Genomic DNA, 117,308 nt, shown 5'->3' with positions numbered 1-117,308 from the left:
TGATCTCAGGGAGGATGAGGAACTATAATATGTTCTTGACTTAAGTTCTAGGGCTTCAGAAACACTGAGTTGACCTTCGGCTAGTCGGTCTCTCGAGTTCAGACATTCCATCTGGTTTCACTCCCCTTCTGCTCTGAGTGAATGCCCCCGGCCTCCCTTCCTGGGCATACCACCTGGGACCAACTCTGGTCCCCCATAGTCCAGTCACGTGTCAAACCAGTAAAGAGGCTGGACGATAGCAGAATTTGTCACTTATGGACTGACCCTGGTGAAGGCACCCTGGACTGAACCCCATTCACTGGCTAAGACTTACCATTGGCAACTTCTTTGAAGCCTAAGAGAACAGTTTTCTTTAGAGAAGCTGGGCTTGGCCGCCTTCTGGCCCTTCAGTTGTCATCTGGAATTCCTTTTTCTAAGCCTGAGGATGGAGCTAAGGCCTAGTCAAGAATGTGGGGTTTGAGAGCAGCACCCCACTACCCCAAACCTACTTACTCAGGGCTCAGTCCCCTTGTATCCCCTCGCATCACACAGAGCGGATGGGAGAGGGGGGTTCACCACTGCTGAAGCTTTGTTCTAAAAAAAAATTCATGGTACGAGACTCCGCAACAGATGCTTAGTAAAAAGTCACAGTTTAGAACCCTTCCCCTCCCCCCGCCGAACTATACCTGAGGCCCTAAAGATTCTAGACCCTGGATGCCACCTCTGCTCAGGCTCCCTGTGACTCAGAATCCTCACCTGGCCTTTTCTGTGCCAGGAGTTCTCAAAGACAAACAGGACTTCTCTTGGAACCTTCCTTTCCAGTCTCTTCCCTCTAGTTCTCTAGCTTAGAGTGTGGACCTTCCAGACAGGACCCAACCTTACCTAAGGGCATCGGGCCAGTGCTTCCTTTCCTTCTCCTTGTCCCATGCCACAGCAAATCGGTGGTTGGGTTATGTTCCTGACCAGCTAGGTCTCGTGGATGTACTTGAGGATGGTGAAGTTGGTCACCAGATCCCTAAGGGGAAAGGTCAGAGCTGAGCGCAAGGGTCTCCTTTCACAAAACTTCTTCCTCCAACCTCCTCCTCATCTGTTTTGCTAGAGGCTGGTACAGGCCAGAAAGCCCTAAGAGTAGAAAGGGACAAGAGCTGAGCCAGAGCCTGGGCCACGTTCCTGTTCCAGGGAGTGCCTAGGTCTGGGGGGGTGCGGCATCCCACTCTCAACGAGTCTCCATACTGTGTATTAGAACAAGGATCACCAGAGCACAACCTAGTTACCTTGACTCATCCATCTGCTTCCCTACTTGGGACTAGCAGCAGCTTGAAGGCAAAAAAGCTGCCTGGCATGAGGTAGGGAAGGAAAAACTGTCTATATGTTAGCAAGGGGGTAGAGAATGTAGTCACAGGTGGCCGAGTGACAGCAAGATCGACATTTACACCAAAAAGCCAAGGGGTGGGGTGCCTGGGTGGCTCAGTGGGTTAAAGGCTCTGCCTTCGGCTCAGGTCATGATCCCAGAACCCTGCTTCGGGCTCTCTGCTCAGCGGGGAGCCTGCCTCCTCCTCTCTCTGCCTGCCTCTCTGCCTACTTGTGATCTCTGTCTGCCAAAAAATAAAGTCTTTAAAAAAAGAAAAAAGGCCAAGGGGTGTCCGCTCCAGGCCTGGGGCCTCCACCAGTCACACCACCTGGTAAGAGGTGCCCTTGTCCACCAAGGCTCAAGACCGTGCAGTCCACGCTACATCTGGAAGCTTCCACAGGGAGTGGGAATTCTTGCCAGCTCCCAGGCCCTCTCCAGTACTTTATGTGCAGGTAGGCTCTTTTGGTTACCCTTGTTCCCTGAACCTAAAAATGGGGCCTGGTTCATTCTGCAGAGACAGGAAGTCAGGAGGGCACTGGGGTTCACAGGCCAGCACTGCTCACCACCTTCACCCTCCCGCCCCCTCTGAGACCCAGTGTGCTGCTCAACGGTGGATGTCCCATGGCGCAAAGACTGCAGATCCCCTGAGTCCTGCACTGTTTAGCACGGGACAGGTGTGGGCAGGTCTCAGGGTTTTGCTGTGACCTGGGGACCGGGGATCAGCTGAAATAGTTCCTCCTTGACTTGCTGGACCCGAGTTGGGTCTCCCAGCATCAGTGCCTGTGGAGAAGAGCACAGACCACTTACCACTTGACGCCGTGTTCTCACACAGAGGAGGCTGGACCCCATTGGAGTGGAAAAGGAGTCAGGGAGGGGATACAGCCCAGAGCCCAGGAACTCTGGAGATGGAGGTCTCTAGCTCCATGAGGAGCTTTGGAGCCCATCTGGAAGTCAGACCAGGCAGACAGCCCGCCCGTGAAAACAGGCTATGCAGATGTGGCGCCGTGGTGAGCAACCTCAGAGCCTCTGCAGCTCTGGGGCCAGCAGGAGAACTTTCCAGAAGCACTGTGGAGGTGGGGATCCTTCACCCACAAAAGCATCAAGGCAACTCTGGAGACTTTGCATGCAGGCCTCCTCTCCGCCTGTGAGACAGGTCCCTTTCAGCCAACTGATTGTTTAATTAATTGGTCTTTGGACAGATGATACCTTCAAGTGCCGCGTCCTCCCCAGCCCCACCCCCTGATCCACTGACCACCTGTTCGCTCCCCAGGCCAGGGGAAGGGAACAGCTGAGCTCTGTGCAGACACTAGCCCTGAAGAGCTGGGCTGGTGGCAGGGGGGCAGGAGGGGCAGGGCACATCCCCTGTGTGACCCTCCAGCACAGTGGGAAGGCAGCACAGGCTGAGCTCCTCTCCCCACGCTTAGAAAGTAGGCAAGGGAGCATGAAGACCACAGAGTCTCACTTGGCGCCCTGGAATTTGCTCTGTCTACTCTGCTGGGACCCGGGTTTGCCTAGACTCCCATGGAGACAAGGCCGAGAACGGAGGCTCCTCTGGAGAAAGGAGGGCTGTGCTCATGGGGTGTCACCTAGTTCGTTTATATTGGTGGCCTGTCAGTGTGGACATCATGACCTTTCTTCTTAGTCCTTTGTTAACCAATGTTATCAGCTCTTTGTATGCCTTTGTGAGGCCCAAAGCCTCACACAAGTGGGAGAGCTTGGAGGTAAAAAGGTGAATGGGTCAGGGGTCCGAGGAGAGTGTATTTCTCTGCTAGTGCTGTGCCCCATGTCCCTCTGAGAGTGGCTACTCTCTGATCTCAGTACATGGCCCTATGTGTAGAGGTGGGCAGGGAGTGGAGAACTTGTTTTCAAATTTGGTTCTTCCTTAACTATTGCTTGTTGTCCAGGTGAGGGAATCAGGGAGGGCTTTATCCAGTGTCTGGTGATCCATATGTCACTCCTCTCTTGGTTTCCTGTCATAATCTCTCCTAGATTTGAGTATTCAGCCCTGCCAGGCAGCTCCAAGAATCTAAGGATTGCTCCTGGCCAAGAATAGCCTCACATTCTAGCAGGCTGCTTCCCTTGCCTTCTGCTAGTGCCTGGAGTAGACCCAACTCCCTTCTCTGTATAAGGGCCCACCTCTCGTCTGCCCAACTCCAGACATAGAAACCTTGTGGAGAAAATGGGCTGACTGCTGCCCCTGCCCCGGATCCAGCTCTTCATTCACTTGGCAAATACTCATCACACCTGTGTGTCATGAAGCTGCACAGTGAGCCCTGAAAAGAGGAGCTCTTCCCCAGGGAAGACGTGCCTGTGCGTAGACAGACACAGAATGACCCGGATGTCCAGAAGAGACTCACTGGCCACTCGATTAAAGCCAGACAAAGTGCCACAGAACATCATGGTGGAAGAAACCGCTGAAGAGCCCTTTCAGGGTGTTTCCAAGCTGACTGGATGGATACACTGGGACTATGGGGTCCAGAGGTGTGCCTGTTCGTCCCAAGAATGATGGCAGGCCCTTGGAGCTCTACCAGCCAGCCTGCTCAAGTCAGACCTTCCGGAGCAGAGCAGAAGCATCAGCCACAGGTGAACATCAAGGCAGCCCACAAGCCTAACATCCACCACGAAGGCTTCATTACAGTCCCATGCACTGGGCCAAGAGGCGGGCTGACTCAGACACCAGACGCTGGGAGAAGTAGGAAGCTGCGGTCAGGACCTCACCGGCGCCCCCCTGTGCCGGCGGCCTCCCTCACAGTCCCTTAAGCTCTACAGGGTGCACTGATGGAGGCTGAAAGGAGCGGGCAAGAGGCAACATTTGGTGTATCCTGTGCCCTTCCTAGAGGAGATGGGTTTGGTGCCCCATGGGGTTCTTCATGGCAGCCCAGTATCAGGGACCCCGCCACACAGGCCACATTGTGAGTTCCTGCCTGGAGGCCTGGGGGATGATCGCCTTCCTCTTGGCATTCAGCCCAGGGTCTGGCCGACAAGGGAGGGTTTGGAAATCAAGGATAATGAGGACAGGAATACAGCAGGCCAGACTGTGGTATCCCCTCTCTCTGAGACGGGGGCCTCTATTGCCAGTGCAGGGGTTCTGGGCTTAAGGCAGGGACGGGGAGAAGAAGAGCCTCCCGGCCCCTCTTAAGAAAAGAACCTACAGTGATCTAACCATGATGTGGTTCTAAGTACATTTCTCTCCACCCAAACTTCCCCCCACCGCAGATTTTTGTTTCATTTATTTAAAATGAAGCCAGTGCATCCCCTGGTTACAAAATTCAGTAGAAAAGAAGGTAGCCATTTCCCATCCAGTTCTTCTCCAACCTCTCTCCAGAAGCAGCTGATTCTTAAAGACTATTTCTGTCGTGGGTAACGTTATTCCTCCAAATAGGTTTATATGCGTCATGTTGGGTCCAGTACCCGGAAAAACAGACGATGGGCAGCTGTGCTGCTCACGCCTTTGGGGATTTTTGGACTCTGGCTCCAAGCAAAACAGCCAGTCACCGCAGAGCCCTTGGGGAGCGGGTACATGTGCACCTGGTCTCATGAGGGACATAGGCATTTTGTTAGTGCGTGTGCATGCATGCGTGTGTGTGTGTGTGTGTGTGTGTGTGCTTCTTGGGCAGACAGAGAGGTAGAATGTACTGGCTATTCATTTACAGACCCAGCAACTGCACACCCTTGTTGGCCAAGGCTGTCTGGTTACCTTGAACCACTGTTTCTACAAGGAAAGCAGGATAAATGCTTCCCCTTCCCAGTTGATGTAATAGTTCCTCCCAACGAACTGGTTTTATTTCTGAGTCTCTTTATGTATCTTTTTTATATTCCCTGTGATTCCACCATAAGTGCTACTTTTGATGTTCAAATCTTCCCAACGTTGAGGTCTGGGTTTTCCTTGTAACTTTTCTGTCCAGACTTGGAATCTTTGTGGGAAAGAAGTGTTTAGAAAACAAAATCTGGGTTCTGGGATTAATCCTTGCTACCGCTATGTTCAGGCTTTTAGACTGTTCAGATGGCAGAGCAGAAAATGTATTCGGAAAATTGTGAGTCAGGGTGCTTGGGTGGCTCAGTGGGTTAAAGCATCTGCCTTCAGCTCAGGTCGTGATCCCAGGGTGTTGGGATCAAGCCCTGAGTCGGGCTCTCTGCTTAGCAGGGAGTCTGCATCCTCCTCTTTCTCCCTCTCTGCTTGCCTCTCTGCCTACTTGTGATCTCTGTCAAATAAATAAATAAAATCTTAAAAAAAAAAAAAAGAAAATCTTGAGTTCACAGCGGGGTTGGCTGCACAACAGCATGTGCTTAATGGCCCTGCATTGCATGCTTTAAAATGGTCAAAATGGTAAATGTTGTGTATATTTTGCCACAATAAAAACTAACTTAAAAATTGAGTTTATAATGATATTTCCAATTTGAATGTAATGTCACGGGGTTTTTACTCTCTACCGGTCTGACTTTATACTTATTATTCCTAATAATATTGCTATAATTATTTATTTACCTTGTTCCATGATACTCATCGTATAGTTTCAAAAATAATACCAATATTATAAAAAATCTACTAAGTGATGTTTAAAATGTCTTTGTAGCTCTTTTTGTCCACAGAATATATCCTGCAAAGGATACACAGTGTACTGAGTTCCAAAAGAACTCAAAATAATTCTTTTCTCTGGTGCTTCTGTTATCAAGTTAAATATGGTTAGATCCATTTGATTTGTTCTCAACTTTAGGGCTCGCTTGTTTCCTCTTTTCATTTGATTAAATTTATTGGTGAGAGATTAGATAGATAGATAGATAGATATTCCTTGTGAGATATATACATACATATGGTTTGGTGATATGTGTGATATGTATGCTGTTAAGAATCTGAAAGAGGGGGCACCTGGGTGGCAGTGAGCCTCTGCCTTCCGCCCAGATCATGATCTCATGATCTCAGGATCTCAGGATCATGGGATGGAGCCCCGCATTGGGCTCTCAGCCTGGCGGCGAGCCTGCTTCCCCTTCTCTCTCTGCCTACTTGTGATCTCTCTGTCCAATAAATAAATAAAATCTTTAAAATTAAAAAAATAAAAAAGAATCTGAAATAGGATGTAGCCCTTTAATATCACCAGGACTCCAATGAGAGAAATAAGCTATAGTTTTATTTAGCAGCAGAGTGATCTATATATGGGGTCCTCTTTCTGACACTCCATGGTCCCCCCCTCCTAGGGCCTCCGGGGACTAAACAGGATGGAAAACATGTCAGCTGTAGATAGCAACCTTCCCCTCGCCCTGCAGCGTGAGGATGACCTTCTGCTCTTCTTTGAAACTGTGCATGTTACTCTCAAACCAATATTTATCATCCCAGTAATGGGACCACCTCATGAGCTGGTCTGTCCCAAAACCAAATAAGAACACCTGGGAAATAGGATAAGACAGAAGAGAGCCCCAGGGTCACAGGCTGGATCCTGTCCTGCCCCCATGTCTGCCAGTGATGCTTCAGCACTCATTGAACATCTAGTGTGATAGGCTTCCTCTTAGAGATGGGAGAGCAGAGCTCGCCTTCTGAACACACAGTGTGACCCCAGAGCCGAGCAAAGAGGGCATCAACCAGCGGGTCCTCCTCACATTGGAGGAAGAGAGAGGACTCCCCAGGGAGACACGAGAAGGACATTCCTGGCAGAGGCGGCAGTGTGTGAGAAGGCAGGACGCAGCTGGGGTTTGGGGAACACCAAGAATCCCCATGTGGGAACCTGGGAGAGAGGAAGGTGGGGGAGGGGGTCAGATGATGTAGGATCTTGAAAGAATTTTTAGACTCTCTGCTTGTGTGAGAAATAGACCAGAATCTTTCCTAACCTGGTTGCAGGTGTGCAAGGATAGAGCAGAGCCATGAGTACCAGGAATGCATACTGACCCCAATCACCCAGCCAGTTGCCCTGGTTATACCTGAGGAAGTGGGGCTGATCACCAGGGGGTGGGGAAGAAGAGAACTGGGCCCCTTGCCACAGCAGCCCACAGCCCGTCTTACTCCCTCCTGTCCCCTTACCTGGTCTTGGTTGCCTTCCATTCCACTAGGGAACTGGACCACCTTCCAGAATCTAAGAGAATTGGGTGATAGGGGAATTTCAGCAGTCTGAGACTTGGGAAGGTTCTGCAGGTGCCCTTAATAAGTCAGCAGAGGGTCAGGGCGCCTGGGTGGCTCAGTGGGTTAAAGCCTCTGCCTTTGGCTCAGATCATGATCCCAGGGTCCTGGGATCGAGCCCTGCATCGGGCTCTCTGCTTAGTGGGGAGCCTGCTTCCTCCTCTCTCTGCCTGCCTCTCTGCCTACTTGTGATCTCTCTCTCTCTGTCAAATAAATAAATAAAATCTTAAAAAAAAAAAAAAAAAGCCAGCAGAGGGTCTCCCTGGAACCCCTCTGTCCTCCACTGCAGTGACCTCCCCTGACCCCCGTACTAAGAACGTTTGAGTTCCCAGACTATCACCTCCTCACTCAGATCATCTGAAGTCCACACCAGACCAGAAAGCTTCAGCAGCAGCACCAGCTATCTCCAGGAGCCCTGGATGCTGGCATTCCCAGGGTAGACGAAGCATCCTGAGGTTTGGTTCCGCGCCATCTCGAAGCCCTGGGCATGACCCTGGTTCATCCTAGGGAGGAGAGCAGGAATTGCCAGCACTCTGAGGATACCCCTGAAAACTTCCCATGCCCTGCCCTCTCTCCAGCACCCACCCAAAGGCTGTGGGGTACCGGTTGATGTTGTGGCTGAGGCCAGAAGCCTGTAGGGTCTTGGGGTTCCCCACCAAAGCACAAGTCCCACAGTAGAGATGGAAATGGCTCACTGAGGGCCAATCACCTTGAACAGCTTCTCCCACCTTTTGCCAAGTCCATTTTCTGAGTTCATGCCCTGGGAACAGCAGAAGGGAGATTGGGGGCTGGGACCTGGGTATCACCTGGTAGTGGGTGAGGCCCCCACGCTGGGGTCAGGGGTCAAGGCCGTGAAGATGAGAGGTGCACTAAGCCAGGGCGAGGGCTTGGGTGGGAAAGTGGGACATGGGCTAGGCCTTGAAAGGACAAGGGGTGGGACTGGGCTCAAAGTTGCCCACTGACCAAATACCAGAGTACAGTGTTAGGGGTCAGAGACTCTGTCGTCCTCGTCAGGTACTCCACGGTCTTCTCATAGCAGGCAGCAAACCCTGTCCGTTCTCCAGCTCCGTGGTGCCAGAGGGAGGAGTTTAGCATCTCAGATTGGCAGCCACTTGTCCTGAGTTGGAGCCAGGGGTGGTTGCAATGCCGTGGTACCAAGACCATCAGTTTCTCCTGGGGGGGCTGATTCAGGTCTGAGATCCAGGCAGGGGGCCATCAGCCACAAAGGAACCACCCAGAAGACCCACAGGACAAAAATCTGCCATAAGTGCTTCATGTTCCGCCCAGAGGATGGGTCCTATGGCCAGTCGCGCACGGACTTCTCTGCCTGGGACAGGGAAGGAGGAGGAGGAACTGAGGCCCCAGCACTTCTCTATCCCCTCGGCCCCCAGGGTTCCCCAACCCTGCACACCTCACCTCCCAGCCCCTCATCTCCTCCCTCCCTAGGCATCGGTTCACCTACAGAGAGGACTACGACTGGCCCTGGGATGGAGGTCAGAGAAGGGCCTGTATCCTCCCCACAGGAGGAATCCCGAGCTCTCAGGGTGGTCCTACGTGCCACTACTTATACCAGAGCACTCATCACAAAACACACATTGTGACCTCCTTCCCCACCGAGCCAAGCAACCACCTTGTCCTGTCCGCCAAACACCTGTGGTCTACACTGAATGTAAGACCCACAAGGACAGGCACCGAACCTCTCTGTCTTTTTAAGCTCCACTTCCCTAAGACTTCGAATCACCTAATAAGTATTCATGGAACACACAAGCAGAGTTGAGAGGGAACTTAAAAACAAGGGGCGCCTGTGTGGCTCAATGGGTTAAAGCCTCTGCCTTTGGCTTGGGTCATGATCCGAGGGTCCTGGGATCGAGTCCCGCATCGGGCTCTCTGCTCAGCGGGGAGCCTGCTTCCCCCTCTCTCTCTCTGCCTGCCTCTCTGCCTACTTGTGATCTCTATCTGTCAAATGAATAAATTAAAAAAAAGTCTTAAAAAACTAGTTAGTGCCAGGGGCACCTGGGTGGCTCAGTTGATAAGCGTTTGCCTTGGGCTCAGGTCATGATCCCAGAGTCCTGGGTTCAAGCCCCTTAGTGGGGAGTCTGCTTCTCCCTCTCCCACTCCCCCTGTCTGTATTCCCTCTCTCACTGTCTCTGTCAAATAAGATCTTTAAAAAAAACAAAAACTAGTTAGTGTCAGGGTGATGGCCCCTCTCCAGTTGTGTAACTTTGGCTCAAACCTCTCTTCTATTCTCCAGACCTCATATTCAACAACCCAGTGGACTTTCCCTTAGATGTCTCAGAGATCTCTTCTGCTGAACAAGCCTGAGGCTGAACTCGTGATTTTCCCTTTAAACCAATCCCTGCCCAAGACTCCTCCATCTTGATAAACATCCCTCTGGTCACCGAATTGCTGAAGCCAGAAACCTCTGTTGTGCTCTCCTGGATTTTCAAAACCATTTTCCATTCATTTGTTTCTGTCTCCACCTTCCTTATCTTTTCTTTTTTAAGGATTTTTATTTATTTATTTGACGGACAAAGATGACAAGTAGGCAGAGAGGCAAGCAGAGAGGGGGAAGCAGGCTCCCCACCCAGCAGAGAGCCGGACTCAGGGCTCTATTCCAGGACCCTGGGATCATGACCTGAGCCGAAGGCAGAGGCCTTAACCCACTGAGCCACCCAGGCACCTCTGTCTCCGCCTTCTTCTTCTTCTTCTTTTTTTTTTTTTTAAGATTTTATTTATTTATTTGACAGACAGAAATCAGAAGTAGGCAGAGAGGCAGGCAGAGAGAGAGGAGTAAGCAGGCCCCCTGCTGAGCAGAGAGCCTGATGCAGGGCTTGATCCCAGGATGCTGGGATCATGACCTGAGCTGAAGGCAGAGGCTTTAACCCACTGAGCCACCCAGGCGCCCCTCCACCTTCTTCTTATCACCTTCTTCATCTCCACTGCCACCCCCTCAATTCAATCTTCACCAGCGGAAAATATTTTTAAACAAAATGACAGGGGCACCTGGATGGTTCATTCGGTTGACTCTTTTTTTTTTTCTAAGATTTTATTTATTTATTTGACACAGAGTGAGAGATAGAGAGCAGGGGAGACAGGAGAAGGAGAAGCAGGCTTCCCTCTGAGCAGAGAGCTAGATGCAGGGCTTGATCCAGGACCCTGAGATTATGACCTGAGCCCAAGGCAGATGCCCAGTGACTGAGCCACCCAGGCACCCCTAGGTAGGATGTCTTAAAAGTTAAAACATCTCAAACTATTAGCTTTGCTTCTCTTTTTAACACCTTTGTTGAGGCACAATTTACATGTCATAAAGTCCACACATTTTTAAGTTCAATGATTTTCTAGTAAAATTGTAGAATTGTGCAAAGATCACCACAGCCTGGTTTAGAACATTTCCGTCAGAAACCCCTCATTCACAGCTACTGTCATTCCTACTCCTCATTCCAAGCAACCTCTTACCCACTTCCTCTATAGATTTGATCTATATGATCTATATATAGATCTATATATATATGATCTATATATAGATCAAACAAGATGCCTTGTTTGATCCTCTCATGTAAATGGCATCATACAGTGTGTAGTTTCTTGTATCTGACTTCTTCTACCATAATGTCTAATTGGCTATTTAAAATCCCCCCCCTGATTTTTTAACTTAAATTACTATATTTTTCATTTCTAGAAATTCTTTTAAATTTTAATATCTTTTCTTTCTTTTTTTTTTCTTAAGGAAGTAGGAGAGGGGCAGAGGGAGAGAATCTGAAGGCACCATGCCCAGCATGGAGCCTGATGAGGGGCTCAATCTTCCAACCCTGACGCCTAACCAACTGAGCCACCCAGGTGCCTCAAATTTTAATTTACTTTCAAGTCTTCCTGATGTGATACTATTTTTACATCTTGTTTCTTAAATGTTGTTAGTCATTCTAAACAGAGTTTTTTTTTATCTAAAAGATCCATTATCTCAAGTTTGTGGAAATCTAATCATGCTGATGGTGTCTGTTGAGTCTTGCTCATAAGGGACTATGTCCTTAAGTATTTTGGAAGGTTTAGCAGGGTTTTATACTTGAGAATGCTGTGTGGGTTAGGCTGAGGTGTGTTCCCTGAGAACAGTTTCGTGCGTGCTCTGCCAGGCACTCTCAACTCTAAGTAAATTTCTCCACCTTGGAGCTTCCAGACTAAGCAGAGAATATAAGTCCAAACCCCAAACTTATATGAGGACAGGTCTGTGGTTACAGAGCCCAGCAGTGCTTTGTTTTTATATTTTTTTGTCTTCCTAGCAAGGACACAAGTAGAGACAATCTTGAGCATTCTCTTTTTCTTCCTGTACAAGTGGATGCTTTGTTTTGTTTTGTTTTGTTTTGTTCTGGCCTACATTTTTCCTATGGGTCTAGCTCTGTTAAGAAGCCATCTTTTTATTGAGGCCTGGAGGTATCATCTGCTTTCCCTATATAGGCATTAATAGCCAATACCCAAAAAAGACACTCCCTATCTATTTTTGACAATGATTATAAGGCAAGAACAGTATGGTCACGGGAAGTTCAGGCCACAGTAACTAAAAAATATTTTATGAAACCATTCTCTTCCCATCTATTTGATTATAATAAAAAAAATCAGTTCCTTCCAAAGCCTTCCTAAATTAATGGATTATCCTACCACATTATAGGTACCAACATGTTACTCTCCAATGTAGAAGATCTTTCATAGGAAAGTGCTTTGTGAGCTCCAAACGTCTATGTTACTATGAATTATTATATGCTAAAAAGGAAGAAAAGGAAAAAGAAAACCCAAGCTTGTAGATCACTGACACTCCAAGTCCCTTAGCCACCTCTCCCTGTCCCATCCCCAGAATTGCAAAGTCAGCTCACGAGTTTACTGCTTTTTTCAACTCTTTCACTTATAGCCCCTGGGAATTTCTCTTACTTTTTCATGAGTCAGATGTATGTTCCAAAGGATAATTTTTATTTAGCATTTCAAGATGTTTCTCAGCAAGAAGTTTTCCAGGATTAAATCTACATATTATTGGAACTAGAATCTTTATACTTAGCTTGCTCACTGGTCATTGTCTTATGATCTGTGTAAATTTTTAAAAAAGATTTTGTTTATTTATTTATTTATTTGAGAGAAAAAGCGTGAGTCGGGGTGGAGGGGCAGAGGGAGAGGGAGAAGCAGACTCCCCACTGAGAAGACAGCCTGACCCTGCTGGATCCCAGGACCTCCGGGATCATGACCAGAGCCAAAGGCAGACACTTAACCGACTTAGTGACCCAGGCACCCTTGATTTGTGTAATTATTTAAAGAATGTTTTACAAATATTGAAAGACGATCCTTCTTTATATGGGTTGAGCCATACTGCACATAGAAAGTATTTGCTTGAGAGTCCTTTCTGAGTCCAGTGCTTTTCAAACAAGGGTATGCCTCAGAATCACCAGGAAAGCTTAATAAAAACACAGAATGCTGAGCCTCGTCCCCAGAGCTTCTGATTTAATTTTTCCAGGGTGTGCCTGAGAATTTGCATTTCTAACAAATTCTCAGGTGAGGACAATGCAGTTGGCCCAGAGGACCCCACTTTCAGAACCACTGTCTTGGCTTAATAGATCTAGTCAGGAAGTATTTTACAGAAAAAAAAAAAATTTCTCTATTAAAATGGAAGCTTAGGGGCGCCTGGGTGGCTCAGTGGGTTAAAGCCTCTGCCTTCGGCTCAGGTCATGATCTCAGGGTCCGGGGATCGAGCCCCACATCCATCGGGCTCTCTGCTCAGCAGGGGGCCTGCTTCCCTTCCCCTCTCTCTGCCTGCCTCTCTGCCTACTTGTGATCTCTGTCAAATAAATAAAATATTTTTAAAAAATAAAATAAAATAAATAAATAAAATGGAAGCTTATATTCTAATTATATTTTTGTTTTCTAAAGAGAAGCTTATGTTTTCCCTGCAATCGCATCCTAACTGTTGTATCTACTTCTGTTCTATCCATCCCTTGTCCATTCTTCACCTAGCAACTGGCATGATCTTAAATTAATTTCTTGCTTAAATCCTTAAAATGGCATCCCATTACATGCAGAATAAAATCCAAAATCCTCATTCATCTCACATTTTCCAGACATCCTGGCTTTTCCTTCTTCCTAGAACTTTCCAAGTTCTGTCTTGTCCCAGGACCTTTGCACTTGTAATTCCTCTTCCTGGAACACATTACTCCCTCCCACTTAGTAGTTCACCTCTCTGGTTTCTTCCTTCTCTTCAAGTGTCATTTTATTTTTTTTTTCTCTCTTTTTTTTTTTTAAGATTTTATTTATTTATTTGACAGAGAGAAATCACAAGTAGGCAGAGAGGCAGGCAGAGAGAGAGGAGGAAGCAGGCTCCCTGCTGAGCAGTGAGCCCGATGCGGGACTCGATCCCAGGACCCTGAGATCATGACCTGAGCCGAAGGCAGCGGCTTAACCACTGAGCCACCCAGGCGCCCTTCAAGTGTCATTTTAAATGTCACTCATCTTTGGGTCCATTCCCTGACCCCAGTATTACTCAAGTCTGTAAGAAGCTCTTTTTTTTTTTTTAAGATTTTATTTATTTATTTGACACAGAGAGAGAGAGATCACAAACAGGCAGAGAGGCAGGTGGGGGGGGCAGGCTCCCCACTGAGCAAAGAGCCCGATGCGATGCTCAATCCCAGGACCCTGAGATCATGACCAGAGCTGAAGGCAGAGTATTAACCCACTGAGCACCACCCCCGCGCGCCCTTGTAAGAAGCTCTTCTAATTGGACTCTGAGACACACTGACACAGCTCCATTATGATTCTTTCTTTCTTTTTTTTTTTTAAATATTTTATTTATTTATTTGACAGAGAGAGAAAGAGTACAAGTAGGCAGAGAGGCAGGGAGAGGGGGAGGGGGAAGCAGGATCCCTGCAGAGTAGAGAGCCCAATGTGGAGCTGGATCCCAGGACCATGGGACCATGACCTGAGCCGAAGGCAGAGGCTTAACCCACTGAGCCACCCAGGTGCCCCAGCTCTGTTATGATTCTTCCTTCTCAGTGGAAGCAATGGGATTTCTACCCTGTGACTCTTGTTTTCAATCCAGACACACTGAGGTCTCCATATTTCTCCCAAGAGAAAAATGGTCCAACCACACTGGGGAAGGAGAACATGGAAGATCTGCAAATGTATTTATTTATTTAACAATTAGGAGAAGTTTATTTATCGGTGTGAAAATAAGGTGAAAGAAGACTGTGACATGGCAGAAGGAACCAATGAAAGGAACTGAAACCTTCCTCTTCTCTGGATGGGCTTGTAGGCAGCAGCTACAGGGGACCAGTGACCTGTTCTACAGGGGAACCAGTCCTGTGCAGTCCCTACCTGCTCCAAAGGTTGGAGGAGCCTGCCTTGATGGAGAAGTTTGAAGCATTAGTATAAAGCCTGATATTATGAAGAGTGAAGTCTCTAACGAGTCAGTGTTTTGGTCTCCTGTCATGGCGACCTAAAAGAATTCTGGAAAGAGAAGGACCATCTAATCCTGGAATTCCTAAAACAGAAAGTCCCTACCCCTGTTGTCACTGTTATAGTTTCCTTATTATCTGCTTCACAGTACAAGACACATTCCTCTTTTTAGTTTTCTTTCTTTCGTTCTTTCTTTTTTTAAAGTAAGCTCCATGCCCAGTGTGGAGCTCAGTGTAGAATTTGAACTCACTACCCTGAGATCAAGACCTGAGCTGAGATCAAGAGTCTGATGCTTAACTGACTGAGCCACCCAGGCGTCCCTGCTTTTTAATTATTATTTACTCTTTTCCCAATTGTGTATGTGGTAAAATACATACAACATAAAATTTACCATCTTAACCATTTTTTTAAAGATTTTATTTTATTTTTATTTATTTGACAGAGATCACAAGTAGGCAGAGAGGCAAGCAGAGAGAGAGAGAGAGAGAGAGAGTGAGAGGAGGAAGCAGGCTCCCTGCTGAGCAGACAGCCCTATGTGGGGCTCAATCCCAGGAATCATGACCTGAGCCGAAGGCAGAGGCTTTAAACTGCTGAGCCACCAGGCGCCCCACCATCTTAACCATTTTTAAGTGGAATGTATATACATTTCTTGTTTACCTACTTTGAGGTCCAGAAGAAATGGTCTGGAATCAACCCAGCCACGACCCAGGGTATAAGAGAGCAGAGTCAAGGTTGATTCCAAGGGTTTTTCTCTGAGCAAATGAATGGCTTGCAACAGGTATGACTAGAGAGGAGAAAGAGAATGTGTGTGTGTATGTGTGTGTGTCTGAGACAGGGGAATATTATATATCTGCTACTGTGTGAGGAATTATCCTCAAAATTAGTGGCTCAATAAAACAAACATTTGCTTTCTCAGTTTCTGTGGGTTAGGAATTCAAGACTGGTGTGGTTGAGTTGCCCCGCCATTAACTGGCTGTGATCCAGGGCAAGTTACTTAGCTTCTCCGGGCAGTTCCTCTTTCAGAAAATGAGAGTTGAAAGTCCCACCTACTTTCTACAGCAGTGATTCTCAAACTAACTGCAGGGATTCACCTGGGATCCACTCCTAGTTTCTGAGTCAGCAGGTCTGTGATAGGGCCAATACGCATTTTTAACCAGGTACCCAGGTGATGATGAGGTTGCTAGTTGGGGACACTTTGAAAGCCACTGTTCTAGGAGGTTCATGTTGTTCCAGGAGTCTCATGGGAAACTCTCGGCTCAGTTCCTAGGTCAAGGGAAGCGAATGCTGCTATTACTGTTTCTGCCCCCGCAGAGTCACCTCCGGGAGCCCTGTCCACAAGACACACTACCCAGTCCGCGGGAGCAGTCCCCACTACCCAGTTCAGACTGCAGCCCCCAGCACCGGTGGGCGGGGCGGCCAGAGCGAGAACTCGAGCGAGGGGTGGTGCCAAGCGTGCGCATTGGTGCGCCTGCGTGCGCAAGGAGAGGGGGCGTGGCTCAAACTCCTGGCCGGAAGCAGGAGGCCGCGGGGGCGGGCCGGCTGGCGTCCCCTTTCCGGCTGGTCCCCATGGAGGCGCTGGGGAAGCTCAAGCAGTTCGATGCCTACCCCAAGACTCTGGAGGACTTCCGGGTTAAGACCTGCGGGGGCGCCACGGGTAGGCCGCTACAGGGCCGGGGTCGCGGGGACATGGGGGTCCGAGAGCTTGGCCTGGGCGCCTGGACACGACTGGGCCTATGGTGGGCTTGAGAGAATGGAGCAGAGGCCCTTCTGACCCTCGCTCCCTTCCCCGCAGTGACCATTGTCAGTGGCCTCCTCATGCTGCTACTGTTTCTGTCCGAGCTGCAGTATTACCTCACCACTGAGGTAAGGGGCGGGCCTAGTACGTGGGCGGGGCTCGGCATTCTAGGGATGGGAGTGGGGAAGGAGAGGCGTAGGGTCAAGTCTTACTGAGGTAGTGCTGCTCCAGGTGCATCCTGAACTCTATGTGGACAAGTCACGGGGAGATAAACTGAAGATCAACATCGACGTGTTTTTTCCGCATATGCCTTGTGCCTGTGAGTACCCACCAGGGCTGGGAGTTGCAAGTTCTCAGGTGGGCTTCCAGATTCACACCTCCAGCCTTAGGTTCTGGGTGGGATTCCAGGACAGCCCCTTCCCCCTAATCCACTGCTGCCCCCAGACAGTCCCAGCATCCTCTTATCCTCCAAAACCCAGATTCTCCCCTTGCCCTAGGTTCCCAGTACCTTACCCTGACTTCCTGCTTCCAGATCTGAGCATCGATGCCATGGATGTGGCTGGGGAGCAGCAGCTGGATGTGGAGCACAACCTGTTTAAGCAACGGCTAGATAAGGATGGCATCCCCGTGAGCTCAGAGGCCGAGCGTCATGGTAACTGTGGGGAGGAGGCCAGATCTCAGATCCCAGAGCTGGACATGCCCAAGCCCTTCCTGCTGGCAAGTGGGATGTGGCTGGCCAAATGACAAATGAAGCAGCTAAGACCCAGAGAAGTCAAGTGGCTTGCTTAGGGTCCCCCTGTTATTAAGAATCAGAGTGGCCTGAAATCCAGGCTTAGTAGAGTACTCTAGTTGGCTATCATTCTCAGAGGTCTCCAATCCCTGCCTATCACAGGTGAGTAACAGAAGTTTCAGGATGGGTCTTATGTGCTGTTACCTTGGCAGAACTCCTCTAGGTGGACCCACATTTCTCTGGGCATTCGCTTCCCCATCCCGATAGCTGAATTCAGCCTTTAGTGTTCTTCCCCTCTGGAAGGCACTTCCAAGGATGGCTCAAGGTTAAGAGTTTACATTCTTGAGTTAGATTGCCTGAATGTAATTCAGACAAATGTATAATTTTGTCTCTTGCAGTCTATGATCTCACCTATAAAGCCATGATAAACACTAGTACCAACCACATGGAATTATACAATCAAATGAAGTCATATGTGTGTGATACCTGGTACAGTGTGGCTGCTCACCCTAACTTCTTTCCTGTCTAGCAGAGAGCAAGGAATTTGCTATAGCATTGTAAATAGGGTATAAGAAAGCAGAGTGGAGGTTGATTCCAAGGGTTTTGCCGTGAGCAAATGAATGACATGCAATAGGCATGACCAGAGAGGAGAAAGAGAATGTGTGTGTGTGTGTGTGTGTGAGTGTGTGCGTGTGAGAGAGAGAGAGAGAGGGAATATTATCTATCTCCTGCCGTGTAACAAATTATCCTCAAAATTAGTGGCTTAATAGGACAAACATTGTTTTATTTCAGTTTCTGTGGGGTGGGAATTCAAGACTGGTGTGGTTGGGTGGTTCTGGCTTAGGGTCTCTCATGAGATTGCAGTCTAGCTTTTGGCTGAGGCTCTAGTCATCTGAAGGCTTGACTGGGGCTGGAGGGTCTGCTCCTAAGAGCTCAGGTGTATGGCTGTTGGCAAGATGCCTCAGTGCCTTTAAGCACACGGGCCTCTCAATAGAGCTGCTTCAGTGTCCTCAAGGCATGGCATCTGGCTTCTCCCTGTGCATGTGATCTGGGAAACCACAAGGTAGAAACTGCAGCTTCTTTTATGACCTAGCCTCAGAAGTTGGACACCATCATTTCTGCAGTATATAAGTGGTCACACAGATCAGCCCTATTCATTACGGGAGGTGGAACTACATAAGGATGTGAATACCAGGAAGTGGTGATCACTGGGGACTTCTTGGGGATTGGTCTCACAAGGAAGGATGAGGATTGAGGGGTAGATTTCAGGTTTGAGGCATGTTAAACTTGGGGTGCCCATTTTATACCTTATAATGTTCAGGAGGCAGTTAGACTACCAGTCTAGACGTTAGAGAAGGGCTGGGGAATAAATGTAGGAGTTATCGGCATGCAGATGGCATTAAAGCCATTGGACTAAAGGAGAAGACCTAAGGAGTAAAAATGTTAGTAGAGTAGAGGTCTAGGGACTGTACCCTCAGCCCCTCCAATATTTAGAAGTCAGGAAAAGAGGATCCAGGAAGGAAGATTGAGAGCCATTAAGGTAGAAGAGAAACAAGAGATGTTGCAAAAGCCAAATGGAGGCAGAGACTTTCAAGAAGAGAGAGTGAGCATCTGTCAGAAGCTGTTGATAGTCCTGTAAAATCAGTAAGAATTGATCATTGCAATTGACAACATGGAGGCCCCTGGAGACTTTACAAAGAACAGTTTCAATACTGTTGAGGATGAAAATCTGATGAAAGAACAGAAAAGGAAAGAGAGGCATTGAGTAAAAATAACGCTTTCAGGGGCACCTGGGTGGCTCAGTGGGTTAAGCCTCTGCCTTCGGCTCAGGTCATGATCCCAGGGTCCTGGGATCCAGCCCCTCATCTGGTTCTCTGCTCAGCAGGGAGCCTGCTTCTCTCTCTCTCTGCCTGCTTGTGATCTCTCTCTCTCTCTCTTTCTGTCAAATAAATAAATAAGATCTTAAAAAAAAAAAAAAAAAAACCACTTTCAGGTATTTTGCCATGAGAGAGAGCAGTGAAGGTAGGGTAGGGGCTGACAGAGAATGCAGGTGGCCTGGTGGATTTGGTAGGGAGATCAAGTGGGCTCTGTTGCTTCTCTGTTCATCGTGGAAATTGAAAGTGACGTCATGGGGCGCCTGGGTGGCTCAGTCATTAGGCATCTGCCTTCAGCTCAGGTCATGATCCCGGGGTCCTGGGATCGAGCCCCACTCAGGCTCCCTGCTTGACGGGAAGCCTGCTTCTCCCTCTCCCACTCCCTCTGCTTGTGTTCCCTTTCTCTCTGTCAAATAAATAAAATCTTTTCATCATGGGGCCATCTGGGTGGCTCCATCGATTAAGTGTCCAACTCTTGATCCCAGCTCAGGCCTTTATCTCAGGGTCATGGGTTCAGGCTCCACTTAAAAAAAAAAAAAGAAAGAAAAAATAACATTTTGTAAACTTAAACATTTGTATTCCAGGTGTATCGTGTGATGATTGGGTTACACAGGTGTTATGAAATGATTACCACAGTATGGTTAGCTAGCATATCCATCACTTCACATGGTTACGTTTTATGTGTTTGGTAAGAACCAATATTGAAGATCTACTCTCTTAGCAACTTTCAAGTATACAGTACGGTGTTGTTAACTACAGTCTATCCTATACATTAGATCCCACAACTTACTCATCTTATAACTGGGAGTCTGTGCCCCCTGATCAACATCTCCCTGTTTCCCCCACCTCCCAACCCCTGGCAACCACCATTCTAGTGTCTGTTTTTATGAAACAGGCTTTTTTAGATTCTACATGTAAATGAGATCATGAAGTTGTCTTTCTCTGACTTATTTTACTTAGCATAATGTCCTCAACCGTTATCCATGCTGTTGCAGATAAAGGAGTTCCTTCTTTTTAGTGGCTGAATGATACTCCACTATGTATATATGCACCACATTTTCTTTATCCGTTCATCTGTTGACAAACACTTAGATTGTTTCCATGTCTTGGCTGTTGTAAATAATGCTGCAAAGAACATGGAACTGCAGATACTGATAAGAGATACGATTTTGGGTTTTTTTTTTTTTTTTTTTTTTTTTTTTTTTTTTTTTTAAAGATTTCATTTATTTATTTGACAGAGAGAAATCACAAGTAGTCGGAGAAGCAGGCAGAGAGAGAGAGAGGGAAGCAGGCTCTCTGCTGAGCAGAGAGCCCGATGCGGGACTCGATCCCAGGACCCTGAGATCATGACCTGAGCCGAAGGCAGCGGCCCAACCCACTGAGCCACCCAGGCGCCCCCGATTTTGGGGTTTTTTGGATATATACCCAGCCATGGAATTGCTAGAACATATGGTAGTTCTCTTTTTAATTTTTGAAGGAACTTCTGTACTGTTTGCCATAGAGGCTGCACCAATTTACATTCCCACCAACAGTGCATGAGCATTCCCTTTTTCCCACATCTTTGTCAATACTAGTTATTTCTTGTTTTTTGTTGTTGCTTTATTTTTAAAGAGGGTTTTTTTTTTAAGATTTTATTTATTTATTTGACAGAGAAAGAAAGAGCACAAGTAGGCAGAGAGAGGGGGGGAAGAAGGCTCCCTGCCGAGCAGAGAGCCCAATGTGGGGCTCAATCCCAGGACCCTGGGATCATGACCTGAGCCGAAGGCAGAGGCTTAACCCACTGAGCCACCCAAGCGCCCCGTTTTTTTTGTTTTTGTTTTTGTTTTTTTTAAGTAGGCTCCACTCCTAATGTGGAGATCAAATTCACAACCCCAGGACGAAGAGTTCCATTTATACTGAGTCAGCCAGGTGCCCCAATACTAGTTATTTCTTGTTTGTTTTTTAAAGATTTTATTTATTTGAGAGAGAATGAAAGAGAGCACAAGAGAGGGGAGGGTCAGAGGGAGAAGCAGACTCCTGCTGAGCAGGGAGCCCCGTGGTACTAGATCCCAGGACTCCAGGATCACAACCCCAAACCGAAGGCAGTCGCCCAACCAACTGAGCCACCCAGGTGTCATGTTTGTTTGTATTTATGAATGGTAACAGCCATTCTAGAAGGTGTGAGGTGATCTCTTAGGGTTTTGACTTGCATTTCCCTGATGATTAATGCTGTGGAGCTCTTTTCCATTTACCTGTTGGCCATTTGTATGTGTTCTTTTGAAAAATGTATGTTCAAGTCCTTTCCTTTGTCCATTTTTAATTAGATCCTTTGATGTTCATTTGTTTTGCTGTTGAGTTGTATGAGTTCCTTATGTATTTTGGATAGTAACCCCTTATCAGATATATCATTTGTGAGTGTTTTCTTGTATTCCATCGGTTGTCCTGTCATTTTGTTAATCGTTCCTTTTGCAATACAGAAGCTTTTTATTGTGGTGTTGTCCCACTTGTTTATTTTTGCTTTTGTTGCGTATACGTTTGGTGTCATAACCAAAAAATAATTACCAAGACCAATGTCAGGGAGCTCTTTCCTTATTTTCTTTCTGAAGTTTTACACTATCAGTCTTACATTTAAGTCTTTAATCATTTCGAGTTAATTTTTGTGAGTTGTGTAAGATAGGGGTCCAGTTTCGTTTTTTGCATATAAACATCCAGTTTTCCCGGCAGCATTTATTGAAGACAGTCCGTTCCCCATTTGGACCATGGAATTTAAATAAAGAGGGAAGCGAGGGCGTGAGGGGGTGATGGTGTCATTGTTGTCAAAGAATTGGTGGTTTCTGGGTACCGGAGGTAGTGAGCTGGGAACATAAGGATAAGGAGTCAGAGATTGGGATACTTGAAATTGAATTGTGGAAGGTTTGCGGTCATGGGAAATAACAGGGTCTAGGTGTGCGTGTGGGAATGAGGCTCAGATGGGAGGACAAAATACGACTTGGGAAGGCAGGAGGTTGCGTTACTGAATATTGGAGTCTGCGGTTAGGAGGAGGTAGTTAAGAGTCAGGGAGTTGAGCGCGGAGAGAAAGGTCTGAGGTGTAGCACCAAGGTGAGGTGGTTAAAGGCACACGCCTAGAAACTAGGGCTGAAATCTGCCACTTAACTGTGTCACCCTAGGCAGAGCCACTTCTCATCTCTGAGTTTCCCAATCTTTACAAGTACGATGTGGGTAATAATCATCCCAACCTTCCTCAGATCCGTGTGCGGTGAAAGACATTCTGTGCACAGTGACCTGTAGTCAGCTAACACTTAGTATTTGCTGTTACTGTTTCATTACTTGTACTTTTATTTCGAGAAATAATACATGTGCCAAAGTGCTTAGTGCTGGATACATGGTGTGCACCATATAAATATTGGCTTTTTTTTTTTTAAAGATTTTATTTGTTTATTTGACAGACAGAGATTACAAGTAGAGAGGCAGGCAGAGAGAGAGAGAGAGGGAAGCAGGCTTCCCTGCTGAGCAGAGAGCCCGACACGGGACTCGATCCCAGGACCCTGAGCCGAAGGCAGCGGCTTAACCCACTGAGCCACCCAGGCGCCCCAATATTGGCTTTTTTTTTTTTTTAAGATTTTATTTATTTATTTGAGAGACTGCAAGAGAGGGGGAGGGGCAGAGGGAAAGGGACAAGCAGACTCCCGGCCGAGCAGGGAGCCTGATGGGGATCACGACCTGAGCTAAAGGCAGGCGCTTAACCAAATGAGCCACCCAGGCGCCCCAGTATTAGCTATTATTGTAGCTTTTATTATGCCCAGGCCACAGACCAAAGGGCCTGTGCAGGGGTCAGGGGTGCCGTTTTCGCTCTGTCTGCTCCCAGCTGATGCCCCTGCCTCTGTCCTCCCCTTAGAGCTCGGGAAAGTCGAGGTAAAGGTGTTTGACCCTGACTCCCTGGACCCTGATCGCTGTGAGAGCTGCTATGGTGCCGAAACAGAAGACATCAAGTGAGCTGGACCCTGGGGGCCGGGGTGGGGGGCTCCCGCGAGGCACCGTGTGTCAGCCATCCTCCGTCTGTGGCGGGCTTCACGGCAAGTGGGGGAGTTTGGACCGGGAGTTGAGTGGGGATGTGTGCCTCAGTCACTGCTCCTGGTGCACGTGCCTGGGGCTCTATGGCCAGGCCCTGCGTGGGGCCAGAGACGGGTGGAGGCTGAAGTGGTCCCTGCTCCAGTTCAGAGTCCAGCCGCCTGGGTCCTTGGGTCCTTGGGCAGAGCCACATAACCTCTCTGGGGAAGGGGGCTGATGAGAACACGTCTCCCAGAACAGTCACATTGGGGTTAGGGTATACTGTATGTAAAGAGCTGGGATTGTGGGCCCAGTCCAGGTAATGAGACCTGTGATAGGTGGCCACTGCTTCTGTTCCTCGGGCCCTGGCCCCCAAGAAGCTGATTCAGCAGGTCTAGGGTAGGGCCTGGGAGTGTGTATTTAATATTTTTTTCCCATTGTGGTACAATATGTATGACTTTTAAAACTTAGCATTTTAACCATTTTCACGTGTTGGATTCAGTGGCATTAACTACATTCAAGTGTTGGGCAGCTGTCACTGCTCTCTGTCCTAAAACATTTCGGCATCCCCAACAGAATGGGAATATGCATTTTTAACAGTCCTGCTGCCTCTGAGCAAACGTGGTTTGAGAACATTTGGTGGCCGGGGGCGAGGCTGGCAGAGGCTTCGTTCGTGGACAGCACTGCTCTGTCTCCAGAGGTCCCGGCTCCCGGCCTGTGCCTCTGTGCGGCTCTCACCGCATGCCCCACCCCTCCCCCCTGCCCGCAGGTGCTGCAACACCTGTGAAGATGTGCGAGAGGCCTATCGGCGTCGGGGCTGGGCCTTCAAGAACCCAGACACGATCGAGCAGTGCCGGCGAGAGGGCTTCAGCCAGAAGATGCAGGAGCAGAAGAACGAAGGCTGCCAAGTGTATGGCTTCTTAGAAGTCAACAAGGTACAGGAGGGACTGAGGTGGGAAAGGGCCAGCTGAGCTGTGGGTTGGCCTCGCTCCTCGGTGAACCGAGGGCCCTCTCAGGCCCTCAGGAGACCAGAGGAAGGGAGGAGACGGCTGGAGAATGAGTGGGAATATCCCCTACAGGTAGCCGGAAACTTCCACTTTGCTCCCGGGAAGAGCTTCCAGCAGTCTCATGTGCATGGTGAGTGCACCTGCCTTCGCTGGGGGGTTTTAGACCCCGGATGCCCTGGTGGGTTTGAGTGCCCCTGCGCCTGCCCGATGCTGTGTGTCCTCGACCCGGGGGAGACCCTCATCACAGGGCAGCAGTTTGGTACACAGTTCAGAGCACAGTTCAGGCTGGGGACCCAGACTGCCTGGGTTCAGAGTTCAGTTTCAGACCTTACTGGCTGTGCGAAACTTGGAGGAAGTTCCTTCACCTTTTTGAGCTCGTTTCCTATTTTATAAAATGGAGAGGCTGGTCCTTCTCTCCTAGGGTGCTTGTGCGGGTGAAGGCTGCGGCCCAGAGCCCGGCTGTGGGGGGCACTTGTCTCAGAGTAGTTCTCAGGATCAGGTGTGCCGTGTGGGAGGCTTGGGGGTCAGCAGGGCAGGGCTCGAACACAGGGTCAGCCCCTCCCAAGTTAGGTCAGATTTGGGGACTATGGAGCCCCATTCAATTTCTTCTCTAAAATGGGGCTGCAGATACTAGTCCCCCCCCCACACAGACAGGTTGTTCACACGGATGAATAAGTGGGATTTCTGTTCCTTCCCGGGTTCCTTCGTGCACACACTGGGTATGCGGTAGTCACCGCGTGCCCCTTCTAGTCTGGGTGCTCACAGCGCAGCTCCAAACAGAACACAGTCCTTGTCCTCAGCGTGTAGTAAAGAAACACACCACAAACGTTACTGTTGAGTACTGTGAGCCCAAGAAAGGCAGGATCAAGATGACGGAGGCGAGGGGCTCTGGCGAGACGGTGCATATGTGCCATTGGTGTCGGGTGGGCGGGGAAGGACTGATGGGGAGGCATTTGAGTAAAGACCTGAAGAAGGTGAAGGAGCTAGCCCTGGGGTGTCCGGGCAGAGGTGTCTGAAGCAGAGAGAAGAGCAAATGCAAATCTCTGAGCTGAGAACGGGCTTGGTGAGTTGGAGACGCCGTAAAAAAGCGGGGGATTGGCACGCAGCGAGCAGGGCAGTGTGGCTAGGGGTAAGGTGAGCCTGGTAACGGGGCCACAGCCTGCAGGGTTTGGGAGGGCACCACAGGGACGAGGGCCCTTACTCTCCGTGAGACACACAGCCATCGTTGGGCTTTGAGAAGGTGCTACGTGCTGTGACTTGACTTGGCAGAAGTAGGCAGCACTCTGCTCCGTGGACGAGACTGGGGGCAGGACAGAACCAGAGAGGCCGGTAGGAGGCCATGGCTGTGATCCATCTGGGCACAGGATGATGGGGGCCGGGCCAGAGCCGGGGAGGGACAAGCAGGGCTGGCTGACGTTGGAGGGAGAGGCCGAGAGGCGTGGCTGATGGGTGGCGGTGGTGATGCGGGAAGGGATGGGGTCAAAGATGGCTCCGAAGTTTTGTGCCTGAGGAGTGAGAGGCATGAAGTTGTTTCGGGAGAGGGGAAGCTTCAGAAGAACGTGTTTAGATGGCTGGACAAATCAAGCAGGAATTCAGTGACTGATGTGTTCAGGCTGGTGGGCTCCGGGTGTCCTTTTAGACAGTCCGGATGCTGGTAAGCAGCTGGCTGGATCTGGAGGTCAGGGGAGAGGTCCGGCCCCGAGATACTTAGATGGCAGTCCTTGGGTATGTAAAACAGTGGAACAGGATGAGGTCGCGTGGAGGTGAGGGTAGGCAGTGAGGAGGAGAGCTCCAAAGACAGAGCGTGGCGCCTTCCCTGTCAGAGGACACGGGCATTGGGAGGAAGCAGCCGCTGGACCGGTATGGAGCGCTGGTCAGACGGGAAGGCCAGCGAAGAGGGGGTGTCCTGAAAGCCTGGAGAAGGAGGCATTTCCAAACCCAGACCCGATGTTTCTGCACGTTGACTGAGAGTCGCCCACTGGCTGGATGACCTGGCAGTGGTCACTGTGACGTTGGTAGCAGTTTTCGTGGAGTGATAGGGAGCACGCACTGTGTGGCTCAGGAAGGAAAGGGAGAGGGGTTGGAGCCTGTGAGAAAGCACCACTCTTCTGTGGAGTTTGCTTGAAAGGGAAGAGGTGGGCTGGACCTAGAGGGCAAGGGCCAGACTCGAGGGGGCTGGTGGACAAGCTGTGCGAGGCAGCAGTGGGTGATATGCAGTGGGAACAGTCCGCCGTGCCACAGAGCCAGCCAGTCCTGCTCCAGTTCTCGAGAGGGAAAAAGAAGACAGAACCGAGTGCCCTAGAAGTGTAGAAAGTCCAAACATGGCGACGGGAGGAAAGGCTGACCACTTCGGGACAGGTAGGATGACAGCTGGTGATCAGGAGATCATCGGGAAGGGTGACAGGGTTGTGGAGGAGAGAGTGGTGGCCAGACTCGAGAGCCGAGAGCTGTTGAGAGGCGCGAAGGGCCAGCCTGCGCTTCTGTGTGGATCTCGAAGGGACTAAGACGAGTAGGGAGAGTCAGTATACTTTGCCAGCTGCAAAGCTGGGGATTTTTAGGGCAGCTCGAGGGACCATGATCTGGAATGGCATTAAGAAGCAAGGCCTCACTTTGGGCTACGAAGGAGGCTAAGCGTGGGGAAGAAATCGTCACCCCTGAGGGGGCTGCAGGGAAAGGACTGTCAAGAGAGAGCCAGGCTGCGGTTGGAGCGCGACAATGAATTGAATGCATAGAGGCTGAAGAAGTAGGGGTTTCCCTGATGAGTAATGGGGCCCCCTGGGAGGGTTGGGAGTCGGGATTGTATTGGGGGATGTACAGAGCTACAGTGTGACGGGCGTCCGGGGGTGAGAGATGAGCTGGCGGTCCTGAGTGCCCAGGGACTGCGGTGAGCAGGAGGAACGGGCCTCCTGGGGGCAGCGCCGTGGCTGGTGTGGAAGGCGGTGTGCAGGGATGGGGCTGAATGCTGGGTAGGGGCGAGAGGTGGGTCCAGAGCCCCCTCTTCTGGAGGGGTCAGGGGAAGGGTAGTCTCACAGCAACGCTGGGAGACAGTCGGGGTCGCGCTGCTGGCCCGGGCTCTGGAGGCACGCAGTGAGAGGTCCGCTCTGCTGCTCCACGTGGGCTGCAGCCCGAGTCAGGGAGCCCAGAGCAGAGGTGCTCTGTCTCCCGGGAGGGTGTTCAGAACACTAGGCTACAGTTGCCTGAGGCCAAAGGTCTGGCTGAATGGAAGGTCTGGGAGCTAGTTTCTGACATCTTTGTTGCTTTATGGGGGGATGATTATGAAGTTTACCTTGTGCTTTTCCATCTTAGATCCTACCTGGTCCTCAGGACAGCCCTTTGTAGAGATCACTGAGCCCCAGAAAGGGCAAGTTGCTTGCCCAAGGTCATACAGCTAGGAAAGTGGCTTATTGGCCTCTAAATCTTTTATTCTTCCTAGGCCAGCGTACTTCTGCCCCCAAGAGCCCTTGCATTCCTCCCTGGCCAGGGAAGAGTTCCCCTGGGGATGAGACCAGGAGGAGCCTTGTTAGCAGGGCCCAGACCCTGCTGCTGAGCCAGAATATTCCAGCCTTCCTTTCTACCATGTGTCTTGCTCCGTAGTTCTCGTTGTGAAGCTCTCAATCTCTTTTCTCTTCCTCCCGTCTCTCTCCTGCCCTCCCCCGTGCTGCAGTCCATGCTGTGGAGAGTAAGTGGCCCTGCCCCTCAGGGAGGCCAAGCCCCCGCTTCTGGGGCAGCCTACCCTCTCAGGACGGGAGGAGGTTTGGAGGGGCCTGGGATGGGGGTCTTACTTTTCAGGTAGGGTTCCTTCAAATAGGAGAGATCAGGGCCAGAGGGCAGGAAGCACTGGTTCTGGAATAGACAGTACAGGGTACCCATAGTGTTTCCTTTGGGGGCTCTGAGGGTGAGGGTCCGGGGGTCGGGGAAAGTGCTTGGACAGCCTTCTCAGGGCCCACCTCACCTTGGGGCTCAGCAATTGGCCCTCAGCTGTACTTAGTGAGAGACCAGAGTCAGCGGGGCTTGTCTCCAGAGGTGCAAGCAGGGACTTGGTGGGAGTGGAAACCTGGGAGACGGCCATAGAGGGCTCCCTGTATGTGTCGGGGGGAAATGGGGTCTGTGTTCTTAAGGTCCGAGGAGGGTCTGGACTCGCACACAGGCCCAAGGGGGGCCTGACGGGCGGCCCTCCAGCAGGGCCGGGCTGGGGGGTGGAGGGTCAGAGGAGCTAGGCAGTCACACTCCAAGAGGGGTGTGGAGGCCTGAGCAAGGACGCTGAGGGAGCCAGGAGGCTGGTGCTACCCCATCTGGTGACCCCTTCTCCCTTCTCTCCTAGTCCATGACTTGCAGAGCTTCGGCCTCGACAATGTACGTACCACCAGAAGCCATGCGAGGTGGATGGGCATGGGGGATGGCTGCTGCCTTCTTGTCTCTGCAGGGATGTCCTGGGATGGGGGAATAGAGAAAAATACACCATATTCTGCCATGCCTGGCAGTCTGAGGGCAGAGAACTGAGGTCTGCACAGGCCAGAGATGGGCAGGGCTGGGCAAGAGCGTCCTGGGCAAAGGGATCCTCTGGCAAAGTCAGGAGGGAGTGGAGAACTTCTCAGAACCTGCAGAGGCGGGTGTGGAGGAGGAAGCTGGAGAGGTTGGCTCGGACCAGACTGCACAAGCCTCAGGCCAAGCAGCAGTCTGGTCTTCCTCCTGCAGGCAGTGGAGGTTATTGGTCCTTGAAGCGGGGTGATTATGTAATCAGATTTGCATGTTTTTAAAGACCTTCTGATGATTGAGGTTGATACAGACTAGAGCAGGACAGGTGTCGGAGCTGGGAAGTCTGGCCCCCTCAACCCCCAGGCTAGGCTCCCCTGGCTTGAGACTTCAGGCAGACCAGGCACCTGCCACACCTGTCCGTGCCCAGCCTTTACTGGCTTTGTGGTGGAATGCCACCAGAACCTCAGATTGGAGGCCCAGAGGCTGTGGACTCTGTGAGGAAGGAGTTCCCCAGTGGGGTGTAGGGGTGCCTGTGTTGGTCACGTTCTCCCAGGCAGGACATCTCCCTCCCTCCACCGTCTGCACACGTCCCCGCCCCAGACCCAGCATCCCTGTCTGCTGCTGTCCTGCGGAACCGTTGATGGGGTGAGGCCTGGTGGGGTCTTGAGTGCCAAGGCTCACGTGCTGCTGTTGCTTTCAGATCAACATGACCCACTACATCCGGCATCTGTCATTCGGGGAGGACTACCCGGGCATTGTGAACCCCCTGGACCGCACCAATGTCACCGCACCCCAAGGTACCAGCCTGGGAGGTAGCCCTTGGCTGCCAGAGCCCTGCCCAGCACCCATGCCCAGTGCTCTGTTCCCCCTGCAGCCTCCATGATGTTCCAGTACTTCGTGAAGGTGGTACCCACAGTGTACATGAAGGTGGACGGGGAGGTGAGTCTGCAGGAGCTCAGCTGTCAGAGTCCCTCATGGTGCCAAGCACTTGAGTCCTGTTGACCTGGGAAGTGGGGTGCTGCTCTTATCCCCAGATGATGGATGGCAGGCTGGGGTCGGGGGAGTAATACACCCTCACAGCCAGAGTGCAGGGCCCAGGCTGTCAGACTTGAAAGCACTTTAACTTTCTACTTGCCCTCACTGCCTCCATCCATTCCTCTGGTGCTCACCGATCCTGTGGTCTGCCCTGGGCTGGGGGCTAACCCTTCCTGGGGGCCCTCCTCCCCTTTCTGCTGTGGCCTATGGGGCAGCATCTCGGCAGACAGGAAGTCAGGCCTGGCCTTGCCAGGAACTCATGGTACGGCCTTGGCAAGTTGTTTCCCATCCCGTGAACCCCCACTGAGAGAATCCACCCCATGTAGCTGGGATCGGTCAACTGTAGAGAGCTGGTGACCCAGGGAAAGGCGGGGTGGTGAGGCTGAGAGTGTGTCTGGGTGGCCCCTGGGTCTTGGGTGGTCATTAGCAACGTAGGGCCTTGTTTTCTCTCCCACACAGTCCAGGTGCCACGGACAAGGGCAGGAGCAGGTGTAGGGCTGAGAGGGTTTGAGAGCCAGGTCACAGACTTGGCCCCGGCCCAGACTCTCTTCCTGTCCCAGGTGCTGAGGACAAATCAGTTTTCTGTGACCAGGCACGAGAAGGTCGCCAACGGGCTGATGGGTGACCAGGGGCTTCCCGGAGTCTTTGTGCTGTATGAGCTGTCACCCATGATGGTAAAGCTGACAGAGAAGCACAGGTGAGTGTGGCAGGAGGGAGGGGCCTGGGACTGCGGGGTGGAGGGGTACCTGCTGACCCCCTGCCTGTCCCTCCATCAGGTCCTTCACGCACTTCCTGACAGGCGTGTGTGCCATCATCGGGGGCATGTTCACAGGTTCGAAGCTCAAGGGCGTCTGTGTGGGGCTGGGGCGTGGGGGGGGATGTGAAGCTTGGGTTCCCTGCTGGAGTTTTACTTGGGGAAGGAAGACTACCTCAACAACCAAGGGGAGATGCTGGCCTAGCTGGTCAGGTGACAAGGCTCTGGGATCCAGTCAAGGGCCCAGCGGGGCCAGCACCAGCCCTTGTGTCTCTCCCCAGTGGCTGGACTCATCGATTCGCTCATCTACCATTCGGCTCGAGCCATCCAGAAGAAAATTGACCTCGGGAAGACAACATAGTTGTCTCCTTCCCCCTCTGTTGTTCTGTTCTCCTGTTTCCCTTTGGCCCTGTGGTCATTCGCAGCCTCTTGCCCACCCCACCCCCACTCGGCGTCGGTCTCAGTGCAGGTTCATAAATCTGTTGGTTGTGATAGTACTGGCTGGTCTCCGTGTGGTTCTTGTCTGGTTGGAGCCTAGAAACAACCCCTCATCACAGCCACTTCCCAAAGGCAGTCAGGACTGACAGATCAGGCCAGGTGCCCTCTGGGAGCCCCACGTGGACATCCCCTGGCTCATGGGGCTTTAGTCACACCAGATGAATGTCTGTCCCACAGCCCTGTCCTCCGTCCCTCCTGTGCGGTTGTCTTTGGCCTTTGGGGCTCAGCTCCAGGGTGAAGATGGACCTTTCCAGTAGGAGCTTCCCGGAGCCACCACGGCCCGCAGGCTTATGACAGGCTGACCCAGTGGTACTAGGGCCTTGGGTGCAGGCTGGGGCTTGCCACCTCTTCCGTGATAGCTGAAGCCAGGGCCTCTCCCTGCCTCCCTTGGCTCATTCTCCTGAGCGGGATCCAGGCAGGTCGTGCGCAGTCTCCAAGGTGGAGGCAGCACTGGAAAACGGAGGCGTGTTAGCAGTGGCCGTTCTGGAGGCAGGCTGGCGTCAGATCCCCAGCTCTGGAGCTGGCCAGGGCTTCCCATCACAGCCCACAGTACGTGTGCAGAGCCAGGGCCGGGAGCCCACTGCACGGCAGCCCCAGGAAGCAGGGACATTAGCACTGGGCAATTCACCTGATCGTTTCTCGGGAGGGTCTGGGTAAGACATTCGTAGGGAGGGAAGTAGAGAGGACAGGAAGCAGGGTAGGACGATGAGAGCAAAACGTCTAGAGGCAGAAAGACCTGAGATCTAGCTCTGATGGGATCCCTCACGAGCTATGTGACCTTGGCCAGGTCTTCTTTGCAAGTTACAGATCAGATTGCGCGCTGTAGCGAGCCTTGTATTTTCCGTCAGCTGGAAACCATTTCTACTTCTTAATAATACCCCAGTTTCCTCTAGAAACTTCCCTGTCTACCTTCTCAACTTCTGTGTTGGGAGGAGGTTTGATCTCCCACCCTAAGCTCCAAGAAGGTCTCAATCCACATGTCCCCCACCCCCAGTGGGACATTGCCAGCTCTGGGCTCCGTCGGTACTGGGAAAACTAGGATGTGAATGTGGGGAGACCTGAGGTTGGTGCTGCCATCCTGCAGTTCTGGTGGGGGGGGGGGGCTCTCTACAAATGACCTAGCCCCCAGAGGACAACTGAGCCCACAGGCAGAGAACCGGTCCTAGTGACATCTTCTGACCCCTGGGACAGGCTGCCGGCTAAGCCCTGGGAATCACAACCGTGCCAGTTCCCCAAAATGCCTTTTTGCTTCAGCCAGTTTGGGTTGCGATTTCTATTATTTGCAACCAGAAGTGTGCTGATATGCTTACTCTCAGCATATCAGAAGTAGGTAAGTGCTTAGCTGTCACAGAATGGTAGAAGCCATAAGCAGGTTAAGTGAAAGGGATGTCATTGTCGGAGCAAGAGCAACAGGTGGGCCGCTCAGAAGGCATGATAGCTCGGTGGCCAGGGCTCTTGGCCTTGAACTTCCTGCCAGGTCCCATTCTTCCTCTGAGCAGCCTCACACCCCTGGGTGACTCCCCAGCACCTGTCACCCGGGGACAGTTTGTTTTCTGCCCTTGTATTATGTACACCCTAAGTTCAGGCATCAGAGGGGAGGCACAGCCAAGTTTATTCAAGGAAAGCAGTGGACTCCCAACAGCTCCTGTCGGTGAGAACTCCCCAGGAGGATTTGAGGGGCTGGAGATTCAGGAAGAGTATGCAGGGTCAGTGGGGGTCAGGGCTGGTGGAGGGGCCGGAAGATGACCTGGCTGATCTGGCCGGGCATGGTGTAGAAGACCAGGAGGAGGAAGACGGTGACCAGGGCCAGCAGCAGCAGCAGCACCAGGATGCGCCAGTACCGGCGCCAGATGAAGAAGACGAAAGTCTTAAGTGGGTTCACAAACCAGTTGAAGGAAGTTTTCGGGCGGCTGTGGGGGCGGGGGAAAAGGGGATGTCAGAATGCCCAGAAAGCCCCTGCCCCCCTCCCGCCCCTCCTGCCCCGCTTGAGCTCCGCCTCCCCCTCACTTGGGCTTGTCCAAGGGCTCAGGCTCCTTCCGCCCCTTCCCCACCGGCCGCTTCTCCGCCTCCTCCACGGTCAGCAGCTCAAACTCTGCCTCCACCTTCCCCTAAAGAAAGGGGAAACAGAGGCCAGGCTCGGAGGTGGGCTTAGGCCCGCCCCTCCTGCCCCGCCCCCGCCCCCCCACAGTCAGCAGTCTGCCGCCGCAGCCCGCAGTCAGGAGTCTGCCTCACCCACCGTGAGCACGTGGACGTGGCCTCCGGGGTCCGTGAAAGCTAAATCCTCCGGCCGGCCCTTCCTCTTCTTCCTCTGCCTCTTCTTGCCGCCTGGAGCCTCCCGCTGCTCCCGTTCCTCATCCTCCGGCTCCCGCAGCTTCACCACAGGCCACCAGCCCCGCAGGCGGCGGCAGCGGAAGAGGTTGCACCTCGGCCCGGCCCCGTCGCGGGCCAGCCTCACGGAGCAGAGCTCGGGGCCCCGGGCCCCCCGCACCATGTCTGGCAGCTGCAGCTCCAGGGATCCTGTAAGTCCGGAGCTCTGGGGTTAGGCCAGAGATCAAGGTCTGTCTAGCAACCCCCACACACAGCAGGACTGTGCCTTGGGGCTCAGAAGCTCCTGGGTGATGCTCAGGCCACAGCAGCGGGCCACACAGCACGGCTTTCGTGGCAGCAGCTTGTCAGAGCCCGGCCAAACAGAGCCAAGGATGGAACCGGACTGCCAAAGCAGGGACCATGGCGTCCGAGTTCAAAGTGACCTTGGATTGGGGACATTATAGGGTGGGAATAGAGGTCTGTGCTCTGGGCTAAGTTCAGTAAGGAGGCCAGAAAGCCAAGAATAGTGACCTAGGGTCTGAAACCCAGCATCCAGGGCTAGGTTAGAGTAGGGAACCGAGAGACGGGGAGCAGAGGCAACAAGCGCAGAAATGGGGGCCTTGGGGTGAGGCAGGAGGAAGGCGAAGCCGTACCAAGGAAGTCATTGGCGGAGATGCGGTCATAGTCCCAGACTTGCAGGACCAGCACCGCCGGCTGCCGGAACTCGGCTTCTTCCAGGGCGAAGGGTCCAGGCCGGCGCCGAACGCTCACCTCCCGCTCCGTGGGCAGGTAGTCGAAGCGGAATACAAAGCGCCAGTTGAAATTCCCCTCCCCAGTCAGGGAGTTGAAGTGAACGTCTGTCTCCTGCTTATCGTGCTCCAGCCCCTTCACCCAGCTACACGCAGGGGAGAGGGGCAGGCGGAGGGCTGGACCCCAGCGCAGAGACCCAACCCAGAGACCCGCTCTCCCCCAGCTGGCCTCCCCACCCCACACCAGGCCAGCCGCTTCCCCAGCTCCCCACACCCCTCATGGGCCTAGGGGACAGGGCTCTGGGTGAGCCCAAGGCCCAAGCCCCCAGCCCCTGACTGCAATCTCCGCTTAGTCCGCAGCCATGGGCCTGGGTGCCCGCAGACTCACCTTTTCACATAGATGTCACTGGACAACTCTCCAGTGAGCGGGTTCACATCATCCAAAACCACATCTTCCGTGTTCCAGATGATGACTCTGAGCTCATAGCTGGGAAATGTATTGGAAGAGAGTTTTAAGACTCTTGAGGGGTTCCTGAGAGGGGCTGCAGGAAGCAGGAAGGACCTCGGCCATGGCCATGACAAGGTTGACTATAACCTCAGATACAGAGCTGGAGGCAGCAGCAGCAGGCTGACATGCAAGCTGCAGTTCTAGGGTGCAGAGGAGAGAGAGCCAGTCTGCAGACACAAGTGGGAGGGGGAGAGAGACAGCGGGGATGAGGGCTTGCGACCCCTGAGAGGCAGAAGGAGGGGCTCCAGCTTTCCTGTACTACCCCAAATAGCCCTGTCCTTGGCTGCCAGGGTTTTTCCTGGATATCCCCACACTGTCAGTCTGTGTGATTCTAGTGGGGAAGACCCACCTCTCCCAGGCTCCAGAGGTGGCGGAGGCCAGCCCCCCAACCACGCGGGTGGGTTAAGGGGTTGGTTAAGGGACCAGCATTTGAAGCAAGCTGATAGAGGAGAGTCAGCCCTGAGACTTTTGCTTGGCCTGGTAAAGACAACGTTTATTTTTCTGCTCAAGGAGTTGAGTTGGCAAGATGTAAGCCTGGCACTGTTAGCAGCCACCTCGCCCCCAGACTGCAGAAGCCTCCTCGAGAGTGACAGCAACGAAAGCAGAGCCCAGAGGTAGAAAGTGACAGATTGTGGACAACATCTGAAGCACATCCCCCTACACCAAATTCCACTCTGATGAGCTCAACTCGGAAAAGGGTTTATTGGCATTTAAACTCTTTTGGTTTCAAGTGACAGCTCCCTACTCACAATGGCTTATGAGAAGGAAGGGTATTTAATGACTCGCCCAACAGAAAAGCGTGGGTCAGCAGCCTCTGCCTGTTTCACTGGCAGTCTGCGGCAGCGGGCAGTCCCCGTGCGCCTGCCCAGGGGAGGAGGGGTCGGGGCGCTCACCTGATTGGCTGTCGAGGCTTGATGTCAACTGGGGGTGGGGCAGGCACATCCCGCGGAAAGATATCAATCCACATGTGAAGGGATCCCTGGGAACACAGGACCAGGCTGAGGGGTTCCACTGAAGACCCCTCCTCCAGCAACAGCCAAAGGAGAGAAGAGCTGGGGTCAAGAGGGCCAGTCCTGTAGATCCCTGGCTGCGGTGGGGTGGGGGTGGAGGTAAGGATGAAGGTAGAGTCCGAAAGAGGGGCTTCCAGTGCAGAGGTTGGGTTAAGGATCAGGCCTTGGAGTGGAAGGTTGAGATCAAAAGTAAGATCTGGTGTTCCCAAGGTCCAGATCCCAGGGACCTGTGGTTGAGGTCAGATTGGGAGTGCCAGCTCTTAGCCTTGGTGGCCCGGGGTGGGGCGGGGGGGGATCCTGAAGGAACAAAGTCGGGGGTGGAGGTATGGAGTCCCGGATGGGGGTCTAAGACTGGAGTGGGAATGCTGGGGACAAGGATCAGGAGCCAAATCAGAAGTGGCTGGGTCGTGCCCAGGTAAAGGTCTTGGGGAAGGCCCAAGGTCCAGGTGCAGGTGGGAGTTCTGGGGTTCTGAACCCTCCCTCACCTGCAGCAGCCCTGGGCTGCGGGGATGGTAGAGGGGCCGAGTTTCCACGTGCTCAGGCACCAGCTGGATCCCAAGCTCCGGCATCTCTTGCCAGCGCCGCAGCACCAGCAATGCCTGTGCCTCCTCGGGGACCTCACTTGCCACCTTGGGGCCCCCTCTACCTGCAACAACAGGTGCGCAAGCTTGGGAGCTGCAGGTGCGCAAGCTTGGGTTCTGCGCAGCTCCCAACGTTGCTGCCTTCCTCCCCCAGTCCTCAGCAGAGGTGCAAAGCTGAGGCAGCTGCTATTTGGGACAAAGCCCATGGGCTGGGAGGGCAAGTCCACGAGGCTCAGAAAGTGGGAAGATGCTTCTCCAACCACTTCCGCCAGTGAAACACCAGCAGTGGAGGGCCAGTGGGATGGGATGGGCCATGGCTTTGAGAAGACTCTCGTTTAGGGACAGACCACCAGCCAGTTATGAGGCATGAGCTCAATTCTGCAGCCATGTTTTGTCATATGGGATCCTCTATGGGCCACCCAATGTTCTGGAAGCTTGATTAGCTGTGGTCGTGCCCAGATAAAGGTCGTGCCCAGGTAAAGGTCATGGGGAAAGGGCTTCCTGAGGGCTCTTTGAAGATCATGCTCACCCACAAAGACCATTTGCTCCCTGCCATCCAAGAACCTCATCCTGACTCAGCCAAACTCACTTCCTCTGCTTGCAGAAGGAGGCAGGCTCTTTTGGGCACACATTAGAGTGGCCCCAGGGGTGCCCTGTACCTTGTTAACAATCTTGTTTCCTTGGGTTGTCCATCAGAGAGGGGCTGGTACCTGGAGGCAGGGTCTCAGGCGGTGTCAGAAAGACTTTGCTGCCCACCTTGACAGCCCCGGCTCGGTATTCAGGGCCCGGAAGGCCACAGCGTTGGCAGAGCCCCGCCAGGATCTGCGAAGGCCGGAATGCATCACGCCAGGCATTGTACCCGTCCCTGTGGGCAGAGAGGGAAAAATGCCTCCGTTGGGGTCAGCATATGGACACAGTTGGGCACAGGAGCAGGGATGGGGACCCCTGAAGACACGGGATCCAGATTTATAACTCTAATGCAAGACAGATTAGTCCTCACTAATGGTAGCCATGAAAATCAAAGATGTATGCCACATGCTTCAATGGAGGGGATACTGATATTACCTCCATTTTGCAGCTGAGGAAGCAGAGACTCAGAGAGATCAAGTGACTTAATAGTTATAAGATCCCAAATCCTAACCCCAGGCCTTGACCCACTACACTATAAGGTCTTGGTCATGGGGCGGTCCCCTTCAATGAAATCAAAGGATCTGGACACCAATGGGAATGTAAATTTGAATGTCTTTGGTCAGACTCAGAAAGGCTCCTGAGGGTCTATAGGACTCACACGTCATACTGGGAGGCCAGACCACAGTTGGCCCTGTGGTGGCTATAGAATCGGTTTTCCAGGTCAATGTGGGTCTCCCCGATGAGGTCGTCAGAACCCACGAGGTCATGATCAAACACAGCCACAGTCAGCTCTGGCTCAGCAGGGAGAGAAACGCTGAGCTCCAGGACCCTGGCCAGGAGGGAGAACAGCTGAAGACACCTCCATGCCCTAGGAGGTGGTCTTGTGGGGGCAGGGGCTCCGGGGGTCTCATCAGCCTCTATCCATTCCCTCACCATCACCACGGCAGCTGCCTGAGTGGGAGCCCTGGGGCCACGCGGTCAGATGGTAAAGGTGCTCCCATTCCCACACCCAGGGCCCAGCCTCACTCTCCAAAGATGGGATTCAGCTGCTTGGGGATGTAGCGTTCCTTGGTGTCCTGCCGCTCCCGTCCAGCACTCACCACCACGTAAGGGTCTGCCTTGCCATTGGGGTCTGCAGGAGCCAGGTTGGTAGCCTAGGGGGACAGAATAGAGTGGGGCTGAGAAAAGTGTCACTGTCATAACCCAGCGTTACCCTTGCTGAATGAAATCTCAGATTAAGTGTAAGCAGCGGGTTACCGAGGAGACATCTCCCACCATGAAGAATTAACAGAGAGGCTGGACAAGGTGACTTTTAAGTTCATTATGAAATGTTAAGACATACAAATAGATACAATAAAAAATATAATGAAACAGAAGATATGTGGAAAGATGTATAGGGCTTTACTATTCAAATCATAACTTCCTATATTATTCACTTTTATCTTTTATAATGATAAAGATATTTTATAAAAGAATAAATCAATGAGCACATGAGTACCCAGCTTAATAAAGAAAATGCTACCAACAAATGGAATCTCCTTATCTGATTTAATTCTCTTTTCATCCCTGAAGTAGCCAGGACACTTTGGGGTTTAGGACTCACACACACACACAAAAGTGAAAATACTTCTACCGCATGTGCACATATCCCTAAGCAATATATGGCACCATTTTGCATGTTTTTTTAACTTCACGTATTAAACTTACTTTTCTGTCTTGATAACTACATAATTTAATAAATACAAAACATAAATTACTGAAGTATAATTATATACGCAATATATTTTTAGTGGGTTTTTTTAAAAGGTTTTATTTATTCATTTGACAGAGAGAGCAAGCATAAGCAGGGGAGCAACAGGCAGAGGGAGAGGGAGAAGCAGGCTCCCCACCAAGCAAGGACGTTGCGGGACTCTATCCCAAGACCCCAAGATCATGACCCAGGCTGTCGGCAGATGACCAACTGACTGAGCTACCCAGGCGCCCATTTTTAGTATTTTTTACACTGCTGTCTGCTGTGTATGAGCATTCCAATTGCTCCACATCCTTAGCAATACTTGGTATTGTCAGTCTTTTTAATTTTAACCATTCTACTGTATGCAAAGTGGCCACTCACTGTGGTTTTAATGTGCATTTCTCTGATGACGAGCCATGTTGAGCACCTTTGCCTGTGCTAGTTCACCTTGTGTATGACAGCTCACTGCCCAAGGCACCTTTCATATGGAAACCAACCAGTCCAGAGCCCATGCTCTGAACTGTCTCCCCCATCGGGCTCTCCTACTCCAGGAAGTAAGTTCCTCTGCCCTAATCACCCAGAGCCAGGCACCAGACCATTAGAGACCGTGAGACAGCCCCTGTACCCAAGAACCTGCTGGAATTATTCACACTAACCAATCCTAAGCCTGCTCACTCTGCCTTGCCTTGCTTTTCCTGCAGAAACCACAACAGAGGCTCTGGCCCTTGCGTTTTCTTCTTCCTTTTTTTTTTTTTTTTTTTTTAAAGATTTTATTTATTTATTTGACAGAGATCACAAGTAGGCAGAGAGGCAGGCAGAGAGAAAGAGGAGGAAGCAGGCACCCTGCTGAGCAGCGAGCCCTATGTGGGTGGGGCTCAATCCCAGGACCCTGAGATCATGACCTGAGCCGAAGGCAGAGGCTTAACCCACTGAGCCTCGCAGGCGCCCAGCCCTTGCTTTTTCCTTTGGACTTCCCTGAGTGGCCCTGCACAGCCCAGCCTGCCCCCTCTTGAGAAGAAAAACAACAAACTATCTTTCAAAGGCAATCACCTCCTGATCTGTTGACCTCCCCATCCATGGATAAGAACAAAATCCTGGCTACATGATTTTAAAACAGTTCCTCCTTTTTTTTTCCCTCTAAAACCACATATTTTCTTGGGAGGTTCAGCACTGCATTTAAAGAGGTTTTTTTAGATTTATTCAGTATTAGCTTTCAGCTTTAACCCTTCAGGTGTGCCCTTCCCCCCCTCTGAGACACAGACACTGCTGACCCCAAGCTCCATGGAGTGACGTCCTCACCCCCTTCCTCAAACATACAACTTCAACCACGAGGCTCTGGAGAGCTCCTCCAGGCTTCCTGTTCGTTTGCAGTCAGAGTGTTCTCCTGATTTCACCAAAATCAGAAGCTGGGGTTTTGGTGTGCCCTTTGGTTTTGGACGATTTTTAGGAAAAGAAAGGGAAAGGCTCTGTTGGTGTCAACTTCCACAAACTGGGAGTCATCCCAGTTTGGTTACTTCTCCCAAACTTAATCTTTATAAGTTTTTATTTTAATTTTATTTATTTGACAGAGAGAGAGAGAGATCACAAGTAGGCAGAGAGAGAGAGGGGGAAGCAGGCCCTCTGCTGAGCAGACATGGGGCTCGATCCCAGGACCCTGGGATCATGACCTGAGCCAAAGGCAGAGGCTTAACCCACTAAGCCACCCAGGCACCCCTGTAAGTTTTTAATTCCAGCTAGTTAACATACAACATTCTATTAGTTTCAGGTATATAATATAGTGATTCAACAATCCCCTACATTACCTGGTGCTCATCACGATAAGTGCACTCCTTAATCACCTTCACCTGTTTCACCCTCCCCCACCCCTATACTTAAGAGTTCATTTACCTTTGCTCCTTTGTTTTGTTCCTTAAATTCCACATATGAGTGAAATTACATAGCATTTGTCCTTCTCTTACTGGTTTCACTTAGCATTATACTCTCTAGCTCCATGCATGACTTCATCCAAATTTATGTTGGGAGGGACGCATGGGTTGCTTCTACCAAGCATCTATCTTTAGGTCAGGTCATGATCCCAGGGTGCTGGGATCGAGCCCTGCATCAGGCTCCTTGCTCAGTGGGGAGCCTGCTTCTCCCTTGGCTCGCAGCTCTCCCTCCTTGTGCTGTCTCTCTCTGACAAATAAAGTCTTAAACACACACACACACACACACACACACACACAAATTGGGGACGCCTGGGTGGCTCAGATGGTTAAGCACCTGCCTTCAGCTCAGGTCATGACCCCTCCTGGAATTCAGCCCCATGTCAGGCTCCCTGCTGAACAGGGAGCCTGCTTCTCACCCTCCCTCTTCCCTCTGCCTGCCACTCCCCCTGCTTGTACTCTCCTCTCTCTGTGTCAAATAAAAAAAAAAAAAAAAAAAAAAAAAAAAAAAAAACGGGCACCTGTGGGGCTCAGTCATTGTCTACCTTTGGCTTGGGTTATGACCCCGGGATCCTGGGATGGAGCCCCATGTCGGGCTCCTTGTTCAGCGGGGAGTTTGCTTCGCCCTCTCCCACTCCCCCTGCTTATGTTCCCTCTCTCGTTGTATCTCTGTCAAATAAATAAATAAAATCTTTAAAAACAAACAAAAAAAACCATAAAAACAAACAAACAAAAGAACCCACAGATTTATGTTGGGAGATTTGTTCTTTTTGCGGGGGGTAGATTTATTCTTGTTGATACATGTTGCTATACTTTGTTCAACTGAACTGTAGTATCTGTTGTATGCCTCATTCTCTCTCCTATTTAGGAACATTAACACTTGAAGTCATTTCCTTTTTTTTTTTTTTTAAGATTTTATTTGTTTATTTGACAGACAGAGATTACAAGTAGACAGAGAGGCAGACAGAGAGAGAGGAGGAAGCAGGCTCCCTGCTGAGCAGAGAGCCCGATTCGGGACTCGATCCTAGGACCCTGGGATCATGACCTGAGCCGAAGGCAGCGGCTCAACCCACTGAGCCACCCAGGCGCCCTCCTTTTTTTTTTTTTTTAAGATTTTATTTATTTATTTGACAGAGACAGATCACAAGTAGGCAGAGAGGCAGGCAGAGAGAGAAGAGGAAGCAGGTTCCCTGCTGAGCAGAGAGCCCAAAGTGGGGCTCGATCCCAGGACCCTGGGATCATGACCTGAGCCGAAGGCAGAGGCTTTAACCCACTGAGTCACCCAGGTGCCCCACTTGAGGCAATTTCTAAAAAAAATTTTTGTTATGGGGTGCCTGGGTGGCTCAGTCGGTTAAGCACCTGCCTTTGGCTAGGGTCATGACCCCAGAATCCTGGGATCGAGTCCCATATCTGGCTCCCTGCTCAGGGGAGAATCTGCTTCTCCCTCTGCCCCTCCCACTTCCCGTGCTCTCTCTCTGTGTATCTCTCTCTCTCTCAAATAAATAAATAAATAAATAAATAAAATCGTTTATTTTTCAAAGATTTATTTATTTGACACAGAGAGAGAGAGAGAGAGAGAGCGACCACAAGTAGGCAGAGAGGCACACAGAGAGTGGGGGGAAGCAGGCTCACTGCCAAGCAGAGAGCCCAATGCAGGGCTCAATCCCAGGACCCTGAGACCACGACCCCAGCCGAAGATAGAGGCTTAACCCACTAAGCCACCCAGGTGCCTCAAATAAAATCTTTAAAAACATTTTTTTGTTACAAATAATTCTAGAATGAGCAATTCTTTTTTTGTTTGTTTGTTTTTTAATTTGAGAGAGAGAAAAAGAGAGAGCATGAGAAGGGGAAGGGTCAGAGGGAGAAGCGGACTCTCTGCCGAGCAAGGAGCCCAATGTAGGACTCAATCCCGGGACTCCAGGATCATGACCTGAGCCAAAGGTAGTCGGTTAATCAACTGAACCACCCAGGTGCCCTAGAATGAGCAATTCTTCTTTTTCCTTGTACATGTATGTAATAATTTGCCTGGGATCATATCTAGAAGTATAATGAAATGAAAATCTTCCCTTCTCCTAAATATTGCCAAGTTGTTCTCCAAAGCCATTATAGCAATTTACATTCTGTGGCAGGTAGAACAGAGTGCCCCTGCCACCAAAGATGTCCACCTTTGAATCCCCTGACCCACTGTGGATATGCTACTGACAGGGCAATGGGGACTTCGCAGTTGTGGTTAAGAATCATGAGATTTGGGACGCCCGGGTGGCTCGGCTGGACGACTGCCTTCCACTCAGGTCATGATCCTGGAGTCCCAGGATCGAGTCCTGCATCGGGCTCCCAGCTCCACGAGGAGTCTGCTTCTCTTTCTGACTTCTCCTCGCTCATGCTCTCTTTCACTGTCTCTCTCTCAAATAAATAAATAAAATCTTTAAAAAAAAAAAAAAAAAGAATCATGAGATTAACATTCCATTCTCCACCAAAGCTTCTCTTTAAGTTGTTCATTGTGGAAAACTGTCACACTAACTTAAAGGAAAGGGTGGGGAGATATGTAAATTATCTGCTAAACAGTTAAATAAAAATACAAAAAAAATTTTTTTTAAATCATGATATTATTCTAGTTTATCCAGGTAACCCAATGTAACCACATATGTCCTTCCTTATGAGTGGAAGGGGAAGATGGACCAGTGGGAGAAAGATTTGAAATTGCTATGCTGCTGGCTCTGAAGATGGAGGAGGAAGCCATGAGCCAAGATACACAGGCAGCCCCCAGGAACTTGAAAAGGCAAAGGAACGATTCTCCCAAGAGTATCTAGAAGGAATGCACCCCTGCAAACACCTTGATATAGTCCAGTAGAACCTATTTAGGATTTCTGCCCTTTAGAACTGTGTAAGATCATACATTTCTTGGGGAAGACATTGTTTTCTATTTCTCCCAGTTGGAGCAGAAACTGAAACAGACCACTTCCCTAACAGGCTCCTTTCCTAGCAGGTAGATTTCCTCTGGCCCACCTTTCACTAAGAGCAGAGCCCTTCCTGGGGAGGGTCATGCTTCACGCAAGGGTCTTGGTTGTGGCTCCCATCTTTGATAGGCTGTTAGAACCCAAGGCTCAGGGTCCAGACATGGATAAACCTCTCAAGACAACTTGCACTTCAGGAATTAGGATTACTACTACCTCTTCCTCCTACGCCCATTGGGAATTCTTATTTTTCCGTTCAATTGCCCATTCTTATGAGATTAGCATTCATTTAAGATTGTCTATCCAGCGGTTCTAGATGTATTACATCGGAAAGCTATTTCAGACCATCTAGTCTGTGCTACTGCTAGAAGCAGATTAAAACAACTCCTCCTATCGAATTATGCACTAGGATATACCACAGAACATTAATTTCCATCTTCCTCAGAATCCTTATATTTAAAGCAGATAAAAGCACAGAATCTCTTCTGGGGTTGGGATCGAAGGGGGCAAAGCAACCCACTCATTCCTCTCATCCCCTGAGATGCCTTCCAGGAAACTTCAGGGCCCCACTGAATGCTGTATGAAAACCACAGCCAGGCAAGGACCTGTACAAAGGAACTGGATGACAAGCCACTGTGAAACCTGAGATTCAGAGCTGCATTCTTCTTGGAGTTATACTCGCCGTGCTATGAACTAAGGTTCTAGAACTACGAAAAAGGAGTTAGAAGACCTAAGTTCTAAATCTGGGTTGTGCCAAAAGCAAGCTCTTTAACACTGGGGAGTCTCTTCACGTGTGCCTAAGATTCCCCCAAAACTGAAAGAGGTGGACTCTGACCCTTGAGTTTCCCTCCAACTCCTGCAGTCTGGAGCTTTCCCACACATTACCCTTGCTGGAGTCGGAGGCATGCTGGGTGAAGGATGCTCACCTTTACCACGTACACTCGGACCAGGAGCTTGATGGGCCGGTTCTGTGGGACTCCTCGGGAGATCTGGGGCTCGGAGAATGACACTGCGTCTGATTCAGGGTAAATAAGGAAGGAGCCCTGGATTGAGGGGAGACAGAAGAGTCCCTGGGAAAAGAGTCTTTCCTCCGCATCCCATCTGTACTCCTTGGCCGCTGCTTTCCCCAAACATACCTTGAACTTGCCCACAGGATGTCCGGACCCTTCCTGCTCTCCATCTCCATCCTGGCCCCCTTGTCCTCGGTACAGGGGAAACACATTCAGCCAGTCTTCAAAGTGGTTAAACTCTTCCTCCAGGGTGCCACTGTAGATCTGAAGGGCAAGGGCCTCGGTGTCAGGTCAATGGCCCGAATCCCAGCACAATTTTCTCTCCCGGACACCCACTCACCTTCAGGGTGGGGACTGCTTTCTTCTGGGATACGGCGGAGCCTTGGACTTCAGCCTCACCCTGACCCTGGTCTCGGGCCTCCCCAGCCACAGATATGAGGTGGACCCCATCTGGGAATAGCACGAATGCCGCAGTTTAAAATGCTGGTGTCAGAGGAGGGAGGGAGACAGACAGAGCAGGAGCAAGAAAGTCAAATCTCCTACCTGACTCCCCAGGATCATCCAGCTCATCCTCCTCGAAGTTGGTCTGAAATCAAAGGGCAAGTCGGAGATTCTTCCCTTCCCTTTACCTCCTTAATCCACCCCTTTTCCAGGACACAGAATTGGGAAATCTCAGTTCAAGATCTATCTGTGTGAACCACTTGCATTTTCAAATCGGTTTGCCTCGTCCTGCGCTGCCCAGACAGTAACCTCCAGCCGCGTGCGCCTGGAGAGCACCTGAACTGAGATGTGCCGTATGTGTAACACACACACCAGATTTTAAAACTTTTTAGTATAAAATAAGAATGTCAAATATCCCCTTAGTAATTTTGTATAACAGTTCCTTGTTGAAATGATATTTTAGACATATTAAACAAAATCTATTATTAAGATCAATTTCGGGGCACCTGGGCGGCTCAGTGGATTAAGCCACTGCCTTCGGCTCAGGTCATGAATGAACTCAGTGTCCTGGGATCGAGCCCCGTATCTGGCTGTCTGCTCAGCAGGGAGCCTGCTTCCCTCTCTCTCTCTGCCTGCCTCTCTGCCTACTTGTGATCTCTCTCTCTCTGTCAAATAAAATAAATAAAATCTTTAAAAAAAAAAAAAAAAAAGATCAATTTCACCTCTTTTTTTTTTTTTTTTTAATTTGGCTACCTCAAAAGTTCCAGTGACATATGTGGCTCACATATTTCTGACAGCGCCACTATAGATAATAGAATTAGTAATTGTCAGCCTCCAGAACTGTTACAAAGATGAGAAGATTTGTCTAATGAAGAGCTCTGAAAACTGTGGAGCCCCACAGTTCCTGAGCTCCTTCTTGGCCTTGACCAGCCTCAGCCTCCAGCTGCGGCCTGGGCCCCGCCCCCGCCCCCACCTGGCCCTGGAGCTCCTGCAGCGATGCGTAGTACTTGGACCACCAGTCGAGCTCCTCAGGATCTGGGACTTCCTCCTCCAGCTCAGGGCCTTGGTTCAGGAGGCTCCCCAGGGGGAACTTCTTCAGAGGAGCCTGAGGGAGAGAGAACTCATTGCCCCTAACCCAACACCACCCTAAGCCCCGCCAGCCCCTTCTCCACCCATCTCGCATACCCCATCACCTTCAGTTGCCGTCTGGGCATCCCCACTTCTGTCAAGAAGGGACCCAGGGACTTCTGTCCTGGGAGAGGGGAAATGACACCAGGAGGAGGTCAGACGAGTAAAAGTGAGACTCCATGCCCTACAGGAGGATCCCCTGGAATAATTCTCAACCAGGAACCAGAGGGGCTTCTGTGTGGTGGCCCCTTACCTTGGGGTCCCTTGAGCATTAGGTCCCCTGCCTCTTCCTCTTGTCCTTCCTCCTCGGGGAGGTCCTCATGACCTCGGAGTATGAATCGCAGCATGTGGGAGACGACATGCGAACCCACAAGCACAGTGCGGCCGAAGGCCCGGCGCTCGATCACCAGGATGCTGAGTGGGGGCTGCAGGTAGGGCTGCTCAGGCAGGTCCTGGGGTGGGGAGAGGGGAACTGGGTCTCTGAAGGCCTGCGCGCGAGGGAGAGGTATCAGCAGAGATGGACAAACAACGCAGCCAAATCTGCCTTCTCAGCTCAGCTCCATCACAGCCTCACTGTGTCCTGTCTGGTAAGCGACTGAGCCTGCTTTCCCGGCAAAAAAGGGACACAGTCCTGGACTCAAAAGACTGTTGTAAATATCAAATCACATAAGAGATATAAGAGTACTTTGGAGCCTACAAATCGCTATCAGAAACATGGTGGTGGTTGTTATGATACAATGGCCCAATGTTCAGTTTGCCAACACAGATCTAGAACCATAAAAATGAGTATGTCCTTTAATACAGGAATTCTGTATCTATCAGTGGATCCTGAGGGGGAGGGACAATACTTAAAGTACTGTATTGTTGGGTTATTTTATATATATATGACAATTATCGCACAAAGGAGGAAGGAAAGAATGGTGCTATAATGGAGAAGTTTTACTGGAACAAAATCAGTATTAATCTGAAGTAGATTGTGAAAAAATCAGTCTGAAAATTGCAATCCCTAGAGCAACTACGAAGTGAAAATCAACCAATGAACTAAAGCAGTACGCTAATACATATATATTTAATACAAAAGAAAGTGGTAAAGGAGGGACATGAAATAAATGAGACACATAGAAAACAAACAGAAGACGGCAGATATAAATCCAACCATGGCAATAGTAACATCAGATGTTGCTTTGATGTGAAAACAAAGGCTAAAGAAAAAAATGAAATTTCCCTTGCATCCCATCAACAAGTACTGAAGACAGGCAGAGTAACCTTCCTCTGGGAACTCTGTGAGAGGCATAAAGAACATTAGCCCGACCTCCAGGATCCTATAAATCTTCTTTAACAAATAAAAATTCCTGGGTGGCTCAGTCAGTTAAGTGTCTGCTTTTGGCTCAGGTCATGATCCCAGAGTCCTGGGATGGAGCCCTGCATCAGGCTCTCTGCTCAGTGGGGAGCCTGCTTCCCCCTCTCTCTCTGCCTGCCTCTCTGCCTATTTGTGATCTGCCTCTGTCAAATACATAAATAAAATCTTAAAAAAAAAAAAATCCTCTGCCTTCAACTCAGGTCATGATCCCAGAGTCCTGGGATCCAGCCCCACATTGGGCTCCCTGCTTAGTGGGAGCTTCTCCCTCTCCCCCTCCTTTGTTCCCTCTCTCACTGTGTCTCTCTCTGTCAAATTAAGTAAGTAAGTAAGTAAATAAATAAGTAAAATAAATTTTTTAAAAGATTTTATTTATTTATTTGACAGAGATCACAAATAGGCAGAGAGGCAGGCAGAGAGAGAGAGGAAGAAGCAGGCTCCCTGCTGAGCAGACAGCTCAATGTGGGGCTCGATCCCAGGACTCTGGGATCATGACCTGAGCTGAAGGCAGAGGCTTAACCCACTGAGCCACCCAGGCGCCCCTAAAATAAATTTTTAAAAAGTGTCTGACCCTTGATTTCAGCTCAGGTCATGATCTCAGGGTTATGGGATCGAGTCCCACATAGGGAATCTGTGCTCAATGCTGAGTCTGCTTGAGATTCTCTCTCACCCCCTCTGCCTCTTCCCACCACACTTTCTCTCTCTCTCAACTAAATAAACCTTAAAAAAAAAAAAAAAAGATGTAACTTTCTGATGTCTAAGAGACACCCTTTAGAAAGATACAAAAATAGGTTGAAAGAAAAAGGATGGGGAAAGATATATGAGGCAAACAGTAGCCATAGAGAGCTGGAGTGGTTATACTATCAAGCAAAATAGACTTTAAGACACAAAGTTTTACGGGCGCTTGGATAGCTCAGTTGGTTGGGCAACTGCCTTCGGCTCAGGTCATGATCCCGGACTTCCAGGATGGAGTCCCGCATCGGGCTCCCAGCTCCCTGGGGAGTCTGCTTCTCCCTCTGACCTTCTCCTCGCTCATCTCTCTCTCACTCATTCTCCCTCAAGTAAATTAATAAAATATATAAAAAAAAAAGATAAAATTTTACTAGAGGCAAAGAATGACATTTTATAATGATAAACATCAATTCACAGGATGCTATAACAATTGTAAACATACATGCACCTACTTCTCAAAGCAGAAGTAAACTGTGACTAAATTAAAGGTAAGAAAAACAACTGAACAATAATAGTTGGAGATTTCGGGGCGCCTGGGTGGCTCAGTGGTTTAAGCCTCTGCCTTCGGCTCAGGTCATGGTCTCAGGGTCCTGGGATCGAGCCCCACATCGGGCTCTCTGCTCAGCGGGGAGCCTGCTTCCCCCTCTCTCTCTGCCTGCCTCTCTGTCTACTTGTGATCTTTGTCTATCAAATAAATAAATAAAAATCTTAAAAAAAAATAAGAAAATAAAAAAATAAAAAAAAAGTTGGAGATTTCAATAGCATATTCTTTTTTTTTTTTTTTTAAGATTTTATTTATTTATTTGACAGAGAGAGAGAGGTCACAAGCAGGCGGAGAGGCAGGCAGAGAGAGAGGGGGAAGCAGGCTCCCTGCTGAGCAGAAAGCTCGATGCAGGGCTCGATCCCAGGACCCTGAGATCATGACCTGAGCCGAAGGCAGAGGCTTAACCCACTGAACCACTCAGGCGCCCTCAATAGCATATTCTTAACAATGGATGGAACTACTGGGTCAGAAAATCACCAGGAAGGCTTTCCTTAAGAAGGCCTGCAGAACTTTATCAACCCAGCTAGACCTACCTGACACCCACGGAGCACTCAACCCAACAGCGGAAGAAAGCTCATTCTTTTCAAGGGCACAATGGAAAAGAGGGATAGAAAAATGGGAAATGAAAGGAAACACTTGCTAGAAGTTCGGTGAGCAAACTGCTTTCAGCTTCACCAAATTACAGCACAATCAAGTTTTCAAACTGAAAACTCCTGCATATGAAATAAAGTCAAGAAAATGCTTAAGTTTTCTGTTACTTTTGTTGTTTGTTTGTTTGTTCTTGTGGGGTTTTACCCCCTTGCAGTCTGAAACCACTACACTTTGTCCCAGCACCCCCTCGCAGGGACAGAGCACTGTTCAGTGCTCTGAACTTTCACCCAGATCCTTTCGCTCATGGGCTCCTCAGAGTACTCCTGCCTTCAATCTTTCTTTCTTTTGTACCTGTTGCTCCTTTAAACAAACAAACAAAAAACCCTAAAGCTCAACTAAGACAAGCCATCTGACAAGCTGCTAAGCAGCATTGCCAGAACTTGAGTCCAAAGTCCATACTACAGGAATTAGAAAATACACGAAGAATGCATGGTGTCTCAGGGACTAGACCAACTCCTTTTGACCCATACTTCATGACACTTACCTAACCCATCGCCTCAACAGAACCAAGAGAGCACCACCAGTTCATGGATTAATCCAGAGATTAGCAAACTACAACCTGCAAACCAAATCTGGCCCACTGCCTGTTTTTGTAAATAAAGTTGTATTGAAACACCGTCATGTTTATTCATTTACTTATTGTCTAAGTCTGTTTTCACGCTATTAAGTCAGAAGTGAGTAATTGCAGCTGAGACTGTATGGCCGAAAATATTTACTATCTGGTTTTTTATAGAAAGTTTGTTGATCCCTTGATTAATCTAACATAACTGGCTGGGAATTCATCATCCCTCTACCCTTTCGCTTCTTAGTCCAGCATTTCCTGCTCCATGCCCACGTCCTCACCACTGTCAGATGCCTGACGAGCTCAGTGAAATTGGGGTTCTCACGGTAACTGGCCAGGACCTCTGACTCCACGCGTCGCCCAGCCACCTCCAGCACCACCTGGGGCTGCTCCACTTCGAACAGATGCACACGGCCAAGGCCCCTCAGACCCCAGAACAGCACCTGGGGTCAGGAAGTGAGAAATTCAGGGGCCTGCACCAGACTGAGGGCACCCAGATGCATGTGTGGTGGGGGTAGGGGAGATATAAGTGTGCCCGGCAATACCTCAACACGGAACTCCCTGAGCACTGGACGCACGTCAGGTGGCAGGGACAGGCGTCCAGAGAGGTGCTCGACCAGGGGTGTCAGGTCCTGGGGCTCTACGTCACTGGGCACTGAAGGCTGCAGGGGGCAAGAGGTCAGAGGTCAAGGAGGAATCAGGCCAAAGGAGGGAAATCTGGGCTCAGGGAGGGGACACTGAGAGCTCCCAGGGATATATCAATCCAGAGGAACTGGGCAAGGCTGGATGGGCAGGAAGGGAACAGCCCAGGAAATATCCCGTCTAGGCGGGAGGGTAGGCATCTGAGGCGTGAGGATCCACTTGCAGCCTTGGGTATCCAGAGTTGGAAGCCTGGCAAGGTGAACCTACAGAGTGTCTACTTCTAATGTTCCCTGAATTCAGGAGGTCCAATGAGGTGACCTCAGGACAGATCTGCAGCCTGCATTCTCTGGGGGCCAAGTACTTGGAGAAGTAATCCCAGGACATGTCCATGTTCCGTATTCTCTGGAGCTGGACCACCTGATAGACTAACAAGAGGAAGGGCGCCTGGGTGGCTCAGTGGGTTAAAGCCTCTGCTTTCTGCTCAGGTTGTGATCTCAGGGTCCTGGGATCGAGCCTGAGTCGGGCTCTCTGCTCAGCGGGGAGACTGATTCCCTGCTCTCTCTGCCTGCCTCTCTGCCAACTTGTGATCTCTCTCTCTGTCAAATAAATAAATAAAAATAATTTTTAAAAAATAGCAAGAGGGGTCCACAGCCTGTGCTGGCTAACCCAGGGTGTTCTGACCTCAAGGCGGCCACTGTAGTACAGCTCAATGAGTTCAAAGGTGGCGATGAGTTCCCCAGCTGTCCGGGGCCCCTTCCTTAGGGGAAAGAACTGTAGCTCAGGGCGTTGGTAAGGGTCCTCCATCAGCTTTACCCTTGGGGAAGCCAGTGCTCTGCCCAGGAACACAGGGGGGCCCTGTGGAGAGCAAGTCAAGGAAGATAAAAGTAGAAGATGCTCAGGAGCCAGGGGAAGGGGGCATCAAGATGAGGAGTGGGCGTGCTCAGGGGTGGAAACCCAGGTGGGGCCCAGGCCACACTCACAAACTTATTGTGGTCGAAGACATTGATGAGCACTAATGGTGGCTCCTCCTGCAGATGCTCCCTCCTCCCATCTATGATCAGCTGATCAAACACCAAGAGCTCATCCCACAGGGGGCTTAGCGTCTGCTCCAGGACCTTGGGGGCCATGCAGAGAGGGACTCAAAAACAGGCATCCAAAGGATCTCCCAAAACACATCCCAGGTGAGCATTCTTGCCCTAAAGTAATCCTTTAAGCAGTTGTCTATCCCAAAAGGAGGGAGTGTGATAAAGATGAGCATGCCCTTCACACTGGGGTTGAAGCCTGCCCTCCCAGCCAGGGACCCCTAACTAATCTGCCACCCTTGGGGCTAGTCCTACAGTCAACCCCAGAAAACCATTCCTCACCTTGAAGGCCCTCCAGTTTTATACCACCCTCTAAAATCAGGGCAGTCCAAACCAGTAACCTGTCCTGAAAACCCAGGGCAGGAAGAGGCTTAGGGTCAGAGGAAAAGCTCAGCCTTCACCCCACTTTGTCTCCCGGAGTCCCCCCACAACCCACATCCCAGTTCAGCCCTCACTCTTGTGGTCTGGCACTGGGTAGAAATGAGGACTCGAGCAAAGGGATCCGAAAGCCCACTGTCATCAGCTGCCAACACCCCTCGGGCCTGGTACAAGTGAGCTCGGAGCTGGAAGTAGCTAAAGTCTGGGTTGGGGAGAACACAAAGATTTTTGCTCAGCGGACCACTGGAGTCCTTGACCCCAGACCCCTCCCGCCCAAACCCCAGCTGAGCATCTAGCCCCATACCTTGGGCAAATATCCAGCTGGGCCCTATACTCACCATCCCGGTACAGGTGGTGGGGCAGTCCCTCGGAGGGCTCAGGCAGCAGGTCCCGGGGGAGCTCTGAGGTGCAGGCCTTGGCTTGCTTACCGAGCCCCAGCCACAGAAAGAGCTCCAGCTTGGCACAGACCTCACCAGGAGCTGCCCCGGGTGCCTATTGTAGGGAGGTGGCATGTTAGGATCTGCCTCTTATTACCCCAGCTAGACCAGCCCCTGTTCTACCAAGGCATGCCCATTCTCTCTGTGTCGCTAGATCATTCCCTGATGCCAAACCCAAGGAGAGCTCTCTGTACCTTACCCTTAAATCCCACTTCCTGTCCTCCATCCAGGACCCCCACACCCCACACTTACCTTCTCGGTCCCCTCCGCCCCAATGCATTTAGATTCCCTGTCCCTTACCCCAGGGGCCACAGCTTCTCAGCACTAGGGACCCTGTGGGTGTCTGTTCCAGGGACTCCTCAGTTAGAAGCATTTTGCCCCCAAACCAGCTGTACTTATAAGAAACTGACTAGTCACTCTCCCATCTTCACCACCTGCTGGTCTGCCAGAGCCCAGTCAGCAAAAAGGCCAATGCAGGCCCAGAGCTCTGAAAACCCGGTGTTTATCTCACATCAAAGTGGACCTAGGTAAAGGCATAACCTCTTTCGGTTTTGGGGATAACTGAAAAGAGCTCAGGTATTCTTTTAAAAACAATCATTCTTAAAATAATTTAGATTTAAAAACTAAAACATTTTTAACTTAAAACATTTTTTTTTTTTTAAAGATTTTATTTATTTACTTGACAGAAATCACAAGTAGATGGAGAGGCAGGCAGAGAGAGAGAGAGAGAGAGAGAGGGAAGCAGGCTCCCTGCTGAGCAGAGAGCCCGATGTGGGACTCGATCCCAGGACCCTGAGATCATGACCTGAGCCGAAGGCAGCAGCTTAACCCACTGAGCCACCCAGGCGCCCAACTTAAAACATTTTTAATCGAAAAATATTTTAAATAAAGTTTTTTCATTTAAAAAGACTTTGGGGAACCCCTTGTTGGGAACCATAGGCCTCCACCCTCTTGTGCCCCTCACTCCCGCCCCTGGAGCTTCAAGCCCACTCCAGTCTCCAGCGACCCACTCCCCCTCACTGTGAGCAGCAGACTCTGGATCTTCCCACAGTCCTGGCCCCGTTCCTCCTCGACCACGGAGAACAGCACATCCTGGGCAGGGATCCGGGCCCAGGCCACACGGCGCTGCCCACTGAACATCCAGACTAGCACATCTGGGAGGGGTGGCTGGGGCTGCGGACAGAGAACTGAGTCACGGATAGAGGTGGGACCACCTGTTCCCACAGCTTCCACTGGACAGATGGACAAAATACCCATCTTAGCCCTGACACAGATCTGTAAATCCCAGATCCATGTGCCCACCTGCTTCCTAGCCGTCTCTCCCCTAGATGCTCCACAGGCAACCTCCCATCCAACCTCTTTTTTTTGGGGGGGGGGGGTTGATAAAATATGGGTAGCATAAAATTTACCACTGCAACCATTTTTAAGTGTACAGTTCAATAATACATTGTTGTGCAGCAATCACTGTTGGGCAACCATCATTCATAGTAGGGAAATGGTGGCCTGGGGTTACCTCCTGGGCCAGGAAGTGGAGTTTCGCCAAGAGCTTCTTGGTCAGTGCCACCCTCTCTTGCACATTGCCCTGTCTCAGACCCTGTAGAAGCCGCAGTCCTTGCTTTGCCAACAGGTTCTGGAAGGGCAGGAGGAAAACATGAATGGAAGGCCCCAGCTAGATGGCCCGGGTTCCCCTTCCCTGGACCATACCAGGCTATACACCAGCAGTTTCCCTCGGCAGCGATCCAGGGTGTTGGGCCGGGTCATTGTCCTGCGCTCAGCACTGTGGCAGAACTGTCTGCAGCGAGCAGGGGCGGGCATGGCAGGTGGGAGTCAAAGGAGGGAATGCTGACCCTTAGGAGCCACCTCGCTCCGAGCAGACCTCCCACCCCCAGATTTGCTTGCAGCCCTTCTCTCTCATGTTCCTAAGCCAACCATGGCTTCTGTATGTGGACCACTCCCAAATGGAGTGGAGCCCCAGAATGCACTGGTATGCAACCACCTACTGCCTGAATTCTCAAAGCTGGCCCAGGACCAACAGCATGAGTATCACCGAGTCAGAAACACAGCATCAGCCCCAGAGCTGCTGCTAGAACCCACGAGCTTATATCCTGGCAGATTCCAACGCACACTAAAGGCTCAGATGCGCTGTGCCTGACAGTTCCTAAACTGACCAGAGGTAGCTCAAACCAAGTGCACAATATCCAGTTACCCCTCCCCCCCCATAACCGTGCTTTACTTCAAAACTTCAGAGAAGCCCTTCACTGCTCTTTCTTTCACTCGCATTCCACATCAGTCCGTCGGCAAGTTATTTAGGCCCTACCTTCAAGATTCGTTCCACATCTGACCACTTTTCTCCTTTCCCAGCACTGCCCGAGTCCAAGCCCCCATCATTTCCCACCTAGGACTACTGCAACAGCCTCCTAGCTGCTCCCACTACATCTATACTTTCCCTCCCTCCGCCCCGAATAGTCTCAATACAGCATCCAGAGGGATCTTGTCAACACTTTTCCGGACTATTTCACTCCTCTCCAGGGGTTTCTCAGCTCAGAGTCAACAACGGAATTCTTTTTTTTTTTTTTTAAGATTTTTATTTTATATTTTATATTTGACAGAGAGAGACACAGCAAGAGAGTGAACACAAGCAGTGGGAGTGGGAGAGGGACTCGATCCCAGGACCCTGGGATTAGGACCTGAGCCGAACGCAGATGATTAACGACTGAGCCATGCAGGCACCCCAACAACAGAATTATTTAAAATGCCCTATGTAGGGGTGCCTGGGTGGTTCAGTAGTTAAGCGTCTGCCTTTGGCTCAGGTCCTGATCTCAGAGTGGGATCAAGCCCCACATAGGGCTCCTTGCTCAGCAGGAAGCCTGCTTCTCCCTCTCCCACTCCCCCTGCTTGTGTTCCCTCTCTCGCTATGTCTCTCTAATAAATAAATAAAATCTTTTAAAAAAAATGTCCTACACAATCAGGCTCCCTTGATCTCCCTGTCCTTATTAACTATTACTGTCCCTTCATGCCCAAACCACTGTCGCACTTGCTGTTCTGCTCCTCCAGAAACACACCCAGCCACCAGGCCTTTGTATCAGCTGCTCCCTCTGCTAGAATGTTTGGCCCCTGATCTCTGCATGGCTCATGTCCCTTCTCCATTCAGGCCTCTCCTCAAATGTTACCTCCTCTCAAGCCTTCCTTGATCCTCCCTTCTAAACAGCCCCTGCCACTTTCTCTATCCTCATATTGTGCTTTTTCTGTCTCTCCAAATAAAAAGTAATAGAAACTCTCTAGGACGGGGACCTCATTCTGATTACCACTGTACCCTCAGGCCCTGGAACCTAATCAATGCTGAAAAAGTATTTGCTGGGAAAAGTAAAATGATTTTTTTTTAAGATTTTATTTATTTGAGAGGAAGTGAGCATGCCAGAGAAAGCACAAATGGAGGGGAAGGACAGAGGGAGAGAAAGAAGCAGACCCCCAGTGGAGGATGAAGTCCAACATGGGACTGGAACCCAGGACCCCGGGATCATGACCTGAGCCGAAGACAGACACTTAACGGACTGAGCCACCAGGTACCCCAGATTATTTTTTTTATTTTTTTTAAAGATTTTATTTATTTATTTGACAGGCAGAGATTACAAGTAGGCTGAGAGGCAGGCAGAGAGAGAGAAGGAGGAAGCAGGCTCCCTGCTGAGCAGAAAGCCCGATGCTGAAGGCAGAGGCTTTAACCCACTGAGCCACCCAGGCGCCCCCCCCAGATTATTTTTGAGACATGTTTGGGGTCCTTTACAACACACGATGATTTCTTAAGTTTTTATTATGGAAATTTTCAAAAATATATAAAATAAATAACTCCAAGAATTTTTCACCTAATATTGCTCCCAGAGTTTACACTTTTAGCTTAACAATGTTCCTTGCTAAAAAAAAAAAAAAATACTAATGTTCCTTGCTCCCAAGACTTCTATTGGTAGAAATAATCAATAAAATAAAACTGAGTCAAATCTTCTTGATAAGATTTAGATCCACAGGGGCACCTGGGTGGCTCAGTGAGTTAGGCCTCTGCCTTCAGCTCGGGTCATGATCTCAGGGTTCTGGGAGATCAGAGCCCTCCAGGGCTCTCTGCTCAACAGGGAGCCTGCTTCCCCCTCTCTCTCTGCCTGCCTCTCTGCCTACTTGTGATCTCTCTCTGTGTCAAATAAATAAATAAAATATTAAAAAAAAAAAAAAAGATTTAGATCCACAGGGGCACCTGGGTGGCTCAGTGGGTTAAAGCCTCTGCCTTTGGGTTCTGGGATCCAGCCTCACATCAGGCTCTCTGCTCTGCAGGGAGCCTGCTTCCTCCTCTCTCTCTGCCTGCCTCTCTGCCTACTTGTGATCTCTGTCTGTCCAATAAATAGATAAAGTCTTTAAAAAAAAAAAGATTAAGATCCACAAGATTGGATTCAGGGATATTGGATCTGATAGAAATAATAACCACAAAAAGAAAACCACACTGGCCACCACTATAAATAGTGAAATATTATATGGAAAAATCTTTCATTGAAATTTCCCTGCCAAAGAATAATTTCAGTAATAAAATAATTTTGGGGGTGCCTGGGTGGCTCAGTCGTTAAGCATCTGCCTTCAGCTCAGGTCATGATCCCAGGGTTCTGGGATCAAGCCCGGCCTTGGGCTTCCTGCTCTATGGGAAGCCTGCTTCTCCCTCTCCCACTCCCACTGCCTGTGCTCCTTCTCTTGCTGTGTCTCTCTCTGTCGAATAAGTAAATAAAATCTTTTTTAAAAAAAGAAAGATAAAATAATTTTAGTAAAGTGAAAATAGAAGCAGTTTAATTGCCCTGTATGGAAAATCAAGCAAGGAATTAAATTGGATTAGGGGAGGTTACTCTTTTGGAGATATAGACAATGTAGGTAGAGAAAAGATACATTGAAGCCCTGGGACATAATCACACAAACATCTGCAGTGAGTAGAGGTCAAGAAGAGAGAGGGAGCCAGCAAAAGAGAAGGAATGGCAAGGGTAGCAGAAGGAAAATGAAGGGCATGGAAGCCAACAGCAGACTCTTTCAAGAGGAGGGTGCGTCAACTGTATCCACTGACACTAAGAGGTTGAAAAATGAGGAAAAGTGACCGCTGACAACCAGGCCCTTGACTGAGTCCTCCTCTCACCTTACCTCTGCTTGCTGGAGCCCTCCAGGACCTCGGATTTCTTTTTTCTCCCCTTCCTAGACAATCTTAGTCAGTTCCATCTACGTGTTGACAGCTCACTATTTCTCATTTCTAGTCTAGAAGTCTCCCCAGAACTCAATTCAGAGAGCTAACTGCCCAGCAGACATGTCTGCTTATAAGTCTAATAGACATCTCAAAGTTAACATACTCCAAAATGAGCTTCTGATACGCCTTTGCTCCCATCAGACCTTCTCCCTCTTGTCTTCCATCACTCAGTAAATAGCACCATCTATGTAGTTGTGCAAGCCAAGATCTTGAGAGTCATTCATGACTCTCTGCACATCTTCCTCATCCTCTATACTTTCCATTCTCAAGCCCTGCATCACCTCCAAAGTACCTCCAAAGTCCCTCCAAATTCCAAATTGCTCTTGAATCCATTCATGTCACTCTGTGTCCACTGCAACCACCCTCGGTTGAATTCATCATTATTGGTCACCTGGATTATTATTACAATGCCCTCTTAGTAATCTCTTTGCTTCTTCTCTTATATCATTCCTCCACCACCAAACCTTTTTAAGGATAAGTTAGAGCATATCCCTTCTTTTTTCAAAATCTTCAGTGGCTCTTGATCTAAATCACAGAAGAAGCCAAGGTCATTAAAATGGCCAATGAGGCTTCTACATGCCTCTCTTCACCATTATTTTCCTTCCCCCCCCCACACACCCTGCAGCCTCATCTACTCTGCTCACTCTGCTGCCATCGCACTGGTTCCCTTCCTCCTCCTCAAACACACCAGGCATGTTTCACCACAGTGCCTTTGCACATGCTATGCCTCTGCTTGGAACACCTTTACAGATACAGCTTGCTCCTTCAGCTTCTTCATGTCACCTCCACAATGGCCTCTCCTCACCACCCTTTCTAAAATGGCTACATCTCTCTCTAATATTTCTTAGCTTTGCTTTCTCCCTAACACTATCCTTATCATAAGTTTTATGTTTCTTCCTTGCACTTTATGTGTTTCTTATCTGTTTCCATCCAACTCCTGCCCTATCCCCCACCAGAATATAAATCTCGGGATTTTTTCATGGGCAAGAATGCCTTTTCATTGTTATTCTTGCACCTAAAACAGTGTCTGGCACGGTAAAGTGCCATAGATATTTATTGAATAAAGGGATTGATAAATCTTTTGAGAAGAGGATCAGAAAAACACTGAAGTACCTGGAGCAGGTTATAGAATTCAAGGCAGTGAAGGTCAAACATGGAAGTCACTAGAACAAGTATATGTGGTTACAATAATGACCTGGCAAACCAGGGACCAGCTGACGCTGCAGGAGAGAAAAGGGACAGTTGTAGAGCTAATTCTCCAGTGAGAGATGAAATCAAGATTACAGCCACGGCTATGGGAGCAGGGACCCTTCCTCTGCTGTAGCAGGAGCGAAGGTGAGCAGATGGATTACAGAGCTGGCAAGGTGGTAGATTGGACAGAGGACGGCGAGGCTCCTATTTTCTCCATTAGTAGGAGGGGAGGTCGGTAGCTTTAACAAGAGTGGAGGAAAGGAGCAAAGGAGATTTGAGGGGAGGGTGAGTAAGGGAGCTTAAGTCTTTAGGAGACGGAGAATGGCAGCCTTCTGGAGGGGAGGGGCCTAAACCCCGGTGATTTCCATCAAGTTCCCGTGATAGACATAATCATCAACCTTCTCATTCATCTGTAAAAGGGCTGACCTAACGCAGCTTCCAGCCGCCCTCGGCTCCAAACACCGCCTCGAGCCTCCCTCCCCCTGGAATTTGGGGCGGGGACCCCTGGCAGCGACGCGGAGGCGCCGAGCTCACCTGCTCCCCGCCACCAGCTCTTCCAGCGCCTGCTTCAGCCGCGTGCAGGCGCCAGCTCCCGGCCTCCGCTGCAGAGTCTCAACCTCTTGCAGCCCCTGGTCCTGCGCGACAGAGTCCCGAGTGTCCCAGACTCCGACCTCTTTTAGACGACCCCCCGCCCAGAGCCCCGTCCACCCTCGGCCGCACCTCTGGGCGCAGCGCTTCTTTAGCTCCACCCAGCTCGTGGTTCCTTCTCTCTCCTGGCTCTACACCTGTGGGGCTGCACCCCCCATTGTTCTACTCACGACCGGCTCCTTTCCTGGGTGTAGCAATTCTGAAGCCCTGTCTTCCCACAATTTCTGGTCTTCTCAGTTCGCCCGGAGCTGTGCTCTTTGGCTCTCCAGCCTTGCGGCTTCAAGGTGCTGGCTCCCCCGTGCTCTACCTATTAGCCTCGCCCCAGAGCCCCCTTCAAAGACCGCAGTCTTCCCGACGCCGCTGCGTGCGGCCTCTCCCTGCGGGCGCCCCCCTCGCCCTCACCAGCCTCTCGGCCACTTTCCGCACGCAGTTAGTGCTCTGCAGGCGCCACGTGTGATCCTCCCAGCGACTCCACACGCGGACGCACGGCTTGCGGTGACGCAGGGGCAAGCAGAAATAGGGCCTGTGCGGGCCAGGGAAGAACGGAAGCTGCGAGGGGCAGTCCTGGGCCGCTGGAGACCCCACCGCCCTCCTTCCAGCCATCAGGTACACTCACCCGTTGCCATCCATGGGCTCAGGTCGCTGGGCAGGGGTCCCTAGCTCCTCCCCCTCCTCCACTGGCCGGACTCCCACTTCGGACTCCAGCAGAGGCTCTGCTTCCCCTGCCACGCCCTCCGCTCCCTCCCCGGCCCTGGCACCTCGGCCCGGTTGCTCCTCCCTGCGGCCTGCGCCACCTGCCAGAGCAGCAAGGGTCAGGAGGCACCAGGCTGAGGGGCTGACCCCTCCTTCAGACCTCCTCTGCCTCAATAATATTCAAAGCCCATCCCTTACTGAGACTCAACTGTCCCTTCCAGGGGCCCAAGTCTGGAACAAGAGTCACCACCCTCCAAACCATGACCCTCAGGGGTCCAGCTAGGCTACACACCAATGGAGATCTCAAAGCTGATGGGCTGGGAGGCCAAGGCAGGGTCAATCATGGTGGCCTCGAAAAGCACACCAAAGAGCAGGAAATCTTGCAAGGGCGCCAGGGCATTCTGAGGAAGGAGGGTCAGGCTGCAGTCAGTCCCCACCTACCCAGGCTGCAACAGGGACTGCTTGGCCACAATGCCTACCGAAAAATATTGCAACCGAGGCCTATATAGGTCACTACAAGCATCCTAACTCTGGTCACCCCCTGCCCTATATTCTTAAGAGCAAGCACGTGTATACACACACTGCATTCTTTATCCAGACCCCAACATTCAGACTCCACCCCCTGTGTTAAATGCCTGGGAGCCAGTTACACACCCCCTAGCTGAGAGTGACCCTGTCACTTTGCTAAACCCCAGGCCCCACCTCTGGCAGAGGCAGCAACTCCTCCACCTCCACCTCCATGGCACTGGGAATCTCAGGACCATCACCACTGGAGCTGGCATCCAGAGGCTGTGGGATCCCTGTTGGGGTCTGACCCCGCCTGGCTTTCTTCTTCTTTCTCATGAGCCGGGACAATCTGGGTCGCTGTGGGGCCTGGGGAGGCTCAGGTTCAGCTCTTCCTTCGGACACTTCCATGGACACAGCCAACAGCAGGCGGCCACGGAACCAAATGCCTTGGCCAAGGCCTTCATTGAGACTTTGAAGACCATCCCGGAGCCCCGCGCTGGGGGGAGATCCATAGAGAGGAACCCATGCCGGGCCGAAGGTGGGGTTAAACCCCGCTGTGGGGGACAAAAACAGCGTTTTGGAGGGGAGCATGGGTCCATGGGTACCAGGTCAGTCTATGCAGCACACCCTTCTCTCCTGGGGCGGGGAGTCAGATTGGGCATTGGCAGCTCGCAGAGGGAAGTCTGAGAACAGCTGCGGACCGACAGCCACGGATCAAGACCCGAGAGCCACTTCTAAACCAGTGCAGCTCCCAAAGGCGCTAGGGAAAATGGAGCTGTGGCGCCGGGGCCGGAGCCAAAGCCGTGGGGCTGGAGTCACGGCTGGGTAAGAGCCACGGGTGATCCGGTGAGGGTCGGGGTAAATCGACAATGTACGTTGCTGGGCTTATTTCTGTACGTGTGTTGCTGTAGGGAGAGCACAGTTGGCGGGTTTACCGGGCAAAAGCAGCTGTACTTAGGATTTCGTCACCAGAGGCAACCCGAGAGCGACAGCGGAGTTTGTAGTCTGGGGGCAACAGGTGAGGCTCCGAAGGGAGGGGCCGGCTTGGAGCGCGGGTTACCCAGTGGCCAAACTCTAAGCGGAGCGGGGTCTCGGAGATGCCGTTTGGCGTCGGGGCGAGACCCAGAGCCGGTCGGGCGCAGGCAGCAGGCGCTGGCCCAATGCGCTCACCCGCGCGGCCGGGGTGTGAGATCTGCCTCAGGTCCAGCACGTGCGTGGCAACAGCCACATCGACCAGGGGTGCGTCGTCCCTCAGCTGCAGACGGAGGCCGCGCGTCAGCGGCGGGAAGAGCTCCACGAAGCTCAGCTGCTCGTTCCACTCGGGCGCCGCCGTCTCGCCGCGCACGGACGTCTCGCCCTAAGGGCCCCGGCGAAGGCCGGCGGACAGGGGTCAGCGCGGGACCGGGACCTGAGCCTCGGCCGGGTGGGGACGGGAGGGACTAACCTGCTGCCCCAGGAAAGACACGCGCACGTAGGGGTCCATGAAGACGCGCTGCTCCTGCAGGGCGCGAGCCAGACTCCCCAGCAGCCCCGGGCGCAGCGCCGGCAGCCCCTCCGCGCGGTACACGCGCACGCGCAGCCGTGCCCACGGCCTCTGGGCCGGCACCCGGCGCGGTAGGAGCAGGTTCCTAAGGTAGGCACGCGCTGAGGCCGGAGGATGCCTCCGTCTCGGCCCCTCCCCTTCTCGGCCTCCTGGAAGCCACGCCCGGTCCTACTCTCCACCTCGCCACCCCACCCGCCCTTACCCCGGCTTACTTCTCGATGTCCGAACTGTGCCCTGGGCCCGGGGCAGGCAGCGGAGGGGGCAGGTCCCCGCGCGCCCGCACGGACAAAGTGACCTTGACGAAGCCTTTGGTCCCGGCGCGGGTGTCGCGGGGATCGTGCAGCGGAGCCCATTTCTGGTAAAAGTGGGCATCTGGGGGCAGAGGGGAGAGCCACGGTTCAGGGGCCACTCGCAGGCTGCACCGGTCGTGGGGCTGCGCTGATCCGGGTTCGTGTCCGACTCGGTAGGGAGGAGGAGCGGGAGTGCCTGGAGGTCAGCCTTCTGAAAAGGCTTCTGTCTCCGAAGTTAGTACCTAGGGATCAGTGCCCAAAGGGTCAATTTCCCCTGTCGGTGCAGATGAGTCTAAAGGAGAGGAGAGTTCAGTACCTGGCTGGTCGAAGATAATGCCCAAATCCATCCTGAAGGTGCCTATCCGGGAGGCCATAAAGGGGAGGGTCTGCGAATGGAAAGCCTGGGGGAAGTTGGGGTTAGTTCTGGAACTTCAGCATCCCCCTTTCTCTGGAGGATACCTCTTATCCCTAGCCGCCTCACCGTGATCTCCAGCAGCAAGTCTTGGAGGTGAAGCCGGGTCTCATGAAATTCGAACAAGAAGTACTAGGTTGAAGTGGGGTAACAAGAGAGGTGAGAGAAAGTATATGTGAAGGGCTCATGCCCCCTGGCCCCTGCCTCTTGCAAAGAGAACGCCCTACCCCCTGTCCTGGCGCCTCTTGGCACCCCCTCCCTCACGAAGCCCCTCTTCACCAAAGGCACTGGTTGGATTCCACCTAGCCCACACCCCCTCCGGTGACCGGGTAAATCCTGGGTCCCTCTCAGGCCCCACTCTTCCTTCGTTGCACGCACCTCGTTATAGAAGGGGCAATTAGTCCCGCGTTGGGTGGCGGTCACTCGGCGCTGCTCCCCAACACGCACGGCCACATAGGGATTAATGTTGACTCCTACCAGCTTCTGGGCCTCGAGCACTGTGACCCCCACCTGAAGGGGGCAGAAGCAAGAGAAAAGGAAGCCATCCCTGCCAAAGGAGGGGGAAAACCTCCAGTGTGCAGAGTGGGTGATATTCACCAAGGGTTGGGGCCTAGAGGGAGAGCGGTACCTGGAAGTCCCGAGCTTCACACGCCTGGAAGGGATCCCCTCGAGCCAGGCCCCGAGTGCGGCTGCGGGAAAGACAGGGTCAGCTCTCACTGCACTTCCTCTCCTGGACCACCTACACTTTTGCTCAGTGCTAGGGGTAAGACCTCCTCTCTCCTCTCCCTCTGAACTTCTGGATTCTGAGCGCTTCCAGTCTGTCTGGCATCCATCTCAACCATATACCCTGAATTTGACTCATTCCTGGAGCCCTGAAACCATTCATTCATTCATTCAACAGAGATTTGTTCAATACCCACTATGTGTCAGCCCTATTCTAGGCCCTGGGACCCTGCAGTGAACAAAAGAGACAAAACTCCTTACCCTCATCAAGTTTCATCCCCTAAGTGGGCTCCACGTGTGCCAATGTAACCGTGTGCGTGAGTGGGGCAGGGTGTATGTTTAGGAGCAGGCGACGCTTGATCCCAGGATATCCACTCCTCACCCATACCTTGGGATTGTGTGATTGTGAGCATGGAGGAGCATGGGCCTACATGTGTAAGCATGTGAGGCTGATACGCTGGTAGGTATGGGAGCAGGTGTGCAGCGGGTACAAGTTACCTCTTGAGGTGGCTGAACACGACCCCTGAAAGCTCCACATCAGGGTCATCCTCCAGCTCCAGCTCCAGCTCGTCTTCATCATCCTGCTGACCTAGGCCTCGAGCTAGCCTGTGGCCCAATGCCACGGCCCGCCGCTCCAGCTGCGCCTCCCGGGGTCTGATAAGAAAGGCCTTCAAGGAATGTGTCTGGACCTGTCACCCATCTCTGAGCACCCCTTGACTTCCCTGACCCTAGGACTGACCTCTAACCATGACACTGACCCCACTATTTCCAGAACTGACCCCTAACCATGGACCCCTAATTCCAGAATTGACTCCTGATTTCAGGACTGACTTCTCACTCTAGAATTAATTAAATACTGACACCCACCCCGCCAAGACCCTGGGACTGACCCTGGGTCACTGACTCCTAGTCCCAAGACTGACGTGGTGATCCCAGATCAGCTCCATATACTTACTCCAGCTCCTGGAAGCCCACATTGGGGATGATCAGTTCTGAGCTGGAAGGAGGATAAGTGAGAGGAGTGAGGGACAGTGAGGGACTACAGAGCGACAGGCTGGGCAGCACGGGTCCAAGGGGCACCACGTCCAGCAGATCCAGAGAACAGTTAGGTCCCACTTCTCCCTTCCAAGACCTGGCTGGACTGGAACAATCTGGTCTTGCTTCGATGGCGGGAGATGAGGGGCAGGGGTACCTGTCCCGGATGGATGCCCCAAAATCTTCCTCTGCCCAGGCTCCAGTTGCCCCCTCTGGGGGCCGATATTTCAGGTCAAGCTCCACCTGGATCTGAAACCAGACACACAGTGTGTCCCAGTGCCCCTCAAACTGCCTGGGGCTAAGAGAAGTCCAAAGACAATGCCTTTTATTTTTTTTTCCACCTGTACCCAGAGACCCTCCTGGCCTGCTTCTGTGATGACTTTGTAGTTTCTCTCTGATCATCAATAATATTGACAACTTATTAAGAACTTAGCATGTGCAAGTTACCTCTTTCTTGAAGAGGCCAAATACGACTCCAGAATTCTCTCTTTGTTCTTGGAAATTCATGACTGTGGCCTTCCCAGCTCTGCACGGTCTGGCCCCTGACAGCCTTTCCAGCCCTGTTCCATAGGAGGTCTGCTCCTGCCCTGCACCCCCTCTTATGCTCTCTCAGAGCACTGGGATTTTGCATCTGCCCTTCTTCTGCCTGGAGCATTCTTCCTTCGCACTTAGTTAACTCCTATCATCCTTCCATTCCAAGTTCAAGCACTACTTCCTCGGGAACCTTAGCTGACCCCCAAATACACTATACCCCCAAATTACACACTATCCTAGCTCTTTTATAACAACCATCAGGGACAATTTTGCATTTATTTGTGTGAATATCTGTTTAATGTTTGCCTCTCTCTTTAGATATGGAACTCTAAGAGGGCAAATCCTTATCTGGCTGTGCTCACCACTCAATCCTCATTGCCTGGCACAGCTTATAATCAGAGCAACAAACAACAGACTGACTGAGAAGTTCAACATTTCCTATGACTCCACATAATGTAAATGAGGAAACAGCTTAGTAAAGCTAAATAACTTATCCAAGTTCTCAGCTGGGAAATGGTGGATCTGAGATTTGAACCCAGGTCCATGCCTCCCAGGTTATATGACCCTCCATGAAACACCAGGAAAACCCAGCCAGGTTCATCTTTGCCTCCCAGAAGAACTGATCTGGTCCTGGGTCAGGGAGCAGAACAGAGCCCCTTTTCTTCCCCCATTGCCACACCCCTGGTCCTCAGCGCTGAGCATGGCTCTTAGCCCATGTAGGGGCTAGCCCATTTAGGGGCCACAGTGAAAGGAGCAGTGGCTGGGGGGTCTGGATCTGGGTTTTCCCCTCTGAAAAATGGAACTTTCTGGGGTGCCTCGGTGCTCAGTGTAGGTAAGCCTCTGCCTTTGGCTCAGGTCATGATCTCAGGGACCTGGGATCAAGCCCCGCCTCAGGCTCTCTGCTCAGCAAGGAGCCTGCTTCCCCACTCCCTCTCTGCCTGCCTGCCTCTCTGCCTACTTGTGATCTCTGTCTGTCAAATAAATAAATAAGAAAAATGGAACTCAAAAAAATAAAAAATAAAAAATAAAAAATAAAAAAAAAAGAAAAGAAAAATGGAACTCTATCTAGAGGGACTGTCAGGTTTGGGGATAGCAGGCTGAGGACTGGTCAGACTCACGGGGGTCACTCGCAGATTCTCATCGACTAGAGCCTCCCGTAGCACCAAATGCCCAGTACTCTGTAGCTGCTGCAGGGAGATCACCAGGGTCCCTAGAGACCTGTGGGTAATGGCAGGGAGCAGAATAATGACCCACAGGGATAGCCCCACACCACGTCCAGCCCCACACCACATACAGCCCCACCTGCATCCTTGGCTCCCCCAGGCCTACTCACCTGGGGCTGAACACACGGCTGCAGTTAACCACCTGCACAGACAGGCACTCCTCAACCAGCGGAGCCCCATAGTGTGGCCAACGGAACAGCTGAGGATAGGAGGAATCTTGTGATACATGAGGCTGGGCTGACCTTGACCACCAGTCCAGAACCTATCCTAACCCTAAAACAGGATCCAAATCTCCAAACTTGGAGCTAGCTCTCTAATTTATCCTAAACCTGGAACCCAACCCTCCTCCCCCAACACAGGGTTGACTCTAAACTAGGGCTGATCGGAGGGTAACTAGCAGTCAAGAACTAATCGCCCCAATCTTGATTCTGACTGGGTGTGGCTTCTCAAGTCTGAGACTGATCGCACTTCCTGAGAATACAGCTCCCAAAACCCAGGAATGTGCTCCCCAGCTCATCTAAAGAGGGACTTAGATGGCACACAGATCAGCTTCTCCCCCTCCAGGACCCAACCCCACTCACCTCACTGATATCTGCTTCTTGACCACAGCGAATTCTCCTTGTTTTTTGGGTGAAGCCTGCTCAGAATTGAAATAGTCATTTATCAGCCCTTCCCCACAAAGAAATCACACACACACACACACACACACACACACACACACACGCCCAGACCAGGATCCAGTCCCCCTGGGTTCACCCTTAAAGAAAGGTAGAAGATGGACAGGGAAAGAGGCAGAGAACTGGGCTTGGGGAGGAAGGAGACAGCCTGGAGAGATGCCTAGGCACTGGATTGGGGGCCTAGGGAATGGAGAAATGGGAGCCCCCCAGTAACAAAATCCTTAGAACACCCCTACAAAAGCCTCACCCCGAAAGCTGAGCCTCACTTGTCGGTCATGGGTGCCCGGCAGCCCTGTCAGTCGCCGCACACACACGGTCAGAGCCATTGTCCTAAGGGCGACTGGCTCTCCCTCTGCCCGCCTGCCCTCCTGCCCGCTCACCCCATTTGCCTCTGACTCAACTGGACTCACCCAGCAGGTTCAGCAATCCCTACCCTTTAGTCAAACACACAGGCAGGCCTGGGGGTCATGGGTGGAGACGGAGCCAAAGGACTGAGAATAGGGGGTAAGGTCCCTGTGGTCAGCTCAGGCCTCCCTAACTGCACCAGCTTTACCTCCATCCTGCATGCATTCTTGGGAAGTGGGAGCTGGGATAAGGTGGAGATGGAGTCAACGGGAGAGACAGGACCCTACTCTGTCCCCACTAGCCAATGAGGCCTCAGGGCACAGGTCTCATGATGCTCCTTATTTATCTCTCTGTCTTCAGTGCCCCACTGAGGGTCTAATACATGGCAGACCCTCAAAAAACTGACTAAATAAATGGATGGATTAATAAATGAACCCCCTAGTCCCCACCATTAGTTCTGTGGCTGCTCAACACATTGGAATTAATGAGTGGTTGAACGTATGTCCCTAGCTTATGTGTAGCAAGTGTTCAGAACACTTCTTACCCAGGAGCCAGAGATCTTTAACTTGGGGACTTCGGGTCTTACTAATGGGACCATAGAGAAGTTCCAGGGGATCTGAAAGTTCTTGAAATTGTCTATAAAATATTGAACAATTGTGCATTTTCTGGACATAGAGCTCCTCACTTAGGTTAGTAACCGTTAAACAGATGTGCAGTACTTTTACTGAATGAAGGAATTAAAGTATGTGGTAGCCTGCACCCAGGTGTGAATGTACCTGGGTGTGGAGTGCCTATTCTGGCTATGCATTTCACCATTCTGTTTAAAGACACCTGCTATAGGCAAGACTTGTGCTATGCAGCCACGTTGGGGAAGGGTGTAGCCACAGAGGGGACCCAGACACATTCTCTGTCTTCTAGTAGCTTAGTAGCATCACAGATTCCAACACCAAACAAAGTAACTGCATTGCCCATCAGAGCAGGAAAGGGTCAGGACTGAGGAACTCAAGAGAAAGGTGGCCAGAGGCGCTCACCCTGAGAAGACAGTGTTTAAGATGGCCTTTAGAGGGGGCACCTGCCTGCCTCAGTCCGTAGAGCATGTGATTCTTGACCTCAAGGTCATGAGTTTAAGGCCCACATTGGGCATGGAGTCTACTTTAAAAAATAAATAAGTAAAATAAAATGGGCTTTCAGGACAGGGTTTGAGCGGAGAAAGACATCCAGGCAGTGGAAAGGAATGCTGGGTGGGTTCTGGAACTGGCGATTTGTCATTTTGGCTTCTGGCCAAGGAATGTATCAGGCAGCAGCAGAGATAAGATTAGACCTTCAGAGGAGCTGGGTCTTGCTGTGTGGCCTTGAGCTAGACATAGTCAGTCCCTCCTTGTGCTTCAGCTTCTCCAACTTAATAGAGGGGTTAGAAAGCCCTGATCTGTTTCCCAGGTGTTACCTGTCCAAACAAGCTTTGAGGTCTACAGAACACAAGACAATCAGGCATGGGTTGTCCCGTTTTCAAGTAAGGTCCAGGTTAGACCTTAAGGCCCCAGTTACTGGGGGAAGGCTTCACCTCCCCAGTTGACAGGGGCAGTGGGATCCAAAGGAAGTCAGAGAGGGGACCGGAATTCTTAGCTCGCAGTGCCTTGACCTTTCCTTCCCTTCACCCCTGATCTCTGTGGCATCTAATCAAACAGGGTATTCATGCCACCCTTCTGGAAACTAATGTGGGCATTTCCTTTCCTCCCCCTTCCCCCCTCCTCCTTGTCCCCCTCCTCTTTCCCTTCCCCTTCCTCCTCCTCTTCCCTCTCCTCCTCCTCCTTCTCCTCTTCCTTCTTCTTCTTTTTTTTTTTAATTTTTTTTATTTTTTTAAAGATTTTATTTATTTATTTGACAGACAGAGATCACAAGTAGACAGAGAGGCAGGCAGAGAGAGAGTGAGAGAGGGAAGCAGGCTCCCTGCTGAGCAGAGAGCCCGATGCGGGACTCGATCCCAGGACCCTGAGATCATGACCTGAGCTGAAGGCAGCGGCTTAACCCACTGAGCCACCCAGTTGCCCCATCCTTCTTCTTCTTTTAGTTTTATTTATTTGATAGGGGAAGAGAGAGAGAGAGAGCAAGCAAGACCACAAGAGCAGGGGGAGGAGGAAGGAGACTCTTGGCTGAGCAGGGAGCCCCATTCGGGGCTCAATTCCAGGACACTGGGATTGCCACCAGAGCCAAAGGTGGATGTGCTCAACGAAATGAGCCACCCAGGCATCCCAGGCACATCCCCTTCTGGGCAGGAACACAGCCTGGCAAGTTTTCACTCCCCCTCATCCCCTCTAAGAACTTTCTCTTCCTAACATTCCAAAGAAAATGGGATGTGGCAGAAAGTACTGGACTCCAGGGCAGGATTTTGGAAATCTAATCTCTATCATAAAATGTGTGGATTCTAGAAACTCCTTTCCCCTTTCTGGACCTATTTGCCTAGCTGTGTAATGTGCATAGAATGCGCTGCATTGCTTTTCAAAGTGTGGTACTTAATCAGGATCACACATATGGTTGTTAAAAATGCACATTCCTGCACCCACTCAAGAAATGCTCAAGTAGAATCTCACAATGTACCTGGGAACCTGAATTTCTATTCTAGTGCACAGCAGGAGTCTGGGAACCTCTGGTCTCTTGGCTGTGACCATCTGCGATTCTCATTCCATTTTTGGTATCGCAAGATGGTCGGAGTGTGGGTATGATGGTGCTGAATTCTCACCCCATGGACTCCTGGTGTACATGGGTCTGGGAGAGGGAAGCACAGATCCCAAGGTCAGAGGTCTCTGGCCTGAGGACTAGGAAGAGAGGAGGGGTCTGAAGGGTTTGCTGATCAAAAGAAACTAAGTGTTTATTTAGAACTGCTCTGGGTGACTCCTCCTCTCCTCCTCCTCCTCCTCCTCCTCCTCCTCCTCCTCCTCCTCCTCCTCCTCTTCTTCTTCTTCTTCTTCTTCTTCTTCTTCTTCTTCTTCTTCTTCTTCTTCTTCAAGATTTTATTTATTCATTTGACAGAGAGACAGAGAGAGAGAGAAGGAGGGCACAAGCAGGGGGAGCAGCAGAGGGAGGCAGAGAGAGAAGGATGCTCCCTGCTGAGCAAGAAGCCGGATGCTAGGCTCCATCCCAGAACCCCAGAATCATGACCTGTGGGGAAGGCAAAAGCCTAACCAACTGAGCCACCCAGGTGCCTCCCCACTCTACCCCTTCTTAATATTCATTCATTAGACCTATCTAGGTCTTGAAGGATACACTAGTGAACAGGACAAAAATCCCTGCCTTCATAAAGTTTACGTTCTAGTGGGTGTGACAGGCAATGAAGACATATGTAAGTAAAATATACAGCATATAGGTGATATGAGCTGAGGAGAAAAACTAAGCAGGAAGCGGGCTAGATAATCTTTTAAGACAAGTGCATAAGACAGGGCGTTCTGGGAAGTGATGTGATGTCATCGTTTGCTTTAACATGGGAAAGAATAAGAGACTGCTCTGTCTCCGGGCTGTCACGACTAGTTCTGTGACGCACCCTCAGGGAGTTCCGTAGAGACCATAGGCTCCTTTGTGACGTCAGCAGCCGGGCTCAGCTACGAGGGAGGGGTTGAATCTGGCTGGGGGGCCCGTCGGCCGCACACAGGGTCTGTGGGGTCCTGGCGGCGCACATCGGTTGAGGGAGAGCCGAGGGCCTTGGCGGCTGCGGCGGCGACTTTGGCGTCCGTGAGAGGGCGCCTCGGGGTCAGGATGCGGCGGAGCCCCCGCCCGGGCTCGGCCAAGTCCCCTCACAAGCACACGTCCAACTTCTACAGCGACAACAGCAACAGCTCAGTGAGCGTCACCTCGAGGGACAGCAGCGGGCAACGGTCAGCTGGGCCGGGCCCCGGGGAGCCTGAGGGCAGAAGAGCCCGGGGCTCGAGCTGCGGTGAGCCCGCCTTGAGCGCAGGAGTGCCCGGAGGAACCACATGGGCTGGAAGCTCTCGGCAGAAGCCTGCGCCTCGGAGCCACAACGGGCAGACCGCCTGTGGCGCGGCAACCGTGAGGGGCGGGGCCTCGGGTGCGGGCGGGGTCGAACCCGGGAGAGCTGAGGGAGGGGGCGGGGCCCAGGGGGCGGGGCTTGCACGGAATCGGGATAAAATCTAGGGGGCTACCTCCTAAGGGGCGGGGCCTGTAGGGCGAAGAGGGAGGTGTCAAATACGATACCCTAGGGGGCGGGACCTTGGTGTGATGGACGGTCCTGGGAAGGGGCGGGGATATCCCGTAATTTGACACCACTGAGGAGGCGCGGTCTCGGTGTTCGCATAAGTAGCTACCTATAAATAAGGCGGCACCAAGACTCTCCTGGGGGCGGGGCCTCCGTTCGACGCGGGTAGCAACGTTTTGACCTAGCATCCTTGAGGGGCGAGTGCAGAGAGACCTAGGGTGGGGATGCGGTGGAACCAGTGCCCGTGGAGGCTGCCCCGCTTCTGGGCTGGGAAATCTGCGGCCCGGTCCCGGGGAAAGAATGGACCTGCCTTGCGCAAGGCTTCAATGGCGCCCCTGGGCTCCCGCAGAACCGGCTGGATCTCCCGTAGCCTCTGAGGAGCAGCTCGACCTTCTCTCGACCCTGGATCTGAGACAGGAGATGCCTCCACCGCGCGTGTCCAAGAACTTCTTGAGTACGGGCCACGCCAGTCCGGAGCCCCTTTGACCCTCTGGCTCCCCTCTCCGAACTCCAGTTCTCATTTCTGAGAGACCTGCTCCTTGAGCCCCGCGCCCATGTCAGGCTCCAGCCCCTTCCCTGAGTCCGAGCCACCTTCTCTGAGCCTGAACTCATTCTCCTTGCCCCCATCTAATTCTCCTAGCCCACCCTTCTCTTCCCAAGACCCTCCTGAACCTGTCTGAGCCCTTCTTCATCTCTGCCCCAACTCTTCTTTCCAGGCCTGCTGTTGCAGGTGCTGAGCGTGTTGCTGTCCCTGGTAGGAGACGCGCTGGTCATTGTATACAGGTCAGAGGGAGGGAATGGGGCGGGGAGCAGGGCCGGACCCGCGGAGGCTTGAGCCTGTCTCAATCAGACCTGGTTGGGTCCTGTCAGCAGAAGCTGGGTTTAGGACCTGGCGTGGGGCTGCGGGCACATTAGGGTCTGGGCCTCAGTCTCCCTCCGGTTCTTCAGGGAGGTCTGTTCCATCCGGTTCCTGCTCACAGCTGTGTCACTGCTGAGCCTCTTTCTGGCAGGTAAGGGGATGGCGAATCCCCTGGGGCCCCAGCCCTGGATGCTTTGCAGCCAAAGCCGGCACATTTTCTCCTGTATCCCTCAGCCCACTCAAGGCCTTCAGCTGTTCACAGTCCCTTTCAGAGCCCACTAGCCCCCCTTGGATCCAGCAGCACCCCTCAAGCCTTTTCTCTCTTCACCACCCCTTTATGCCAAGGAAACCCTCTCCTTTGGCTTGCCCTGAGACCACCCTTCTTTCTCCAGCACTCTGGTGGGGGCTGCTGTACCTGGTTCCTCCTTTGGAGAATGTGAGTCAGGGCATCTGTATCCCAGGGTGGGTGGGTGGCAGGGTATGAACCTGGAAATTGTGGAGTCCCCTCAGCTGGTGGGAGGGGGCAGTGCTGGAGGCTCCAATCCTAACAAAGGGATATAAACAGATCTCTCTGAAGGATTGTGCCCAGAGGCCGTTGGGGGTCTCTGAGAGGTCCTGGCAGGTCAGGGAAGGGGAGGCAGTCCTCAAAAAGTAGGCCCTTTGAGTCAGGCTGCTCCCAGGCTGAAGTGGGAGAAGAGAGTGGGTGGGAACTGAGCAGCATTGTATTTTGTCCCTCCCTCCCTCCAATAGGAACCTAAGGAGATGCTGACTCTAAGGTGAAAGGGCACCTGGGGTGGGGAATCAGGGGGCTCAAAGGCACTTCTGTGCAGGACCTTAGGGGAAGTGCCCAGGACAGGGAGCCAACCTCGCTGTGCCAACCTCCCACCTACAGCGAGTACCATGAGCGTGTGCGCTCCCAGGGGCAGCAACTGCAGCAGCTTCAGGCCGAGCTGGATAAACTACACAAGGAGGTGTCCAGCGTTCGTGCAGCCAACAGCGAGGTGAGGCCTGCAGCCTCCTGTCTGCCCAAAGTGCTGCCCATGTCTCCACACACTGCTCAGTCCAAGGTCCACCTTGGAAGCCCCTTATGGACCCCGTTCCTTGAGTCTGGAGCAGTAAACCCCGCCCCAGAGCCCCAACTTGGGATTTCTCTCTCGGGGTCCATAAAATCCAATCCAGAGAACCTAGTCCCAGAACTCTACCTCCCTGTAAATCCACCTGCAAGCTCCATCCCTCCAGGACCTGCCCTCCCTCTTTTCAGAGAGTGGCCAAGATTGTATTCCAGAGGCTGAATGAAGACTTTGTGAGGAAACCTGACTATGCGCTCAGCTCTGTGGGTAAGGCCCAGAGACACTGCAAGACTGAGACTCGGAGACACAGGAAAAGAGGGAGACATTGACACAGATAGACCTACACATATGACCCGACCAAAAAGACGGACCTCAGAGACCCTGCCCCAGCTGTCAGTCAGGCCTGGGAGCCCGTATGAATGATTGCTTCTTCCTGCTCCAGGGGCCTCCATTGACCTAGAGAAGACGTCACAGGACTATGAAGACGCAAACACTGCCTACTTCTGGAATCGCTTCAGCTTCTGGAATTACGCGCGGCCGCCGACAGTTATCCTGGAGGTGGGCCTGGAACCTGGATCCCAGAACCAGACCATGGGAGGGATGCTGGGGAAAGGACCCAACAGCTCCCTATTGGTGGGATCCAGTGGAACTGAGGTCATGGTGCTAGGCAGAGGATTGCCTGGTTGGAGGCCAGGTCTAGTGGTCCTAGGGACTGTGGCACTGAACAGGATCTGGCAGCACAAACACCCAGGCTCCAGGTGGAGGGCTGGGTGGGGCCAATGAAGAGGTTGGGCTAAGGGTAGGCCCTACCTGAACCAATGCCCAGGCTGGGGAAGGGCCGTAGTTGCTGTTGGTGGGTTCTGAAGGTCTTCCTGCTCGCCTGCAGCCAGATGTGTTCCCTGGGAATTGCTGGGCTTTTGAGGGCGACCAGGGCCAGGTGGTGATCCGGCTACCGGGTCGTGTGCAACTGAGTGACGTCACCCTGCAGCATCCACCACCCAGTGTGGCACACACTGGGGGAGCCAACAGCGCCCCCCGAGACTTCGCAGTCTACGTGAGTGGGGCTAAGGCTAAGGAGGTGGGGGATTTTGCCTAGAAAGTACCAGTTATGAAAATTGATGTCACTGAGTCTTTGCCTGCTCATCTATAAAATGGAGATATTACCACTCATCTCTCAGGCCTACAGGTTATAATTACAACCATATCCAAACATTAGGTATGGCTAATGAGCTCTTATTCTGTGCTAAGCACTTTAAATGGATCATCTCCTTGCATCCAGTCAACCACCTAGGAAGTATTTTCATCTCCCCCCTCACTGATGAGGAAAGTAATGCTCAGAAAGAGGATGTTATTTGCCAAGGTCACACAGCTAACAATTGGCCAAACTAAATTGTGAACTTCTTAGAGTCCACGTCCCACACTATACTATCCTAACACCAAAAAATGAGAGCGTGCATACAACTATGCCATAGTAGGTCCTCAATAAAGTTACTTTCTCCCTCTTCCACCTGTGCTTCACTGTTCTTCTATTCACTCTTCACCCACCAGGGCCTTCAGGTTGATGATGAGACTGAAGTTTTCTTGGGGAAATTCACCTTCGATGTGGAGAAATCAGAGATTCAGACTTTCCACCTACAGGTGTGTGTCTCTGGGGGTGAGGGTGCTGAAGGACCGGGACAGCAAAGGAAGACTGGGGAGGAAGGCAGCCCTTGGGACAGTAGGCTTTGGCATGAACCATTTGTCTCCCCAGAATGACCCCCCAGCTGCCTTTCCCAAGGTGAAGATCCAGATTCTAAGCAACTGGGGCCATCCCCGTTTCACATGCTTGTATCGGGTCCGGGCCCATGGCATGCGAACTTCAGAGGGGGCAGGGGACAGTGCCACAGGGGAACCCCATTAAACATGCTGATTGTTGGAGTAGAGTGCAGGTCTGTGCTAAAAGCAGCTGGATCCATGCTGATGGGGGTAGGGAGGGTTCTGGTTGCCTTTGGCATATAAATATGGCGGGAGGGAGTCTACTTTTCAATCCACCTTCTTAATTTGGAGAAGTTCAGATCAGTAAGATAGCAGCTCATGTTTATGGAGTGCTTACCAGGCACAAGAGATGGTACTCTGGACATTCTACACATTAGCTAATCCTTGTAACTTCAGAGGGGGAACCGTTCAGGTCAGGAACTGCTCAAGATCACACAGCTAGTGAACAATGCCACAGTGGAACCCAAACCCACCTTCTTCCAGAGGCCACCCTCTTCAACTCAGAGCTGCCAGTCAGCCTTAAGCTGTATTTGTGCACCTCAGTTCCTACCTCTATACTCTGGGACAGTCTCCCCAACTCCTACAGGTACAGTTGGAGAAGTTAACTACCCCTTTTCTTGAACTAAACATTCAAAAACTAAGGAGACTTGAGAACCTCTAGGAAGCATCGGAGTCAAAACTGACACAGGCCTTGTAGTCCCATTTCAGGCTGTCTTTACTACAAGGCCCAGTACAAGTGGTCTAGTGTTCATCAGTCCCTGCCCTCAGGGAGCCTGACAGGGGAGGGAGGATGCTCCAGGAAACAATTCCTTTATTGATCCAAGAATTCTTTACTCTAAGGGTCAAAGTAGAATTGAAAGAATAAAAGATGGAAGAATCAGGCATCAAAGATTAAGGATTCTACCTAGGCAAAAAGAAAAGGGGGACCAGCCTGGGCAAAGGAACATGCACCATCTTGCCTGTTGAGATCCTCCCAGTATGTTCATGCACTGGAAGAATATATATACAGATTATAAACAGTGCTTAGATCTCTAGGAAGTGGAAATGCATACATATATGTGAGAGTGAAGCACATATCCATTTGTTTAAATTTTCAGGATATTACTTTCATAACTTAAATTACTCTACTGAGGGGCACCTGGGTGGTTCAGTTGGTTGAGCGGCTGCCTTCAGCTCAGGGTCCTGGGATCTCCCTCCTGCTTCTCCCTCTCCCTCTGCCTCTTGTTCCCCCTGCTTCTCTGTGAAATAAATTCTCTGTAAAATTCTCTGTGAAATAAATAAATAAAATCTTTTAAAAATAAGTAAAATAAATAAGTACCGAATGCTCTCAAAGCCTAAAGTTAGAAATACAAACTAATATAGGTTCTCTGGAGGGCAGTTTCACAATGGGAACCAAAAGCCTTAAAACTTTTTATTATTCTCTGGGGCGCCTGGGTGGCTCAGTGGGTTAAAGCCTCTGCCTTTGGCTCAGGTCCTGGGATTGAGCCCTGCATCTGCACTCTGCTCAGCAGGGAGCCTGCTTCTCTCCCTCTCTCTGCCTACTTGTGATCTCTGTCTGAAATAAATAAATAAAATCTTTAAAAAGAAAACAAACTTGGGGCGCCTGGGTGGCTCAGTGGGTTAAGGCTCTGCCTTCAGCCCAGGTCATGATCTCGGGGTTCTGGGATCAAGCCCTGCATCGGGCTCTCTGCTCAGCAGGGAGCCTGCTTCCCTCTGTCTCTCTCTCTCTCTGCCTGCCTCTCTGCCTACTTGTGATCTCTGTCTGTCAAATAAATAAATAAAATCTTAAAAAAAAAAAAAAAGAATAAAGGCTGAAACAACAAAAGAACCTATAAATAGACTATTCAGAAGAAATGTAACTCACAAATACATGAAATGGTACCACATCTTCAAAATTAAATTCAAGCTAAATATGAAAATATTTTCTGCTTGTCAGATTAACAGAAAAAAGGAATACAAAAAAATGTTGTTATAGAGGGCAATTTACAGTTATCTATTAAAATTTTAAATATTCACATCCTTTGATCTAGCATTCTACTTCTAGGAACTGCCTTCAGAAATATTGTGGCAAATGCACAGATAAATGTACAGAAATATTCATTACAACACTTTGTAATATTGTAAAATTGGAGGAGATCCAAATCTTAATAAGTGAAAGACTGGGGGCGCTTGGGTGGCTCAGTGGGTTAAAGCCTCTGCCTTCAGTTCTAGTCATGATCCTAGGGTCCTGGGATCGAGCCCCGCATCGGGTTCTCTACTCAGCAGGGAACCTGCTTTCCCCGCTCTCTCTGCCTGGCTGACTACTTGTGATCTCTGCCAAATAAATAAATAAAATCTTTAAAATAAATAAATAAATGACTGGCTAAATAAGCTGTAAGATACTCATACACAGAGTAATTTATGCATTAAAAAGAATAAGGTCACCAATAAGTTCTAATAGGTAAGGCACCCAAAATATAATAAAAACAAGGTACAAAGAGTATGAGTAATATAATATCCTAATTAAATTAATTAAATTAATAATCAAATTAAAATAATATAATATCCTAATTAAAAATTGTCAGACCTAGGAAAGATAGGAACCCTTACCTGCTCAATTATCTATTTTATAAAATATTTATATTTGAAATAATTTTGTACTAACATGCATTTTAAAGCACGTTAAAATAGTATGTATAATATGACCCCATTTTTGTAAAATAAAAAACATGTATAGATTAGAGTTTTGCAAGACAGATTAAAAAATATCCCCAAATATTTTTTTGGCATATGGGAGTCTGCATATTATTTTTTTCTGTATTCTTTCTTTTATAATAAAAATAAGTTATCAATTTTCTAGTAAAAAAATTAGCTGTTAAAAAGATTCAGGATTCGGGACGCCTGGGTGGCTCAGTTGGTTAAGCAGCTACCTTCGGCTCGGGTCATGATCCCAGTGTCCTGGGATCGAGTCCCGCATCGGGCTCCTTGTCGGTGGGGAGCCTGCTTCTCCCTCTGCCTCTGCCTATCATTCTGTCCGCCTGTGCTCGCTCTCTCCCTCTCTCTCTGTCAAATAAATAAATACAATCTTTAAAAAAAAAAAAAAATTTAGGATTCTAGGGGCGTTTGGATGGCTCAGTGGGTTAAGCCTCTGCCTTCAGCTCAGGTCATGGGCTCAGGGTCCTGGGATCGAGCCCCGCATCTGGCTCTCTGCTCAGCAGGGAGCCTGCTTCCCCCCTCTCTCTGCCTACTTGTGATCTCTCTCTGTCAAATAAATAATTAAAATCTTAAAAAAAAAAAACAAAAAACAAAAACCACCACTGCTCTCTCCTCCAGAAGACTAGCATAGTCCTTAAACTCATCCCTCGCCTAGCATGTTCCACCTTATCTGTGTTCCCTTAGGACAGGGCAGGCTGGCTGTTTCGCTCACATTTGATCCTTGTATTTTAAAAACAGAAGCATTTCTAGACTTTTGGCCTGGAATACCGAATTTCTTTGCCTAGGCCTATCAGAGGTATCCTTCACTCAACGACTCTAACGGGATAAACCAAAGCTCAGGAAAAATAAATATGGCTAAAAGTCAAAAGTGGGACTTTTTCAGTCCCACTCAAAAAGAGAGTGGTGGCAAATCAGTTGGTCTTCATTGATCTTTATTAAATGAAGGACTCCAGGTGCAAGCAGGAGGGATCAAGAGCAACAGCAGGAGCAAATATAAAAGTATAAAATGTAAAGTGCAGCACTGGGGAATGTGTGTAGGGCTGAACCATGCCCACAGAGACCTTGGGGACACAAGGCTGAGGACCAGCCATAGCCCACCCTCTGAGGGAATCTAAGCCTGAGGAGCATGTGCAGGGCTCTTGGCTGGGGGTGGAAGTGGCTTGAATGGGGCCCAACCTTGGGCCTTGAAGTAGGAGACGAGTTGCGTGGGTACTTCTGCAAGCACAGTCTGTGCCAGTGTCTCCCGAGGGGCCTGCCAGGAGAAAAAGGGCAAGGTCAGTGATGACCCCTGACAGCTTCCCGAAGTCTACATTTCATACCCCAAAAAAGGATACAAAGAATATAAACCCCAACACCCAACCCTGCCCCAATGGAAAGGTGAGAATCCCCACTCAGAGAGGTGGAAAGATAAACTCCCAGATCCGGTCTGCCTCCAGGCTTGCCCCACTTACATTCTGGAAGCGGCGGTAGGGCACAAACTGCACTATGTCACGGGCAGCTGCCTCCCCAGAGCGTGCACGCAGGGGTCCACCATCAGCATCCAGCTGCTCCATGGCATCGAAGTCAGCACCACCCACACCCACGATGATCACTGACATGGGCAGGTGGGAGGCATGCACCACAGCCTCACATGTAGCCTCTACATCTGTCACAGCACCGTCAGTCAGCAGCAACAGCACGAAGTATTGCTGGGGATAAGTCCATTCACAAACTGAGGCAGACCTTCTAAACACCCCAGCCACACATTCCCAGACTGGTAAGAAGACTATTGTTACATATCCCTGAAGGGAACCCTTGACCAAGACTGCCCACCACCACTACCTCCAATGATCCTCACCGAGGCAGTCCTTTGATGTGCAGCCTGGGTTGCCAATCTAGCCACATGGTTGATGATGGGTGCAAAGTTGGTGGGGCCATAGAGGCGAACTTGGGGCAGGGCTTGGCGGTAAGCATCCACAATGCCCTGGATGCCTAGAAAAGGAGGGCAAAAAACACTGTAAAATACCAATCCTGACATCACCATCCTGGCAAAGCAAATCTGGGAACTAGGGTGCATTTCATTCAATCACCACTATAAACCCAAGGTACTATACTTTATCCTAATGATAAAAGAATTAAGACCAAAGAGAAGGGTACTTCCCCTAAACCACAACTTGACTTAAATCTGATTGGGGGGGGTCCCCTGAAAAATCCAAGATGGTTAAGCATCAGATTATAACCTGCATAATAAAATTAATTATAATCCATTTAACAAGAACCCCTAGATAAGTAATTAATGGGAAAGAAGAGAAAACTTTTTTTTTTTAAGATATTTATTTCATGGGGTGCCTGGATGGCGCAGTGGGTTAAGCCACTGCCTTCGGCTCAGGTCATGATCTCAGAGTCCTGGGATCGAGTCCCGCATCGGGCTCTCTGCTCGGCAGAGAGCCTGCTTCCCTCTCTCTCTCTCTCTGGCTGCCTCTCCGTCTACTTGGGATTTCTCTCTGTCAAATTAATAAATAAAATCTTTAAAAAAAAAAAAAATTTAAAGATATTTATTTATTTCACAGACAGAGATCACAAGTAGGCAGAGAGGCAGGCGGGGGGGGGGGGGGCGGCAGGCTCCCTGCCGAGCAGAGAGCCAGATGGGGGCTCAATCCTAGGACCCTAGGATCATGACCTGAGTGGAAGGCAGAGGCTTTAACCCACTGAGCCACCCACGTGCCCCAAGAGGAAACTCTTAATAAATGCAAGAGGAGAAATTACAAAATCATCTGACAAACACTGCAAAGATCATCAATGGGTGCTAATACTATAAGATACTAAAACTACAGGGTACTAGTTAATGAGTAACTGGATATTGATATAGTCTCAAGGCATCTTCCCCAAAGACACTTATTAATTACAAACAGCGGACAAACCTGGCAGACTCTGCCTTAACCAAATGATCAAAGTTAACATGACTAGTAATAGGATAAATCAACATCAGGGCCTCCTGACATGGTATACTGAGAGAACACATAGCATCGCTTCTATAATATGCCCACCAGAAGTACATAATCTCAATCTAATCATAAATAAATATCAGATAAACCCAAACTGCAGGACATTCTACTTATCTAGGCTGTAATATTAAAATATGTCAGCATCATGAAAGATAAGAACTCTGGAAGACAGACAAATGGATTATGTAATCTGAGATTTTCTTTAACTGTAAAAGACAACTGGCAAAACTTGAATAAATTCTAGACTGGATAATGGTATTGATGTTAATCTCCTGATTTTGAGAATTGTACTGTAGTTACATAAGAGAATGTCTTTGATTTTAGGAACCATCCACTGATAAACAATGAAGGGTGCAAAGTTGGTACGGCCATAGAGGCACACTTTGCGGAGGGCTTATTCACTGTAACTCTCAAACATTTCAGGAAAAAAATGTGTACACACACACACACATATGTACATGCACCTAAAGATGTAAATATATAGCTATTTATATACATAGCACAGGGGATAGGGAGGGAGAGGAAGGGAGATAGAGAATCTGACACAGAGAATCATGAAGCAAATGTATTTATGGCTGGGGAATCTGTGACCTAGGGCCTGTGCTGAGCTCCAAAGACCTAAAGCCCCTATAACTACTCTCACAACTTTTATCTAAGTCTGAACTCATGTCAAAAACCCAGATCAGATCAGGTCAAATTTTCCCATTTAGTTTGTTGCCCACTTGGGGGTACTGGGGTGCTACAAGGTTTGGCCCTCTCTAGACAAGAGTGTGGGCAAAGGGCGCCCTGAACGCCGGACAGGTACCAGTGAGCTTCCAGGCAAAGGTAAAGTGGTAACAGCTACCACTGCTTAGAGAAAGCTTATACATATCCTCTCCTTAAATATTCAACATCCTTTAATATGTATCACTTTTATGAAGCCAAAGTAAATTGGCCCCAACTCACATGGTTTTATAAAGAGGCAAGATAAAAAACCTGAGACGTAGATTTGAGTCTAAAGACCTAGCTCCAAAATCCCCTCCTCTGGGGACGCCTGAGTGGCTCAGTAGGTTAAGTGGCTGCCTTCAGCTCAGGTCATGATCTTGGGGCCCCGTGATCAAGCCCTGCTGAGCAGGGAGCCTACTTCCTTCTACTGCGTCTGCCTGCCACTTTTGCCTACTTATGCTGTCGAATGAATGAATGAATGAATGAATGAATCTATCTTTGAAAAAATAAAATAAAATCTACTCTCTGGACAACAGAATCAGGTATCTACCCCATTACCCCCACAATCCCTTGTCTGCATGGGCTGGGCCTTCTTGGTGTAGACAGATCTGCCTCACAATGGAGTTTGAAGGAACTTACCTGTGCAGTAGGGGTTACTGGGGTTGAAGTTCAAGGCAAATTCATGGGAGACCTGAAGGCAAGAATCAAAAGGAGGTTCTTTTCCGATGACCATCAATGTGCAAAGAAAAATGACACTGTGGTATACAGCAAGCATTGTGGGGGAGCTATGTAGTCCTGAACATTCGTTGTACATGTGTCTGTAGGGATACATCCCTGCATCTCCACATAAAGCTGGGTGCCACACAGCAAGTCAACCACATCCCCCCAAATCAGGACCCTAACACTGAAAATAGGAGTTGGGGAAGGAAAGAGTACTCACCTGCCAATCAGGGGGTACCTGGGCCCCAAATCCAAACGCTGGGAATAGCTTGTCCCTGTGGGAAGACAGTGAGTTGAGAAGAGACAGAGAGGGGACTGTGAGTCCAGAGGCTGAGGGATGGGCAAAAGAAAGTTACTCACGAGTCATAGTCCTGAATCACGCTGCCCACACTCCACAGTGCTGTCAGGTACTCGTTGACCCCTGTTGGACTCAGGTAGTGCAGGGAGTCCGGGGAGGAAGGATCTCCATTGGAGCCCGTGAAATCAATACCCACCTAGGAGGAGGAGAGGAGGGGAGCTGAAGGCCACTCCGAGACCCAGATCTGTTCTCTTATTCCTGATAAAGCAACTTACAGTGAAGTTGATTTGACAGCCTCCCATCACATAATCCAGGAATGAATACTGTGTTTCTACCTGCAGATGAAACCAGGATCATGGCTGGGGTGAAGGGGTTGGGGCCATGGAGCACAGGGGTCAGAGCCTGGGTCCCATGGGCTATTGCCTCACCTGGCAAATCTTGACACAAACAGTCCCAGAGTTCTTGTAGCTTTTCTTTTTCTGCTGTTTCTCAGGGTGGATACATTCAAACTCAGCCTGGTGAGGAAAGAAAAAATTAGGGCAGGAAACTCCCAGAGCATCAGCTGGAACTGGTCTGCCCTCCCCCCCTCTCTCCCTCTCTCCCTGGGGCTGCAGTCCTTTAGAGCCCACCTCCGCACTCCTGAGCAGGGCTGGCACTCACCGGGACTGCTTGCAGCTGGGCCAAGCTGGTGTAGAAGGTACCAATAAGATCATGCGAACCATCACTGTCATAGTCTGAGCATCGCACCTGTGCGTGAGGAAGGTGTATGTGTATACAGAGACCAGGGATGGGGGCAGGTGAGAATAAATCCCTCCCCAGGTACATTCAGGAGGCAAACTCACCTGGATGGGTGTGTTGGGATCTCCCCCACAGAAATGCTGAAGGGGAACAGAAAAGCGCTTCCATGTAGGGTTCAAGTTGTTCTTGATTACCTGAAGATGGAGGGTAAGGCCTCTCGTGAGCTCTGGGCTGGCAATATGGGGAGCTGTCACTCTTCTCTATCCATACACGGTCTATTTCTCCCTGTTCCAAACCTTGGTAATCACAAGCCCCAGGAGAGTCTCTCCTATCCCTCTTCACCCAATCCCAGGGGTATCACACCTCAGATCTGTATGCCAGGTGCCATTTCCCATCACCCTGACGGAAGAACTCCAAGAACGGATCCGATTTCCCCAGGAAGTCCTGTCAATGACACAGAGACCCCAGTGTAAGACTCAGGGAGAGACAACCATTTTGCCAGTCCCCAGTCCCACCCCCGTAATTCTTAACCCCCCCCCCCAAACACCATTCCTGCCCCTTAATTCTTAACCCTCCAGGGCTTCTTTCCAGACACACCTTCTTATCTAGGTTTCTGGCCTCCACCTCCATGGTCACTATACGACTATCCTTCATCTCCAGAGCAGATACCTAGGAAGGGGAGGCAGGAGACTGTATCCTTCATGAATTCCTCACTGATATAATCCTCCTCTCCTCAGAGTTCTTTCTTACCGTGATGGTCCCCCGCCCAGCAGGTCTTCCAGGCTTCAGCATCAACGGCAGAGTTACTGTCTGGCTGGACACAATCTGGGGCAGAGTAGAGTGGATGGGGGAGTAAAATCTCAGGCAGGGTTAGGTCTTGCTTACCCCCACCTTCACGTTCCAGACAGTCTAGGCTGTTAGGGCTCTTACTGAACATGTGTCTAAAGTATTTTAATCCCTAGCCCCACATACCTGTCCTAGGGAACACTCAGCCCCTCCTAGGAAATCATCATCCCCCAGCGCAGGTGTCTTGTTGTCTATGTCGTAAATGCCAAATCGGAGCTTCTGGACTGTTTCAAAGTGGTACTCAAGCTGCAGAGTCTTGGAGAACTCAGGGCTCGAGCAATTCCGTACTCGCTCAGTTCGGCCAAGCTGTGGGCAGAGGCCAGCAGTATTACAGTCACACACCCTCCACCCCCAAAAGAGTTCTAATCTTCCTCCACAACATTAACCCCCAAGACCCTTCTCACCTCAGCCCAGCTGCCCCCTCCCACATCCTGTAAAAGGACGCAGAGTGGGTCAGACTTGGAGCCGATGTCCTTGTCAATGAGGTGGTCACAGGAAATGGAGAGCTGAACCAAAGTCACGCAGTGGGCCATCTGGGAAAAAAGGACCCAAGTCAAGCACTGAGGACCCTTCTCTACCCTTCCCTGACTATATGTCCCAGCTTGGGAAGCCCAGTAGGCTTCCCTGCAGGCAGGGCTGAGCCTGTATCCAGCTCCATGACACCCAAGAGAAGATCTTAAGAGCTTCCATACTCCTCTATTTCCCTCAGGTGAGCTCAATGGGACAAGACACAGTGAGTACAACCAACCCTGGTATGATGGGAAGACGTGGAAAAAGTACACTGGCCTTGATTGACAACTTTGAGCCCAAACTGGTCCTCAGCCTAAAATCCCTATAATGTTCTCAAGACCCAGAATCCAACCCTGATCTTCTGAGACCAATGAATCTCACTCTGACCCTTTACTGAGCCCAGATTAGACCCTAATCCCAACATGACCATGATCCAGATACAACTCCCCAAAAAGTTTCTTCCTCCAATGATTTCTCACTAACTCTCGGGCCCTGCATCTTGAGGTGGTGTTGGGATTCCCCCAATTGATTCTCTGAGCAGGCAATCAGCTGCTCATGGCCAGCTCCTCACTAGTATCACTGCCACCACCCAGTCCAAGCCACTGGGCTTATCGCATTAGCCTCTTTACCTGGTCTCCCTTATCTGCCATCCCCACCTCTACCTCCCTCCTCACACCAACACTCTACTCTCAATACAGCAACCAAGGGGATCCTGTTAAAACGTAAGTCAGGTTATGTTACACGTCTGCCCAAACCCTCTAATCATTATTGCCCATTACTTAGGAAAAAATACAAATTCTACCATGGTCTCCAAGGTCTTGAAAGATCTAGATCTCTCTAACCTGATTTCCTAACACCTCTCTTGCTCACTCCATTCTGAACACACAGGTCTGCTTGCCTGCCATTCCTCAAATAAACTTGATTCTTCCTTCATATTATCCACATTGCTTAGTGTTTCTTCACTCCTTCTAGATCTTTATTCAGAATCATCTTATTGTGAAAAAAAAAAGGTTCTCCTTTTCTAGGTACTTAACATTTCAACCCTACTACTACTGATGCATCACATACCCCTTTCCTGCTTTTTCTCTTTCGCATTTATCACTTATTGTCTAATATATAACCTCTCTTGCCCACTATAATGTAAACTGAGGGAATGTAAATGTGGGGGAAGGGATATTTTGTCTTGTTTATTGCTCTATCCCAAGCACCTAGATAATATTTGCTGAATGAAATCCAAAAGGCCATCTTCAGTCTCAGCTCCCAGCTCAGTCACTGCCAAACTGACTGGCAATCAAGGAACACGAATTTTTCCAATTTACCCATCTCCTTGGCTGAAACACTATCTTCTTGCATGGATCTCCTTGACTCCCATGTAACCCCTCCTCCTACAGTCCCCATCAATAATTACCCTCAGACTCCTTACTATCCCTGTGTCCCCGTTGACTCATACACCCGCTGACTGTACCAAAACTGCACTTGACGTCAGATCTCTCATCCAGCTTCACTCAGCACTCCAGACTTCCCAGCACTATACCCCAGGATGCCTCTAGCCTTAGCCTCCCCTAAACTGATCCTCAATCAATCCTTCCCCCAACCCAGTCCACAGTTTGTGCTGTTTCCATCTTGGTGTCTCACGGTCTCCATCTGGAGTGCTATTATCTACCGTTAGAATGACTCTTAACTTTGGTTTGCTTCACATATTGCCTGTTCATAGCACCTCAGTCTGTGCTTGAAAGCATCCAATGATGGAAAATCCACCACTCTTCTAATCCATTAGATAGTCCTGCTTCAAAAAGTCCTACCAAACCAACTCAAGTCTGTTAAATTCTCATTTCTATGTATTTGTCCTATTTCTCCCCAGTCTAAACTTTCACAAGGAAAGCCTCTGAGAAACCATCTGATACTTGGAAGCAGTGAAATCCCCAGCTAAAAATCTAGAAAAAGAGCCCCCGTTCTTTTTGAATGTTGCCCCTCGTATGTGGCTTTTAGACTTTGACCAGCCTTATCATTCCCCCTTTGGAAGGTCCCTAAGAACAGATCCAAAGAAGAACACATACTCCCAAAGGAGTGGGACCACAACTTCCCAAAGTCACAATCTGACTCCAGGCTTCTCACATCACATGTTCTTCTGAAGCAGTGTTTGCACACAACAGAAACAAACGAAGAACATTCATTTCACTATTGCTGAGAAGAGTAAAACACCCGAGACTGCCAAAGGTCTATCTATTGGGCACCAAGTAAATTACAGTACATTAAAACAATGAGATGTTGAGCAGCAGGTAAAATACAAGGCAGAACTATATTATATTGGTATTCTATGAAAAAATAAACTCACAAAAAATGGTAAGTAGGACTCCATTTTAAACTTTAAGTGTATGTGTATGTACAATAGATTTGAATAGGTACACAAAATAAATACAGAAAAATGGAAGGCACACCAAAAATTGCAACTTTTAGGTACACCTCAGGGAAGTGGAATGAAGGTGAGGATTTTATAATCTATAAACACTTATGTATTATTTCAATATTTTAATTTATTTTGTATTTTTAAAGGACACCATTAGCTTTTTTCCACCCAATCCACAACTCAAGTCCTCTTAACTATTCAAAGTCCAAAGCCTCTACGTCTGGTTTAACAATCCCTAACTTCAGGGCTCAGTGTCTCTCGCCTCTTCACTGGCTTCTCAAGGCTCCTTAACAATGCCTCAGCTAGTCTTCCTGTGTCAGCTTCCAGAGTCTCTACCTTAACTAGAAGTCCTGCATAGATGCCCATGGCCCTTAGGTTCAGAGCCAAGCTCACTAGCAAGGCCACCTTGTGGCATAACTCCAGACAGTACATCTATACAGAATTCAGTGGGTGTGTAATATGGTGACCCTGCATCCCTAAGTGAACCTTCAAAGCCCTTCTCAGTCTGCTTTACCTCCTGTTACTCTACCACCCAACCAACTAGTCATCCAAAGCTATTTCTGGCTCCTGGAACATACACATGCTGATACCTCTGACTTTCCTGTCTAACATATGCCTTGTCATCCAAAGTTTTGCTAGGACATTATTCCTTTATGAAGCCTCACCCAAATTCCCCAAGTAAAATTTATCATCTCTCCTCTGGATGATTACATGGTCTCCTCATCACATTCCTGCAAACACACACAGACACATTTCTGTGCTTATTAGCCAAACAGAAACTAGACCATACCATTTCTTCATTTAAAACTCTGGAATGGCATCCCCAAATACTCAAAGCCCAAAGTTCTTTCCCTGGTCTACAAGGCCTTCCCTCAAAGACCTGACACTTAACTAATCACCTAGCCACATAGGTATGTTTCAGCCATGTTTCATTTCTGACCCTCATACACACAACTTCAATCTCATTCTCCTTATCAGGGCTTCTGTGGTGTCTTTATCCACAAACACCCAAGAAAATAAGCTGGATTAGAGTAGGAACCACGTGTAGTTTGCCTAATCTATCTCCAGAATTTTTAACAGTACCTATCCTATAGCAGGTACTCAGTAAATATTAGTGATATAACACTGAAACTGCCATATCAAAAATTTGACTTTTGTCTATTTTCATTATCTATGGCCTCCTTGGAACTAGGGTTGGGTATGACTTCTGTATCCCTAATACCAGTGCTTAGAACATAGTTAGTACTCATAACCATTTGCTGAATAAATGGTAACATGTGTTTTTGCTCAACTCAAATTTTGAGGTCTTTTTCATTTGAATTACTGTCCCAGCAGTAAGTCTTCTCTATCCTTATCTTGTACAATTGAGCTTTAAAATTTAAATGCAGGACTCCTCCAACTCAATGACAATTTAAAATGGGCAAAAAATCTGATCAGTTACTTCATGAAAGAAAACAGAATTGGAAATATGCAAAGGAAGAGTAATCAAAAGCACTAGTCATCAGGAAAATGCAAATTAAAACCACAAGATATTATCACATACCCACCACAAGGGCTAAAAGTAGAAAAACTGACAATGCCAAATGTTGGCAAGGACATGGAAATCTCATACATTGTTAGTGAAAGCATTAAATATACCACTTTGGAAACTGTCTGGCAGCTTATTAGAAAACCAAACACACATCTAGTCCAAGACCAATTTCACTCCTAGATTTTTATCCAAAAGAAAACATTATGTCCACAAAAAGATTTGTATAGGAATGTTCATAGCAGCTTTATTCATAATAGCCAAAAATATGAAACAGCTCAAGTGTCCATGAATATGAGAATGAATAAACCATAATGTTTATACATGTAATAGAAAACTGCTCTGGTAACAAAAAAACAAACTATTAATATCTGCAACAAGGAGGAATCTGAAGTGTAAAATACATATATTCCACTTATGGAGTTTTTAAGACAGACAAAACTAACCTACAGTGAAAAAATTTCAGAATACTGGTTGTTCCTCCCATGTACCCTGAGGGCAGGTATCAACTGAGAAGCAGCAGGAGATAAGGGGGAGCGGCAGACAGAAAAGTTCCTTATCTTGACAGGAATGTGAGTCATGAACGCATTTTTCATTTTCATCTAATGGTACACTTAAGGTGTTATTATATATGTAAAGGTTACCACCTCCCCCTACCCAACAAACCTACATGAAATAATGAACGCAAGACATGATGAAATATTTATGGGTGAGGTGTGATGTTCACAATTTCTTTGAAACGCACCAAAAAAGTAAAATGGTATGTTGAATGGATACGTGGTAAAACACATATAGGAGCATTTAAATTGTAGGATCTAAATGGCAGATATATGGTTATTTCCTATATAATTTTTTTACAACTTTTCTGTACGTTTTAAGTTTTCACAATAAAATGCTGGGGAAAAATTTAAGTGGAGGACTCCAAGTGGAGAACTCGGTGTTTATTCCTGACACTTTGTTGTTAAGTACAGAAGTATTGCCAGGAATTATCTGTAGTGGTGAGGTTACAGGCAACAACGGGAACTGCTTCCTTTTCCACCACTCTTGACTTCTCAAAGATCCCAGAAAGAGGCTTTTCATCTGGGGAACACCCATTAGCAGTGGGTCAGGTGCTGCTTCTGGTGAGGCCTCAATTTGTGGTAGACAAGAGCATTCTTTCCTAGTCTATTCGCATGTTTACCCTTTCCCTACAATTGGTTCTGTTCTATACTTTTTCAGTTTCTTCTGGGATCAAACTAAAATCCCAAACAGAATGATGTGGGCCCACATGTGCATATGGGACTGGAATCAATTTCTAAGAGACCAGAGCTTGCTGTGCTACCAGTTGTTTTCTCCTCAATCTCCCCGCTTTGCTTCTCATTGGAATTAGCAATCCTTTATAAGCAAATCTTTACAATGTACACTCTTCTATCCTTTGTCATATTCCCCTTAAATTATCTAATGCTTGGGATTATTAATCTCTCCCAAATCCTAATCTCCTTTAAGATCTATTTCCAAGCCTACCTCTGTTTAGAAATCTTAAAGAATTAAAATTCCTAGTTCATGTCACTTTTCCGTCCTATATCCTTTGAACAGCTACATCCTTAAGCCAGACTTACTTTTCATCTAGTGCCATTACAATGAATCTCATGGGACTTTCAGCCTCCTTTATAGGACTCAAATTTTATAAAACCATATTAAATATGACATTTAAGTGAGTCAATAAAAATCTCAGAAATTTTATTTATTTTTTAAGACAGGTCTAGCTAATATTTGCCAGGTCTTTGTGTCCAGTCTCTTCTGAACCGACATATCTTGCCTGGATGTCTCTAACAGTCTTCTAACTAGTCTCTTCATTTCCATTCTCAGTTCAACCAAGTTGAAGACCCTCCCTGACTCCAACCCAACAAAGCCCAGCTTCTCATAGACCTATCAAAATGTGCAACTTGTTTATCTGTTACATCTAATAGACTATAAATGCAACAAAAGAAGGGACCAGATCTGTCTTGCTCCCATTCTAGTGATTCACACATAGCAGGCACTTTGTAAATATTTGTTGAATTACTGCTAGGAAAGGAGTGATAATCCAAGGATCCTTGAAATGACCCAAATATAGACCTAGCCTGCTGCCAAAACCATCAAGGGAGAAATGAGCTTTTTAGGAACACTTAACACAAGAGACTAGCTTATTATTTCTATGTGCTCCCAACACTCCCAACCTTTCTATTTGGTGCTAGTCAGGAACTGCAAACAGAAACAACCAAGTATATAGGACCGATCTTTTCTGCCTTGTAGGCTGTTTTCCTCTGCTTTTCTCCATTGTCAGAAATAAGAAGGAACTGAGTGATCATTTAAATCAAGTCCTTCAATTCAAGACAGAGAGGTAAAATGTGATTTAGCTAAAGCCACATACACGGCTAAACAAAATGAGGACCAAAACTCAAATATTCTCCTACCTCGTGTCTAGAACTTTGGAGTACAGTCATACCATCCTCTCCTGAAGAACTTTCCTTCTTATATCCAACAGCAGTGTTGATATAGTGGGCAAGAGCGTGGGTTCTGTTGATGAAGTGATCAGGCCCCAAATACTGGCCTTACTTCTCTCCCTAGCCACAATGAGATATCACTACACACCCACCAGAACAATTGTTCTACCTATGAAACTTAGGCAAAATACTAAGCCTTAAGGTTCCTGAAGAGTAAAGCGGGGAATATGATCTTTTTTGGAAGATTCATATAATGTATGCAAAGTGCTTAGCACAGTCTGAACTATTATTACCAGTAAGTGTTAGCTATTATCATCCTCCTTCAAGCTCAGCTCTCAGATGCTCTTTTTCACAGTATCTCCCATCACTCAAAAATTTATTACTCTGGCTACTATACTCATCCACACCACAACTGTAGTGTCAATGTTTCTAGCTCAACTGTCTGTAAAATAACATCTTTAGAACATTGCTATGCATCTCCTATTTCACACAGCACAGACCTAACCATATGATAGCAATTCAAAGCACCTCAAGGAAAGGTTACAGCAATGCGCTGGAGCAGGCTTGTATGGTTTCACAGCATGTCTATCCATATTTTAAGCCACAGAAATTGGACAAATGCTAAAAACCAGAGCTTCCCTTCCCACAGCTAGCTGGTTTACCATCGTTGATAGGGAAACCCGCTCTGGCAAAAAGGGAGTGATGTGTCCATTTTCTAGGGCATCCCCTCCGCGGTCTTGGAGATTCTAACTCTGCTCTTCATAAATCCATGAACACATCACTCCTCTTATATCCAGTTCATGCCAGTCAAGCTGAAATTCATTGGCCTTTCATGCTCAGGTATTACGCTACCATCTTCCCTTCCCAAAAGCCTAACAAAGAAAGGAACCAGCTTCTAATTCCATTTCCATTTCCAGGCTTTGAAAAGGAAGAAGAGAGCACCAAAATGTCTGGGTGGCAGGATCACTCCAACAAACCAAAGCCATGCTCACACTCCTGTTGCCTACCTTGGCATGCTGGAGCAGCTCAGATGCTCAATCAAGTCTTGAAAGCCAATCAGGAAATTCTCCACAGGCTCCCAAACGGCAGAGCACCACCCATGGAATATATTCTTTTCCCTTCAGATTAAAAGGATGAACTACGCCCATCACCATTGTTCCTTTCCTTCTCTGCCTCCTCAAGGGACATGAATAAGGTTGACAAGTTTTTCTTTACCCCTGCCCCAAATTTAACAGCCCCCGAAGACAGTCACAAACGGAACCAATTATGTAAATCCCTACCATAAAACTGTATGTTCTTTATTCACACATATGACTACAGGCTACAAAAATTGTATTTAAAACTAAAAGTTTAAAAAATAATTTGGTTTAGATCCTTATAATACTAAGTAGTCTGGCTGCCACTGTATTTGGCAATACTATAAAGCTTAAAAATGTGAACGTCACACAAAAAGTGAAGCGCAGAAAATATGGTACAGTAAATGGTAACAGGGTGTCCCATCCTGCTATATTCTGTGAAGGTCAAAAAAGTTTAGAAGTCGAACTACAACATCCCAAGAAGACTTATCCCAAGTTGAACTACAACCTGTGTTCAACTCTTCAAAGAGAACCTAGCTTGAGCAGCAAATTGGGTATGAGTAAAGAGGTAAACTGAGGAAGAACATATGGCCTTCAAGCAAGATAAAACAGTACTGGAACCAGAGTTTTTCTCTGCCCTAGAACTCTGAATGTGTTTACATGAAGCCTCTACCTGCCTACTTCAAAATAAACATTGGTCCAGAATCCTTTCCCAGCAGGCTCAAGACCCCTGACAGAAGAGTGCTGCCAGCGGCCTCCCATGTCTTCTCCCAAAAGTTAGGGACAGGCAATGGTTGAAGGAGGGCTCTGCTTCTGGAGTCATGCAGACAGCCTATGACTGAATCATCTCTGCTTACCCTTACTATTAATTAGACTTCGAGCAAGTTATTTTGCTTCTCTTCCCCTGATTTCCCCACTTGTAAGGTAGGGAAAATAAGAATACCAACCTTACAGGGTTTTTGTGAGGATAAAATGAGGACAACCATGCAAAGTATCTCCTGCCTGACACAGAGTAAGTGCCGAATAATCGTTAACTGCTCCTCTTCTCAGTGCTCATAAATGGATCCTTTGTACTATTATCTAACTAGCTGGTTCATGGACAACCAAGAAAAATGCCTCTGAGTCCACCTGCCCCAGATGACCTAGCTGGTGGGAATGAAGAACCTCCCTACTTTTCTCTTCTAATGAAATTGTGAAGCTGCAGTGTGACTGCTGTCAAACTCAGAAATGCATCAAAGCAGTACCAGACCAAAATACTGAGTTCCACGGGCTTTTCTGTAGTTTAAGGTTCAAATTACCTACAAACTTCCATAAAGAAACAGAATGGCTGGGTTCGTAAAATCACAGAAGCTTGAAACTGGGCATAATGAGATTCTCTCATTTAATCATATTGCTTAAAACACTTAGGCCAGAGAAAGGAAATGACTGATCCTGGGACATATAGTAACAAATGAACCACAACTCTGAGAATATGATTTCTATTCCATCCATTTTAGCAACAGGTCACACCTTGTAATCCAGTCCAATCTGAAATCCATCTGGACACTCCACATGAGGACTGAGGCTCACGCGGCCTCTTCCCATGACCTATACCAACTAGCCTTATACTAAGATGGAAAAGAATTGTGCATCCACCACGTTTCCTCTATTTGTCCGTCAAGCAGGAAAAGAGGAACTGCTAGATTCTGCATGTATAGGACTAGAATTTAGTTTATTCAAAGGAATAAACCTTAAATAACAAGTGCCCATTCTGCAAATAAAGTAGAACTCAGTTCAGGAAAATGTGATTTTTATCAGAATTTTCAGAGACTACCTATTAGGCACCCAATTCTGCCCCTAGTCAGCTCTGCTGGAACCTACACTCAGTTGATCTACCTTCTTTTAACAAGACCACTGCCTATCATCTGCAGAGTGTAGAAGACAATAGTACTGGACCACCTTCCTAAGCATCTCCAGGGCAAGGACATCAACAAGAGCTTGTGCATTTCCAGTGTGCAATGTGATCTATGGCATAAAGAAGCCAAGTAAAAAGCAGCAGACCAGAGCCCTGGAAAAAGAAACCAACCTAATGTTCATAGTGCAAGTTCCTCTTACTGGAAAAAAATAAATCCACTTGGGATACATAGGAGATCTTAAAATGGGTTGTTCTTCAAATTTTGTGTTAGGCAAGTTGAGAAAAGAGAGGGTCTGAACAATAAGGAAACTGCATTACACACACACAATGACTTGCTCACTTCCCACTGTAGGTGGGGTGCAGGGGGTGGGGGTCAGCAGGGGATAGGGAAGATTCTAGTTCTGTTGCTGAACTCTGGTGGATTAATTTCACAATAGAAGACCCAGTTAGCCAGTGAAAAAGTTCATTGTAGCCCATGAAAACGGGTAACTGAGGCATGTTAACCCCTTCAAAAAAACTGCCAACATAACCGGAATGGGAAAGGTTAAGAGGAACGCAACAAAACTCAAATACTGAAAAGTAAAGAAACAGCTGAAAAAGGCAACACAGCTTAGAGAGAAATGACAGAGGATAACCTTTCTCATAAACTAAATCTGTACTGTCCAGGATGGCCTCCTACCCACAAGCAGATACTGAGCACTTGAAATATGCATAGTTCAAAAGACAATGTGCTGTAAAGTATAAATTGAAAACAGTATCCCCCCAAAATCTTAATAATTTTATAGAGTATACACTGAAATAGTAACATTTCAGATATACTGGTCTAAAATTTATTATTAATTTCACTAGTTTCTTTTTACCTTTTTCATGGCTACTAGAAAAATTTAGATAACATAAATGACTCTTATTTCTATTGGTCAGTGTTACCTAACATGGTGATCTCCAAAGATCAGATATGAAGAGGAAATTTTCTGTTCTGTGAATCTAGGATTGTGCTGTTCAATAGTTGCCACTAGCTTGCTTTTTAAATTTAATAGTAGCTACAGTAGCAGGGCCCCTGGATGGCTCAATCAATTAAGCATCCAACTCCTGGTTTTGGCTCAGGTCACGATCTCAAGGTTGTGAGACTAAGCCCTGCTTTGGGCTCCATACTCAGCATGGAGTCTACTTGAGATTCTTTCTCTGGCCCTCTGCATCCCCCCTCTGCCTGCTCACATGCACTCTCTCTCACAGAACAAATAAAATTCTTAAAAAAAAAAAAAGTAGCTACAGTGGCTAAGTAACATGAGTGCTAATGAGAACATTTCTGTTGGACAAAATTCTTAGAACAGCACTGCTCTAGAAGAAAAAGAACAAAGAGGTAAACATTTTATACAAAAAAAACTAAAACTATCAAATCAAATGCAAAACTGGAAAAGAATCAATTTCATATAGTCAACTGTGTAAGTAGTGAAACTGATGGGAAAATTTACTTAACTCCAGCATTTATGAATGTCTTATTAGGCCGTTTGTTTATAAGAACTGGTACATGGCAGCTGGTCAAAGGGTTATTAAAAAGATAAAATGTTCTATCCCTCTGGTAGGTCAGGACACCCCTAGTACAGCCCTCACCTGCCTGCCTTAGTTACCATTCAGCTCAGTCACGTCACTCAGGATACACTGTTAAACACAACTTTAAGAGCTTCCAGGACAAACACCATTTTAGGGAGTGCCAGTATTCTCTCACACTACTAAACATTTCATTTTACTAAATTAACATACTCAGCTTACACCCAAGGCTTCCATTATACTTCCATTACACTTGTTCAGCAACTCGCCAGGAAACCCCCCCCTCTCCATCCAGTTCCTGTAGGACATGAATGGTCCTCATACATGCACAAGTACAGCTGAGCACTTACTTGTATTATTTAAAACCTTAGGTTTTTAAGAACAAGCATCTTATTTTGCTTCCTTTTCTATCAGTGTGGAAGTGTTGGGTGCACAGCACTGCTCAAAAAATATAGTTAACATGGGTTACTGCTATGGCTAAGGTATTATCCATGTGAAACTGTCTTAAAAGCTTGGAGGCAACAGACATTTCCAATTCTAACCCGCCAATTCAATGGTCATAGAAGCAAAGATAATTGGCAGGATCTACTTCAGAAAGTTAAAAGCTGCATTAGTCTTTCCACTATAGCCAGATTTATAGCAGAGGGACCCTACTGGTCCCACAGGACCACACCACAAAAGAGAATTATGTATAAAGGATATAACCATCTCTGTATAGCAACACAGTATGTGGGAGAGTACAGTGGAGGATGGCATTCACTCAGAAGTGGAAAAAAAAAATGACATCAGCAACAGCACCAATTAGTATGATTTAAGATCCCTTAAGCAGCTGAGTATCTCTACCCTTAAACATTCTTCACTCTGCAAGGACTAACAGGTGACTTACAGTAGTATCACAACGTGGTTGGTTACATCTGGCACGTAACACAAATGCTTAAGTGACAAATCTTATTCACTAATCGAGAACTATGAATGAGCTCACATTCCCCCCTACCCCCCAAAGTTAGGCAGCTAGGCTACAGAGATAGACAGCAGTGAGAAACTCATAGCCCTGGTTACCAGCCGACTTACTAATGAGAGCAGGTAAAAGGGAAAAACTGGCAGCATCAGAATGGAGAGGGGATGAAACACTAAGGGGCAGACTGTTTGAATATAGCACATTCCTGGGAGTGTCTTATGCTTCTTCAACATCTGACTGTCCATATTGAATTGTGTTCTCTTGCTGGTCATGGCTGTTTTTCTCCAGTAGTCACTTCCTCCTCCTCTCAACATGAAATAGCAAGCCACCTGCTGACTAGGAAAAATGATTTGAAATATTAAGCTACTAAAATCAGAATCCAGATGTCTGGTACAGCTGGGATGCCAATTCCAATGTCTGCTGTGTCATTTAACCCACAACTTGGGTTTCCTTAGGTTCTAGGACTTAACTATCAACCTTTTCACCAGGGGAAGGTCCCTGGGCCTCTGAGAATTAAAAGATGATGGTTAATGAGGTTTTCCCCAGCACTATTTGCTGCCCCCAGATTTTTAGAGTGCTGCCCTTCTGCCCCTGGGGCTAGAATGTTTTCTTTCATCAAGTGGCTTTTTTGCCCCTTCTGGACTCTTCAGTAGTAGAGCAATATGTAGAAAAGCACTGCCACCTTAGTTGTTCATTGTTAATTATTATGATCCAGAAAAGGAGCCAAATTCTAAGATGCTTGAGAGATCCTCTGGCACAAAGTAGTTAAAGGCAACAAGAATAAATCCAAGAACAGCACAATAAAGAATTAACATTTACAGGAACAGGCACCATTAAGAGATGAACTTGCTCTGTTAAGAAGTGTTTTTCCAGAAAAGTCACTACAGCATCAGAGAACTATGCCACCACCAGAATACACTCTTTCCAGAAATTTCAGAGTAAATCTAAGTGATCAGATTTTATACTAAAAAGACAAAACTGAAATCAAGCAATTTTTTTAATTAAAAAGATAGTCATAAGTTTGGACTCTACCATATCCCATAAAAGCTCTAATGTGGGGAGGGGGTAAGGAGAATGGTGGCGATGCACGTAACTGATAAACCATTTCCTGCTGTAAAACACTGGAAAGCAGACAACAATGAATTAAAGTGAGTTTTCTCCTGAGCAAGAAAACAAAACATATTATTAGCATCAGTCCATCCTTTTTAAGATGGTAAAGACCATTCTGGGTATCTGTAGGCAGCTGATTTCACTCTGTGATTTTTCAAATACTTAGTCAAACCTTCATAATTTTAGAACAATTCAGCAACCACCTAGAATTAAGTATGTTTAAGTCTAAACCCCTCTAAAACAACCTGGGTATTGAAACTCAAAAACAGGCTAAAAACTCTTTTGTGGTAAAGGAAAAAGTTATATATATTTTTCAAGAGCATTGGTTAAAAGGAATAGCACACTAATTTCTCTGCAACTCCAATCCAGAATTTTTTTTAAAGGACTCCAGAGTTTATGGAAACTTCTCATTTGCTAATGTTTGTCTTTTAGCAGCTGAACAAATGTGGAAGGGACAAAACCAGAGCATCAATGTCAGAAAGCACCAATATTTTTGATTCCTCTCCCCCTTCCCCACCTCAAAATATCTCACATACTAATTCAAGAGTAAGTAAACAAAAAAAGAGAAACCTCTAATTAGAAATATGTGCAATTGACAATGTATTCTGAAGATTTCTTTTCCCATTTCTTAATCAGTTTTTTAAGAAGACCATCACAGCCCCCTTTAAGACACCTCTGTAAAAAGGAGCACCTGGTTTCTGTTTCTTTCTGAGTCCACAAAACGAAGTGGCTTGCTATCAAACCATACAAGATAAAAGTCTGAAAAGGTGGATACCACAGATTTGACCTAGAATCAAGTTTCCTCCCTGCCGTTCCAGGTTATCTTCTTTCCACACTTCAGCATTAGCAGACAAGGATAAACAACAATGGTTACCTCTGAGATCACCAAATCCACCTTTCCAAAGGCACAAAATATTTGTAGGATTTAAAAAAAAATAACAAAGACAACAACAAAAACCTGATGGTATAGCTCAGTGGAGTACTTTTGTGTAAAGCATTAAAAGCATCAGCCTCTTTTATTTTGTGACAAGTTTATTGAACAGTATTCAAGACTTCATCTTTATAAACAAAAACCTCTGCTGAATGATGCCAAGGCAGTATTTGCTGGCAATGTTGTGGCCATATTGGCAATGAATCATTTTATTGTGTTTGGACTGCTTGGACTACTACAGAACTGCCAGTAAAACTAAATGTGGTTAATTTTGCAAGAGTGGGAAGTTTTAAAAGTGATCACTGCTAGAAATTCTTTACAGATTTAACTAGCAGTAACTTTACGGCTTCTTTACTCATTTTTAAAGTATTCTTGAAATTGAAGAGTGGATTTATTTTTAAACATTTGACCCACACCTGTACACAATGACAGAATCCAATAAAAAGGACTTTGAGTTTGATTAAGGCTTTCATGGATCCTTATTTCATCCAAGGTATGCTTGTTTATGTCCATACACACCCCTAGATTTTCATCCAGTGGGTTAAGACTAACTAATTACACTGGACATTATTCTCTGAAATTCTGAATAAAAATTTCCCTAATGAAATTTTCATGGTTGATGCTTTGACAACTTGGAGCACAAAGCTAGGAACTATGTTTCACTCAACAGTGTTGCATTTTTTTAAAGCCACTAATAATTAATTGTACATCCAAACTACAGTATTAAACACAAAATACACCTCCAAATTTTGCTTGTGGACTAAATGTTTCACTAAAGTTCAGAAAAAGTTTACAAATTTGCTTATTTATAAAATACATTTTGTAGTATCTCTAATCCTTTAAACTAAAAAAAAACAAAAACAAAACCCAAAACAAAAACGCCCAGGCAAGGGGGTGGGAGGAATTAAACCTAATGGAAAAGATTCTCTTCCATTCATGTCAGTCACCAAAGACAAGATTTACACATAAAATTGAAAATATCATGATAGTGTTTACAAATGCACACAACTTTGAGCAAAGCTTTACAAATCCTTCATACCATACAAAGCAAATGAGAAAATAAATTCATTTTCACCCCAAACCTAGTTCTTCTGAGAAAATTTGCAGGAAGAGAGGTATGAGTGATTGCACAGAACATATTTTCAAGAATTTTTTTAAAACTCAAACTCCAGTGCCCAGAACAAGATGAACAGTACGCTTAGCAGTTAGCACTATATTAATAAGTCTCAGATACACAAATATCAAGTTCCAGAGGGCAAAGCATTTAATTACATTTCACAACAAGAGAAGCACTGTTGTGACTCAACCAAATATAGAACATAGTTCTCTCCAAATTCTACACAAACCACTATTTTCTTAATTTATTTAATTTGATGAACAATGAAATCAAGTTTTCCTTTTCAGCATTTATCTAAGATGTAGAAATAACAAAGTAGTTGCAATAAAGTATATGAAATATTTAATAAGATTGTACGAACATATAACCAAAATAAACTGTGAAAAAAGATAAAAGGCTTTCATCTTCAAACAACCCATTTTTCTAAAATGAAAACAGTCAGCTCTCCAATGGGGAAAATAATCTGCAGTTGAAATAAGACTCCCAAGCAGCGCTGAAGTTTTCTGCACTCGGTCTTTGGAATGAGAAATGATTACTTAACAGAAAACCTAAATTGAACAGCATATATAAACATCATATTGCTTTTTTTAGTTGAGGAGGCAATATCTAGCGATCTGTCAAAGCAAATTTGTATTCATAAATTGTCAAAAGACCCACAACACAGCCATGTCTTCTTTGAAAGTCTAAACAATCCTTTCCCTAGACAAAAAAATCCTGTACTGTCAAACCTCTAAGATTGTAGTGATGAAAAAAGGCTTTCCAAATCTTATCACGCAAATGAAACTGCTGCCACTCTTAACTCTAAGTTACACGAGACGCTGTATTTCAGTGTTCCACTGACTTGCAACACCAAAAAGGCACTATTTTTTTTTTTTAATAGGAAATAACTCTTTTAAAAGGCTGACCCCTTTGTAAGTACATTGATTTGCAGGAAATGTTGGGGATGTTTCAAACCAAGACAGAGGCCCATGTTAAAGACAAAATTTGTTTTTCATGATATCTCACCAATCTCCTATTTCATGTATGTTTATAATATAATGTGACACATCTTTCTTTAGAGCATTTTAACTAAGAAGGAAAGTAACCATAAATAGAGCCTTTTGTAGCAGTGGGCAGGATCTTGTAAGGCAAATGTTTTTATGACAAGGACACTTACCAACCAGAACCCACTTGGTCCTCCTGCCTTAGTGTCCTGAATGCCAAAGAAGAGTATTAAAGGGCAAAGAGTCTCAATTCTCTCCCCTCTGGCAGCTGCACTTGTAGTCGGTATGAAGAATTTTTATGAACAGGCTCCTGATCAAACAACTAGACCAAAAAGCCTCAAAATAACAGGATTAAAATGCACATCTATGGAACAGCTTATGAATCTTTTATTCTATAACACTACTGCTAACAAAGCTAACAATTTCAACTTCAGTTTTTAAAAAAACATAGATATAATGCTCTTTCTTATAAATGGACTCTCTTCGTTTAGTTACAGGCCAAAATTTCACATAAATTTGGGACAGAAGGAAACTGCCAGAACATTAGTCCACCATGGACAGGACTTCAAATCTGGCATTTTAAACAATGATCATTAGAAGTGGTTTCTGGTTTTCAAAGCCATCCAAACATGAACAATTTTTAAACTTACTAAACTAAAACATGGCGGTCAAACCAAAAAGGCTCTGGTAGGTAGAGGACTCTGTATTTTATTTTTGTGGCAGAAGTTCTTATTTCACACAGTTTTAAGTGTGACATTAGAAATCAAAGTTCAAAGTTATAGCACAAACCAAGTGTGGAGTTTTATATTAAAACAACAACAACAAAACAATTCTGCTCATTTACAAATGAGTCAATTAGGCAAACAAAAAAGCAGCAACTTCAGAAGCAGGACTGTCTATACAGCAAGAACCCTCAAGAAGCAATAAAGGTACATACAGTGAATCTGTATACAGAGATTTTATTCAATTTTAAAAGAAAATGAGGACTTTAGACAAAGCTTTGACCCTATAACAAAGCAAATCTGTCCAGCTTTAAACCAAATTCCAAGAGTAGCCAACTTCTATTTTTCAGCAGCTGGCAAGAGCACCCTTAATGAGCTCTATTGACATTTCTATTTTCTTCATCCCATATGGTATAAAACAAAACCAATCTAAACTCCTTGATAAGCTTTATGTGGTCATTTGTATTTTACAAATGGTTTCTCTAATGGTACGCCAAAATCATTTTGTGTTCTCTCCAGACAGCTTTACTGTAACATACAGCAATATTTATCCTGGTAGTGAGTCTTCTGTAAACAGTCAACCAATGCTCTATGTTACAGAAACCAATCTATATGCAATTGAAACAATCCACAGGTTCTAACCTGGAAATACTAGGAAAACAATCTGGATGCATTAATCACAGCACTATGAAGATCTACCCTATAAAGAATTTATGTGAACAGCTACCCTAAGACAAGTTTTACTTTCCTTGAACCTATAGGTCTGTCATTTAAGTCAATGACAGCAGCTGTGGCTTCATCCCGAGATTCGAAGGCCACCATGGCTTCGCCTGTGGGCATACCTTTTTCATTGTATTTTAAACACACTGAGCCTGGGATCACTTGATAGCCATAAAAGAAATCTAAAATCTCATCAATAGACACAGTGAAGGGCATATTCTGAACTTTAATTACTGTTGGTCCTGGTTTTCCAGAACTAGATCCAAAGCCAGGGGGACCACCAATGTGAATTGGGCCAGGGCCAGGCCCAGGCCCAGGCCCAAAGGCTGGTGGCCCACTCAAATGCCCAGGGGCACTTCCAAGACCAGGAGGGCCACTTCCAAAGCCCGGGGGGCCACCTAAACTACCAGGGCCATTTCCAAAATTCTGAGGGCCTCCTCCAAATCCTGGCCCACTTAAATTATTTGGTCCACCTCCAAACCCTGGAACATCCAGTCCTAGACCAGGCAAACCACTATTTCCAACTGAAGGCATAGCAGGCCTAGCATCACCAAAGGCTCCTCCTAATCCTGGAGGAGGGAGTGGTGGCCCAAAGGCATTGGACCCACCAAAATTACCAGGAAAGTTAAATGGAGGCCCATTGTTGGCCTCCTTAGATCCTACAGTCAGGAAGGCATGCTCTTCACCTCCTGCACCAGGCATTCCTGCACCAGGCACTCCTGCACCGGGCACTCCTGCACCGGGCACTCCTGCACTGGGCACACCGGCGCCGGGCACGCCTGCGCTGGGCACGCCTGCGCCAGGCATTCCCGCACCGGGCATTCCCGCACCAGGCATTCCCGCACTGGGGATGCCCGCACCGGGCATTCCTGCACTGGGCATTCCCGCACTGGGCACTCCCGTACTGGGCATTCCCACACTGGGCATTCCTGGAACTGTAGGATTACCTGGCACAGGCATCTTTAACCCTTTTTTTCCTTGGGCAGGGGGATTTTTTTCAATCTCTCTCATATCTTCTAGAGTAACTACATGAACAAAAGCTTCTCTCCCATTAAGTTTTTTACGGTGTAAGCGTTCAGACTTACGTGCATCATCTTCATTTTTAAACTGAACCAATGCCTGTCCTAGACCTTGCCCATTGTTATCAACAAGAACATGTACAGCATTTTCATCCACTGGGATTCCTTCTAGGAACTGAAGAACATCCATCTTGGTAATGCTGAATGGAATATTTGTTATGTGAGCACAGACTTTGGCAGAGCTGACATCCCCCTCCGGATCCGGATTTAACATCATTTCCCTCTGGTCATAGCTGAAGTTCTGCAGTCTTTTACGAATCATATCTATCTTTTCTAGCATACCTTTCTTAGTAATTGGATGAACTTGAATAAAGCGATTGCCCATGTATTGTTTATGACGACACAGAGCAGCCTTATAGTCAGCCTCATTCCTGAATTCTACGAAGCCTTCACCAGTTGCTTTCCCATTGGGTCCATAAGCAATATAAATACTATCTTCCACAATATCCAACTTTTTAAAAAAATCAATGACATGTTTGTTTTCCGCTTCAAATGGTAGCCCTTTCAAGTAAACACAAAAACCAGCCTCATGTGGTGATCTTGACCTTGACCTTTTCTGCCCACTGGGCGATTTTGACCTGGGAAGTGTCTGAGGAGGGGGATGGGTTTGTCCAGAAGGTCCTATACTTTGCTTAAAAGTGATATGGCCTCCAGCAGCTACCCACTGTCTCTCTGTGGCAGGACTAACTTCCACATAGCGTTGAATCATCAGCATTCTGTTTCGTTTCAAAGCTTCAAATGTATCTTGAGGGGAGAGAAACTTAACCAATCCATTCCCATTATTTCGACCTACATGATCTTTCAACAAATGCACTGCATCAACACGGAGCCCATGGAAAAAATCTCTGACATCATTTTCCATTGCAGAAAAGGGCATTCCATGCACACTGACATATAGATCATCGGGGTTGATGGGAAGTGGTTTCACACTGCTTTGAGAGTTCATCTGGATAGGGTTAACAGGATTCAGTGGACCCAGAAACACAGGGTTCAGGTTATTGTTCAGATTCATAGGTGCTCCAGAGCCATTCATTCCAGCAGGCAGAGGTGCCACAGGTGGCGGGTTCAAGGGTGGCATGCCAGACATGGGTGGCAGTGGGGTCATGGGTGGCACAGAAGGGACTGGGGGAATTGGGGGCACAGGAGGCACTGGAGGCAATGTAGGTACTGGAGGAGGAACTGGTATTGGGGGAATGGACGGCATTGGTGGCAAAGATGGCATCGCTGGGATTGGAGGAATTGGTGGTGGTGGGACTGTGTTCATTGGAGACGCTGTGCTCGGAATGGTTGAGCTAAACGTTGGGCTCCCAAAAGAAGCCCCCATATTTGGAGGAGCCGATCCTATGCTGGCTGTGGAAAATGTCTGTATATTTTTGTTGCTTTCATGAACAGATGTGGCGGCAGTAACTACACTGGGTGAAGGATTATTAAAGTTAGGTACTGTTGTAGGCAAGTTTACCCTGCCACTCATTCCTGAGCTAGGCGGCGGTCCTGATCTACTAGCATTTGCTGGTGGTATATCTAAGTTGGCAGTTTCAAAACGCCTACGACTCAGTTCAATCATATTCTGCATTTCCGTTTTACTACTCAACAAAAGTGTTACTTTTGACCCTTTAATTGTACCACCTGTGCGCATCATACCAAGCCTTGCATCTTCATCAGTGGCAAAAACGATGAAAGCCTCACCCAGTTCACCCCCTACAATATGCACGCCCCCATCAGGGATGGTCAATCCAGAGAAGAAGTGGCGAATGTCCATGGTCCCCGCCACAATTGGGAGACCTTGCAAACGGATGACCACAGCCATGCTGCGCTGAAACCACACACACCTGCAGATGAGAAAAGGCAACGGCCAGGTCAGACTCCTGTTTATCACACCAAGTTTTTAACTAAAAGAATGACCAGCTACCATACTAGGCCCTCAAATATACCCTCAAACTATCACAAGTAATGTAGATTTTTTTTTATTTGAGTATTCTAAAAACTGAACATTATAGGCCATTTACAATGTAAAACCTAGACAATTTCAACTTCCAAAGGCATTAATTCTGTGAACAATTACAAGTTCAGTGCCATGACTCAAAGTTTCAGGGAAAAAAACCACCATAAGAAGTAGAATCACCAATAACATTCAGACCACTAATTATTCAGTAAGATTTAAAAGAAATGTGTAAGTCAAATCAGGACACAAAGTTGAACAATCTGCAGGGGAAAAACATGCAAAGGATGTATCAAAGTTAATATTTAAAAGTGGCTTAGCATTTTCCTTATAAAAATGACAACTGTAGAATTATCAGGGTCATTTTATAACACTCAGTCTCAGAAGGCAAACAGAAACAGAAAACTGCAATACTAATGAATTACAAATAATACTTAACAATAAACTAGGCACAAGTCTCAAAAAAAAAAAAAAACCCATATTTCAACCTAAAACTCTTCAAACTGCATTACAGCTCCATTTATTAAGGAAAACTATATATGGAATTGTTTATTACAAAGTTAACACACACGAAGAATCCAAAGTAAATACTGAATAAAATAGCCAAAATCTTAGTTATCTATATGCATCACTCCAAAAAGTAGAACCTGGTTGCAGTGCCATTCACCACAGCTGTTTTAATTTAAACTCAGATCCAATGACTCATTTCCAAACTCACCATAAAAATAATAATACACACACACACACTACCCCCCCAAAAGTCTTGTTTTCCCCAAAGAAGGACGATAACGAAAAAAGGGTATTATCACGTTTTGCTTTTGTTTTAAAAAGAACTAGGGTATGAACTTTTATTCAGTGGCTGTTACAGTCTCTACTCAACTCCTGTGGAATTTCTGGGAGCTCACTGCTGTCCTTAAATAATGTCCCATTCTGAACTTTTCCTTTTAGAGACGTTTCTCCCAGATTTAAGTAAAATTTCAGTATTTCAGTTCTTATGGCTTCCAAGAGCAAATTCAAGGGAAGCCCTTTGTAAAGCGGTATAAAATGAATTCTTGGGACTGGAAAATATTAATTTGAAATTTATGTGATCAACAACATAGGGTGTTTTCCAAGCCATCTTATAAATCAATATTTAAATATAAACCTATTAAACTAGTTCTGTGACTTCAGAAAATTTTATATGATTTGAGCTTTGGTTTTATCGCTTCTCAAACAGGAATAAGAAAAGAGCAAAGTTTCCTGCTGAAAGCTCTAAGAATCCTCTAACTCCATGAAAGCAGTTTTTCCATGTCAAATACTGTGGGCTATTAATTTGATACAACAATACCTGTAATTCTATCTCAACTATTATGACTGCTGTACACAAAACAGAAATATGTTGTTTGGCTTCGACAGTTTTCTCACACGCATACACAAAAATAAAAGCCACTTTCAAATTTAATCCAGAAAGATGGACTGGCAAACAGAAAATGCTCTTTGAGGGACCATTATAAAACACTAGAAATTTGGGGGAGAAGGGAAGCTTTTCATTTTTGGTTTGCAAGAGTCAACAAAAAAAATAAATACTAAAAACATAAATCACACCAACAAACTCTTCTTTGTATTTACTACTATTTAGCAGTCTATAGAGAAGCTCATCAAAATAATTTCAAGATATTAAATCAAATTCTCATTCCCTACTGTCTGTAGCATATTGACTATGCAAAATTAAGACAGCATTCCTGTTCAACTTCAAAAAATGTTTAATAACTTTATCACATCTTGGGGAAGTAATCTAGGCACCCCAAACAACTTGAGAGATAGATGTTAGTTTGCACTGGGACACTAAAATGGGAATTTGATACAGTCCCAAGAACACAAAAATTAAACACAGGGCTAAAGTGACATACACAAGAATTCTTCAAAAACCATCTGCTACTAAGAGAAGGGCTTTAGTTGAAGTCTGCACAAGGTACATTTGAAAATATGATATTGAAAAATCTGCCCAGATTACCAGTTAGAAAAGGGCTGAGAATTAAACCAAAGAACACATGAATTATTCATAAAGTCATCTAAAGAGAAAATCAGTTTTTAGGTTCTGAAAAAATATGAAGTAAGATCTGCTATTCTTCTAAGTGCCTATTTGACTGGTAAGTCATTTCAACTATCTGGAGCCTACCTTTGTTACTTAACAAGAGGGTTAGAGTCCAATCACTTAATTCCATCTAAAGTCAAAATAGGTACTCTAGAACATAGAACCCATTACCTCTAAGGAATATTAAAAAACCATACCAATAACAAGCACCTACATTTGCAATTAGCCTGGAATGCTACACTGAGGGGGGAAAAAAAAAACAGCCTACTGCCTAATAATCAGCAATTCAGCAAAAGAAATGCATCCATAAAAAACTGAACCCCGAAGAAAGCAACAACTGTTCAAGGCACCCAGTCCACCCCATCCCCATCCCTTAGAAAAGACTGTAAAAAAAGAAAGAAAATCCCCCACAATTCAGTTACTACACATATTTTCATGTTACTAAATAAGCTGTCTCATTTTATTTTGAATAAAAACAAACCTTCTATTCAAAATCTCTTACCTGATAAAACAAGAGATGTATTTTCTTAACAAGAAGTAGAGGCCAAGTCAATCCTGTGGGCAACCAATTAAAACCAACTTTTAGACTGCAATAGAGAATAAATGGAGGCAAAAATCAATGCAGGAAACACAAAACAACACGCACAGGCCACACTGAACTGTACATTATGAAGGCGAGTCTGAAACCACCAGAGTACTTCGTTAGAATGCATATTTTAAAAAACGACAGAGAAAAGAAAGAAACACGTGTACCAAAATCCCACACATGCGTTACTTGGTATTGCTTTCAAATTTGGTATCTCTCAAAACATATATATTTACATATATCAAGAATGTGCCATAAATAAGTCCAAGAATGAATCAATTAAAAACTAAAACAGTCATAAACCTCAGCTTCACAGCTGGTAATTACTTTTATCATTTGATGATTAAACCAGTCCAGAAAATTCCTTAATACAAGTCCAACTACAACCTATTTCCTCAGGTCCCACCAAACACTTGATGAAAAAGCACAAGTTCACACATAAACAGTTCCAAGACAAATGACAAAATCATCAATTCAAGGGTACTTATGGAAATTCTTGCAGTTGCTCTTTCAAAATATTTTCCTTTGTACCAAAATAGCATCAAGCATCAAGAAACATAAATGAAGTGACAGTTCAGGCTATAATGATTAATTCCTACTTAAAACCACTGGGGTTCAAAATCTTAAGGAAAAGTGCTTTTTCTTCTAACACCAAAACTGTTCCAAGAAACTTGTAAAAAAAAAAAAAATCCCTAAAAATGGCATTTTAAGAAGACTTCCCAAAGTAAAAATGAGTCACTTATCTCTTACTGGAATTTCTCCCAAATCAGTGAAATTGTGAACAATTCACAAGCAATATATAAGACCAAATAATTAGACAACTATATGCAAAAGATCATTTTTGAATTCAGAGAAAGAAGAAATCGTCACTGTTAAGTATAAAGATACCAACAGAACACTACTTAGAATGATGCTCATTTTTTAACTATCTTTCAAGTTCGAGATATCACCTGTGAGCTTCATATTCATCATCAAAAAGTAAAACGTATTAAAAAATTCTAGTGTTACTCCAAATTTTTTCTAAAGGACAAGCTAAACATCTTCTAGACAGCTACTCAAATTAGTGAAGATTGTTTTGCCACAAAAGCTACGTACGTATGTCATAAACGAGCCTTTCAAAAGCCCAAAGCACTGTATTATTTTTTTTTATGTTGTACAAATCAGTTCTAATTAGGTCTAAAGAGTTTTAAAACTCCTTAAAAGACACACCTAGAAGTTCATCTAACAGGTCACAAAGGGAAACTTGAAATACCAAAAAAAGCATGCTTTTAGGTAAAGGCTATGCTCAGTGAGGAAGAGCATGAATTCTGCAATATTATTCTCTAAACATTCAAGTTTGACTCTATAGCCAACAGAACCACAGTAGTTTCCGAGTTAAGCATTTAAGATTAACATATGATCAGCCACTGGAGATTCCAATTCAAAGGGCCTGGTATGGGGCCAGGATAAGTGCCCTGAAGGGAAACAAACAGGTTCCTCAGCCTCTTCCCTTCCACACCCAAGAAGACTCCAAATGTCCATCTGGATAGCAACAAGTTTAGAGTCAACTAGTTATGCCCAAAGGGAACAATATTAGACCTACTATCAAAAATTTCTAAAGGGTTCCCAGAAGTTACTGTAACAAGAAGGAAGTCTCATGTCACAAGAAAAAGTTTAAGTTCCAGCTTAATTCGGCAAATGGCTCATTCAAATTTTACGTTGTTCAATTTAAAGTAAAACAATCAATCCATGGGCGCCTGGGTGGGTTAAGCCTCTGCCTTTGGCTCAGGTTGTCATCCCAGGATCCTGGGATTGAGCCCCTCATCTGGTTCTCTGCTTGACGGTGAGCCTGCTACCCCCGCTTCCACGCCTGCTTGTGATCTATCTTTCTCTGTCAAATAAATAATATCTTTAAAAAAAAATCAATCTAGGGCGCCTGGGTGGCTCAGTGGGTTAAGCTGCTGCCTTTGGCTCGGGTCATGATCTCAGGGTTCTGGGATCGAGTCCCGCATCGGGCTCTCTACTCAGCAGGGAGCCTGCTTCCTCCTCTCTCTCTCTGCCTGCCTCTCTGCCTACTTGTGATCTCTGTCAAATAAATAAATAAAATCTTTTAAAAAAAATCAATCTAGAAGTAAATTCATGAATCTTATCTATTTAAGCAAAGGGGAAGGCCCACATCAACCCATACCAAAGAAAAGTACCCAGAAACTTCAGGCTTGAAGCTAAAACTTCACAACTCTTGGTGTTACGCTTCTTCCTTGATATGGACAGCGTAAATAGAAACCGAGACTGAAGAAGTACTTTTGTTCTCACCCCCCCCCCTTTGTAAAGAGCACAATATTTAATAGAGGCACCACTGTTCTCCAGGAACTACTCATTCCTGTGTTCTAAGTGTCAGCTAGCAACAGAATGCAGGATCCCAAAATGAAAATTCCACTCCAACCACCTAAGACTTGGTGAATTTTAGTTAGAAGGATAAGACAACCAATTGTATGCAACAAAACATCTAACACACGTTTTACCTATTTATAAAGTATAAAGGTACAAAGGAGAAAATGGGCCTGATTTGCCACTGAATTCGCTGATATATATCAGAAGATCTAGCTCACTTTAGGGTACAGGTTGAAAAGGCGCCTCCTCCTAGTTCTCCGCCATCTTGTCTCCCTCCCCACCCTGTATCAGAAGATCTAAAAGAAGATTGCTCTAGTATACTTTTCCACTTCGTTAGGAATTAGTCCTAACATAATGGCTTTGCTTCAGCTTTAGAAATACCACATACATGAACAAATTATAAATATCTGCTATGAACATTTTGCATATTATCATGACACGACATATATTCTTATTTACTAGTCATTTCAATCACTTGGAATTTCAGAGTAAAATGTCCGACAACAATCCTCTTTTATCAGAAAGCCAAAGCACAAACCAGTTCAACTTAACTGTTTCACTCTTCATCTGGTGATAAACATCAAAAAGTGAATTTTAACTCTGTTCAGTCGTCAGTCTTTAATCAAAAGTAACCAGGGTACAGCAGAGCTAAGTTCTTTAGATTCAAAATAGAAAACCAGCACCCCTCAAATGTTCACCCTCAGAGATGAGCAACAGAGAACCAATTATAATGGGCACAAAGCTATAAGCCGCATAATCACATTATGGAAAAAAACCACAACTTCATCCACATGGTTTTGTCCCCATCCCCAAATGAATCACATTTCAGATTCTGGGATCATTCTTAATGAAACAATGCTTCTGACACAGAGGGACATGAATCCTTTAGACAGCTTGTTATTCCACTTCCCCATTAAGCTCCAGAAAGTTCTCAAAAGTGGCAAGCCGAAAGACATTGCTAAATAAGATACATATATTCCTCCTGCCAAAAAGACTATAATATTAAGTTATTTTTCAAACCCTCCCCACAAATGCCAACAAATATGTTCACTGTCTTGACTTAAAAGCAACAGTATCACTTCTAACCTAGCCAAGCACATTTACCCTCACTGTTGGGTCTTAAAACTTAAAAGGTGGCCAGAAACTTAATGAAATAAACTCGTTGCAAACCAGAAGGTTTATGAGTGGTGGTAGTAAAATCTGATAAACTATAAATCAGATGAGGTTATTTTTCCGCTTAAGTCTAAACATTTAACAACATTCATTTATACCACGAACATTTATGAAGCATTTGTGGCAGGGACAGGAGATGTAAGAATGGAAAACAGTCCCTAGATTTTAGGGAGAGGTATCTAAGAGCATCTTTTGTGCAATTACTGACACTTAGAAATTCTTTCTACAATATCTGCATAAGAAAATATTCATCTAAACCAAAAGATGGAGTAGCTCTCTACAAAATGGAATAAACACGTTATGAACATGGTCACTGGATTCCAGCACCTGTAACACACTGGTCCACAAAATCAAGTTTCACATCTAAAAATTGTACCAACAACCCCCAAACTCTCAATATGCAATCATAAAAACATTTGGCATGTCACAAGAAAGTGAAAGAAGCCAGAAATAAGCTGATATTAGCACATAATAGGTTCCAAGGAACAACCAAAATGGTTTCTAAAGCTTCACATTTTCACCTAACAGATATGAACTTAAGAAAAACACAAATTATGCATTACAACCCATAAACAAAATATTTAATTGAGCATATAAAGATGATATAAAATGCATTCCCTGTTTCGTCAAAAAATCTTCCAGGAATAATACTGAGCACATCCTCAACCCTTATATAAACACGCCAAACATTTCATTTCCTTAAAAAATTACCATAAAATTATTTTAACCACCTGTAACAGTTCTTCCCAACTTTTTAATATTCTTGGAAAATGCCTGAACACAATTACTTCCCACTATCTGGCCAAAACCACCAAAGCTCAAAAATGATTACAACCAGTCTTACTTTACATTTCTATAAAACAAAACAAACAAAATCAGCCCGTATGTCCTCGCTTGTAGGACATTTCTGAACTACAAATGCTCTGAAATACATTAACAATATAAACTATGTAACAAAGTCCAATGCAATTCATTTTACTAATACTGCATTTAACAAAAACTACTCGATTTTAAACCATTCAAGCAAGAAGCTCGAAGAATACTCCAGCTGTAAGTTCCTCTTTCAACAATCTCTCAGTTGCAATTACATTTTCTTCTCAGATTATACTGGCTGGATAGTACAGAACAGTTCCTGACAACTGTCACAATTTACATTAAATCATCTCTGGAAATTGAGGAGTCAAGGACATTTTCAGAGTCCAGAAACCTCTCCTACGAAGCCTGCAAGTCAGGGTACAAAATTCCCAGCATGTTTTGTTCTGAATAACGCAAAGTTACCTTCACCGAAGCCGTTGAGATGTTTCACTATAGAGTACACATTACTGGCAAACATGAAATCCATGCATTTACAACCTGGCAGCTAAGCGTCCTGCACTGGTGTCCATCCCCGACACTAACCTGTAGATTCTCAAAGCCCCACCCACCTATTTCACGTGGCTGCCAGCTAAAACCTCCAGCCTCCACTAAAGAAACTCAATTCACTCAACGAAAGCACCCTCCTCCACCTATTGGGCCTGCTCCTCTTCCAGTGCTGGAGGCTCTCTCCCAAGGGATATGTTAAAGGTGGTGCTCTTTGCAGGCCCTTCCCTGCTTGGGGTTCAAGGGCCTGGCATCTTACTACAATTCTTAGAGGTCTGGGAGGCGTACTCACCCCCACTTTCTCGCTACAGAGGCCGGCTTCTTAAATCGCCGACACCCTCAAGGGCAAGCCCCGCCCAACGCTGAGCCCTGGGAGCATTTCCCTGCAACCCCGTCCAGGCCACGACGGCGACCAGCTCTAAGATTTCCTTGCTAGACTCAGAGGAGTGTACCGACTGCAGCTTCTTCCCCACAGGTGTGTCTAGACTCGAGTTCCCTTTTCCTGTTAGGCCACGGGAGCCTTCCTTCCACCTCAGATCGAGGGAGTGTCCTCACTACGTTTAATCTCCTCACTACTGGGCACAGAGATGCAGTTTGAATCCCTGTCCCTTTTGGGAAGCAAAGAAAATCTCGCTCATTCGGGATGTAGGTGTGCTTTTACTGCAATCCCCGTTAATTCGCAGGCCGCTGGGACACCCAACTGTGGCCTCCTCCCTCTCAGACCACGGGGGCGTCCTCCCTATGGCCTCGTCCCCACTTCGGTATGCAGGCTCATCCTCTCCTGCGTCCTTCCTGCATCCTCTCAGGCTTCAAAGGCGCAAGCGGGTCCCCAGGCCCTTCCCCACCCCGGCAGCCAAGCCGCGACCCTTTTGTGTGGGGCGCTCGCTGCTGCGGGCTCGGAGGCCTCCGAAGGCCCCGCCCCGGGCCACCAAGGGGCGGCTCGAGCCCCGCACAGCCCCGCCCGTTCCGGGCTGCAGGAGTCTTACCGGGGAGAGCTGCGCGGCACCCGAACCCAGACCCGAGTTACCCCCCGCGCGAGTGCCTCCGCCCCGCGGCCGACAGCCCCAGCCCGAACGGCTTCCCGGAGCCCACTGCAGCCACCACCTCTTTCGCCGCTTCACAAAATGGCCGCCAGCCCGCTCAGCAGCTCCGCGTTCCAAAAGGGGAGGGACGGAATGGAGACGTCAGGGGGCGGGGCGGCGCAAGCGCGTTACGGTTCTGGGCAATCTCCCGGAAGTTGCGGGTGTTTGTGGCGAGAGGAACTTTGAGTCTGTGAGTGCGAAGATTTGCGCACTAACCCCGCCTAAGGGGAGTGACGCTGTGGTGGGTTGGGTTAAGAGTGCTTGGCTCTGCCCCTCCCTGCGGGACTTTGTGCAAATTACTTGTCTTCTCTGATCCTCTGAGAAGGAGAAGAATAGTGCTTTCCTCACGTGATTGCTTTAAGGATGAAATGGACCACAAAGTATTACCTGGTACTATTGATGATGCCCTGGCAGAAGAACCCATTGTTTTTTTCCCATTTAAAAATATCAGTCCAGGGAGCCTTACCGGCCAGTCCTCGTTAACTCCATCCACGGTTGCCCTTTAGTATTATTTTATTATAGAAAAAATCATTCTCATCCTGCGTTGGTCCTAGCCTCCCAAATTCCACTGCCCCTGCCTGTTACCGTGATTGAAGCCGATATAGAAACATAAAGATGGGTAGAAATTAAGATGGAGGGGCGCCTGGGTGGTTCAGTGGGTTAAGCTGCTGCCTTCGGCTCGGGTCATGATCTCAGGGTCCTGGAATCGAGTCCCGCATCGGGCTCTCTGCTCGGCGGGGAGCCTGCTTCCCTTCCTCTCTCTCTGCCTGCCTCTCTGCCTACTTGTGATCTCTGTCAAATAAATAAATAAATAAAATCTTAAAAAAAAAAAAAGAAATTAAGATAGACACACTAATGCTTCAGCAAGACTTTTTTTTTAAGATTTTATTTATGTTTGACAGAGAGAAAGAGATCACAAGTAGGCAGAGAGGCAGGGGTGGGGGGGGGGGACGCCGGCCCCCCGCTGAGCAGAGAGCCTGATGCGGGGCTGGATCCCAGGCCCCTGAGATCACAATCCCAGCCAAAGGCAGAGGCTCAAACCACCAAGCCACCCAGGCGCTCCCAAGACTGACTTTAAACTGAACAATTTTCCCCCTCTCTTACTGATTCTTAAAGCTTTTCTTTTCCCTTCACTTGTTTTTCTGTCGAATCCTTTGTTCCGGGAACTCTGCGTCGATGTTGACATCTTGCTTACCTCAAAGTATACTTAGGAATGAGACGCAGATGGCCATTGCCAGGGCTAATCATCAAACCACTTTGAAGACATAACCAATAGGACTGGCAGTACTAACAGATTCCTATCCAAACCGCCCAGACCCTGTGTTTTCCTTAAAACCACTCAGCCTTTTACCCAGAGCGGGTCTGCGGTTTTGAAGGCATTAGCCTGCTGCAGCCTCTTTTGCCTGGAAGTAATAAAACTGTCTTTCCTCTTTACCCCAAAGCACTATCTTTGTGTTACATTTCAGCTCTGGAGCACTGAGCCCAGTTTTCAACAGCATGACTATCACCAATACTGAACTAATCTTCCAAATCAGAAAGTGAGGAGTCTACTGAGCAAGAAAAATCTGGGACTAAGGTCCCACGATTCCAACAACTTTTGGGGAAGATTTGTGTGGCAGACTTGCCTGGTACTAGCCCAGTATACCAAAAACAGCAAACTAGAAAACTAGGCCACCTTTTAATTTTTTTATTTTATTATTTTTTTAAGATTTATTTACTTATTTATTTATTAAGATTTTACATATTTGTTTGACAGAGAGAGTGCTTAAGCCGGCAGAGGGGCAGGCAGAGAGAGAGATAGAAACAGGCTCCCCACCAAGCAAGGAGCCTAATGCAAGACTCAATCCCAGAGCCTTGGGACCACAACCTGAGCTGAAGGCAGCCATAACCAACTGAGCCACCCAGACGTCCCCTAGGCCACCTTTTTAAACAGAACCTATACTTTGTTATATATACTCTTTGCAGGTATAGTAGAGTGCATTGAAAACAAAACCTACATGCAATGTTGTATTGGGATTGCCTCCTGGAATAGAAAAGGGGCATTAGTGAGAAAACTGGTGAAATCTGAATAAAACCTGAAGTTTAGTTAATACTAATGTACAGATGTTACTCTCTTAATTTTGACAAATATACCATAGAAGTTTTATATTAGATGTTAAAATTAGAGGAAATTGGGTGATGGACATCTAACTCTGAACTATTTTTGCAAACTTCTCTAAATCTAAAATTATTCAAAATAAAAATTCTTTTTAAAAAACCTTCTTCCTGGGCACCTGGGTGTCTCAGTCATCAAGCATCTGCCTTCAGCTCAGGCTCAGGTCATAGTCCAGGGGTCCTGGGATGCAGCCAGTGGCCAGCTCCCTGCTCAGCAGGAAGCCTGCTTCTCCCTCTCACACTCCCCCCTACTTGTGTTCCCTCTCTCGCTGACTCTCTCAAATAAATAAAATCTTAAAATAAAAACCTCCTCCTCCTATCCATCTGCATTTACATACTGCTAGCTAGGAGATTTCAAAATTTTTTACCATCACTCACATAATACATTTGCAACCAGGTATACACATTTAAATATGTAATCAAAATAAAATGGTTAAGGGGTGCCTGGCTGGTTCAGTGGATGGAAAACACGACTCTTAATCTCAGAGTTGTAGGTTGGAACCCCACATGGATGTAGAGATAACTTAAAAATAATTAAATAAGGGGTGCCTGGGTGGCTCAGTGGGTTAAGCATCTGACTCTTTTTTTTTTTTTTTTTTTTTTTTTTTTTTTTTTTTTTTAAGATTTTATTTTTATTTATTTATTTGACAGAGAGAGATCACAAGTAGGCAGAGAGGCAGGCAGAGAGAGAGAGAGAGGAGGAAGCAGGCTCCCTGCTGAGCAGAGAGCCCGATGCGGGACTCGATCCCAGGACCCTGAGATCATGACCTGAGCCGAAGGCAGCGGCTTAACCCACTGAGCCACCCAGGCGCCCAAGCATCTGACTCTTGATCTCAGCAGGTCTTGATCTCAAGGTCAGGGATTCAGGCCCCACATTGAGCTCCACAATGGGTGTACAGCCTACTCATAAATAAATAAATAAATAAATAAATAAATAAAATCTTTTTAAAAATACCAAAATAAAATACTTAAAATATGTGTGATATACTCTAATGTATTCTTTCTCTTGCTTTTTTTTTGTTGTTCTGGTAACTATTCACCTACAGTGTCATACCCACAAATGGAAAAACTACTCTAGCTATATTAGCCTATTGGTTTCTCAAACGTATCATGCTTTTTTTTAAAACTCAGGCCCTTTATTCTTCCTGCTCCTTTTCATTTCTCATTCATCTCTAGCTCTTTCCATGGCTGGAAATCACATTTTTTTTTAATTTTTAT

At 47.8% G+C, this 117,308-nt stretch overlaps 5 protein-coding genes across 27 annotated transcripts; 2 read left to right on the top strand and 3 right to left on the bottom strand.

Moving 5' to 3' along the window:
- Positions 1 to 6,458: 6,458 nt before the first annotated feature.
- On the bottom strand, positions 6,459 to 8,970 carry C9H20orf173 (chromosome 9 C20orf173 homolog). The gene is given in 8 exon segments (XM_059133921.1): positions 6,459 to 7,047; positions 7,341 to 7,392; positions 7,777 to 7,939; positions 8,040 to 8,136; positions 8,139 to 8,196; positions 8,400 to 8,615; positions 8,617 to 8,763; positions 8,895 to 8,970. Coding segments are annotated over 5 exon segments (570 nt in total). The 5' UTR covers positions 8,713 to 8,763; positions 8,895 to 8,970; the 3' UTR covers positions 6,459 to 7,047; positions 7,341 to 7,392; positions 7,777 to 7,836.
- Positions 8,971 to 16,346: 7,376 nt separating this feature from the next.
- ERGIC3 (ERGIC and golgi 3) lies at positions 16,347 to 30,993 on the top strand. The gene is made up of 13 exons (XM_059133390.1): positions 16,347 to 16,512; positions 16,651 to 16,721; positions 16,825 to 16,912; positions 17,126 to 17,245; positions 23,073 to 23,166; positions 23,994 to 24,159; positions 24,304 to 24,361; positions 28,553 to 28,584; positions 29,408 to 29,504; positions 29,582 to 29,646; positions 30,303 to 30,439; positions 30,519 to 30,574; positions 30,778 to 30,993. Exons 1-13 carry the CDS (start codon positions 16,425 to 16,427, stop codon positions 30,855 to 30,857), a joined length of 1,152 nt encoding a protein of 383 aa, XP_058989373.1. The 5' UTR covers positions 16,347 to 16,424; the 3' UTR covers positions 30,858 to 30,993.
- Positions 30,994 to 32,582: 1,589 nt separating this feature from the next.
- Positions 32,583 to 67,463, bottom strand: LOC131807756 (fer-1-like protein 4). 5 transcript variants are annotated; one of them, XM_059133385.1, is made up of 45 exons: positions 67,335 to 67,463; positions 66,992 to 67,047; positions 66,521 to 66,609; positions 66,306 to 66,405; positions 64,811 to 64,902; positions 64,574 to 64,615; positions 64,117 to 64,272; positions 63,524 to 63,584; positions 63,274 to 63,405; positions 62,965 to 63,027; positions 62,800 to 62,884; positions 62,406 to 62,565; positions 62,095 to 62,278; positions 61,821 to 62,007; positions 60,846 to 61,204; positions 60,436 to 60,544; positions 60,067 to 60,244; positions 59,853 to 59,973; positions 59,337 to 59,437; positions 54,056 to 54,143; positions 53,865 to 53,981; positions 53,372 to 53,524; positions 52,253 to 52,406; positions 51,992 to 52,116; positions 51,435 to 51,569; positions 51,136 to 51,309; positions 50,358 to 50,474; positions 50,094 to 50,255; positions 46,220 to 46,418; positions 46,032 to 46,090; positions 45,812 to 45,943; positions 44,941 to 44,983; positions 44,738 to 44,847; positions 44,524 to 44,661; positions 44,314 to 44,430; positions 37,806 to 37,933; positions 37,438 to 37,608; positions 36,860 to 37,014; positions 36,054 to 36,214; positions 35,452 to 35,537; positions 34,439 to 34,537; positions 33,955 to 34,196; positions 33,231 to 33,511; positions 33,002 to 33,102; positions 32,583 to 32,904 (listed from the first exon to the last, which is right to left on the bottom strand). In XM_059133385.1, the coding sequence occupies exons 1-45, from the start codon at positions 67,411 to 67,413 to the stop codon at positions 32,712 to 32,714; spliced, it is 5,994 nt and encodes a 1,997-aa protein (XP_058989368.1). In that variant the 5' UTR covers positions 67,414 to 67,463; the 3' UTR covers positions 32,583 to 32,711. The 5 variants fall into 5 exon arrangements, with proteins under 5 accessions (XP_058989368.1, XP_058989371.1, XP_058989369.1 ...); XM_059133386.1 differs by lacking the exons at positions 32,583 to 32,904; positions 33,002 to 33,102; positions 33,231 to 33,511 and having other exon boundaries at positions 34,059 to 34,196; positions 36,054 to 36,210; positions 67,335 to 67,438; XM_059133387.1 differs by lacking the exons at positions 32,583 to 32,904; positions 33,002 to 33,102; positions 33,231 to 33,511 and having other exon boundaries at positions 34,059 to 34,196; positions 36,906 to 37,014; positions 67,335 to 67,438.
- Positions 67,464 to 71,022: 3,559 nt separating this feature from the next.
- Positions 71,023 to 76,821, top strand: SPAG4 (sperm associated antigen 4). Of its 6 annotated transcripts, none has more exons than XM_059133379.1 (12): positions 71,023 to 71,489; positions 71,986 to 72,090; positions 72,353 to 72,419; positions 72,585 to 72,646; positions 72,888 to 72,931; positions 73,246 to 73,271; positions 73,388 to 73,496; positions 73,757 to 73,832; positions 74,008 to 74,123; positions 74,452 to 74,619; positions 75,114 to 75,203; positions 75,316 to 76,813. In XM_059133379.1, exons 1-12 carry the CDS (start codon positions 71,180 to 71,182, stop codon positions 75,463 to 75,465), a joined length of 1,323 nt encoding a protein of 440 aa, XP_058989362.1. In that variant the 5' UTR covers positions 71,023 to 71,179; the 3' UTR covers positions 75,466 to 76,813. The 6 variants fall into 6 exon arrangements, with proteins under 6 accessions (XP_058989362.1, XP_058989364.1, XP_058989361.1 ...); XM_059133384.1 differs by having other exon boundaries at positions 71,303 to 71,470; positions 75,316 to 76,814; XM_059133381.1 differs by lacking the exon at positions 73,246 to 73,271 and having other exon boundaries at positions 71,023 to 71,357; positions 73,326 to 73,496; positions 75,316 to 76,815.
- A 2,108-nt stretch (positions 76,822 to 78,929) lies between these two features.
- Positions 78,930 to 114,043, bottom strand: LOC131807752 (RNA-binding protein 12). 14 transcript variants are annotated; one of them, XM_059133371.1, is made up of 17 exons: positions 113,841 to 113,999; positions 107,869 to 107,953; positions 84,710 to 84,838; positions 84,432 to 84,611; positions 84,210 to 84,284; positions 84,057 to 84,128; positions 83,823 to 83,903; positions 83,564 to 83,653; positions 83,382 to 83,468; positions 83,150 to 83,236; positions 82,997 to 83,056; positions 82,784 to 82,917; positions 82,644 to 82,698; positions 82,343 to 82,394; positions 79,852 to 79,985; positions 79,466 to 79,702; positions 78,930 to 79,266 (listed from the first exon to the last, which is right to left on the bottom strand). In XM_059133371.1, exons 3-17 carry the CDS (start codon positions 84,836 to 84,838, stop codon positions 79,126 to 79,128), a joined length of 1,614 nt encoding a protein of 537 aa, XP_058989354.1. In that variant the 5' UTR covers positions 107,869 to 107,953; positions 113,841 to 113,999; the 3' UTR covers positions 78,930 to 79,125. The 14 variants fall into 14 exon arrangements, 13 of the variants coding, with proteins under 13 accessions (XP_058989354.1, XP_058989355.1, XP_058989357.1 ...); XM_059133372.1 differs by having other exon boundaries at positions 107,869 to 107,921; XM_059133374.1 differs by lacking the exon at positions 107,869 to 107,953 and having other exon boundaries at positions 113,959 to 114,039.
- Between the last annotated feature and the right edge of the window lie 3,265 nt (positions 114,044 to 117,308).

Source organism: Mustela lutreola, chromosome 9, assembly GCF_030435805.1.
Source record: "Mustela lutreola isolate mMusLut2 chromosome 9, mMusLut2.pri, whole genome shotgun sequence".
Taxonomy (NCBI): Eukaryota; Metazoa; Chordata; class Mammalia; order Carnivora; family Mustelidae; genus Mustela; species Mustela lutreola.
The sequence above is the reverse complement of the archived record's forward strand: the minus strand, read 5'-3'. Positions and strand labels throughout refer to the sequence as shown.

What these genes read in the sequence shown, in the direction of transcription:
- ERGIC3 (XM_059133390.1), top strand. Translation starts at nt 16,425, where the DNA reads ATGGAGGCGCTGGGGAAGCTCAAGCAGTTCGATGCCTACCCCAAGACT. An exon ending in GACCTGCGGGGGCGCCACGG is followed by an intron (nt 16,513 to 16,650) that starts GTAGGCCGCTAC and finishes CCTTCCCCGCAG; the next exon opens with TGACCATTGTCAGTGGCCTC. An exon ending in GCCGAAACAGAAGACATCAA is followed by an intron (nt 23,167 to 23,993) that starts GTGAGCTGGACC and finishes CCCTGCCCGCAG; the next exon opens with GTGCTGCAACACCTGTGAAG.
- LOC131807756 (XM_059133385.1), bottom strand. Translation starts at nt 67,413, where the DNA reads ATGGCTCTGACCGTGTGTGTGCGGCGACTGACAGGGCTGCCGGGCACC. An exon ending in GGATGATCCTGGGGAGTCAG is followed by an intron (nt 44,848 to 44,940) that starts GTAGGAGATTTG and finishes TGCTATTCCCAG; the next exon opens with ATGGGGTCCACCTCATATCT. An exon ending in CTGGCCTCCCAGTATGACGT is followed by an intron (nt 37,015 to 37,437) that starts GTGAGTCCTATA and finishes CTCTGCCCACAG; the next exon opens with GGACGGGTACAATGCCTGGC.
- SPAG4 (XM_059133378.1), top strand. Translation starts at nt 71,180, where the DNA reads ATGCGGCGGAGCCCCCGCCCGGGCTCGGCCAAGTCCCCTCACAAGCAC. An exon ending in TTCGTGCAGCCAACAGCGAG is followed by an intron (nt 73,497 to 73,756) that starts GTGAGGCCTGCA and finishes CCCTCTTTTCAG; the next exon opens with AGAGTGGCCAAGATTGTATT. An exon ending in CCCGAGACTTCGCAGTCTAC is followed by an intron (nt 74,620 to 75,113) that starts GTGAGTGGGGCT and finishes TTCACCCACCAG; the next exon opens with GGCCTTCAGGTTGATGATGA.
- LOC131807752 (XM_059133367.1), bottom strand. Translation starts at nt 105,160, where the DNA reads ATGGCTGTGGTCATCCGTTTGCAAGGTCTCCCAATTGTGGCGGGGACC.